General features: G+C 38.3%; 1 long non-coding RNA gene across 5 annotated transcripts; it reads left to right on the plus strand.

Annotated features, from left to right (window-relative positions):
• Positions 1 to 20,635: 20,635 nt before the first annotated feature.
• On the plus strand, positions 20,636 to 95,844 carry LOC102155615. Of its 5 annotated transcripts, XR_005365428.1 has the most exons (5): positions 20,636 to 21,087; positions 33,644 to 33,815; positions 93,423 to 93,478; positions 93,945 to 94,073; positions 95,669 to 95,844. It is a non-coding gene; the product is annotated as an uncharacterized LOC102155615 (long non-coding RNA). The 5 variants fall into 5 exon arrangements; XR_005365427.1 differs by lacking the exons at positions 93,423 to 93,478; positions 93,945 to 94,073; positions 95,669 to 95,844 and adding exons at positions 47,140 to 47,486; positions 55,565 to 56,002; XR_005365425.1 differs by lacking the exons at positions 93,423 to 93,478; positions 93,945 to 94,073; positions 95,669 to 95,844 and adding an exon at positions 37,454 to 37,745.
• The last annotated feature ends 48,335 nt before the right edge of the window (positions 95,845 to 144,179 follow it).

Below are 144,179 nucleotides of genomic sequence, written 5' to 3' on the forward strand. Positions count from 1 at the left end.
GAAAGTAAATCTGTAGAGCAAAAGCAAGTGAGTAAATATTATAGCAAGGATGGTTTTACTCAATATGAGAAATCACAATTATACCTGTCCAACCACAAACATATCTCCATAGGAGGTAATGAAGCTTCTCATTTTACTTTCTACTCACAATTTTTGTTAATAAGAACAAAGGCTTTCACCAGATCACCATTTCATCAACTCTGCGTACGTTAGCAAAGAATTTGAGTGTGTCATTTCGGTTTAATAGGAAATGGACTCACAAAGGTCCTTTTGGAAACTAAGTTATTTTTAAGTAGAAGCATGTCAGTAGTTATTTCCCTGTGATTGGAACTATTGAAAATGGATATTAATTTCTAGCAAACCGATAGAGGGACTTTTTTGTACTTGATGGAATGCTGAGTTATATCTTCTTGGGAATTCTTATGTAATGCTAAGATTTTTACAGCCTTGATAAAGATCACTAACGTAGAATGTTAAAGAGCTGGGCTTTACTATTGCTTTTTCCTCATTCGGTCATGGAAAGTTACTTAGCCTCTCTGATTTTTATGTTTCCCAAATGAGAGGATCATACCATATGCTTGGGTTCCTTTACATTCCCCCACCCAGCTTCATTAGACATTATTTACATTAACATATATGAGTTTAAGGTATACAATATGGTTATTAGACACATGTGTACATTGCAAAATGATCATGACAGTAAAATTATTTAACACCTCCAACCCCTCAGATAATTTAGATTTTTGTGTATGTGTCATGATAAGATGTGCTCTCTTTCTTTTTTAATAATAAATTTATTTTTTATTGGTGTTCAATTTACCAACATACAGAATAACACCCAGTGCTCATCCCGTCAAGTGCCCCCTCAGTGACTGCCACCCAGTCACCCCCACCCTCCGCCCTCCTCCCCTTCCACCACCCCTAGTTCGTTTCCCAGGGTTAAGAGTCTTTATGTTCTGTCTCCCTTTCTGATATTTCCCACTCATTTTTTCTCCCTTCCCCTCTATTCCCTTTCACTATTATTTATATTCCCCAAATGAATGAGACCATATAATGTTTGTCCTCCGATTAAGATGTGCTCTCTTAACAGCTTTTAAGTATATACAATATAGTACCGTTAATTACAGTCACCATTAGATCCTCAGATCTCACTCATCTTATGGCTGGGAGTTTGTATCCTTTGACCAATATCTTCCCATTTCTCCTATCCTTCTGCCTCTAACAACAACCCTTTTGCTATTTCTATGAGCTTTGCTCTTTTAGGTTCCACATACGAGTGAAAACATACAGTATTTGCCTTTGTCTGTCTGACTCAGTTCACCTAGCCTAACGCCCAGTAGGTTCATGCATGTTGTCACAAAAGACAGAACTTCCTTCTTTTATTTCTTTTTTAATTAAAAAAAAAATTCCTTCTTTTATTATTGCTGAATAATATTTTATTTATATTTCCTTACATATATTATTTGAATAATTTATTTCATTATATATTATTTCAATATTAAAATATATTAATATATTAGTGAAATATAATAATTATATATATGTATCTCTCTCACATCATTGTCCATTCATATTGATGAACACTTAGGTTGCTTCCACCTTTGGCTATTGTAAATATCGCTGCAATAAACACCAGAGTGTAGATGTCTCTGTCTAAGAGACATGACTTCATGACTTCATGTCATGAAGACATAAATGACTTCATTTCCTTTGGACAAACATACAGAAATGGGATTATTGAATCATATGGTAGTTCTTTTTTTTTTTTGAGGACCATCCCTACTGTTTTCCATTGAAAACAACATTGACTACGCCAATTTGCATTTCTATCAACAGTGCACAAGGGTTCTCTTTTCTCCAAAGCCTCACCAACACTCACTGTTTATCCTTCGATACCAGCCACTCTAACAGATAACACCTCTAATGAGGTGATATCTCATCGTGGTTTTGATTTGCATTTCCCAGATTATTAGAGAGAGTGATCTTTTCATGTACCTGTTGGTCACTTGTATGTCTTCTTTGGAAAAATGTCTATTTACTTTCTTTGCCCATTTTAAAAATTAGGTTGTTTTTTTTCTTTAATCCTTAAAGAAAGGATTCCAAGTGCAAAAATAGCAAACACTATTATAAGTCATCAAGAGAAAAGATGGCCTAATGAATGGAATAGTTCATGATATTCCAATATATACATGATATGCTTATTGGAAGTGCTTGATGAGGTGAATTTCAGATGGGATTTGAAGAATGACCGGGATATCAATATGAAGAGAATTTCATAGCAAAAGGAGAGGAAGGCAAATTGTTGGCAGTGGCAAATTTGGAGAGAGTGAGAAAAACTTTCAGTGCGGTACTCTGGCCAGTTGGAAGGTATGATGAAGCTACTGTACATGACAGGAGTAGGCAAACTAGAATCAGTGGGTAAATTCTATTCTGTTTCTGTAAATAAAATTTCATTGGATTCCAGCCACACCATTTGGTTAGTTATTGTTCGTAGCTGCATTCCAGCTGCAACGGTTGCATTTCATAATTGTGACAGAGTCCCTGTAGCTGGAAAAATCCTAAAATGTTCACTACCTCACCATTTAAGGAAAAGCTCACTGACTTGTGCTATGAGGAATCATCATGTGGCCTCAGAAGGGAAAAATAGAAATACTCTGCCTCTGGGAAACCCCCAGAGGATTTCCTCTGTGGTTCTTTATTATTTTGAAGAGGAGTCACATGATAATTGTTAGAATATAAAAGACAATAATGGCTCAGTGGAAAAGCAGGAAGATCCTAGTGATTTACAGCAGCTAAATCCCTGTCTGAGGAACAAGAAGGTTGATTTACAATTTATTTAAATGACAGTAATTTGATACCTACAATATATGATATTTTGCGTAACGTCAAGTATTATTTCATCTTCAGTATTCAGCAATAAATCTTGCCATGGCTTTAAGGATTGGGGATTGTTAACTACAAAATAACTGTGCTGTGCCTGGTAGATGGAAGATATATGAGAAAGTTTTCATTTATTTCCTGTACCTCATTTTTCCTTTATTCATCTACTCATTTATTTTTTTCTTGGCCGAAGAGGAAATTCACTTCAAAAAGCTGTACTGCTGAAAAGTATTCGAAGGTGCAACTCAACTAAATTAGACAATTCAAAGATAAGTCTGTTACTAACTCAGCCCCAATTTTCCCTTGATTTGTGCCTTTTTCCTTTTTACATGGCAGATGTCTGGGTGAGTTTTCAGGTTAACTTAAAACCTGATGATTAGTTTCATGCGATTGGTGAAAAGTACTGCTATCCACAAAAATACCTAGTTTCAGACCCCATCAGCCTGTAAACATAATGGCGCCAGTACTATATCAATGTGATTCTAAAATTGCTTTTTAGGACTTTCGTTATTTAGTGCTGAGATAAAAATTTCTGAATCAGTTGGGCTTTCATTGAAATTGCTTGAGATTCGTAAGTAAATCTTTTGCTAAAATACTGGGAACAAGTTGAGAAACCATTGATTTTATTACCGGAAATGGGAAGACTACACTTTTTTGTTGTTGTGGTCCTATAGTCCCACTGTTTATTTAAGAGAGTTTACATCTTCCCACCACCCTTGGGTTTGACCTAGAATCAGACCAATGGGAGCACCTGCCTATAGGCTTGTCTTTGACAGGCAATAATTTTCTCAACCTCTCAACTTCAGTTTCCACATCTGTAGAATGAGACTAATAATCTCCCTCAAACAGCTGCTAAGAATTTTAAATGGGAGCCTAAGAAAACACATAGTAGGCCCTCTCCCTCATACATACCAACATTCTTATGTTGATGCTACAGAACCTGACTAGTATTTCTTATTACACAACAATCTACTTAGAATAAAGTCTTGTCACCTTATAAGACATGTTTCAGAACTACTGAAGAAACGGTGACAGTTGCCAGTACACGGAAGGGGATTGTGAATGATTAAACAGCTGCTCTGCTCTTAGGTCACTGGCCAGATTGGAATGACATAACACATTGTCCAGAGACGGCAAGCCGCTAATTGAAGAAGCCACTTTAATATTGATATCATATCCTTTCATCTAAATTTGCTCGAAAGTCAATATTTTGCAAATGAATGAAAATGTCAACCCCAAACCGACTTTCCATATGGGAGGCAAAAACGTTATTTAAAACCAACCTTACAAAAAAATAAAAAGAAAATAAATAAAATTTTAAAAAATAAATAAATGAAATAAAACCAACCTTACAAATAACCAACCTTACAAAAAAAAATTAAAATAAAATAAATAAAATTTTAAAAATAAATAAATAAAATAAAACCAACCTTACAAATATCACAAGAAATTCAGTCAAATAAATTCACTTTAGTGGGAAAAGAATTTGACAAAACTTCAAAAGAGACAGGGTCTATATAGTTCATTAAGAATATGGGGCACCCGAGTGGCTCAGTCGTTCTTTAAGTGTCTGCCTTTGGCTCAAGTAATGATCTCAGGGATCCCGGGATCTCAAAGGGTCTCCCACTCCCTTCTCTCTACCTTCTCCCCCTCACCTCGCTTACACTTGCTTTCTCTCATTCACTCTCTCTCTCTCAAATAAGCAAATAAGATCTTTTCTTAAGAAAAATGCAGTAATATTAAAAAATAAAAAGAAATATTTTATAAGTGTAAAAACATTGAGTTTTTAATGACAATTTGAAGGAATATACATCTAAGACGTTGCCACACTGCAAAATACTTGTATCTTAACGGTAGTTTGTCATAAAATGTGCTTTGTAAGTTAATTATTTTTTTGGAATTAAAATATAAGACAAACCACTGAATTTTAGAGTTTTTATTACGACTACTTCCAAAAAATGAGCCATATTGGAATAGCCTGTTGTCACTGCAACAGGAAGGGGAGAACAGAATACCTTTTTTCTGCATACCCTGGGATAACCCAAGAATCAAGACTTAATCATATCTTGGCAACTATTGCAAATAGTTAATTAAGACTATTAATAAAAATTATAAATATATAATTATAAACATTGTGAAAATTATAACAAATTTTTGGATTAATCAGTATAAAGCAGGTAAGTTTCATTTGGACAATTTTGTGTATTTCTACATTCTCTTTGCACACTGCTTCTTTTCCACCTTTAACAGAAAATCACCTATCTTTTGGGGAAATGCATCTTTTCTAGGGCTTAGATTCCTGCCAGTAAGAATCTCAGGCTAAAACTATATATTCTTTGATATTTTTGGTATAATAAGGATATTTCACTTCCATGATTAGGGTATTTTTAATTATAATACTTTGCTGATAGATCGCATTCCTCCTATGCTCATTTGTTAAAATTATACATATCTGGATGATGAGGTAATTATATATAAATAGGATTATTATTTTTAAAATATTTTTGAAGTATTACAAATGTTTAGCAGCGTTCTGTGTTTTGGGTCTGTTGATCAAGCCCTACTATTTTTTTGTTATAAATTCACATGAACATAATGACTATGTACTTGGTTCTCAGAAGCTGAATTTTTAGGGTTTGTGTTTTGAGGGTTTAGCTCATAGTGGTAAGTGCTCTGACAAGACCTTTAGTATATCAGTTACCTGATCTCTCTCTGGGTAAACATGTCTTCTATTTTGACTACTTGACGTCTGTGAATTAGTCCAAAACTGGAAAAAATAATTTACCATAATTTACTATATCTTAAAACACAAAAAAATTAAAGGAAAAAAATCTTTTCAGTTAGAGAATTACCAACTGTGTTGTTAGTAAAATTAACAGAAATAAAATTATAGAAGCTTTTTAAATTTTCAGCAATACGAATAATTCACTATATATAAGATAATACAATAGGCAAGTAATGGCAGTATGAATATTTTCTTTTTCTCTATGAAGCACACCCCAATTATATCTTTATATAGGATTTTTTCTATCATTAGTTTTAAAGTAAAGGCTATTTTAGCAGTTTTAGTTAATAATTTTTTTAACAAAATATATGGAAATATTAAGACAAAAATTAGTAGTCCATGGTTGGACATCTTATAAGTAAAGTGTCCTAGCTTCTTCTAGTTGGAGTTGAGTCCTACAATCTTCTATTTGTCTATTCCTTGTGTTAAATTCCTGCTTTCCTATTCTCTCCATTAAAATATATTTATATTAATATCCTTAAAATGAGACCTGGTGAGTAAGAATTAAATCCAATCTGTGGCAAGTGTGATAGGTAATCTAACACACAATTAGTCTTACAATTTTTTTTTAATTTAGGCAGCATATGAGCATGAAAATATTAGGAAACCCAAAACTTTTCAAGGAGTTTGCATTGAAATCCTACATGTGACTGAGAGTGGGAGTAAAAGAGAAAAAGACAAAATCTTTGGAAGTCTGTAATCTGTGCTGAAACAACCAACTACATAAAGATCAGAGCAAGTCAGGAGTAAAGTGACCCTGAATAAAACATTAGAACAGTTTGATGGGACATTATGTGACTTTTAAAGGTCACACATCTAGAGACTGAACCAAATAAACCTTAAATCTCCTGAAATCATGCCAAGTGCTATTACTACCACCATCATATATCACTCAGACGCGTAGCTATGTCAAATTCCAGCACTTGAATCTTCATAAGAGACAACATTTGGGGGGCTTATATGCGCTCCATCAATGAAGAGAATGGTGTAGATGGTCTGAAACATCAAATAGTAATAAATAACTTATCCTTGGTTTTGTTACACACTGCAATTCTATATTTTTGTCTGAAATAGTTTTACGTTAATAAACACATTTTAACTACTGTTAGGATGAGTTTAGATTATATAAACAAAATGTCAAATATCTGCAAAATTAAAATCAACAGTAATGGGTAAACTCCAGCCTTCTCCCTTCACAGAAAATGAACAAAAAAACAGTTTTTCAATGCTTCTTCTGGGAAGGCAACTTGAAAATATAAGTATTTAAGATGCCATTTCATATTACGCAGCCCACTCCCTTCTTCTTCCTGAATGTTCAGGGTTCGGAGCACATAGGTATCTTACTGACGACAGCTGGACATCAGGTTCACATAGAAATGTTGCTGTTGCTCTCAGACAATACCCGCTTCTTATCATTCCTGGTGCCCTGGAGACTTCCAAGAACAGTGCTGATAGAAGGATCCTGGAGGCGAAGGGGTTTTTGACAAGCAATCTCATTTCTGATGGCATTTAGTTTCCATATGAATGAATTTCCCATAGAATAATGCTCTAGATTTACCTCAATCTTCTTGCTCCTTCCTTTCCTTTAAAGAGGGAATCAGGGATCCCTGGGTGGCGCAGCGGTTTGGCGCCTGCCTTTGGCCCAGGGCGCGATCCTGGAGACCGGGGATCGAATCCCACGTCGGGTCGGGCTCCCGGTGCATGGAGCCTGCTTCTCCCTCTGCCTATGTCTCTGCCTCTCTTTCTCTCTCTGTGACTATCATAAATAAATTAAAAAAACTTAAAAAAAAAAAAAAAGAATGTGCTTTAAAAAAAAATAAATAAAGAGGGAATCATCAGATTATGGAGTTAGGGAAAGGGGCGCGAGGCACACACAGCTCAACTCTTTCCTCCTCGTCTTCATCTTTTGTATTTTTCTGACTGCAGAAGACATGTCCTTCTGATAAGTTTGATAGTGAAGTCTCTAGTCTGGCATTAGGAGTCCTGGGAATTCCCAGCACTTCCTGTGACTTGTGCAGATGTATATCAGTGAGCACACAATTATTTCCTGATATTTTCCGATTATTTCCTTCAGTTTGGAGGGAGCCAGTGCCAATTTAGACCAATGGTGAAATAGCATGTGACACTTGTCGGTGTGCTGGTGATTAGCTAAGGAATGATTATCTTATCTCTTTTTTGCTGACCCAGCAACTATCAACTATTATAGTTGGTAAAGCTACAGGGTAGTGGAGCCTGAAAATACCTGCTTCCAGAATGGACCTTCTGTTTCCATCAATGGACAAAAAATATATATATATATTTTAATATTCCAGTTGGGATTGATTTCATGGGTGTGTGAAGTATGCAGGTGCACAGGGTTATGGGCTTAGAAGCTCCCACTGTTTGATTTAGTGCTCTATGGTTGACATCTTGAAATTCTTCATATTTTTTTAATAAGGAGTCTCAACATTTTTATTTTGCACTGAGCTCTGCAAAATGTGTACCCAGTAATGACTCCAGCAAAACCTAATTAGTTCTAGCTAGTAAAGGATTTTTAATGGCTGACAATACCATCTTCTCGTAACTAAAATAGAAAGGGGAAAAAAGAATATATTTAAAGATATTATTGTTTAGACATTAAATTTACATGCTGAACTTCCAGAAGCAATGTCAGTAGGCAACTATCCAACCACACAACAGAAATATTCCATCTGACATCCTGCATAGGCTAGAGAGCACAGATCCTTTTATAGTTGTTATTAAAAAAGAAGACTAAGATGAAGACAAAAAAGAGGGAAAGGAGAAAGAGGAGGTGAAGGAAGTGGAGAGGGCAGAGGGAGGGGAGGGGAAAATTGTAAAGAGAGAAGGAAAAGGGATTTTTTTTTTTTTTTAATTTTGCTTGCTAGGGAAGCCACATGGCCTCTGCCCTATAATTTTAGTCCTGCCTCCCAAGTCTTACATGGGAACCTGTTTGGTGAAGATTGTCACTTTTGAAAACTTAGCTTCAAGAGTGTGAAAAATGAAATTTTACCTTTCCATCCTCTAAGTTAGCGGAAGAGAAGCTCATTGAAACAACCTGCAATATTTGCCGTAGACAGGATTGATCTAATTCCGGGATTCAGCATTAGGAAGCCATCGTAAAGCTGCATCTTTCAGAGGAAAGGCTGTGAACACTATCTCATTAATGGCTATTTTTCTCTCCATTTTAACTCCACACCAGATTTTTCTCCTCAATTCCTGATCCCTATACTTAACTATTCACTAGAAATTTCCACTTGATGTCTGATTGACACCTCAAACTCCACCTAAGCAACGCTTATTATGCCTTCTCCTAACTGTCTCTTCCGTAATTATTCCCTTACTCTGTATTTGGTTCTACAACATCCTGGGTTACTACAGTTAAAAACTTGGAATCATTCTTTCCAACCCCATACCGAATCAATTATGCTGACTTGCAGACAGTGATTTCAACATACCTCCTAATTATTTTGTTTTCTCCAATTCCACTAAAACCAATCGATATCTCTATGTCCATTGTTTCTTTTCTCCTAAAAATCTTATCCATGTAAATTTTCTGTTAAAGTATCTTTAAAATATAACAAACAAAAATGCAACTCTGATCATGATGTGCGCTTGCGGAACCATTTCTCAGTTACAAAACAAAAGGTTGCTTTGACTATACATCCAACTTCTTAATTTGCGGCATGGGAATCTCTACCTTCTCTAACTTTCCTTTCCATCTTCAAGTTTTTCACATTTCAACTTGTACTTTCATGTTCCACCCATATTGAACTTCTTTGCCGAGGCTACAGGCTTTCTCTCTACACGCTATAGCTTTGCATGAAGAGGCCTACCACCTATTCTCCAAATTTTGACTATTTCCCATTCTTTGGTAAGAACTTGGCTTAAAGTTAAGCCAACTTCTCAGAAGTTTTCTCACTGTCTTCCTCCCCCAACCCTAGATCATTATGCCCTACTTTCTGATCTCGTTGTATTCTTTGTTTCCTACACTAAGCGTGGTAACTACTTCTGTGATTGTCTATATTCCATAAAAAAACTGTACATTCTACGGGGTCTAAGGACATGATGACTCTCGTTTTGGTGCAGCTCCATGACTGACAAACTTCTCATGCATGATATGCTCTCGACGGTCTTATGGCAAATAGAATGAATGGATAAGTGAATGGATAAATACATAAATGATTAGATGAAAGACATTAATTTATGGTGTCCACCCCAGAGGTCTACAGTACAATCACTTTCATCCTTCTCTTACAATTTGTAACCTTGTGAAATATCCATCATCTAGCTCAGATTTTGGACTGTTTCTTGATAGCTTTATTTCTTTTACACCAGTATTCTATAAACACGCATGCACAAACTTACACACATACATATATAACTTGTTCTATTGTATTGGTGCACAGTCTCTCAGAAATGATAGTTCCATCCAGCTTAGAAGCGAAACTCTTCTTTTTTCCTATTCTCTGACATCAGTGGAACTAAATACATAGAAAAGTAGGACTGGTCAGGAGGAGGAAGAGTGTATGTGGGATCAGGTGTCATTCCAAATTCTAGTATTCCCACTCCTGCTTTGTTTTAAATCTCCCTCAAGTTTAGAACTTGGAGATATCATTGTGAATCAAATTCATCTGATTGCCCTCAAAATGTTCATTATTGTCACAATTTACCAGTTTTAAGGAATATTTCCATTGTCACAAAATTGCAAACACGTTTTTGAACTTTACTCATGACTTCAACCCTGTGTGGAGAACCCTACTATTCTTTTCCCATAACCTGGTAAAGACATCTCTAAATTTTTCAGGTCTTTAATATTTTATTCATATCATTGGTTTAATAACAAACACATTCTCTTGATTTCATATATAATACTCCTTTTTTGCTAAAAAAAAAAAGCCTTTCTCATGTTGTCATTTTTGTTGTTGTTATTGCCTGCATGTTCTTCACTTGCCTTTTGCTTAGATATTTTCTCTACCTCCTTCAGTTTAGTAACTATTTTCCTGACTTTCTTGACTTTTGCATCATTTCATTTCAAGAAATATCCCTTATTCATGGTGGTTATCACATTTGTGATGTCACTTTATTTTTATGTGTGTCTGATTAATATCTCTCTCATTCAGTAGATTATATGAAACAAGGGTCCTTGTCTCTTCGTGCTCACAGTTGCAATCCCTGCACCTAGCATATTAATTTGTACCTGAGAGGCTACTAATACATGGTTCAGAATGAATAAATGATTTGTAATTTTTCAAGGTATGGAGTATGTGAATTTATAAGTCAAATTGAAGAACATTTAGTCAAGTTAAATACATAAAAGTTATCATCCTCATATATAAGATACAGGGAAGAAATGAGAACGTGAAAAGAAGGTTGAGAAAGGAAACTACCGTTCAGGATGCTTCCTATTTTACAGCATTCTACTATAATTCTCACTATAAACCCACAGTCTTTCTATTTTATTATTTTCATTTTATGAGTGAGAGACACGTGATGCGAAGTTTAAGTAATTGCGTCAACTCCCTAAGCCTAGGAAGTGCTGAGGCTGGAATGAGGAACCAGATCTAATCATCTCCAAAGCCCACCCTCCCTCCACCACTCCATGACTGAACGACTTGAGCTTGTGACCTCACGTTCCCTCTGAAATCCTGTACAGCCTTGCTTCTGGTCTTTCATCGGAAGAATGAGTTCAGTGGAAATTGTGAGTTTAAACCTATCTTAGACTCACATCTTCCTAATTGCCTTTTCTCTCTTTCCTATAAGTGCAGCCACAATTTAAATGCTTCTGCAATTGTTGATTACTGCATTTACACTATGCCAGATGTTATCTCGCTTGAATTGTGCCCACACACTGCAGGTGCAAAATGGAGGCCACAATTGAGAAAATTTGGACTTAAGCATCTCTGTATTTTCATTTAATCTATATGCTTGGCCATATAAATCATTTTCTTCTGATTTTTTTCCAGCTTTCTCTTTGCCTGGCAGACTTATTTTATATTACTTCAAAAGTTTTTAAGAGTGAGATTACTATGTTACATTTTTTTAAATAAAAATATCCTCATCTTTGAGGTAACTTTGCATTTCCCCAGACTACAAAAAAGAGTATCCTTGCGCATTTTTATTTGCACAAAAAAGAGCTAAACCAGTCATGCTTTCCACAGAGCAGACCACTATATGGGATGTGGTCATAAAATATCAAAAATATATAAGCAAATGGAGCTGTATAATCCCACAATTACTCTTCTATGAGTCATCTAAGGAATCTAAATCCCAATATAAGGAAATGAGTCCCTTTACATTGCCTCTTAATTTTTTTAATATGTTCTCTGTTCCCTATCCTATGCTATCATCTCTAAAAATGTAAAACTTAAACTTTGTTGCATTCACAGTGGTATTTCTATTGGTTGCTATACGTAAACTAGTGAGGAATCATTCTGGTGTTTCCATAAATATGCTCATTTTAGGATACATTTTAGGTCACTATTTCATAGCATCTGAGCAACCACTCTATTTCATTAAATCTAAGACATAGTTAATTGTATGATACAAAAAAATAAAAGGGCATTGTCAATGAAAACTTTTAAAATTTTATCCTTTGGAAGAATATCCTTTTAAAAAAATATTTTATTTATCTATTGATTTATTTATTTGAAAGAGAGACAGCATGCGTGGAGAGGAGCAGATGGGAAAGGGGGGAGAAGAATGTCTAGCAGACTCCCCACTGAGCATGGAGTCCACCCAGGGCTCAATCCCAGGACCCTGAAATCATGACCTGAGCTGGAACCAGTAGCTTGATGCCTAACCAACTGAGCCACCCAGGCATTCCTGGAGAAATATCTTTTTGACTCAATCTAGACTTCTGTTTTCTGTATCACTTATATATACATTAAAAAGAAAATATAAGAGAAATATTTTTGAGAAATAATTTGAATAAGATATTCCTAAAAATCCTTTCATTCAGTGTCTAGCTGTTTTGAATTTCAGAATTGTCAATCTCTGTATTTTGCCTCAGAATAACATCTCCTATAACATCAAAGGTATTGGTGACACAGTGATGTATAATTTCTCTGAAAAGTTCTTTACTTTTGTCTCCAGAGTAGTGTTCTATACCACTTATTTATGGTCTGCAGACTTGATTTTTTTTTCCTCTAACTTTCCAGAAGGAGGCACAGAATATTCATAGGTAACAATGAGAAACCATATTTTCTTAAGAGGTTCTGAAATATCTTGTTGATTTGAAAAAGAAGGACTGTGATTGTCCAGTCACAGCACCAGAAATAACAGTCAGGGTTCCCCAAGTCCAGGCAACTGTCCCCTGGTTGGCCTATGACAATTTTAAGAGACCTCAACATTTCAAAGAACTTAAAATATAGATAGATAGATGATAGATAGATAGATGATAGATAGATAGATGATAGATAGATAGATAGATAGATAGATAGATAGATAGATAGATAGCTGTTTCTTAAATAAAATAAAAGTAAGGTAACCCCATAGTAACCTGTATCAGCTGGTGTTATACCATGTCTGGAAAAATGCTTCTGGTAGATGTCTGCCACCATATTTCTACTATGGTAGGTTCAATGAAGTAACGTATTATCGATATTCTCTCCTGTGATTTTAGACTTAACTATAGTTTTCCTAGTTCTTTGGAATCTAGGTCACTCTGCACATCATACTTTCCTCATATTATGCTTTAATTTGTTTAAATATTTGGAGAAATAGCTACTAAGGATTGCCGTCTGATAGAAAGGAGCATGTAGCTAAAATTTATGGGTACTTATCTATTATGAACAAGCCACTTTGATAGAGGCTTTATACCTACTTTTGCATTTAAACTCTAGGAACAATTCAAATTTTATAATTACCATCTTTAAAATGATGTAACAGGCGATTTATTTTTTTACATGATAATCCATAGTAGAGCTGGATTTTATAATTTTATAAAATGATGTAACAGGGAATTGATTTTGCTACATGATAATCCATAGTAGAGCTGGATTTTATAATTGAAATTTTAGGTGACCTTTTAACATCTCCTTTTTTTTATTCTAACTTTTAATTCCATATAAGTTGGCCAACATGTATTAGCTTCCTTATCTTTTATTTTTCATGTTATTTTCTCCATCTAGGAAGTCATCATCACTTACACCTCATATCTATGCTTATTACAATGAAAATCACATTTGATGGTTAATTTTGTGTTTTAGGTATCGGTGTGTCTTACCCTCAACATACTCTATGATCATTCCCAAGAAGTCCTGCTTGCTAATGTCCCTTGATAATCTGATTGGCCAAGTTTCTCAATCATAGCTAAGATTTAAAGCTTCTAAGGGAGGAGCGCCTGGGGGGCTCAGTGGTTGAGCATCTGCCTTCAGCTCAGGGTGTGACTCCAGGGTCCCGGGATCGAGTCTCTCATTGGGCTCCCCACAAGGAGTCTGCTTCTCTCTCTGCCTGTGTCTCTGCCTCTCTCTGTGTGTCTCTCATGAATAAATAAATAAAACTTAAAAAAAAAAAAGAAAAAAAACTTGTATGGAAATAGGCAGTAAAGATGAAGGCCCGAGATCAGAGACTGCAAAGTTGGGGCACTGCCTGGATGTTTACCTGGGGAGGCAAAGTGGTACATAGGAAGCAGCAACCTCTATACCCGAGGAAGCAGGAAGACTCCAGTGTAATACTGAGCCTGGCCATCACACTGTCAATGACTCACTTTTAGCTCAGTCCTTTATTCTGAATAAAAGATAGATTTAGAATTATATACAGCCAGACTGCCATGGAGTTGACTGAGGTACAACTTTTTAACACATTAGATGAAAGGGACTGTGTGCCCAGGTGTATTATGATATATCAGCAGAAATGTGTACAAAAGTTTGTATTCGAAACCAGAAATTTAAGAATCAGAGATTAGCTGTTTTAAGTTAAGCAAGAAAGCTCACCTTATCTGATCATAAAGAAAGAAGGATCTGGGTCTCCATAATTTTTTGTTTGCTTGAAAGATTTACTGATTCTTCTCTCTGGGCATATATGTGTAAATGCCTGGAGGTGGGGGATGGGATGTTACCTGAAATAGCATCCTCCACATAACCTCAGCGGGTCCAATTCTCTTCAGTTGACTGTATGGTCTGTAACATATTTTCCTAATAACTCGCCTGAGGATATTGCTGTACCCAAGTCTTAATTATTTAAAACTTTCTCACTGTAGCTATGGGAGACAGAAGAAACTGAACTGAAGCAAAATTGAGCTAGGACTCCGCAAAGTGATGGTTTTGTAAAAATACCTGCTAGCTACTATGTTGCCATTAATTTCTTCATTTTAAAAGTTAAGTTGGAAAAAAAAAAACTAGTTAATTGAGGGTTTCATTACTTAAGGTTTTATTGCATACAAATAACAGTACAATGAGAATATACAAATTAGCTCAGCAAATAGAAAACTTCACTTATTTTATGCCTCATTGAAGGATAGAAGTATCAAGGAAGGTCCCCAGGGATCAGAATGTGTATTGGTATTATTCAACATATTCATTAAGCAGTCAGTGGAAAATGTAAACGAGCGCACATCCAAATCTGTAATAATGAAATGCTAGAAGCTAGAGATAATAAATCAGCTTGATCAAAAATACAGATGGATCTGGACAGCTGGAGAAATTATTCAGATGAGAAAGAGATGAGATTTAATGGAAAGAATAGTAGAATAATGCATTTAAAAAAGAATAGATAGCGGTAAAAAAATAATAAGATACATAAGTAATTATTTTAGCAGATTTGTTGATAAACTGAACAGTGTCACAACAATGTAGGATAACTGTATTCCAAGTTACCTAAGTTAAATAATTGGAAAGGAAGAGAAAAATTATACCACCACTTAGCAAGAGAATAAAGTTCTATCTATAAGCTCACTGGAGATTTTATAAGGTTAGCCACTTTCAGGGCAAAGTAGCACTTTTAGTACATCAACACTGGCAGTTATAACTAGCATGGAGGTAGCTGTTAGTTCCGTGTCTAAAAAATGGAATTCCTGGAATATCCCCAATCTTGTAGACTAATTTCAACTGTCTACCTCTGTGTTTTCTATGTGATCACATGCTTGCAACTCTTCTAAGTCTCAATCTCAAAGCAACATGGCAACTCTTGCTTTGCACTCAAGATGCCCTGAAACTTACCCAACTAAAGCTCCACCGCTGTTTTGATTAAATGAAACAGAATTCCGATATTTCACACTCTTACCACAAATTAAGCCAAACTGTTTCTAATTTTATAAATTTTTGAATTGCCAAGTAAGAATAATAAGAAAGTATTCTTAGAACACACTTGGTGTCATTTTGTCCCTAAGGACACAAATAATAACCAACGTAATTATCGGTTGGCTTTTGTGGAATATATCCTGAATTTAAGAAATTGATAGAACTGCATGTACTAATAAGGCCTAGTAAGATGGAAGTCTCTATATACTAAATGTTTATGAAATTGGTAAAAACCTATTTGAGCAGATGTAATAATATACGAGAAGCTTTGATTGGGTATTTAGGAAATATAAATTCTTATCCGAATTCTAACTCATTTGCTTTGTGGTCTTGACAAGCCTCTTGTTCTCTCTCAGACTGACAAATATCATGGCATTAAGAGTTTATTTAAAATATATATATATATATATAAGCTGTATATGAAGGTAACATATCATTAATAGCATTATTATTAGTTTAATGTTATGTGTTTATAAATGAAATTATGTTCCCAATAGATAGAAATGTTTGTTGTAGTGAAAGTACTTAAACATTCTTTTATTAAAGTTGACTGGTCTGCCAAGCACCTGAATACTAAAATTTTAATATTTTGTCTCACCTAGCTCTAATTTTTCTCTTTTTTCTGTAAGGAAAGAATTTTATTGTCTTATATCTCTTTCTTTTATATTCTTTTAGAATTTTTGTTTTATTTAACTCTCCCTCCTGCCTAAGCAACGCTGTTTACTTATCATCATCACCAGCGGTAATGATTTTAAACACCCCCGGTAAGTCATAATTATTGTCACTTCTCATTTGTCCAAAAAGGAGAAAAAAATTTAGTATTCACCGAAGCTTCTTCACTTTTATAAATGGTGTTTCTTCCTGCACCGCTTTCTGCTGCAGTCCCAGAAGCACTTACTAATTCTGAAACTCTCCCTTGGGTGATTCTCTGAATTGGAAATTGTGACCTTGAGGCTGTACTGATAGATCACTTCTTGTGTGCTCTGATTCCATGACTATGTTGAATTCCAGAGAAGAGCATCTTTCCTTTGCTCTAGGAGATTCATTCATCTCAAGGGTCTTTATTTTTCTTCCCTCGTGGGAACCATCTTATGTATGTGCACACTCTGGGCACTGAGTACAAGTAGAAACATATGGCCAATAATTTGCTTGTGATGTATTCACGTAGGAAATAGAGGGGGAGAGGTCAGAAAGAACACATAAATCAAGCGGTAACTTCAGGCAAATAATTTCATGATATAGCATGTATGAGTCAGAGAACATTTTTTTAATGAATCATACATCTTAGAAATCATTACTAAAAGCCTTTGCCTGAGAATTGGACTCATTTTTGATGATTATGTTTACATTGGATTATAATGCTCACGCTGATACTAGTAAATCGCGTTTTGCAGACTAATCAGCACTATCTAATTTAGGAATGGCTACCACCCAATAAAATGGTGTATTAAGATTATTCTAGTTTATATGAGAGGAACTTATATTCCAAGGACTCCCAGATAATAAGCACAGCAACCAGAGTTAGAAGGATGTTTATTCAATTCAGAGGACTCTCAGATCTTAAAAACTGTCTACACGTATTGGGGAAATATTCTAGTCAGCAAAAGTATCGGTTCCTGAATGTATTAATGTAGTCGAAGATACTGAGGTTAAAAATGAACTCTTTCCCACCCTCATCTTCCACACCGATCAGTTATGAAACAAAAGCCTGGGATCTGGAGTTTGGACCCTAAAGGAAATGCTTCCCTTGGGGTTCACAGGCAGACATAAAAGACCTTGATAAAGTTGTTTGGGAAAGTCCACGTTGCTAACTCTGCCCTGGAAACACACATTGGGGAAGACAAGCAATAAATTATGGATTGTTTAAAGGCTCAATGAAATGCAACGAAATGACAATCATCCCAGCAGCAACTCTCTCCTGACCTACAGGGCTCAGAGCTGTCACCCTAATCCATTCCCTCTGCAGTTCATCACCAGTATCCACCACAGTGTCTTATATTTATATACCACCTCCCTATCAGAGAGGTTGGCTTAAAGAGGAAATATCACACCAAATGGCTTCTTAGCCGCCCTACAAATGAAATGTTAGGTGCTAATGCTAAGAAAGCAGCGTGTTTACTAACTTACCATGAGATAGATCACTGTCTTGCCCTAAATTTTGTGGTTCTATAATGTCTTTTTTGTCTTTGTTATTGATGCCAGTGTTTGGAATTAGTGATACTGTTAATCAATGAGCTTTGTGATACGGTTTCATTGTGGGTAGTAGAAACCGATTCAGGTCAATGCAAGCAAAAAATGGAGTGTTTGGCTGCCATAAAGAGAAGTCTAAGAGTAGAAAGAGCTTTAGATATGGGCTGATGTAGGTGTTCACGTGAGGTATTCAAGAAGAGTTCTGTAAAGATGACTCTTCATCATATCTTTGCTTTTATCTTTGTTGACTTTATTTCAGGCAACTGTACTCAGCCGCAAAGAGAGCCAAGTGATAACCAGTGACACCAAGATGGTATCATTTTAGATGCTGTTTGAAAAACAAATAAACAAAGTACTTCCTTTTCCTGTTGACAATAAAATCCACATGTAAGAGCAGCTGAAGTATGAGTTTAGTGAGGAAACCAAAGTGTCCTAAATGACCACATCTGGGTCACGTGTCTTGCTAATGTTGAATGTTGACTCAGCCTCCTTCCAATCACAGGGATGAAGATTGAGGAAAGATTTATCTTCCAAAAGAAAGGCAAGATGCTTTTACCAAATGAAAGGGAAATGCTTGTTGGGCAGGCAAAATAACAGCTCTCCAGCCTAGGTGGTACCCACGGGAGGCAGTGAAGATTAACACGGAGTCTGAGAATAATAATGCATACACAGAGCTTAGCGAGTCCTTGAACACCGTCACTCCCTTTATTCGGTATTTGGACACGATTTATTGGCAAGCGCTGTGTTAATGTTGTCTTCAATTAGCAAAATGGAGTTGAAATTATCAAAATCCTGGACCAGAATGCATCAATTGGTATTATAACCATGCTTGCTAGACCTGCTGTCAAATGAGGCTAGTATATTTTCCGGCCAAAAGAAAGACTGGACCACAGAAACTCAGCCTGTAGAAATGTAAAAGAGTTGCTGATTGCTTGAAATAAACAGAAATAGGAGCAGGCAGCTGGCTGGGAGGAATCAGAGATAGGCTGATATCATTTTGGGGGAAAATCTCTGTAGATCAATATTACAGAGGCTAATAGAGGTAGAGCTCCAGGGACAAAGGCATGGCCTGAAAGTTGTGACCTCACCTGCAAAGGGAAGGACAGCTTTCACAATGTCCTCCTCAAATAATGTGTTGGCTTTTTTAGCTTCATATTCCACTACCATAATCAGGGTCAGATATTAAAGTATGTTAACTATGTGCAGATACCACAGAGGCATAAATGTCATACAAAAAACCTGGGGCCATTGCAGATCAAGGGGCAGACCCATATGGGAAGCACACCCCCTGGATTTATGATACAGTGAGCCTGTTTGCCAGACAACCAATCACACACACACATACACACACACAAAACACCCACGTTTCATGTCTAATCCAAAAAAAAAAAAAAGAAGATGATTAAAGCCTGAAATATTATAAGTGAATGATACATTGCTTTATTTATTCAGATGAAGTTAGGGAGATCTTTTGTGTGTGTTATACCTGGCTTTGTCTCATCACAGTTTACCAAAATAAGTGGGTGTTTACATGTGTATATAAGTGCTTATATATATGGTGGGTTTTTTTTGTTTTGTTTTTTTGTTTTTTGTTTTTTGCATTTCCAACGGATACTCTCCTCAATCGCCAGAGTGTTCATTTCAACTCTTAGGGATATGCTTTTAAGAAAGCAGTTCTTATGGTCTCATTTAAATGCAGTAAGAGAAAAAGGATTAAGTGCATGCGCTTTCATTTAGCAGGTTCAGCTAGCTTATTTGTGCATCCAACATAATCTCTTAAAAATTACCATAAGCAAAATATAACAGATTGTAAACGGTTGCTCATATTAACTTAGCTAAGTACTTGTAATCTGCATAAGCGTTATTTAACAGAACATAATTGTGTAACAGTATGATACCTCCAGAGTTTGGAAGACTGTTATGTGACTCAATCATATTTAGCAATCAGAAGGCTAAAATAGAGAATACTTAAACAGTAGATATTTTTTTTAAATACATGCAGATGCATTGTTTTTTTCCAAACTGAAAAGTACATTTGAAATTAGAAAAGAAAAAAAAATCTGGCTTTCCTCCTGGTGTTCCATTTCATTAGTCTTAGTTTGAAACAGATACAACAGACAATGAGGAAAAAAGGAGAAAAGCCATTGTCCTGAAAGACAAACTACTTTTGATTTGTAATAACTGGACTTCGGTGAGAGAGAAAAGGGTTTTTTTTTTTGTGTTTGTTTGTTTGTTTGTTTGTTTTTTAGAACTCCAAAAGCTCAGCTTTAAATATTGAGGGTCAATTTTGAAAGACTGAGAAGTACAGTTTATATCATAAAATATAAAGAACAGAAGATCCAACATGATGATCTTCCAGCCCAAAAGGAAGTTAAGGATTCATCCAGGTTGGTAGTTGCCCAAGCATAGTCCTGGAATGACAACGTTAATGTGACCTGGAAACTTAGAAATTTCAAGTTATTGGCTCCATTGGGACCTACTCAATCAGAAATTCCAGGTGCAGAACTCTGCAGTCTATGGTGTCATAAGCCCTCCAGGTGATTCTGATTTGTGCTTGAGAACCACTGGCCTAAGCTAAAAGTGAGTTTAGGATAGGAGTGATCCAGAGGTAGTTTGGGAAGGGGCCATCACATCCGTCCCACCTAGAGGCCAAAACCAGGCCTAGGGTGAGAAGTACTCAATACTGAAAGCCTGAGAGGACAGGAGAATCCCTGGGTATGGACTTATCTCCATTCTGAGCATGTAACACAGAAAGAAGGTCAACCTTTTATCCACGTTCTATCCAACACAAGATCAGGAGCTGCTAGCAGCCTCAGCGCCCTATGTGGTGCCAGGAAAACAGGTGAAGCCTCCTCTCTAGCTTAGGATGGAGTCAGGAGTGTCAAGAGGATCTGAAGTTGAGACAAGAAGGACTCAGTCTGAGGATCTTGGGGGTGGAAAGTTCGCAGAATGGATCACCCGGAGAAAAAGAGAGAAAGAGAGAGGATTCTGAAAGTAATTGGGTTACTTTGAACTAATATCTTGAAAATGGGGCCTCATAATGAACTTGTTTCCATTTGTAGAAAAGTAATGGCTGCTATAACTTTTTTTTTTCATATCGTGCTATACAGTTATTTTATAACTATTCATTTTTAAAATGCCAGCATTAAAATAAGCAGGAGGCTTTAATAACATAAAATAAGTGCTCCCGTGGTTACGTAATCGATATTTTATTTTTAACTTGAAAGATCTGGCCACGCATTGACTTTAACAGTTTTAATAGCTAATATTCAATAATTGTAAATTGTGTTTTAAGAATTATGCTGGGTGCTTCTCATTGGTTATTTCAGTTATGCATATAACAAGTCACTAAGATAGATGTTATTTTATATATGAGAAAACTGAGACTTAGCGAAATTAAGTAATTTCTCATTACACACCATAGTACAGTAAGATGCAAATGTAGGTGTATGATATCAAAACCTAAGACCTTAATCTAGAGATTATTATGATTGTTATTATAATCTAGAGATTAGAGATTGTTATGCTGGAGTGGCAACAACTAATGCCTGAAGAATGTACGTAGTATAACATAAATACTAAATAAAACACTTATTTTGTGACCTCGTAGGCAGTCAATAAATATTTGTTGAATGAATGGATAAATACCATTCTATTAATACAAACTCGCTTCTATATTTGATTCAGACGGGTCTTTCTTAATCACCTTATCTAAATAGCACCACCCTTTTCCTTGAATAGGGGGAAAATCAGGTCTCTTTAACCTGATTTATGCTCCTTCTCAACACTTATAATCACATGACATACATATCTATTATAGATTCACTCCGTTTCTGTCTTTCCCATTCCTCCTAAGCTCCATGAGAACAAGACTTCGTCTCTGGCTCCCTGCTGTATCTTAGTGTTTGGAGTATAGTGGAGATTCAATAAAAATTTCCTCGATAAAATATTCATAAATGAAATCACTGTATTTTTTTTATTTTTTTTGAAATCACTGTATTTTTGCAACTTTTAATGACATATGTTTGCAAATGAATAGTAACCTTCAGCCAATCCCTGTCCCTTCTATTTCATCCATCTTGAATGCTAACAAAATAGTCCATGGTCTTATCTATGGGATGAGGAGACATTTTCTAAATGTTTGCCAGAGGGTCAGTCAAGACTCTCCTTCCATCGAAGCCCCTGCCCACGATGGTGGCATCGTTTGAAGCTGATGAAGTGCCAAGCAGTGTCCACTTACAGAATGATTTTTGGATTTGTGTCTAGAGAAAGGGGAGAGGTGAAAGGCTGAGAAGACAGAGACCAATGGAACAGGGAAGCAAGGTGGGGGTGGGGGGATGGGGGATGAACTATCTATCACCTTGTCTTCAAATATTTACACCACCCTCTTGTGGTACAGGTAACCCCAAAGTCCCCCGGGCCACTGGCGGATCAACTGGTGGTTCCTCGTACCACCTGCGCATCATGGTTACCCCAACAGAGCGCACAGCAAGTTCCTAGGGAGGGAGCCAATGACAACAAAAACACAACTCAGAACAAGAGCACAAAATGAAGGGTTTTAGGACAGCAATCCAACTCTCAGCAATCCCCAGGAGGCTTTTATCTCTGCAGGCTAGAAAAAAATGTGGTCCTTATTTGTTTTCACCTAGCAAAGACATCTTGTTGGCACCAGGAGCCCCAGAAAGCACCTGCCAGGGCCTGATTCCCACGACTTGCTGTGGGCCGCATTGAGCTTCACATGACCAGAAGGAAGCCTGTGGGTACCCAGACCCCTGCAGTAAAGATCCAGCTAAATGTAAAGATTTCTTGATTGTCTGACTGATGCGGTTGGAAGGATTCGATGCTTCAGCCCAGAGCGAGTTCAATAGCTGTCCAAAAGCCATCCTTTTGCACATTTAGCATATAGAAAACATGTTTTAGACACACTTTTTTCTTTCTTTCTTTCTTTGGTCATTGGGGTTGTTTTTTGTTGTTGTCTGCTGTTGCTAAACAGGCAGATCATTGTTTTCATTTTCTGATTTTTCTCTTTAAGTTAATCATCCTTCCTCCTCTCAAGCTTTTTATCAGCTTGATCTTATTTTCTGGGAACTCCACCCAAGTCAGACACTGGAGAGAATAAGAAACAAGGCACAGCAGCTTTGTGTTTTGGTTTTTTGTTTTTTGTTTTTTTTTTTTCAAGTATGCTTCTATCAGAATTAGAAGGACTTAAAAATAATCATTTTTGAATCTCATAAACATAGATTTGAAGGTAAGATGCCATCATTTCCTTGCACTTCTCATGTGAGGTACACACGGGAGGCCCGTAAGCTTTCACGTCTTTGACAGTGAATATAGAGAACTATGGAAAGACGTGAAATTGAGAGAAGGAAAGAAATGGGAAAGTGATAGTTATTTCTACAGTTAAGAAGCAGGCCAGAGCCTCAGAGAAAAATAGCCAAAGGTGGAAGATTTACCACCTTCACACTAGGTTGTTTGTCATATTGGGGGAAAAATAAAACATATTTTCATAATGAGAATGTTGCCCTTTGGTGCTAAATAAATATGCTATTAGTCTAAATGAATTTCACAGGCTCTTCCTATCCTTTTTTGAATTGAATATTCCTTTCAGAATGTAGCAAGGGGATTTGTATGATTATGAAGCATCAAACTGAATTCTGGAACACGGTCAGGACACGCACGAGATAAACAGAAAGAAGGATGGAATGTCTAAAAACCATGACAATAGAATCCTTAAAATGTGATTCCAAGTTGTAGAAAACATATTTCCTTAAAGAAAAAAAAGCCAAGTTATCCCAGATAGTACATTATCACTTCCCTTTGATCATTTTTTTTTATCTTTAAATTCTGTCCTGTATTGTAAAGAAGAAAAATAACACATCTTTTCAGATTCATTATGTAATAAAAATAATAGTAGTAAGGAGGCACAATCAACTTATATTATATACAAAATGGCTTAGTTTTAATGAAGGATTTTATATGAATGGATAGACAGACAGCCTATTATTTCATGTAATACAACCAATGGATTGGACTGTTGCTCTGTTGATGCCTGGCCAGGATGTTCTGGTGTAAGGGAATCTTTCATGATGGCCAAAGGTAGAAAACTCATCATTTCTGGATCTAAAGAATGACTAAATTCCCCAATTACTGTATCTGAGGACTGTCAGAGAAAGAAAAAGCTCATTAGTTCAGCATAACTACCTGATTATCCTCACACAGTAAAATCTTATTTTTTATGCAAAAATGGGTTGCATTTTGGAAAAGCACTGTTGCATGGAAAATGTATTAAAAGAGCTCCATGATACGTGCCTAATGTTTTTGTATTGTTGAGGAGTTTGGAAGACAGTATTATGCATACAGATGTGTTACAGATCATTAAAGATCAAGAGCTTTCAGATTGCAAAGTCAACAGGCTCATACAAAAACTGAAAGAGAGAAGCAGCATCTTATTTGGAATAGGAGCTGTGACAAATAGAAATAAAAGTGATATTCTAGTCACTACCCCCACCTTGTTCAATACCCCACTTTGTATTCTGGATACAGAATTATCCAGAATTAATATTTGTTTAATAGTGTGTACTTTAGAATTAGTGTTTTTGAAATAATTTACCAAAAATTTTTCAGAAGGTGGTGTTGTATAAGTAAGACTCGACATCAACTTTTGTACCAATTTGCAAATAGACAATAAAATAAGTAAATATACGCTTTGGCAGACCGATTTAATAATAATGGGGTCTCCGTAAAAGAGTGAGAAAATACCACATTTCTTGAAAATATTATTTAAAAAGTTTTGACAGGGTTTTTTTTTTCCTTTAAAAGGAGCATTTTAAATATGAAATTTGAGTCACAGGGCAGTATTTCAAGTTTAAAGGTAGTTGCATTTCTTGATTTGGAGGATGTGGCCCCCGGTTTGAAATGGCTGGGGAAAACATTTTAATCGTCGGCTTCCTGCAGGGTAGACACTGTAAGTTTTGAGAAATCAAATTTGCCTCAGGTTTCATTTGTTGTCAACAATGCTTGGTAAGGAACAAAGATTATTTTACATATAACATGTTCTGCTTAATCGTAGGAGAAGATCTACTACCAGAAAGTTCCAATGTCCCTCATTTAAGATATAATTAAAAGGAAGTAAAAGACATGTGCAGGGAAGGGGCTCATGTCCTGGGCATCTGGCTCTGGGCCCCTCCTTTGGCCAGACTCGCTGGCATTCAGCTCCCCCGGCCTTTGCTCCCCGACCCGAAGCTCCTCCTTGCCAGCAAGGACTCAGCACACTGCCAGATGGTCAGCAACAAGTGGTCATTGCTTCCAATCTGGCTCTGAGCACACAGGCCAAGCCAAGAAATTAGGTTTCTGCTTTGGTTCTGGGGATGGGTCTCCAAAAGGACATGTCCCGGCCTCCTGGGCCAGAGTTGCTCCCTGACTGCCTGTCCTAGAGCTCCTCCCACCCCTCGAGCTTGAACCTTGCTTTTCTCTCCTTGATCCGGATCCTCACACCTTCTGGAGCCTGCCGGTAGTCCCCTAACATTCTTCCTGCTGCTGTTTGTGTGTTTTGTGTTAGCCAACTATCTGGATCTCTGGAATCGGCCTTTGCCGATCCACCTGCCGACTCCTGGTGATGGGCAGGTGTCCCCCCTGTGAAGGCCCTGGGCCCAAGCACTTACCTGTACCTCTGTCCCGTCACATAGTCTCTAGATGTGCTCTTCTGCGGCTCAACCCAAATCAGCTTTGTGGGGAACAGACGCTTAGGCATTGTTTCGAGGTTGTGTTTAAAAAACAGTTTAAAAGCAGATTGAACCATCTCTGGAAAAACAAAATGAACAGACAGTGACAATCCCTCTAGGACAAGGTACGATAAAATAGAATAGAAGAAGGCCAGAGGCCCACTGAGTACAAAATTCTTGAAGAAATGTCATCTAACTATAAAATATGGAACTTGGCGAAGATAAGCCTACCCCAAATCTAACACGGTGTTTTGAGTCATTGAGTGTCGGAAGAGACATTTTTATCCTGATCCATCCTGTCTGCTTTGTGACTGAGATATTGAAGATGGACGGTGGTAAAATTGTCAGAAAGTGGTTCTCTGACAATTGGTAAAGATTTGGTGCAGTCGATCAAGAAAAAAAAAAGGTATAAAGCACAAGTATTCAATATCGTATATGAATGCTCTCTATAGGCCTTACTCTTCATAAGCATCGAAAAAGCAATGAGAAGGTATTACACCAACTTCGTTTCAATAAATTTGAAGTTTGAAACGAAATGGGCAAATTCATAGAAAACCTCAACATTTCAAAACATATTGAAACGCCTATATTACTAGAGAATCTGAATTAATAATAAAAAATATTCCCATAAAGCTAATTTCACGACCTGATGGCATCACTGGCAAATTTTACCAAAATTTAAACAAAAAAATATTGCCACAAAGCTAATTTCACGACCTAATGGCATCACTGGCAAATTTTACCAAAATTTAAATAAAAAATGCCACCCTTACGCAAACTATTCCAACATACAGGGGAAAAGTGGGAGATCATTTATGAAGCCTACTTACACAATCAACAGACAACTTACAAATCTAATAATTATATGAGTTATTGACTTGATGATAAAACCTAATAAAAATAGTACCTATGGAACACACACACAAAAAAACCCCAGATACTTCTCAAGGAAAAAAAAGATAGTGTCTCAGTGTCAGCATGGTCATGAGCCAAAATCCTTTTTTTTTTTTTTTCCAAAGTCCTTTTAATGCCGCTTTCTATCAGAAAATAAAATATATTATTTATTTTTTTGATATATTTTTATTTTTTTAATTTTTTTATTATTTATTTTTATAGGTAAACTAGAATCTACATATTCTTAAGACTTTGGTGATACATTTGTGAATAAGCATGAAATCGACAGTCTCCTCAGCTCAGAATGTTGTACCAAAGGGTGGCCTGCTGTTTCCCTTTGTTTTGTTCTTTTTAAAAATGTCTTGCATGCTTATTTTAGCGTGCACAGAATGGTTAACAAGGAAATAGTCTTCTACGTTTTGCCTTCCTTGTGTATCCTCAGATTTCTGATTTGAAGGGGCCGTCAAATAACTGAGCGAAGGGTAGATGTTGCCCAGGGTAACAAAATGTACATTCTCTTTTTGAAACTTCATACTTTACGTTTGAAATGTAAAATAATTTGCTATCTGTTTATTTAATTTATAATGGCAAAAGTATTGTTACGAGTGCAGACGAGTGGAACTCTGCCAAAGTGACTCATTTAAAACAAACGAACAAAAAATAGCAATCAGAAGTGAAAGATCGCTCTATCGAAGTACACTAGGCTGATTTGCTAATAACTGTGTCCTGTGCACGACTAATGTTTCTAATCTTTTTCAAAGGTAAAATATAGAAACAGCGGAAGCAGTTTCAAAAAAAGGTCCTGATAGAGACAGTCATTATGAGGTTTGCGGGTTTTGTGTCCAGCCCCGCTGCCTTTGCTCTTTTGCTGCTTTCTTCTATCCCCCACTCTAAGCTCTGGTCCTCCTTGTAAACAATACAATTCAGCCCCAAATATCAGGAGACACTTGTAGCAGTCTTCAAACAGGGGCCACAATTCTTTGATATTTCTCTCATCCAGTTGAGTGATGAGTGCCCCTTCCCTTGGGATCTGGTCTCTGTGACCGTGTGACCTACAGAAAGCAGCCCAGGTGATGGCCGTGCCCGTTCCCTGAACCAGGTGTTAAGACACTGGGATCTACTGGAAAAGTCGCCTCACATTCTTGTAGCAATGGATTCGCGTTAGGAACTATGTAGGTATTTAATTCCATTTTTTTTCATATTGATAAGCAATTTTTGCAAAATCCTTCCGTTGAACAGCCTCTCCTTTTCCCCATGGAATTATCACCTGTCATTTTCACCACCTGTTGACCTTAGACTGTCACCCAGCAGGACCCGAGAAGAAGCTACCAACTGATGAGAGCAGGACCTGGGCTCGGTAACGACTGCTTGCACAGGTTACCCCACCTTCTGTCCCTACCCCAAACTTTACCTGAGTAACAAATAAATAAGTAAGACTCCTTGTGTTGAACTACTGAGATTTGGGGTTTTATCTGTTACAGAAACTAATTTTAGGTTGAGTTTTATAGTATTGAAATGTGGTTGGAAATCTTTTGTTTTAGATACTGAATCAATCCAAAGAAATCTTAGTCTATAATTATCTTTTTTTTAAACTGCCTCTTTATTTGATCATAGTATCAAGTTTATTCTTTCTTTCTTTCTTTCTTTCTTTCTTTCTTTCTTTCTTTCTTTCTTTCTTTTTTCTTTCTTTCTTTCTTTCTTTCTTTCTTTCTTTCTTTCTTTCTTTTTAGTATCAAGTTTAAATTGGCATCCTGCATAAGTCGGACATGTTTCCTTCATTTTAATTTTCTGAAATAATTTGCATAAGATATAGATGATGTAGTGTTTTTTGTTTTTTGTTTTTTTAATTTTGGCAAAACTCACATGAACCTGATGTCCTTGGAGGAAAAGGGGAATTTTGGCTACCTTTGGTCAGGGATCCACTTGGCTTTAAAAACTATAAAAAGAAGTAGGCACCTTTACTTTATGAAAAAAAAATGCACAAATACATATTTACCCATAGTTTTATACTTAACTTTGGGTCTCCTGTAAGAATTATTTTTTTTTCTGTAAGAATTAATTAAATCAAGATTATAAACAACTGACTTAGTCATGGGTCAGAATACCGTCGTGCCTTACTGAAAATTTCCTTTTGTTCTTTTGTTGTTTACTCTTACATTGCTTATAAATATAATAAAAACCCGTTTAAAGATTCTAGTTCTTTGTTCTGTCAAGCTTGTTTTAATATGGAAAAGTCCTGTTGAGATGTTTTTAAAAATTGAAAAGTCATCACCGTTAGAGGGAATACTAAGTCGTCTCTAAAGCTACCAACACTATAAATTCAAAGTAACTAAACCAAAGAACATCTTAAAAATTAGCCAAGCAGAAGTCAAAAAACCAAGTGTTTTTTTTTTAATTAGGACCTTTTTAATTTATACAAATAAAGGGTAGATAATTTAGTGGCTTGAAATAGCTGTAATTATTTCTTACCTGCATGTAGACAAGATAAATCACCCTGAGTTTACCTAGAAATGGCCAAGTGCAAAGGGCATTCATGCTCACCTACATAACTTTACCCCTTCTCACTGTCCGCATTTACGTGACCCTGACAGGACATCTCATGAACAGCTACCCAGAGGCCCCATCAGCTTGCAGACCCTTTCTCGGCTAGCAGGATTGTCCACGAGCAACATGTCCTACTTCCTGGCCTCCAGCTTTTGTTTTTGTTCTGTTTCCCAGGCAACCCCACTACATGATGTGTGCCAATAGCCTGGAGAGGTAGCTGCTGACACTGGGAACCGAACCCACGAACCCACGTCTCTCTTGTGGCATTAAAATGCATGATAATGAGTACTCTTTTGGCTCCTCAACAAGATTTGACGTCATAAGATTCCCCAAATACGTGCATGAGAATTCCTCATGTGCCTAGACCGTCCTCCAGCCACTTGATACCTCCCTGCCCCATGTGCCCTTTCTGAAAACTTCCTCCTAGATGTGCATCCTCCTCTTTATGCAAACAGAGGTGATAAGGGAACATGCTTCTGAGCCTCCCTTCCTAATGGGACTCAGGATGAAACATTCTTCTCTTATTTTTATCTCCATTTGGAAATGATCCCTGTAATATTACCTTTTAGCTCGAGTGTGTGACTGTGCCGTGGGGACTGCTATAGTGCAAGTCACTTGAAACATAGACATTTTTACATGACTCTTGCAATTTTTTTTTCATATTCGATAGAGAAATGAAATTGAGGACCAAAATCATTTGCACCTAGTTTTGAATTCCCCATACTCATTTTCTTTTTTAGAGTGAAAATGCAGACCTGTGTAATAAGAAGCACTAAAGAGAATGTGATTTACTACTAAGTCAACTATTTGTGGGACGTGTGTGATAGCGGCTGCCGGGAACACATGTCTGGTTTTTATTTCCCGCTTTACTACTGACTTATTGTACAACCTTTATCCATGCAATTAACTTCTTTATTCTTGATTCACCTAATTTAACTGTAATGGCCATTATGAAAATTACCAAAACATGTATTTATTTTCTTCTCACTCAGCCTTTTGAGTTTCCAACATATGTAAAGAAATTCTTTAGGGAACTTTATATTATTAGATATTATATCATTTCTCCAATATTTTTTTTCTCATTTTTTCCCTCTGTCTTTGGTAATATTCAGTCAAATGCTCTCCAAAGCTCTGAAGTAGAGAGGAGAGAGAGAAAAGGCCCTATTTGATTTCTTCAGTCTATTAAAACTGCAAGTCATGGTATAGTAGCTGATTATAAAATGAATTTAATGGATTTCAATATTTTTTTAAATAGACTATATGACTTTTTTATTTTTTTTTTTACCTGTGTGTATGTTTCTTGAGGTACAATGTAACATATATGTATTATGGATTGACATTTCCAAAAGTTTGAAAATCTGCTTTTTGGGCTACTAGATATTTATTATATAATACGTACTAATATACCATTCCTTTCTCTACAAATTTACATTTCTTCCCAAGATTATAATTTTTGAGTGATTTAATTTTAAAATTTTCCTCAGGGATAACATTCAAGTACATATTACTCTAGTCTTACCATGAGAAAAACATCAGACAAAGCCGAATTAAGGGACATTCTACAAAATACCTGACCGGTAATCTTTAAAACTATCAAAGTCATCAAAAACAAAGATCTAAGAAACTGTGGCAAGCAAGTGGAGCCTACATAGACACGATGACTCAATGTAATGTAATATTTCAGATGGGATCCTGCAAAAGAAGATTAGGGCAACACTACGGAAATAAAGTTTGAAGAAAGTATGGACTCTAGTTAATAATAACATATCAACCTCAGTGTAATTGTGACAAATATAACATATGAATGTATGATAGTAATAATAAAAGAAATAGCATAGAATATAGAGCAACCTGTTACTATCTGGGCAACTTTTCTGTAAATCTAAGTCTATTCTAAAATAAAAATATTCTGGTACAGATATTTCTAATTTTAATTTAAATACAGTGTAAGATATCTAATGTTCTATTTCAATAATGACAGAAACCACCAACATTTAGAGCCAAGTGCCTTGATCCATTTTTTTTAAGATTTTATTTATTTATTTATTAATGAGAGACACACAGAGAGAGGCAGGGACACAGGCAGAGGGAGAAGCAGGCTCCATGCAGGGAAGCCCAATGTGGGACTCGATCCCGGGACCCTGGGGTCACCCCCTGAGTCCGAGGCAGATGCTCAACCACTGAGCCCCTCAGGTGTCCCAGTATTTACTTACTTTAATGGTTATTAGGTGACATCTCTAATGGGGGGAGGGGTGGCTTTAATGCGTGCATACTTCACTAACCCTCTACACAGAGTAGAGGGCCTTAGCAGTGAACAGACAGATGAGGGATTTATTACCCTTGTAGACGCCAATCAGACAGAACAACTTTCTCTCAGACTGCAAGAGAGATGTTCTATTATTAAGCCTGCCATATGCTTTAGCTCCTATTGATTACTTTGCTCATTATGGCTGTGGGCCAGAAAGGGTCAATATGTTCTAAAGATCTAGGAAAAGCATTTGCACTTAATTTATTGGCAAGATCTTTGAGTTCTGTGCAAGAGAGAGAGAGAGACTATGGGTATGGAGTATCTCAGTGATAAGTTTACATTATTAGTTTTTTTTTGAGAAAAGCAATAGTCCCCTGGAGATGAAAGTCTTGGAGTGACCACTCACATGAACCTGGGCTTCTCTGTCGGTGGTAAACTATGACTGGTCACCTTAGAATTACCATGACTACCTTGGAAGGCAAAGGCATGCTTTCAGTGGAATCCCCTCTGATGTATTAGCACGGGTCAGGGTCTCCCATGAAGAGGAACCTGAATGAAATCAGGAAAGTGGAAGTGGACTGAGCAGACTTACATAGTACAGGTCAGACACAACAGGCCAGCACCTCTCTGATCTGCAGCCCTGGGGAGAACAGAATAAAGCTGAGCAAATTCCCTCGGGTCTGTGGCTTCTTTCCCATCCTCCTCGACCTATGCATCAGCCAACATCATTAATAACTATTTCCAGTGCTCCTGCTCTGGGTTTATCTATCCCTATTCCCCCAGTTTCCACTAGAAATATATTAGCTTAAATCTTCATATAACACCGTTTCTGGTAGTACTATTTTCATCACCAAACTCAGATTAAAATAGTCGCTTAAATTAGCAGAGAGGAAAATAATATCAGGGCAATGTAATGACTATCCATTCTATGGAGCAAAGAAGTCTAAGAATAGGGAAATTAAAATATCAGAAATATTACAAATTAAGAGAATTAACTTCTATCATGGATCACATTAGATCAGCTTTTTCTGATATGATGAATGTCTCAACATTTTGATTATATTAGTGTGATCCACCTAAAAGTACTGTTTTTGTAAATCAAAGTGGTTGAATGTTGATAATGTCCTGTAGTTCAATCTAATAATTTATATCAATCATGGAGAAATAATAATTATTTTTTAGAAGTAGAGATAGGTTAACATTCCCTTCTAGATGGCACTCAAGTGGGAAATAAGCACATGGAGAATGGTGCACAAAAACTCTGAGCAGTGTACTTGAGTGGAACGTTACTGACCTCAGAATGTAAAAGGGAAATAAGAACCAGAGGAAAAGCTTGAAAACTAAAGGATTTTCCAATTTAAAAGTGTTTTCTTGCTGTCAAGCCCGAATGATTTCCTAGAATGAAAGAGCATCATATGATATTGGAAGAAATTGCATTTAATGCTGTTTTTTTTTTTTTTTTTTTTTTTTTTTTGGCTTGGTAAAACCATGCTGAGTGACACTTCACCTTTCTGTTCTCTAAGGGAATGGCATTATGATGGGATCTGAATTTAATTAATGTGTTTCTAGCCCATGCACATACCTAAGGAAGGACGAAAGTTTTAACTCACAAATCACATGCTCTAGTATAGTTTTATCATTTATTTAAGAAGAAATTAAAGGACACTTGTGTTAGAATACTTGGATATTGTTATATTAAGATATAAGAACTGAATTTAGCTTTATGTTCACTTTTATTTCTTCTAATTATACCCAAGAATAAAAGACATTTAAAGGGACAATTTCAGAAGATTTGCTTCAGGTACAATTGATGTGAGAAGTCTGGCATATGTTTATTTTTAAAAGCGGTGAGATTAATGTACTCTGAGAATAATGTAATGAGGTACGCTAAGAAGATTGCCTATAAGTCAAGAGAAAAAAAAAAGTCAAATGCAGTTAGGAGAATGTAAACCTTCTCCTGTAATTTGTAGGCCATTTATAATCCAGAGTCACTGCCATGATTCAAACTTATGCAGTCAAATCAAACGCTTTCTTTGGTGGATTTCTATTAGAAAGAACTGCTAAAAATAGGACAGAAGCAAATGCAAGTTTCTTACCACATTATCAGATACATTTTCTGAATTTTTAATTCTTTTATTTGTAGGATTGTTTCGATTTCATCATATTTATGATCCATATCCTTGCTAAGAACTACTTTTGGCCAAACGTGAACTTGTACGATTGATTTTCTACTCAGATGCTTCGAATTCCAGAGATCCAGTGATCCTCGTAGCTCCTTTGGGATATTCAGTATGGGAGGAACCCATGATTTCCAGGTGAAGTGATTACACAGTGATAATTAAATGTAAATTCAATTACATATGTAAATATAACAATCCTATTTTAATTAAATAACATCTTTTTTTCTTTATACTTTATGATGAATGTCTGAAGAATATTTCCAGATACCTATTTTGTATTAGGTTAAATTATTTCACTCTAAGAAATGGAAACCACAACTTAAATTGTATTTAGGAATGAGAAAATATATCAACTCATATAATAGGCAGTCTAGCGTTAGGCCAATCTTCTGGGATATTTGACTTGATTTTTATAGGGTTTTATGAAGACCCAAGGTTATCTCTTGGTCTCTGCCTTCTATCACAAACTACATTCATCTTGAGGGTGGTTCTCATGAACATGAGATGTCTGCTAACAGATACTGGGAAACAAGCATCTTTTTTCCACACCCAACAGCAAAGGAATTCAGTTCTTTAAAAGTTCAAAGTGAACATTCAGCTGCATTTCGTTGTCTGATGTTAAACTTGGCCATCTCTAAACACTGGCAAATTTGAAGAAATTATCATGGTTGACTTAGAAGAATTATTTCACAGGGACTAGATGAATGTTAGTCAATTATAATGGCTATTGAACGCTCAAAAAACTGGTTTTAATAATTAGTAAGAGGATCAGTTTTAGTAAAATACTTTTGTCATTTTGTCTATTGAGATTGTCGAAGGAATATACTTCCATTAACGTTAAACGAATTTAAAAAAAAATTAAAAAAAAAATAGGAGTGCCTGGCTGGCTCAGTCAGAAGAGCACATGCCTCTTGATTTTCAGGGTTGCAAGTTTGAGCACCACATTGGGTGTAGAGGTTACCTAAAAATGAAATCTTTAAAAAATTTTTGAAAAAAAAGTCATAGTCTACAACTTGAACCAGATTTCAATTACATTTGGTTTTCTTCTTCTGTATTCCTGTTTGGCATCTTTCTCTATTTCTCATCAACAGCCATGCAAGTCTATAATATCAACTCTCCAACCTTTATTACTTCGGACCATCTTTTTCTCCAAATTATTTTACCTACTGTAAAACAATAACAGAAGTAGCCAAAAAGATTGAATTTTTGATCTCCCTAATTACTGACAACATCATTCATCAGTCCACCACTTATAAATACACCTGGATTGATTTTAGTCATTGCTTATTTATGTCTTACCTCAAGGATTAGATTTATTTACTTTAAGAAGATTAGCACATTCCTTTTTATTTCCCTTCTCTCATATCTTTCTCTATCAAATTTATTATTTTACTTTTGTATCTTTAACTTCAGCAATCACCTGTCTCCTTAACTTGGCATATAGAATAATAGCTAACACTTACCTGGTACTTACCAGGTAATCACACTACTCTATGCACATCTAGACACATTAACTCAGTTACTACTTAGAATAAGCTATTAGGGGACACCTGGGTGGCTCAGTTGGTTGAGCATCCTACTTGGACCCAGGGCATGACCCCAGGGTCCTGGGATCGAGTCCCACGTAGGGCTCCCTGCGTGGAGCCTGCTTCTCCCTCTGCCTGTGTCTCTGCCTCTCTCTGTGTGTCTCTCACGAATAAATGAATAAAATCTTAAAAAAAAAAGAAGTCATTAGATGAGGTATTATTATTTTCTCCTTTTTACAGAAGAGGAAACACAGTCTTCTAGAGTAGCCAGAGAGGTATTTGGAATTAAATCCATGAATTCGGGGTTAAGCAAGAACCTGCGTTTCTAATCCCTGCATTGTCCTACCACTTTTAAAATCAAACTTTTAAACAAGTCACAAGTTACAATAAATGCAAAATCACAAAGTCAGGTTCACCATGTGATGATTTTACAAATGAAAGATGAGATTATATTCCACAATATCTACAGGCATAACCTATATATTGCAACATTCGCCAAGTGTAAGTTTTTAATTCAATGAGTTTTAGTAAATTTGCAGTCGTGGAATCATCACTATAATTCAGTTTTAGAACAGTCCTATCATTCTACAAGTTCTCCTCATATTTCCACATTTTTGAATCTCCTTCATTGCTTGAAGAATTTAAAAATAATAGAGTGATGATATTAATTTAGAGACAGCTACAGTGGTTATCAGAATGTGGTTGGATAACCCTCAGCATTTCCCCCAAAATCCTCCAGAAGATTGATAATATCAAAACTATGGGTTCATAGGGTAGAAATTCAGAGTGGAGTGTAGAGTGAAAAAATACTGGAGGGACACCTGGGGGGCTCAGCGGTTGAGCATCTGCCTTGGGCCCAGGGTGTGATCCTGGGGTTCTGGGATTGAGTCCCACATTGGGCTCCCCGCATGGAGCCCGCTTCTCTCTCTCTCTCTCTCTGTGTCTCTCATGAATAAACAGATTTTTAAAAATCTTAAAAGAAATACTTGATATTGTGAACGATGAAGGCCTTTTTTTGTCTTATTTATTTATTTATTTATTTATTTATTTATTAAAATGTAACACTAGTTACAGCATTTGGGTATTTTAAAAAAGTAGAAATGGACTTTTTTAATTTAAATTCAATTAATTAACTTATAGCCTATTATTAGTTTCAGAGGTAGGGCTCAGTGATTCACCAGTTGGATATCACACCCAGTGCTCATCCCATCACGTGCCCTCCTTCATGCCTGTCCCCCAGTGACCCCACTCCCCACCTCACCCCCCTCCCCTCCCCCTCAGTTTCTTTCCCAGAGTTAAGTCTCTCATGGTCTGTCTCCCTGATTTCTCCCCATTCAGTTTTTCCTCCCTCTCCATGATCCTCTGTGATGCAGAAACAGAATTCAAAGCAAATTTAGAGAAAACTTGGGACTGAAATAAGTATTTTCCCTCTGAATTAATTCTGCATTATGTGTCTAGCTTTTTGTTTTTCAAATATGAAGTCTGCGTTTATATTTAGCACAAGAATCACAATCTTTACCTAATTACATTGAAAAGAGTTTTCTGGCTCTTTCTGCCTGCCCTCTGAAATCTTACCAAAGATATTAAACCAGCTTTTGTTTATGTCAAAGGATTTGAGGATCAGAATGTTTCTGGCTTAACAACACAATTAGATTTCCTACTGAAGTCGGGTTGAGGCAGTTGTTATGACACAGAACTGAGTTTTTTGCCCACTTTTATTATTTTATTTTATTAATTAGGCGGTGCTCATGTTCGTCAGATGGTCTCACACCCATGATTATGGACAAGATTCGGTGGTTTTTTAAATTTTATTATGGAATATAAACACGTCAGATATGATCAAACATAAATAAACAGTTTAATGAATAATCACAAAGTGACCATCAAGGTAACCAGCCTCCCGCTTAATGCAGAGAACATGCCTGTCAACTCCATGTGTTTCTGGACGATGACATTTCCTCTCTCCCCATTTGAGGTTAATATTATTTTGACTTTACGGTAATCACTTCCGCGATTTTCTTCCTAGTTTTACCTCCCATGTGTGCATCACAGCAGAACACTTTGCCCTGTTTGTGTTCTTTTTAGCAATAAAATCATGCTGAACATATTATTTAGTGTGCTTAGTTTGCTCAATATTTTTTTTTAAAGATTCACCAATGGTGTTGGATTTAGCTTCGTCTGTGTATCTTTTTTGCTAGATAATGTTGCATTTTTAAAATATAACACAATTAATGTCTCTTCTCATAGAGATGACCAGCATTTCCAGCTTGGGACAACCATGCTTGGGACAACGGTGCTGCCACAGGCATCTCCATGCAGGGCCCGGCGTGCCTTTCCTTGCAACTCTTCCAAGAGTAGAATTGTTTGCTCACTGGATCTGCATGTCTTTAACTGCGGCAGATAATTCCAAACAGTTTTTCAAAATGGTATCAAAAGGCATACAAAAGCCAAGAGTGTATGAAAATGGCCTTCGTTCCACAAGTTTTCCAACACATGGAGTTGCCAGGTTTTCTATATGATTATTAAAGATGTTGCCCAACTTTCCATATGATGCTATTATTGTCAATTGTATTTTTCCTTGTCTTGAAGTTCTTATTCAAGAATGTTGCCAGTTTTTTTTTTCCCCCACGAGTTTTTGGGTATTTTTTTCTTTATTGATAAGAAGAGTTTTATATATTCTGGATATGAATTGCTCATCAGTCACGTTGGATGAAAAGAAGCTCCTGATGTAGATGTAGTATCGGCTTCTTTCTGTACCATAAGTGTTCTATGTTTCTTTTTTTTTTTTTTTTTTTAAGATTTTATTTATTTGAGAGAGAGAGAGAGACAAAGAGCATGGGTGGGGGACGAGGGGCACAGGGTCGAGCCGGTTCCCCACTGAGCAGGGAGCCTAACCCAGGGTGGATCCCAAGACCCTGACACCATGACCTGAGCTGGGATCAGGAGTCGGACGCTCTACTGACGGAACCACCCAGGCCCGAGCCTTCCGTGTTTCTCAAGAAAGCTTTCCATCCTCATGTTCTTGGTGAAGATGCCATATATATTATCCTTTTCTTCTTTGCCATAGCTTTGACATTTTTATTTAATAACATGGTTTATTGATGAATAAACCATGAATAACATGGTTTTATTTGATGAAATAAATCACACTTGTAATAAGGACCACACCAATCTTTAGTGTACAGCTTTATGAAATTTTCCAAATTTATCTATTTAATCACCACCCAGACCAAAACTTAGAACATTAAATACACACTAGAAACATCTCTCTTCTTTCCCCATCCCCCTCCAAACATAATTATTTATTCTGCCTTGAAACATATTTTTTTCTTTTCCCTGTTTTTAAAATTCATACAGATGGAATCTTGGGGTGTAGAGCCCCTTCTGACCATCCTATTTCATGGAACATTAAGTGTGAAAGCTGTCCCTGGGCCATGGCAGTCGCAACAATTTGTTCCTTTTCATCGCTGCATAATTTTCTACTTTCTATTCGTGGAAAAATGCACAATGCTTATCTCGTCCTGTGACAGACATGTGGGTTGTTTCCAGTTTAGGGCTAATATACATAAAGCTGCTACATATTTTCCGCATATTTTTATGTACATCTGCACTTACGTTTGTGATCTAAACTAGAAACAAAATCAGTAGGCCGTGGAGTATGCTTAAGTTCAGTTTGAGAAGACATTAAACAGTTTTCCCATTGTATTTGTCTCACTTTTCATGCTAATGATTTATTGGGCATCTTGACTCTCTGGACTGTTGATTTCATTAGTTCTGGAAAATCCTGGACCATTATCTTCAGATATTGCTTTTGAACTATTCCTTCTCTCCACTTCCTCTGGGACTCCAGTGATACAGATTTTAGAAAGTCTCGCTGTATTTGCTGTTTTCTTATCCTCTATTCTCTAATTTGAGTCTTCTTATCTCCCAGTGCTGTATTTTAAGTGCTTTTTCAGATCTATTTTCCAGTTGGCTGGTTCTCCAGGTATTTCTAACCTGCTCTTAGATAGAAAATCTGCTTTTGAAAACTACTTAGCAGTATCTTCCTTTTGCTGTTACTACTGGTTAATGTATAGATTTTTTTCCCCAAGAATTTCTATTTGGCTCTTATATAAATCTACTATGACACATTTTATAGTTTCTCATTTCCTGTTAAATCTTTAAGTCTTTTTAAATCTCTACGACTATGATAAAATGTGAATGTATGTGCGTTTCCTTTGTAGATGATAAATCTAAAACTGAAGTCATTGTAGGTCTATTGCAAATTCTCTCCTGGTTTTGCTATCTTAGTTTTTTCTTTACTTTTGTTTTTCACCATTGTTTTGTACATAGTATGTAAAAAAAAATCAGAAAGTTTTTTGCCTTAGAGAAAGCATTTTGAGTTCTGGGCCTCCTCTCTGTGGTCTTATATTGTCTTTTAAATTTTGACCCAATTTCTTCTTTGTCTTGATACCTCTTTGATATTTTCAGATGCTTTCTTTTTAGATGTCTTTTTATCACATATTTCATTCATTTTTAAAAATTGTCTTCAGGGAGAGAATTGAGAAAATTGTTCTACATTATTTCATCAAAGGAAATAAAGATTGTGACTAATAATTTTTATCAGGTTCAAAAAAACAAAATAAAAACAAAAAACAACCCACAGCTATATCAGATTGCTGAGATATCATAGCTTTTTCTTTTTTTTCTTTTTTTACTATTTTACAAGGATTGCTTTCTTTGATATGTATGCTACTCTCAAATTACAACTATAGATTTAAAGCCTTTATAAAAAACAAAAGAAACAGTACTATTTGTCAAGAGTTTTACATCTAAAAAGTTTAGTGCATCAAAGATTCTTGATGCTAAATACGCTGTTGTATTGCAAAATAATAATGATCCCTTTCTACTAAAATATTAATAAAATGCACTTTATGAATTTGCTAAGGATATCCTCATATTTGAAGAAATCTTCAGGTTATAAATAAAATAAAAACTCAATGAATAAATCACTGTTCTAGAAACCTGGCTCACATTTTCCTCATTTTTATTGTTTGTTTGTTTGTTTTTATTATCCTGTACTTTTTCTCATTTCCCATTTATTTAGTTTCATTTCCCACTTTCTTAATTATATAATATTTCTCTTCCAAGCCATAAGAATATGTTAATGATAGAGAATGGAGGGATGGGCTAGAGGGGCAATCAAAATTAAGGAGGATCCTTGTTGCAATGAGCACCAGGTGTTACATGTAAGTGATGAATCACTGAATTCTACTCCAGAAACCAAACAGTTGCACTATATGTTAACTACCTAAAATTTAGATTAAAAAAAAAAAAAATACACAGCTCTTTTTCTTTTCTTCATTCCTCTTCAATCTATATGCCCCTGTACAGTCTCATTTCCCATATCCACTCATTATTAGTTCCTAATATCTTCATTTTATTCTAGTAATTAATTAACTCATGATATTGTTTTATGATAGGTATTTATTAATACTTCTTCAGAGAGCTCCTTTCTAGTAGGTTTAACTTCGCTAAGAGTAGGAATTATGTCCTTTAAAAATTTATATATCCAATTAATAACATACATACCTCATACATCCTACTTCCTCAAAAAATATTTGTCAACTACATTGATTGGTTTAGCCATTTTAATTCAATCCTTAAACATTTAAGGGAATTCAAAATAATACCTAATTAGTATCTCATCTCACTCATTTAATATGCATGGGGGAAATATAATGTTTTAAATGCATAAAGTTTATGTAGCATAAAACCACATATTCTTTAGAAGTGTTAAATCTTGAAAATTTTTGATATGGTTAATGCATTTTTCTCCTGTATTTTTATTGTATGAATTATGTCTCATGATTATTTTTATCTTTAAGCCATGCTAATTGCCCAACTGTTACAAAAGAGAAATGATATGTAGTTCATTTCAGAACCAATGCCTTAAGGTCATTGCTATGAATCACGAAACTAAAATTTGAAAATTCAAAAAGGCTCTGTTCAAAGTGAGCTATATTAACAACAAAACTATGTTCCAAATTTGGTCTTATCCTGTTATCAGTATGATCTAGAAAGTCAAAATTAAAATTTATCTAATTCATCTATTGATTAAGGTTACATTGGGAAATGGTATAAATACATGGCATAGTATATATTCTTTTATATATTGAAAATTGACAAAAATTTAATTTAATTTGTGGACAGCTATAATGAATAGATTTCTCTTATTTCTCCTCTATTTCATGATAATAATGAACTTACTATGATCCTTCATCATAACTACTATGAGAAGGCCAATATTTCTTTTGGTTCAAAGATAGATGATGTGTGTGGCTGACCCTGAAGCAAACAGACTTAATTTCCATGGTTTAAATGGGCTTATTAATTCAAGAACCAGTTTTCAAATAACAGTAACACTTTTATCTCATTGATTCTAGAAATAAATATAAGAAAGTAAGTCATCAGTAAATATGAGTAAATTTGGTTTTCAATGTAGGTCCTCATATTCAGTTCCTTTCTACATTTATTTTTGTGCTATATGAATTTCAAGGAGAAATAAGTTTTCTTTATCAAAATACCTTCTGAAAGTGCATCTATAAATATATACAGAGATTGAAAATGTAACTGAAATTCATATGTCTGTGTGAATAGAAATATTTCCAAGTAATTTTTTTTTTATCTAAAGACTTAATTCAAATGAAAATATAAAAAACAGGGGTGCCTGGGTGGTCAGTCAGTGAAGCATCTATATTTGGCTCAGGTCATGATCCCAGGATACCGGCTCAGTGGGGGCTTGTCAGCTTATCCCTCTCCCTCTGTCCCTCCCCCTGCTCATGAGTACTCTCTCTGTCTCAAATAAATAAATAAAATCTTAAAATGTATATATGTATATACAGTAAATTTTTATGAACCTTACTTCTATTTAATTGTCCATTTGGGTTGATAGGTATTCTTCATTTCAGTTCAGACATATGTAATTAATTATTGGATAAAATAATAATCCATAGCTTTGGGTGCCAAAAGGACGTTGAAGGCATGTAAATCATGGGATTGACGGTTGAAGAATTTACACTCGGTATAAAGGAGCTGCCCACAAAAGGTTGAAAATCAAGGACAAACTCCCTGGATCCCATGTATCGATCTAAAAATCACTGATATTTAGTATGGCAATAAAATACTTTTCACTTGCTTGCTTCACATTACTGTAAGACTTAAGCTATCTGCACCAGACTGAGCAGAAACAGATGTGTCCAAGATTAAACATGGTAAATTTTGAGGCTATTTTTACATAAGCTCTTCAGGGCAAAGACCTTGAGCATGTAAACTGTTGTAAGATTTGTCCCGAAATGGTAAAATCTGTAATTACATGGCAGTAGTACAAAAATGGTCTCATGGAGTAATCTCTAAAATTCCTGGGATCTTAAGGAGTCCAGATTTATCTTATTGAGGATGGTCTAAGAAGTGAAATTCTAAAATTCACGATGAAGTCCAAAGGAAGGAGACTCCTGACAGATTCACAATGGGGGAATTGTAAACTAAGGAACTAGAGACAATGGAAAAATTTAAAGAAACTTAAATTGAATATGTTGTATGTTTCAAATGTTCAAACAGATAAGAGATGCAATGCAGAAAAAAATAAAGATTTTGAAACAAGAAAGGCAGATTTGAAGAGAACCAAAAGAATGGGAAAATGCAAAGTAATCCAAAGTAGAATAAGCCTCAATAAGTAAACTGACCTGATCAATTTTCAGATGTAGATAACATGATAGATCTAGAACATCCAATATAGATCTCTGGATTCACAGAATAGTGAATTGAAGAGCAGAAAAATGGAATCAGTGTGAAAATCAATGTGAAATCATTAGGCACTACCTAATGAAATGATAGCTAAGAATTTCCCAGAACTAATGAAATACTAAATCTTTAGATTTAAAAAGTAAATATTAAGTATATTTTTATGAAACTGTAGAATCTCAAAATTTTTTAAAAAGTTAAAAGCTATCAGACTAGAAATCAAAGTGTGTCCAAAAGCACACCAATCAAAATTAAGCAGATTTCTCAGCATAAGATAACATGAAGAAAAAAGAATACCTTCAAAGGTGCATTTTAAAAATAATATCAATCAAGTATGCAATACTAAGCTAAATGGTAATTATACAGAAAACATAAAGACCTTGGCAAAAAAAAAGTACCTAAGGAAAAGAATTGGGATTCAAATTGTAATGATGAGCCAAAAAGTAGGTAAATAATTTTATCCAGAGGATTATACATAAAATGTTTTTTGCACTAACAGAACTAAAAGAGATTAATAGAAATGTAGAAGACAGTTTTTAGGAGGTTTAGGCAACAGTAAGGTCCCTGAAGTGTCCAGAAAGGGGCTAAAATATTCATTAACTTAAATATAAACAGATGCATTTATACCTTGTATAAATTGTACATCAGATATTTCATCATAGGTCTTTAATGAGAAAGCATAGAATAAATTGGCGGCTAACTTATAGAAAATAAAATGAACTAAAGAATACTTTACCAATTCATTAAAAGATGGAAAAAGAAAAAGAACAAAAATAAATATGTTGTAAATAAAACTCAGAGAAATAACCATATAAACTGAATACACTAACCAACTAAAACCTGTTAAATCAAAATTTTTAATGAAATAAATTCCAACTTATTCTTTTGAAGATTCACAGAATACAACATAATAAATGTAGGTTAGAAATCAAAAAGTAGAAATTATATAACCAGAAAAAATAGATATACCTCTTTCCATCCATCTGTCTGCCCACCTCTTTTTTTCTTTCTCCCTCTCACGTTCTCTCTCAATACAGGTAGATCTCAAAAATATATTGTTTGGTAAAATAATAAATTGAAGAATGATACACTCATAACATCTACAAAAATTGAACATGGAACTCTAATCTATCATATTAAAAAAGTAACAAAGATAGATTGAAAGCATATATATACTAAATTGATAACTATTGCCTCTAGGGAGTCAGAAGCTAAATAGTACCCAAGATTACATTTAATGAAGATATTATTCAAATAGAGTTAACCACATAGAATGCTTTATATTTTTAAACAAAACAAGGCAAAAAAAATCACAAGAACCAAATGTGTTAATGATAAAATGATTGATTCTGGTTGGTGAGTATCAAGGTTTTTTATTGTATTTTTCTCTGTGTGTATGTGTGTGTTTAGGTCTATGTGAAAATCCCTCATTCTCAAGTAAATTTTCTATTTCTAAATTTTATTCTTTGAAATCTAGTAATTAAAATAGGGAAAATAATAATTATAATAAAAGAAAAAAGAGAAGTAATACTTCTGATAAACCCTTAATTAAGCTTCTTTTTAAGTTTGTTATTACCAAAGTGAATAAGAAATGTTTTCTGACATAGCAGAAAATGTTAATACTTAGCCATTTTAGTTTCCACTTTGAACTCCTAAAGAATATTCTTTGATTTTTTACCAGTGTTTTCTGCAGGTTTCATGTTGCCCTACTTACAGTTTCATTCCCATAAAGTTCCAACTATTTCAGCTAACACTCACCAAGGACATTTCTTTATTTTCTTCGGTCATCTCCAATTAACTATTTAGCAAGGAAAAAAAAATGCCTGCTAAAATTGCAAAAATCTAATATTGCTCTTCACAACGTCTAATTATGGAAAAATACTGGTCTTTGTTTCAGAAAATGTCCCAGTTACTAAAACAAAACAAAGCAAAAGTCATTCAAGTCTGTGCATGTGCGTATGTGCGTGTGTCCATATGTGTGTGTTTTGTGTGTAAAAATGTGCGGTGATATATTTTAGCAGTTTTTGGACTAGCTAATCATTGTAGACCTATAAAATGAGAAATTTAGACTGATAATTATTTTTTAAAAATATCTAGACAAATAGACCATGAATGTATAAAGACTCTGTGTGATTATTAGACTCAATTACTTTAAATAAGTTTTTTGCTTTAACTTTCATAACAATATATAGTACATAAGCAATACTATACCTTTTACAGATAAAATCTTGAAATTAAGGAAAAGGTTAATCAGGTACCAAGCACTGAATTTTAAGAGATTTAATTTATTTTTCCATGGAGAAGATATACTCTAAGAATTTATTTTAAGTAAAACAGATTTTTTTTTTTTTAGCCACGTTGTTGTGGCCAAATAACTTTCTAAATTCATTCTCTTTTCTTCTCTCTCTCTACCTCCCTCCTTACACATATATTTACAATAAACTAGATAACCGTTAGTTATCTTGAGAAAGAATACACTTAATCTTTGTCAAATAAATCTGTCTTATTATTAAAGATATAACAGTTTGAAGCCTAATATATAATATTGACCAAATATAAAACAGGTAGATTCATTTATTCTGTTTTTTTTTCCCCCTTGGAGGAGCTAAATGTAAGAAAATGCATTTAATATGTGAGTAACTACACAATTCAGTATTGTTCCTCACTCAGCTGCCTCCGTATAGGCCATTTCACTACACTTAACTATATAATCTCACTTGGAAAATAGTAAAGCAGAGTAGCATTCAAAAATTCTCGACTTTAATCTATATTCCATAGCTACTATACCTACAACATTTTTAGGGTAAATTTCTCAGTTTACCAGCACTACATTTTAAAATATTGAATCATCAAAATAGCATGGGATTGAAGCAGATCCTAATTAATATAAAGCACAAGGTAGTTGGATTTATTTTTAAATGATAACATACCCATTATTTCTTATTGTAAATGCTTCAAAATTTTAAAAACTAGAATTAACAAGTATTTCCTCTGATTACTTTTGTGTAGACTGAATTATATTTTCAACATCTTGCATAAGAGATTTTTTAAGACACCAAAATATTATTCAGTCTGGTTGAATATATTTCCAAATATAGACTTAATACTGACATAGTTAAGAACAATTAAAAATAACGGAAACGTTGAGGACTCTAGTTAATGTAATTGACATATATGATAATTCAGAGATTGGATTGTATAAATTTCAAAGTGATTGAACTTGTAGGACAAAATCTCAGAGAAGAGAGAACCACAAAAAGGAAACCCAAGTGTGTGATTTCCCTTACAATATTTGTGAGCTTCTACGATGAACAGCTCAGAGAGATGCTGCAACAATTTGTACAGAAATTAGCAGCTGAGCAGTTAGAGAGCTGCCCAGAGATCTTGTCGGCAGTGCAATCCCAGAGGCAAAGGTGGGAGTTCAAGCCCTGCCAAGATGAAGGACACTGGCAGACATTGCTAGGTTATATTTAAGGCCTCAGAGGCGCACAGCCAAGGGGTAAAGGCTATGATCTAGAAGTAAAGCCAAACTTGAACATGTTCTGCCTGGAAGAAAAAAAAAAAAAGCAAAAAAACAGCCTAAAATGAATTCTCCATGGAATCAAGCAAATCAGCCTAGCCTTTATTTGTCCTCCAGAAAAAAAAATATTTGACCCTCTTTGAGGAAGAAAACATCATTCAAAACTTCTCTGACTTTTCATACACAATATCTAGCATTAAATTTAAAAATTAAGAGGTATGCTTTAGCAAAAACAATGACCAAAAACCAAGTAAAAACAAAACACAGGGACGCCTGAGTGGCTCAGCGGTTGAGTGTCTGTCTTTGGCTTGGGGCCTGATCCTGGGGTCCCAGGATGGAGTCCCGCATCGGGACCCCGTAGGGAGCCTGCTTCTCCCTCTGCCTGTGTCTCTGCCTCTCTCTCTCTCTGTGCCTCCCATGAATAAATAAATAAAATCTTTAAAAAAAAACAAGTAAAAGATAGTTTATTTGGATACCATAGTTATCAGATAGTAACTTTAAAATAAATATGATTAATGTGTTGTTAAGAATAGAGAAAAACGGAGATTAGTATAAACCTCAACTTTTTAAAAGAAGTCAACTTAATATTCTAGATGTTAAAGACCCATTGTTTTGTTACTTCTGGTTTCAGCTGCAACATGCATGGAAGAGCTTTACAGTCGTCACTCTCACCCTTAAAACAAGGAAAAGCGGAACAAATAGAAAATCAATGGCTTTTATTGAATCCATCAAATCACTGAGATCATAGGGCAAATTGGCACCCTGAAATTCAGAGAGACACGCAAATCAGGAGAGTCACAGTGAAGAACTGCTTGCTGGGAGCAGGAGCCACATGAACCATAAACGTGTAGGAGACTTACCTGGTGATTTTGATGAACTGCTGGAAGCTCAGTGTGGACTAGCTTGACAAGAGGAAAATCCTGGTGACTGTAGGCTTCACAAGGGCCCCATGTTTTTCAAGTCCACTACGTTTCCAAGGTGAATATTTTAGAAAGATCCTGTTGTGCCTCCTATTGGGAAAGGGAAAGGGTAATTATTGTCAAATACTCAGAATTTTCTTTATAATTACTGCCCATTCTCCAAAAGAAAGAGAGAGAGAGAGGATTTATCAGACCTTTATCCCAGCTGCAGGAAGTGATTTACTCAGACTCCAGTCTCCTCTAACTATCCTATCTCATCTAAGGGAGATTTAAAAAAAAAAACAAAACAAAAAAACAAACAAACAAACAAACAAAACAACTATACCTCAGGAGAAACACTTGTAAAGGTCACCACCCAGAGGCACAAGCTCACAAAAATAGAGATTTAATCAAAAGATTATAGAATACTTCCCCTTCCCACACCTTTCTACCACACCAGCAGGGCTTCGTTACAGTAATAGTGGGTTACACTGAAAAACTCACAAGATTTAGAATTTCTCCCAGGTGGAGTACTGAGAGAAAGTCAAAGGGGATACACAAACAGGGACGCAAAAGTAATGTGAAGCCTCAGACAAATGGAGTTATGAAAATATTAAATACAGACCAACTTCTTGCCACATTAACAAAATCTCACAACAAGACCTGTTTACCTCCACTTTGTCACCCGACAAACATGTGCAGCTTTCAACAACAAAAAGATGACATATAGAGTGCAAAAAGACAAAGCAAAACAAAAAAAAGAAAAAGTCTGAAGACATGAAGCAAACATCAGAACCAGACTGAGATGATGCCACAGACTTAGGAATTTAGGCAGAGAATTTAAAACTGATGAAAGGCTCTATTGGAAAAGTAGGCAACGTGCAAAAAGAGATAGTTAATATAAGTGGAACTATGGAAATGCTAAAAATCAAAAACATTTTAAATAAAATAAAGAATGCAGTAAATAGAGACATTAATAAACTAGACACACTGGGGAAAAAATCATTGAGCTTGACTATCGATCAATAAAAACTTCCCAAAATGAAATACAGTGACAAAGAAGAAATAATAATAATAATAAAAAACCAGGAGCAGAACCTTCAAGAATTGTGGAATTACAAAAAGTATAACATTAATGTAATTGGAATGCCTGAAGGAGAAAAAAAGAAAACCAGAGTAGAAGAAACATTTGAAGCAATAATGGCTGAAAGCTTTCCAATTAATAGCAGATGTTAGGATAAATATCCAAACAGGGTAAGACGAAATAAAATATATCTAGGCATAGCATGTGTAAACAATGATTAAGACAAAATCTTGAAAGAAGTTAAGGAAGTAATCATCTTACCTATAGGGGAACTAGAATAATAATTATAGTAGATTTCTTGTAAGAAATCATTAATGTAGAAAGAGAGTGGAGTAAAATAAAATGTTGAAAGGAAAAAATAAACATCAACCTCGGAGTAAATACCCTCCAAAATTTACTTCTAAGGTGAGCAAATAAAGTGTTTTTCAGACAAGCAATACTGAAGGAGTTCATTGTCAGCTGACCTGCCATTCAAGAAAGCTTAAAACTTTTAAGGGAAGAAGGAGAATAATATAGGTCAGAATGTGGATCTGCTTAAAGGAGCCCTGGGGGCACCTGGGTGGCTCAGCAGAAAAGGAACCAGGACCCTTGAAGAAATGGCCATTTGTAGGACTGGTCAGCAAGTATACAAGATGAGCCTACAGCATTTTGTAGGGCTAGGATGGCACTTTAACTCTATGGTCTTGATCCTAAAAACATGCAACTGTAGTCTAATCCTAAGAAAAACAGATATATTCCAATTAAAGGATATTCTGGAAAATACCTGATGAGTGCTTCTCAAAACTGTCAAGATCATCAATAATGGCTTTTACTGAATCCATCAGATAGTCTGAGAAACTGTCAGTTAAGAGTAGCCTAAGGAGCTATGACAACTAATCATAATGTGATATCATGATTGTGGTCTTGGACCAGAAAAAGGACATTAGATAAAAACTAAAGGAATCTGAAAGTAAGCTATGGACTTTAATTTATCAGTACTGGTTCATTTATTATAGCAGAAGCCAGACTATACTGAACTGAATGTTAGTAAAAGGAGAAACTAAGTATGGAATAAATATGGAAACTCTCAAAACTATTTTTGCAGTTTCTCTGTGAATCTAAAACTGTTCTAAAAGCTTATTAAAATAATACAATAGCAGAAAATAAGAACCTAATATGTAAGTTCAATGGCATATTGGAGACTGTAAAATAGCAGATCGAAAATCAGAAATTTAAGTGATTATGGAACACCTGGGTGGTTCAGCAGTTGAGCGTCTGCCTTTGGCCCAGGATCGAGTCCCACGTCGGGCTCCCTGCATGGAGCCTGCTTCTCCCTCTGCCTGTGTCCCTGCCTTTCTCTCTGTGTCTCTCAGGAATAAATAAATGAAATCTTTAAAAAAAAAAAAAAAGGAATTTAAGTGATCATGAAAATGCTAATATTGAAGTGCAGAATGGAAAAGGTATGGAAAATAGAGAAAAGAAATGCAGGAGGCAATTGGAAAAACTATAAAAAGATATGTGTTAACTGGAATCTCTCCAAAGGGATAGGAGGGACAGAAGCTATGTTTGAGGTACTACCTGAGAATTTTCCAAAACAGATACAATACAGTGAATTACTGATTCTTCTACAAATCCTATAGAGAAACAAAGATATTTTTTGACTCCCTGAAGGCCGACTTCAAGTTTTATATAATAATATAAAAGGATAAAAAATAAAAAAATAATATAAAAGGATAAACCAACATAAAGTGGTGAATCACGGGAGATATCTCTTGAAGATGCTAATAATTACAAGGTTATAGCTAGGTTAAAAAAGTAGAAAAAGAAGTATCCAAGGTAAAGGTAACAAGAAATAGAAAATCCCAAAGCAGGGACTACACTAAAAAAATAAATAAATGAAATTATTAACAAAATGAAAAGGCAACCTACTGAATGGGAGAAGATATCTGCAAATATATATGAAAAGCTTATACAACATGCAACTCAACATGAAAAGAACAAATAATTCTGGTTTAAAAAATGGGCAGATCTTGAATAGATGTTTTCTTAAAATATGTATTCTAAAAAAAAGACATACAGACAGCCAACAGGCACATGAAAAATGCTTAATATCACTCATCATCAGGGAAAAGCAAATCGAAACCACAATGAGCTATCACACCTCACGCCTGTCAGAATGGCTAGTATCAAAAGGACAAGAAATAACAAGTGGGAGAAAGGATGTGGAGAAAAATTAAAAATAAAAATACCAAAAATAAATAAAAATAAATAAAAATAAAAATACCATAAGATCCCATAATTCCACTCCTGGGTATTTACCCAAAGAAAATAAAAACACTAATTCGAAAAGCTATATGCACCCCCTGTTTATTGCAGCAGTATTTGCAGGAGCCCAGATACAGAGGGCAACTGAAGTGCCCATCAATATGGATGAGAGGCAGTGTATACGCAATGGAGCATTACTTGGCGGGAAAAAAGAATGAGATCTTGCCATTCACCAAAACACGAAACCAGTCTGACATAGTAAGACAAATACCATATGATTTCACTTAAATGCAAACTCTAAAAGCGGCAACAATAACAACAGAGAGAATCAAAACCATAAATAGAACAAACCGGTTGTTGCCAGGGGGAAGAGAGTGAGGATATGGGCAAAATAGGACTTAGAGGTACAATAAATAAGTCATGGGGATGAAACTACAGCACAGGGAACATAGTAAATAACACTGTAATAATAATAATATATGATGACAGACGGTATCTACGCTTGTGACGAGCATAGAGTAATGCAAGGAATTGTTAAGTCACTATGTGGTACATCTGAAACTAACGTTAACGCTGTATGTCAACTAAATTCCATTAAACCATCAAAACCATTAAAAATAAAAAAAAACATCCATTCTAGAACATTCCAAATTCTTGACTTACTGTTTTTCTTCCCTTCATTTTTTTGCCTTCTGGAACTCCAAATATATGTTTGTAAAAGAAAAAAAAATCTCAAAGTAGGAAGAAGAAGAGCAAATAAAAATGTTACCCTAGGTAGACCCAGGACTCTGAGGAAACCTTGGTGTGGAGACAGAGACAAATCTGGAGGGGAAAAAAAAATTGTATTTTAAAATCTGTTCATGGAAGAGCTGATGCAAAGCTGAGAAACTTCAGGTTGTAAAGTTTATGAACCTTGATGGGCTGTGCATCAAGAGCAGAAGAACAACATGGCAGTAGTTATACTAACACCTGCCAGGCAGGCAAACTTCATCCCAGCCTCAACCACTCCTGTCTCTAACCTGAGTTCCTGCTTCTTGAGACAAAGTTTGATCACAGAGGAGTCTGCTTCCGAGTGAGACCCTATAGGTGGATGACTAGACACCAGATGCTGAACGGTGCTCTGGATGCCAAGACAGAGAAAACAAACCAGAAGTCTTAAACCCAGAAGGCTAGCGCCGAAGCCCACTGTCCAGGAGCCCGTTCCACATTTTCTCTACAGGATCGAGAGAGACCGTCATAAAATGATATGACAGGCGCAGACTGGATAAAGCCTTTCAAAATAAGATATTAGTGATGTGTAACCAGAGTTGATTAACAGCCGGACTGAGAAAGTTCAGCCTTTATACCCTGGGACTCCTGGATGTCTGATTTTTGACTTGTGGAGAGATGAGAGCAGTGGGATTTATGATGTGATGTTTAAATCTGAAAGTTCCCTGGTGACCCGCAGGATCAGTTCCTTGACAGCTGGTTTGCAACAAGCCCAAACTGTCTGACAAGTGTGGCTTGTTATTGGAAGGGATTGTGGAGCTTTTCGAGGAGCACTCCCTCAAACAAGATTTTGCAGTTCAGGCCAGAGACGCAGCATGATCCGTGTACGTGTAAAACCAGGCACTCATCATGGAATGTCGTCTTGATCTCTGATACCTACCTGCCACTCCCGTTAACTCACTGTACTGTATCTTTTGTCTCTAATTTCAAGTCCATGAGAGTACACTCTGTGGAGACTGGTCCTTTAGGTATCAGAGCTAGAGTAAACGATGCAAGTACACCTACAGAAGTGACCAAATACGTAGGGAAAGGTAATCTCATGAATAAACAAACTGATATTTTTAAAGATATAGTAGGGTATATAAATAATCACGTTAACCCTATAGAATTGTACAGTTTGATGGCTGAATGTAAAGCAAAACTATTAATAATAATGGTAATTATAATTATGATAAAAATCTTAATAAATTAGGTGAATTTTGTGTACTACTCTTCTGAGTAGGGAATTAAATGGCTGTGAAATCCAAGGTAGGCATTTTTTCAAAGTAAAGTGCTAAATAATAAAAGAATAAAATGATAAAAACAGCACTTGGTGAAAAGATTTTTTTTTTTTTTTGTGAAAAGATCCGATAATTCCAACATCTATCTATTAGAAGAGAACCAGAAGTAGAGAATAGAAATGGTAGGTAAATTTTAAACAAGGATGTCTGGACTGAAAGAAGCAATCAGAAATCCCCTTTCTCTCTTATTTTTTTTCCCAGTGATTCCTCCCCACCCCGCCCACCTTTTAAAAATCCTTTCATGAATTTCTGATATTTTCATTTCAAAGGAGAATAGAAAATAGTTTGGTTTTGAAAACAGAAATTCATTTTTTTAATATTCACTAAACATGTATGTATATGTATACACATACACATGCACATATGTATATGTCTTTTCTCTTGCCCCTTATATTTATAATAATTTTTGCCTTTTAATACTTACTTCTCTTAGTCCAAAAACTATATCAGGCACTATGAATTGGTCTGCTCTAGTCACCTTAGGAAGCTAGATGGAACAGTAAATTAAATTAAATTAAACATTTAAAAGAAGAGAAATAATAGAAATTACAGCAGGAACCAATGAAATTGAAAAGAGAAAAATCAATACAGAAAATCAATAAAACCAAAAGCTGATTATTTGAAAGACCTATACAATTTATAAACCTCTAAATAAGCTAACTCAGAAAAAAAAAAAAAGAGAGTGGACACAAATTACTAATATCAGAAATAAAAGAGAAGGCATCACTACAGATGCCATAGAAATTAACAGTGTAATAAAGAAATACTATGAATAACAGAGTATTTTTGTGGGAAATACTACACCTACAAATCTGATAACCTAGAAGAAATGGACCAATTCCTTGAAAAACAACTTGCCAGAACTCACAGGAGAAGAAATAGGCAGTATGGATAAGCCTATCTACTAAAGAAATTGAATCAATAATTAATAAATTTCCAATGGACAGAAGTCCATTACTTTCCATGATGAACGAATGGAATTTGAAGTTAGAAACACAACACCATTTTCATTAAAATCCCCTAAAAGAAAAATTTAGATAGAAGTCTAATAAATATATTAACAAGATCTATATGAAAAAATCTACAAAACTCTGATGAAAGAAATCAAAGGAGAATGGAAAGATATTCCATGTTCAGGGAGAGGAAGACTCACACTTGCCAAGATGTCAGTTCTTCTCAACTTTATCTCACTTCAAATTCAATACCATCTCACTCAAAAATCCCAGTAAGTTATTATATGGATATCAATAAAATTGATTCCAAAATTTATATGAAGGGACAAAAGGCCAGAATAACCAATGCAATAGTCAAGAAGAACAAATTTAGAAGACCGATGCTACCTGATTTCAAAACTTACTATAAAACTACAGTAATCGAGACACCGTGAAATTGGTGAAAGAACGCAAAAACAAATTAATGGAACAAAGTAAAGAGCCAAGAAGTAGATCCCCATAAATACAATCAACTGATCTTCAACAAAGGAGCAAATGCAATGCATTAGAGGAAAGACAGTCTCTGCAAAAAATGGTGCCACAACAACTGAACATCCACATACAAAAAGTTAATCTAGACACAAACTTTTTATTCTTCACCAAAATTAACTCAAAATGGTTAATAAATCTAAATATAAAATCTAAATATAAAATCTAACTATAAAAGTCCTGGAAGATAATATAAGGAGAAAACCTAGATGACTTTGGATATGGTGATACCTTTTTAGATACAACATCAAAGACATGATGAATGAAAGAAATAATTGATAAGCTGGGATTCATTAAAATTCAAGACTTCTGCTCTCTGAAAAACACTGTCAAAAGAGTTAGAGGACAAAAATACAGACTGGAAGAAAATATTTGCAAAAGACATATCTGATAAAGGACTATATTCCAAAAAAAATTAAAAAGAAAGGATTATATTCCAAAATGTACAAAGAATTCTTCAAACTCAACAGTAAGAAAACAAACAATCCCATTAAAAATTGGGTGGGTGAAGGAAAAAAAAAATTGGGTGAAGGACTCCATCCATCTCACAAAGGAAAATACAAAGCTGGAAAATAAAAACATGAAAGGATCCCACATATCATAGGTTATCTGAGGAAGGCAACAATGGGAAGCCACTACGCACCTACTAGATTGTACAAAATCTGGAACACTGAGAACCCCAATCCCAGTGAGGCCGTGGAATAACAAGAACACTCTTACACTACTAGTGGGAACAGAAGATGGTATAACCACTTTGGAAGATAGTTTGGCATTTTCTTATAAAACTAAACATCCTTTTATTATCCAACAATTGCACTCCTTGATATTTACCCATAAGAGTCAAAAACTTATGTGCACAAAGAAGACCTGAATACATTTTTCTAGCAGCTTTATTTATAATCCCCCAAACTTGGAAGCAAACAAGATGTTCTTCAGTAAGTGAATAGTTATATACACTGTGGTACAAAAAGATGATGGGATATATTCCAGCTCTAAGAAGAAGTCATCTATCGAGCTGTGAAAACACATGGAGGAAACTTAAGTGCATATTACAAAGTGAAATAAGCCAGTGTGAAAAGGCTACACATATGATTCCAACTATATGACATTCTGGAAGGGGCAAAACCTATTGGAGATAATAATAATAATAATTTAAAAATCAATCATTACAAGGAGGATAGAGAGTAATGAACATGCAGAGCACAGAGGATTTTTAGGATATTTATTTATACATTTGTCCAAACCCCTAGAACACGTGAAAGAGCACACTAAATAATCATATATCTTCTCTTCACCAAAGACTTGGAGACAAGGTTCTTCGGGTCAGCACAGAGGCAATGGTACATGCAGTGAGTAGCAGGTCTCAGCATGGATTTCTTCACAAGCATCTCCAGTACAGGCCTGGACAATCTTCTTCAGATGAGCAACAAGATCCTCTGGTTCTTAATCATCAATATACTCAAATGGTTCTGGAGGTTCTGGCTCTTGTTCTTCTTCCTCGATTTTTGGGCCATGGGCTGTTCTTCAATGTCTTCACTGGTATCCTTCAGGATAATGATGCCTCCAATGGAAAATGGTTTGAAAGGCTGGTATCTACAGGTCTCTGGCATGGTCAGGACCTTAAGCTGGGCAGGCATAACTCGGGCTGGATTATCCAATAACTGGAAGTTTGGCTCAGGTTCTTTTTTCTTCTCTTTTTCTTCCTTTTTCTCTGCTTCATCCACTTCCATTTTCTCCTCCTCTTTTTTCTCTTTCTCTTTCCTTCCTGAACCCGAAGGTAAACTACTGATTTTGGGTAATTATAATGTTCCTCGGTGAAAATGTACCGTTCTAGTGAATGATGTTGATAATGGGGCAGGTGTGTGGGGGCAGAGAGTATATGAGAAATCTCTGTACCTTCGTCTCAATTTTGTTGTAAACCTAAAATTACTTAAAATGAAAAAAGGGCACAACTATTTTTAAAAACACACATCTATGAACATTTATTAGCTCAAATAACCAAACTGAAGGAAAAATAAGGTATGACTGATCTCAAGGGAAAAGGGGTCCCAAAAGTCTTGTCTCTGTCTACCATTTTTTCGAGCTTACGTGCCCTCAGCACCTAGCATACTGATTCTAAATCTTCATACTTACCTGTCACACCTCTATCAGTGTCGCTAGAAGATCTAGAAAGTAAACCTGATCCACCTGGTTTGAAACACAGGCCCGTAATAGAAACGATTATGGGACTAGGGGCTGAAAATCTGTGGTTGGCCTACGTGGGTCACATGGCCACCCATGATCAAAGGAGAAGAGCGTCGAGATCAGAGTCTCCACCAGATTTAAGTTTTTTGGTGTCACCTTGATATCCCTTTCTGCTCTAATATTTTCCTGTCTTTGTATGTGCTGTTTGTTTAGCCAAATGATGTGGCAGAGAAAATATATTTGGACTTTTACTGAAACTATATTTTTCCGTAAAGTCTCCCCATATAACTGTCATACAGGGTGCTACTTTCCTCCCAAATTCTCTATACAAAGTGCTGCCCACTCTAGGATGTAGCACCCCGAGATGAAGCGATCTTCCTGCCAAAGAGTTCTGAATGTGGGTCTGTAGAGGGTCATTTTAATCCCCTTTAGGCAGTAAGACATACTTCCAGCCTGAAATCAGCTCAAGACAGATGCCCTATTTCCTAGCACCAGGAATTTCCTGTGTAGAATAATTTGATGTCGTTGCAGAAGTAATAGCTTGTGGACATTTCTGCTTAATCACTTTATCTCCCAATTTGTGTGGACAACATCAGCTTAAAATGAGTCTTTCCGACACCAGGGAAACTAAACATGTGGGGATAAGGCTAATCCTTTCTATAACTATCCTGGGAGAGCACTGCACACGGGCTGCTTTTCCAACATAGCTCCAAGCTTCTCCCTAGCTGTGCCACACAAAAGATTAGGCCTCCAGCCATCTTGAGTTGCTGTGATGAAAGCAAAACAACACGATCCTACCAATATCTACCAGTGCAGTGTGAGAATTCCACCCGTGGCCACATTTTGCTCAAAGATGTGAAGCATTAGACCTTTGAGCCATTCTATATAGCTAGAAGCATGAGTCTTAAGCCCGTCAGGGAGGATGAACATTTGGGAAACCAATACCCTCCTCTGTGATTGAAAAGGGAGATTTTTTTTCCCCAAAAGTGACCCAAATATACTTCTGACAAACACAGGAATCTCCTGTCGTGCAACCTATTTTACAAGTATGCCTTCATATGCTACTTTTGTGACTTAAAAGAGGTTATAAACAATCTTGACAAAAGACGAATGTAGTAGATAGAATCACTCTCCCTGATACCAAGTCTTACTATTTATCTTACTACGTAGCTAACACGATCGAGTCACTGCAGTACAACAGAGGGAGAGACACCTGTCCGTAGATGAGAATTGAGAACTCAGAAATAGAAAATTTGAGAGGTTTGGTCTAAGCAAAGAGTTCAGAGACCTGACACCAAAAATATATCCTATTAGGGGGAAACAGATGAGTTGGACTTCCTCAAAATTAAAAGTTTTTTCTCTGCAAAGCCCCTGTCAGGAGGATGAAAAGACAAGGTACAAACTGAGAGACTTGTAAACACATATTCAATAATGAACTAGTATCTACAATATATAAAGAACTCTCAAAGTAAGCACATACAAACAAACAATACAATGACCAAATGGGCTAAAGACATGAAGACACAATTTGTTGACGAGGTTACACAGATAGAAGATCCACACATTAAAAGATGTTAATATTATTAGCTATTAGGAAAATGCAAATCAAAGCCACACTGCTATATCCCTAAATATCTGGCACAATAGTCAAAAAAAAAAAGTGAAAACACCAAATAATGGTGAGGATGTGGAAAAACTGAATGGCTCATACTGTGTTGATGAGGATGCACAACTGCACAACTATTTTTAAAAACAGTTTATAGGGTTTTTTTGTTGTTGTTGCTGTTTTGGTGTATGATATTAAATATGCAACTACATTTCCCAGAGAAATGACAACCTATACTCACACAAATACCTGTGCACAAATGTTTATAGCATGTTTCTTTGTAATTGCCCCAAACTAGAAGCAGCCCAGATCTGCTCAGACTGGTGAATGGCCAAACAGAATGTGGTGTATCTGTGCCATAGAATTCTAGTCACCAACAAAATGGAACAACTCGTCTTTCTGGACTGCACGTAAGTTGGCAGTCATCACGCCCATCTGCCCAACAAGAAGAAAGGCTGAACGAGGTGAAAATCAACAAGTTGCATCAGAGGATTCAGCTCATGAGCAAACTGCTACCCCCAACTTGAAGAGACAAACAGACACATTCAGAGAGTCGCAAATCACCTTTGCCTGAAACCCTGTGCCTTCACAGAAAAGTATACCAAGGGCTATGAGAAACTTCAAGGCTTCATCCACAAAGAGGACAAAAGAAAAATTCTTGGCAATCGCAGCAGAATAATTAATTGGGTAGGTGACAAATTATATTCCTAAAAAAGAAAATATTTTCATCAGTAGAAAGAACCGGAGAAACTCTGCAGCATCAATATCACAAAGTTGGGCCAGAATGAGAAGGGCATGCATTGAGGGATGCTCCATACTCTCCCAGGAAATGGTGCATCTTCATCCAAGTTTGCTTCTTCTGGAACTAATGCTGCAATTATTGAAGAATAACTGGAAAATGAAGCATCCAGTGTCTCTCCATATTTGAAAGACCTTAGTTAGTAAATAAGCCAGGTCAGTGGCAGTTTTGGAAAGTGATATTTGGTAGTACCCTAAATGTCAAAACTATGTAAAAGAAGAGTGATGGCATAATTGCACGCCATTGGCACTACGCACACATTCCTGTTCTAAAAAATAAACACCTCTTTAAAATTGGCCCACATGCTCATATGCAAACAGAAGAGTAATGCGGAGCCCCCAGCAAGTGGGCAAAGATTCGGGGTTTACTCATAACCCAGAAACACAAATGATGAGGCAGGGCTATGTAATCAGGAAAAACAAAGTAGTAGGAACCATGTCAAAAGCTCAGTCCAGTTTAGTTATGCCAAAATCAGAAAAGAGAAAATGTAACTTGGCCGAAAGGATCCAGGATCCAGGGCCAAAGGGATAGAAAAGAAATGGAAGAACTAAACAAACAGAAAAAGGAAGCCAAAGTCATGTCTTGGGTCACTGAATCCTATCTAAGACGGTGAAGAAAGATACAGAGAACTCACATTTTTTGAGGGGTTGACATATGCCTCCCACCACACATCTATCGTCTTACAAAAACTTAAAATACTTTAACTTAAAAAGTTAGTAATTTCATTTCCATTTCACATTAAAATTAAATTGAGTTTAAGAGGGTAATCAGTGGTCACAAGGTTATAAATTACGTCTCCAGCAGGTATTTAGCCCAGCCTTACTCTGCATTTCTTACCAGCAAATGTTAGTGCAAACGAGTTACCTTTATATTGCCTATATTTGTCTAGTAATTTACAAAAACTTTTATATTGATTATTTCATTCTTCATTTAAGATAAGGCTGTGGCCTAAGTAGATTGATTGATTGATTGATTGATTGATTGATTGATTTTCTAAGTAGATTTAATATTGTTATTTCCTTTTGTCAGATGGGGAGAGTAAGCCCCAGACAAGCCCACTGGTCTCCTGAAGACACAGAGGTCAGGACGGAATTTTGCTTTGCCCTTAGACCTGTCAAATCCAAGTCGAGTGCTCTTGCTTCTTCACGGAGCACAGTCATCGCTAAAGCTCTATTGGGACTGACTCTGAGTGTGGGACTGGAACAGATGATAGTGTAGTCAGGATCATAGTGGCTTGATAATTATAAAATAGTGATAGAGCACATGGGCCCTGCAGCCATATTACTGTTTCTGAACCACTGCTGCCTCTCCTGGATGCAAGATCTTAGTCAAATCACGTAATCTCCTCTGTTTTTCAGTCCCCTGGTTTATAAAAAGGGTTAATAATAGTACCCCAAGACCCACTTCCTAAAGTTTCTGTGAAAATGCACTGGGATGTAATTGCTCAATGATATGTATTGTTAGCGGCAGTAGCAACAGTACTAGTAGAAATGGTTATTCATGAGATAAGAAAGCCTTAGGAACATATTAGGAAAGATAAATAAATGTAAAAATGAGGTAGGGAAGATGGCCAAAGTGTTCCATTTTAATCTGTTTTGTTTTGAGTTATTTTGCCTGAGTGGATTAACAACGTAAAGTAAAAGGCATTTCCACTCTTGCATTTCACAACAGTAATGTATATCAGTGCTTTTATATATTGATAGTACAAACTAAGGCAGAAATTGATATTTACAATGATATTATAAATGCCTCAAAAATAAACACAAAAGCAGTGTATTAACTTGCATTTTGTGCTTTTTTAGACTTTGGGTATTTTTCAGACCCAACTACAAATATTTACCTTTATATAATATACATCACAGTTATTTTATTGAGTAAAAAAATCACACTTCAGATTGTGGTTTTATTATAAAATAAGAAAGTATATTTGTTATATTCAATATAGTATCTGTTCAATTTAATAACATCAGTAGTCAAAAAGAAAATAATATGACTTTATATCATTTAAATACTTCAAAAGTCAGAAAACAGAGTTTTATGCTATTTTAAACCCTTGAAATTCATAATTATTGTCTTATATCCTACCAAGTGCAAAATAGCCACCCTATTGCCATACTTTCCTCCCTTTCTCGTGCCATAGTTTTTGAGAAATCTCTACTTCTTTGTGTGCAACTCCTTTATGAGGAAGCAAATACCTACTGAGTATATGTGTTGGAGAGTGTAATACGGCCCCAATAAAAAAAAAAAGATAATTCCTACCCTTATGGATTTATGGTCTAGTAAGAAAGACAAACATTGCACAAGTCATTACAAATAAGCAATTTGGAGTGACTATTTCCTTTACGAACTATGAAAAGCACAGAATGCAATAGAGCATACAGCAGGTTTACCGAACCTATAAATAAAGAACATTCATAGGAATGGCCTATTAACCTGAGCAAGGAAATTGGAAAGACTAGTGGACACTATCTAGGTGAATGGGTACAAATGGAGAAGGTGGATATTATCCCAAAAAGAAGAAACAGGTGTAATAAAAATCCCAAGTTGGTAAAAATATGTAACAGTGAAGGATTCATAGAAGGACCTTCCTACTGATTCTCAAAGAACAAGCTGGTGGGTAGCCAGTTAGAGAGGCATGTACAGGGAACCAAATTATACACCAATTTTAAGCCAGATTAAGAAGTTTGGGCTTTTTTTTCTGTAGATAGCTATACATATTGAAAGAGATTTAAAGAGATGTGATGACATTAATAATTATGCCTTTAAGAAGATTAATCACAGCTATATGGGATGTAGGACGTGATGGAGGGATGCTACTATAATAGTCTCCAAAAGATGGAGATGGACAGAAATAGAAATAAAAATAGCTTGGAGAAGTCGAGCTAGCTGGGGAAAAGAGGTACGTGGGAAAAGAAGACAAAATCAAATTCTGTCTTCCCGATTGGAACAATTGAAGGCACAATAACACTAAATAAAAAGAAAGCATGCTCAAGGAATAGCCTCACTATAGGAAGGGAAGAACTGAGTTAACCACATTCTTCCCTTTTTCCAAAAATGTATCAGATAATTCCTTCTTCTTAAAGCAAAGAGTGATTGAGAGGTTAGAGACACATTAAGAGTGCTAGAGTGCTATCGTAGAAGACGTTTATGCATCTGGGAGCTTGAGGGAAATGGAAACGAGGTCCAGCTTGATAGACGTTTTGCTTTTTGAGTTTAAATTGTGCGGTGTATACGTCCACACACACACAGATCATACACAGATACTTTTGAAGCTCAAAAAATAATATTACAAATATATATATTTTGCAGGCTCTGGCAAGCCATGACAATACCTGTGGGGAAGAGAAATTGAAAGTGGAGTTGAGGGCAGCCCGGGTGGCTCAGTGGTTTAGCACCTGCCTTCACCCCAGGGCGTGATCCTGGAGACCCAGGATCGAGTCCCACGTCGGGCTCCCTGCATGGAGTCTGCTTCTTCCTCTGCCTGTGTCTCTGCCTCTCTCTCTCTCTCTGTGTGTGTCTCTCATGAATAAATAAATAAAATCTTTAAAAAAAAAAAAAAAAAAGAAAGTGGAGTTGAGGAAGAAGGCATGAGGGAATCCAATATTTAAAAATGGCATAGGTCATTGGAAGGAATTTAAAAAGTAGGAAAAACATTGTAGAAAGAGGAATGAAATTTGAAGAGAAGGTAGTGTCTTGATGAGTTTCCCTTGTGTGGAAAGTGACTACTGATTAGAGTGACCCGGATGTCATTGATGCCATTTGCTATGGTTGTTTCAGCCTTACAGAAGTTGTACAAATGAGGGAGGATGAAGTAGAAAAAAAGATTCTTAAGACTTATTTAGAAAGTTAGACTGTAAAAGAGAGGAAGTTGACTTTTAGCTGAGGTTGGAGGTGTTTCCAGAAGAGAATTATTTGTGTACATACTAGAGTTTTTTTTTTTTCTGGTTTCTTAGTTTGTTTTCTAATTGGTATATGGTTATGGGGTCCTAGGAAACCTTGCCTGTGCCTTGATTGGAGAGTGGGGTTTTCTCAATGTCCTTTTTGGTGTTTTTGCTGTTTTGATATAAAAGAACCTAACTGCTTCTGCTTGCTGTAACTTGCCTAGTCTATGGGGTAAGGCAGGGAAGGGCCCTGAAACATTTAGGCATCCAGAAGCCTAATTACAGGTGGTGGCCACTCAGGACAGGAGCCCCACATTGGTTCTGCTGGGCAGGTTCCCAAGATGCTTCCTCATGGCTTCCTGAGCCAGGTCACAAATGAGAGCCTGAGGAGATTCCAAGGGCTCTGAGGCCTCCAACATTATGTCCCTGAATGGGAAAGTAGACTTCCTGGAGAAGAAGCTCACCCATCACTGACCTAGGTCACCCTTAAGGGGATCTGGTTAGTGGGAGATGGCTTCCCTCAATCTCCAGCACTTCCATCAGAGTGACGTGTTTTTAATATGTATAAATGCTTATGGGCAAAGACATTAGAGTTACAGAGTTGAAGATATTAGGTATAAAGGGAAGAGGAATGAAATAACCAGAAGACAATTAAAAAGTATACTTTAGAAAAGAAGAGTGGCAACTCTCCACTATTGCGACAGAGAGGAAAGGATGCGAAAGGCGGGGTTTGGTATTTAAACTGGTTTGTAAATTGGTATTGGGAATTTGAAACAATTCCTTACTGATACTTCCTCTTTTCTCTCTGAAGACAAAATTTGAGTTGCTGCTGAGAACAGCAAGTGATGAGAGAAATGGCAAGTTTTACAAGCCGAAAAAAATGTTTTCAGTGATTGTAGAGGTGGTCAAAAGGGTCACCTTGCTGCTGACTTTAAATGATTCGTTCCGTCATTCTGCTCCTATTCCGATGTTTATCCATCAAGGCTCAGCAATATGAGTACAGGCATAAAGAAAGCCAATATTACATCCTTCCAGGGGTAGGCTTCACTAGAGAGAGGCAGATAGGCGGGAGGGGAAAGGTCTCAAGGAGATAACATGATAGAAAAGAAGATTTAAAGAGAACAGTTGATGTAGTGATAACTGAGAAAGAAAATGAAAATATTGGAAATGGTGTTGGGGAGAGTTAATGTGTGTTATGATTCTAGAGTAAAGAAATATCGAAGATTGGGGCTCTGTGGTATGACCACAGCCAGAGGAGAAGTTGATGAAATGGAGGAATAATCCATCTAAATAGTTTCCCAAAGAACTAAAAGCCAGCATGCTGAGCAATGTCTTTCACCAAGAGTAAATGCGGAGCAAACTTGGGACAGAGATGAAGTGTAATCACAGGTAGTTTGTGTAACAGCAATGACCCCTTGGGGAAGAGGAGCGCATGGACTGTTAATTTAGGTCATTGAGCTCCATTTATCCTTCCGCCAGTCATCATCTGTCTAACCTAATTGAATCCTTTTTCATCTAACCAAAACTGCTTACATACAATTTCTACCTAGGTAGTTAAATATATGAAACAAGAAACAAGATTCTTAGAAATTTAAAGCTGAAAATCCTTGGAAGAAATCTAGTCTACCAATTTATTTGATCAATGAAAGAGACCAGTAATGTTTACACGCTTGTTTAAACTCACAGAAATATAACAGGGTCAGGGTAAGCCCATTCTCTTATCGTGCTTATCATGTTTCCATCCCAAATGACTTCACAAGTGAAAAATGGTATTTAACACGAAAGTACTCTGTCTCTAAGTAAAGAAATGTAATACCTAGAAGGAGGTACAATTTCCTCATAAGCAGTATAATTAGAAAGTTTAGACACTGTGACACTTGATTGTCAAACTCTTAGGAATTAGATCAATATTTATAACTACGGAAATAACATCAGAGAGAAGGGGATCAGAAAGCAAGTGTGCAAAAAAATGTGCAAAAGGAGATTATGACCGTAAGTACCTAACTATAAAGTAGTAATGCAAAAATCAATACCAAAGGTCCGTCGGTACATGCATTTGTTCTTGATTTTTAGTAAATATGATTCATAGGAGACTAGAGGCGACAGAGGAGACAACAGGTGTGGAGTAATCGTAGCATGTCAAGAGCTAACAGAGGCTCCCTATTTCTGTATATTTGAAAGTTGTGGAATATGATATGCACATTTCTCTTAAAACTTTGACTGATGTGACTTCCTTTTAGATATTTTATGTTTTGAGATTTTATTTCCTTATCTACCTTTGCTTTCTTCATCTTTGGGAAACAGAAAAGGATGATAGGAAAGTTTTTCTTTTGACACAGCGGAAAAATGTATAAAATCAGCATTAAAGGGCACCAGGGTGGCTCAGTCGATTAAGCGTCTGCCTTCAGCTTGGGTCATGATCCCAGGGTCGCATTGGGGTCTCTGCTCAGCAGGGAGCCTGCTTCTCCCTCTCCCTTTAAGAAGAAGAAAGAAAAAAATCAGCACTAAGAACAAAAATGGAATTTTAACTGTTACAGTGTTTTCAGATACTGCCCTGTAAATAATATCAAAATCAATTATTTCTTTACCAAATAATTTGAAATATTTTTAAAATGATATAAACCATTCCAAAAACATCAAAATGAACTCACCTATAAAAATGAGACATTTATTTTAGGCAGTATATGTAAAAGTTCTAGATTTAATGTTGACAAGTTTTAGAGAGAAATAGTCCCAGATTTTAATTTTAAAAAAAGTTAGCCAAGTGAAATATTGTGTTATAAAGCAAAAAAAAAAAAAAAAAAAAAATGGAGATGGAACAACTCTAACTATAAAATATTTATACTCAATATGATGATATGCTAAAATCACAACAAACTATTTCCAACATACTATTGAAAATGCTTTAACTGATTTAATTGACTGCAAATATTACCTACTGAGTAGTCACTATCTTTCACTGTTCTTGGTGCAAAGGGAACAAAATGAAGTACACATTTTCTGAGCAATGTTAAGTTTTCTCTGCTAATTTATCTAATAAGATAACCACAAAACTAACAGTAAACAATTCATTAGATAATGATGACATCCAATCTCATGGATTAATTTATTTGTTCGCAAGAATATCATTATCAAAGTTACTAATGTCACAAAAATCAGGGTCAAACAGTACCCGTATTCCTCAAGATTGATAAATATTAGTCAAAATATAACTATTCTAATCATGACCGACAGAGAGTACACATGGCTAACACACACACACACACACACACACACAGACGCACAAAGTTTTAACCTGGGATTCGAATGGAGTACAAGGTACAAAGGATAATACTTCAGAAAGAGGGGAAAAATAGCATTGGAGAATGCAAACAAAATAGCTTTACAACCATCTCATTACAGGGGTGACTTAAAAAATATGGGATAAAAGAAATGGGAAAAACTAAATGACTTTGTTGCAATCTTTCTGCTTGCCAAGAGCAAGTAATGATGACTCCCACCAGGGAAAGCTAAATTGAGAGTTGAGAAATAGCTTCAAATAGACATAAAAATGGAAGATACTGTGTTTTTTAAACAAGGAAAAGTGCTTCCATTAGGCCATTTTATATAAAACATTTTCTATTTGTCCATTATATGCAACTCAATCATTATTACATAAGAAAGGAAACTAAATCTTATATCCATCATATTTTTACTGAAATGGAAAAAATAATGCAAAAATTTAATGCTGTGAAAGGAGTAATTTTCCGGTTATACTAGACCTGAAATGAATCAATAAAGGAAGAAAAGGAGTAGCAGTATGTGAACACAGGAGGAAAAGTTCTGAATAAACTCATTAGCCCAGAAAAATGGTAAGAAGAAGAGGGAATCGGAATTATACTGTTAGGCTCAGAGAGAAGATTTTTTTTTCATTCTTATGGCAACTTGATGCCCTAAAGCAATAAAAGAAATCTATAAAAGAGGTAGCTGACCAGTCATAGTCATGGTGCAGAGAGGTCTATAACATCTGTCAAGAATGCCCAAAGATCATGATTCTGAACAAATATAAAATAACATATTAAACAAATAACCAATTGTGACCTTTCAGTGAGCCCATGATTTATTCAGACTCCCTCTGAAGACAGTATTCAAACAGGGAAAAGATTGATTATACACTTGCTGAGGTCAAAATAGAAGACTACCTCAGTGGAAAAATAAATTGTAATGCAAACATCTAAGAAGAGTGCCTGTACATGAAAGGTTTGTATTTCTAGTTACTGAAAACAGGAGTATAAATTTCTTCCAATATAATTTTTAAATGGAGATTCCTAATTGATTGAGTTCTTACCTTACTAATACTGAAGATAAAGGGAGAAGTTCCGGCCATGGTGGAAGAAGAAGGACTGGATGTAACCTCTTTATTGTAAACAACCAGAAAAATGGGCAAAATGTGAAACATCTTCTTCCAATCATTGGATAACTGATAGAGCAGGACCATGATCGCTAGAAGATAAATAAATGATGTGAATTTCATGACTGGATACACTGAGATCAGAGAGAGACTAAGCAGAACATGCTACCTTGTTTAATTGAAATGCCAGAGGTTGGATTTCATGGATGCTAAGGCAGCTGTGAATTTCAGATCTGAATTCCAGAGATGAGAGAGTTGTATATGAAAAAAATTCCAGAAATTCCCATATGCCAGCCCTTGAGTCTTTATTGATTACTCTACCAGTCAGAGATCTCCAAAGAAGCAGAGCCAATAGGAAATAGATGATGATGGATGGATAAAAGATAGATAGATATGGATTTTTTTTTATTTTTATTTATTTATGATAGTCACACACACAGAGAGAGAGAGAGAGAGAGAGAGAGAGAGAGGCAGAGACACAGGCAGAGAGAGAAGCAGGCTCCATGCACCGGGAGCCCGACGTGGGATTCGATCCCGGGTCTCCAGGATCGCGCCCTGGGCCAAAGGCAGGTGCCAAACCGCTGTGCCACCCAGGGATCCCCAGAAGATAGATAGATAGATAGATAGATAGATAGATAGATAGATAGATAGATAATAGATGACACATAGATACAAAGATAGATGATAGATTAGATAAAAAGAGATAGATGATAGATAGATAGATAGATAGATAGATAGATAGATAGATGATAGATAGATAGATAGATAGATAGATAGATAGATAGATAGATAGATAGATAATTTTAAGGAATTAAAGAATTAGCTCACATGATTCTAGGGGCTGTCAAGTCTGAAAACTGTAGGGTAGATTGTGGGCTGGAAACTAAAGCAGGACAAACTAACTATTGTCTTGAGGCAGAATTTCTCCTTCTTGAGAAGACTTTGGTCTTTGCTTTCATGGCCTCCACTTAATTGGATGAGGCCCACTCACATAATCAATTATAGTTTCTTTTATTTAAAGTCAATTAATTGTAGATGTTGCCTGCATTTACAAAACACTTTCAGAGCAAAATTGAAATTAGTGCTGCTTAAAAAATTAATATAGCTTAATCCACTGACATATAAAATTAACCATCACAACTACTTAAACGCACATGCATGAGGTGAAACTCCACAAGGCTGAGCAGCCAACCAGAAGACTGTGGGCTGAACCAGACCCCACATAAGGAAGTACTCAAATTCTAATCAACCAGAGATAAGAGTGCTTATTGACCACTAGAGATATTCAGTTGAGAACCACAGAAAGACCACATCTTATTAGTGGGACTAAATTGCTTACATAATAAAGGCTACCCAAGATCCACCAAATAAATATTAAAAGCAGGTCTCAAAGCAGCAAATGGATTTAGTGATTCCTAAATTACTAGTAATTTACTTGCCTACATGTTTAAAGCCCAAAATTCTTTAAAGGAAGAAAAAGTCCAGACACAGAGTTATAATCTTCAGCACATAATTTAAAAGAATGCTAGCTAAATCAAGAGGCAGAAAAATGTGATAAGGAAAAAAAATGTCAACAAAAACAGACCTGAGAAGGAGATGAATAATCGAATTGATAGCCAAGGACATTAAAATATCCCTAAGTACAAGTGTTTAAAGGAAAATATTTACTGAGTGAAAAATGGAAGGTATAAAAAACCTAAATGGACTTTCTAGACATAGAAATTATAATATCTCTAGTGAAAATTCACTGAATGGACTTGACAGCAGAATGGGCTTCCACAGGATGGAAGCTCACTATCCATGAAGATGTAGAAATAGAAAATACCCGCAACGAAGCTACAGTGGAAAAAAAGACTGGATAAAAATGACTAGGACCTCAGTGACCACTGCAACAATATGAGCGATCTAACGAATGTTGCACTTGTTATATTAGAAGGAGAGAAGAGGGGAGAGTCATGGTTTGAGTTTTCAACACTCTTCTCTTGATTTTAGATTGATCAATAAAACTATAGAAGACTTCAAGTATATAAAAAAGAAAAAAAATTGACCTAATTGATATTTACAGAACATGTCATCCTGTAACAACTGAATTTGCTGTTTTCAAATGGTCAGTTAAAAAAAAAAAAACAAAACCTCAAATCGTTCAAAGTATGTTATGTGACTACAAGGTTAAACTAGAAAAAAGAACACCGAAAAGATATCTGGAAGTCCCCAAATATCTAAAAATAAAATGACATGCTCTAAATGAAATTCCAAAAATTAATGCAAATAAAAGAGAAGCAAATACATATGAGATAAAACCTAAATAAATAGGAAAGTGGTAGATTAAATTTCAATTATGTCAATAATTATATTAATGTAAATAGAATGTTCAACTGCATAAAAAACAAAATCTAAACACATGCTGTCAACTAGAAAATATGCTTTGAATATAAGATCACATTATTGACCAAACATCTGAAATTAATGATGTACTATATGTTGGCTAATTGAGTTTAATTTTAAAAAAAAAGGATTACTAAATAAATAAATAATCACAGATATTTTAAAAGGAAAAGTTTGAAAAGAGATGTACATGCAGACCTCCAGGGCAGGAACGTATATCTTATCCCTTCTTCCTCCCATTAACTGCCTCCAGTTGCAGAGCATAACGAGAATCTCGTTGCAAAAAAGAGAACCATTCCGAAGGGTAGCAGTGGAGCTGAGTCACCAAAGGAACCAGGGTGGCCTCCTATGACACAGTGAATGACACAGCGAAGGCGAGTCCGGGCGTAGAGATCAGGAAGTGGCAAAGGGCAGGATCAGGGCACTAATTTCCTCATCTTATGAAGCAAAGGGGAAAAAAAAAAAACTATTTAAATCTGGAATAGCAAGAAATCAAGATTTAAGAATAAATGGAAATACACATCAGAAAAAAAAATCAGCATCATAAAAATACAAAACTTTGAAAAGCATACAGGTGTACAAACCAGTGAGGTGAACCAATTTTCCAATCTTCCAAAGCACAGAAACTGACATTAAAAACTAAGAAGTGAATGCATTTTTAATTAGAATCGTTAACATAAATGGGAACTAAAAACCATCTGAGGATTGGGACCGGACATGAAAGAGGGGTGATGAGAAATCTGGGTTGCCATCTAATAATTGTTATTTGCTCTGTACTTTTATTATGGGCGTCACACCAGTGATGTTGCTGAGAGTGTATGAAGCAGATTTCCAGCTTTCTTTTAATCTAATAAATTCATATATAAAACAAAACAAGTCTTTACTGTGTTATTATGTGCCAACACTATTCCACTCTCTGTAGAAAAATATAACAGGTAGCAAACAGAGAGGATCTTTCAAGAGACTTAATTATCAGAGAGCACGTGACACAGCTATAGGCATATGTCAACTAGTGATTTAATTGACTAAAGAAATTCACTTTTTTTTTTTTTTTTTTTTTTTTTTTTTAGGAGTGCTAGGAAGCCACTATTTTGATTCTCTGTCAAGGAAGTAAACTTAGCTAACATTCTAAGAGAAGGAGATGGGCTAAGTGGGGACTCCTCCGTGGAGCCTTCTGACGGCAACATCCCTACGAACTGTACTTTGAGGGTTCCTGATAATAGCTCAGGGGTCTGGGGAGCCCTACATGGCAAAGTCACTCACTGTACAGGTGAAGTTAAAATGACCAAATCCTCAATTATCATTTTCTAGAAAAAATAGAATGTGTGACTTAAAAGGGACTTAGGAAACGAGTGCATCAATTCTACAGATGTGGAAGCCGAGGCCCCAGGAAATGAGATGGCTGGCCCACCGACTGACTCTTTCTGTCCTGCCATGGATGTGAAGTGCGGCCTCTAGCTAAAGCATCGGAGTGTCACTTTGCATCATATTTATCATAAATGTGCCCGACAAACAACCAAGCAGAAGGTAAAGTCAATCAGTGCAGTGACATAAATAACGTGGAGTCAGGATCTTCAGGACCTACTCTTGGCTTCTTTACCAACATGTGTGATGCTCGTCGGCAAGTCACCTGACCCTCCTGTACTTCAGCAAACGTGAGGACAAGAGCAAATCCACGACGTGTTGTGAGATGCCACTGGTGTTGGTGCAAACTCAGAATGAGTCAGTGTCTGTGCGTCCACCCAGGCTCATCCATCCATCAGTGTCTGTGCATCCATCTCCAGGCGGGACATGAGAGACCCCCACGCGGGGCCAAGGGCACACTTGTAGCCCAACACGTTGAAATGACTCCTGTTAAAAAAAAAAATTAAATGAAGGGACTCCTGTTACACAGAGACAGAGATACGTCTGCTCTCTCTTGGAAAGTCTCTCCAGAGACAGATGGGCCTATTTCCAGGTCATTTTCAGCAAAGGGACACAGAAGAAAAAGTCTCCTGTAGTCGCCAAATATATCGAACCTCTAAGGAAACCTCCCCCCAAGCAAAAATGCCTCTTCTTCCTCCCTGGTCATTGTCTTCAGCAGCTGTGTGCACTTGCCAGTCTCCCGGTACTTATATGGGACTTTTAGGAGGAAAATTCATTTTACATCAGTGATTGAAGTGAATCATCCGTTTGTGAATCCTTAGGCTGCATCCAACTCTGTGCCCTAAAACACTGTGATCATCATCCTGGTTATCATGATGAACCCCCCTCACAGAGGGGGTCGGAGAGTGAGTGGACCACATGTGAATAGGAAACTCCCCATAAAAAATAAAAAAATAAAAAATAAAAAAATAAAAAAAAGGAGACTCCCCATAGATCCTGTGTTTTTCTCTGACACAGGACCAGAGAGCACGTCTGCAATAAGGCAGCTGTGCTTGGCTTTTCCCTTCTCCCACTCTCGTGTTTCCTGACCTCCTTCCACTTGCAGGAAACCTCTAATAAACCACGTAGAGCCAAGGTTTCGTCTTCTGCTCTGCTCTACGGGAAAGCAAATCAACTGTACACATGTGCTGAGTAGCGGCCCTCTCACCGGCCTGAGGATTTCGCTCAGAAGGTTCCTTGCCCTCCCCTCTTACTTCATCAGAATTTTTTCTCTTATGGATGCAAATATATGTATATGGACATATATAAATACCTATGTCCATATGTAAATACATATAAATACGTCCATAGGTCCATATAAATACATATGTCTATATGTATATGGACTTATATAAATACAAATGTATATGACATATGTACCATACAGACATAGACGTGCCTCCTGCATCTACGACCTCGTCCCCTTCTCTCCTTTCCTACAAAGCACCTCAAATGACTTTCCTTCACTCTCTGTCGCTACTGCCTCATTTTCCTTCTAGGTCCACGCTGCACGGATTTTCTTCTCCACTAACTATTCCAAGTTCATTCTATCAGCAGTGAGTTCTATATTGCCAAATGCAATGATCGATAAGTACTCAACATCTTATAATACCAGCATTTGACAGAGGTGGTCACTCCTTTTAGAAATATTTCCCTCTTTTCCTCTAGGATGACATACTTCCTGCCTTGTTAAAAATTATATATATTTTTAATTATATATATTTATATATTATATATATTATTAGGAGAGAGAGGTGAAGAGGAGAGAGGAGTAGAGGGAAGGAAGAGGGGTAGAGAGCGAGATAGAAGAGAGAATGAGAAGGAGAAGAGAGAGGAAGCAGAGGGAGAGGAAAGATATGAAGAAGAGATAATAGAGAGGAGCGAGACAAAAGATTTTATTATATATTCATAAAAAATAAATATTTACATTATATTATATATCTATACTATAAATTTTATATATAAAATATAATAAATTATTTTCTCCTCTCCCTCTTCTGTTCTCTTCTCTCTTCTCTTTTCTGTCTTCTTCCTTCCCATCTTCTTTCCTTCCTCCCTCCCTACCTCCCTCTGTTCTCTCTATTCTCTCCCTATTTCTCTCCTTTTCTCTCGCTTTCTCTCTCTTATTTCTTTCTTCTCTCTTTCTCTTCTCTTTCTTTTTCTCCCCTCTTTCTTCTTTCTCTCCCTATCTTTTTTTCTATTTCTTTCCCCTCTTTTGCTTTCTCTCTTTCTCCCCTATTTTATATATATTTCCCCATATATATTTTTTTTACATTTCTCTCCTTTCAGGCTCTTTTTCCAGATCCTATTCTTATTTTGTACTTTGAAAGATTCGTGTGCTCTAAAGTACAGTCTTTGGACCTCCTTACTTGTCAACTACCTGACTCTGTTAGTGATCTACTCCTGTCCCATTACTCTGAATATTATTAAGTTGATATCTTGCAGTATTTTCCCAGGCCCAACATTTCCCTGAACTGCTGTCCCTTGGTTTCTAAGTAGGCATCGATCCTTGAGGACTGAGCATCAGCCGCACTGACCCCCTTGCATGTAGTTGAGCAGACCATGCAAGCTTCCACTGTGGGATATTTCTATTTCTTCTCTCTGCCTGCAATGTTCCCCTCGTTACCCCTTTTATAGTCAGGGAAGGTTTACTTACCTTTGATCTTTTACATTATTACTTCATCCAAAAGTGTCCTCCTGAATCACCTTCAATACAGTACCCAGCCATAGCACGTCTAGACCCCATCCTCATGTCCGTTAAGAAGATCAATGTGGTGTCCGTGTCTCGAGTGTAGCTCTCCTCCCTGGCTGAACCCTAGGAGACCTTTGTAGGGGAGGAAGAGAGGTGGTTTTGGAGTCCTATAATCACTTTCTTACTTACAACCTACCTGAGATGTTATCTTAGACAAGTTGCTTGGTTGATTCTCCATGTAAATGAAGACAGCAATATCCAATATGTTCAGACGGTACTTGGCCTGATGTGTTAGCCATTATAGAAAACACACAAAAGAAAATAAAAATTCCAAATCATCTTAGTTAGATTTGTTTTTTGGTAACCAAGCCATATAATTAGAATTATTTTAGTAAATTTATAGCTTAACAATTTTATTACTTAGTACTTTGCACTGAGCTGAAAATTGGAGTTACCTGTTCTAAAAATGGGGGGGAGGTAAAAAAATTGCATTTTCTTTTAATTGTCATCTTATTTTTTTTAATGAGATATAATTGGCATACAATATTATATTAGTTTCAGGTGTACAACATAATGATTCAATATTTGTATATCTTACAAAAGAATCACCACAATATGTCTAGGTAATATCTGTCAACCATACATAGTTACAGAATTTTTTTCTTTATGAGAATTTTTATGATTTACTCTCTTAGCGACTTTCAACCATGCCCTACAGGTTTATCAACTACAGCTGCCGTGCTGTACAGTACAGCTCTATTATTTACTTTATAGCTGGACGTTTGTCCCTTTGGACTCCTTTCAGCCACTTTGCACCCCAAATGCACCCCAACTGCCTGCCTTCTGGCCACCACTAATTTGTTCTCTGTATCAGTGACTTTAGATTTTTTTTAAAAAATTCTATATATAAGTGAGATCATCCTGTATTTGTCTTTCTCTGTCTGACTTATTTCACTTAGCCTAATGCCCTCAAGGTCCAACCAGGCTGTAGCAAATGATAGGATTTCATCCTTTTTTAATGGTCAAATAATATTCTACTGTGTATTTACCACATCTCCCTTATCCATTCATTCATCCAGGCTGAATGGGTGTTTCCATATCTTGGCTACTGTAAATACTTCTGCAAAGAACATGGGCTGCATATATTTTTTCAAGTTAGTGTTTTGATTTCTTTGCATAAATAGCTGAAAGTGGAGTTACTAGATCATATGGTAGCTCTATTTTTAATTTTTTGAGAAGCCTCAAACAAGTTTTGTCAAAACAAACAAGGTTTGAGAAAACTTTGTGTTCCATAGTAGCTGCACCTGTTTGCATTCCCACCAACAGTGCCCAAGGGCTCCCTTTTCTCTACATCCTCACCTACACTTGTTATTTCTTGTCTTTTTGATAATAGTCATTCAAACAGGTATGAGGTGATATCTCATTGTGGTTTTGATCGGCATTTCCCTGATAATTAGTAATATTAAGCATTTTTTTCACGTACCTATTAGCCATCTGTATGTCCTTGGAAAAATGTCTATTCAGATCCTCTGCCCAACAATCCTTAGATTGTTGTGGGGTTTTATTTGTTTGTTTGTTGTTGGGTTGTATGAATTCTTATATGTCTTGGATATTAACCTCTTATCAGCTATATGGTTTGTAAAAATTTTTCCATTCTATCGGTTGCCTTTTCATTATATTTTATGATTTCCTTTGCCACGTAGAAGCTTTTAGGTTTGATGTAGTCCCACTTGTTTATTTTTGCTTTTGTTACCTTTGCTTTTTATGTCAAATCCAAAAAAAAAAAAAAAACAAAACAAAACATTGCCAAGACCTATGTCAAGGAGCTAACCACATATGCTTTCTTCTAGGAGCTTTATGGTCATCCATTGTGTTGTTTTACTTTTGATTCATTCACTTTCAAGTCCTCTAGTCTCTAACAACCCCTCAGTCTTTATTCATTCACTCATATAGTCATTTTCTTTAATTAGGTAACTGCCACAATGAAGAGATTAAGCTTTTTGGTTTCATATATAAAAATATTTCTTTTCTGTCCTAAGTCTGATATTTTCTTTTATTGCAACCTATAAAATTCCCAACGTGTATATTTCTTACCAGCCCAGTGTAGGCTTCAGATAAAGCTAAAATGCTTCACAATTATCTAAAACTAAAGGATACAGTATTCAAAAGCATTGGTACAGAGTGGTGATTTTATATTCCTTTTTCCTTTTAACCCTGGCACAAATATTTTAAAAGTTGACTTGCATAGTATTCAGGATTGGTAATCCCACTAATAACATTATGCAGATGTAGAAACACAGACAGCCAAAAAGGAAAAATAAAATTAACAAAGCAAGTGAAAATGCATTTTTTTCTTTCTTTTCTTTTCTTTTCTTTTCTTTCTTTTCTTTTCTTTTCTTTTCTTTTCTTTTCTTTTCTTTTCTTTTCTTTTCTTTTCTTTTCTTTTTTAATGTGGAGGAAGGCTGTTGTGGAACACATGTGTGAAGCTCCCAGCATCATTATATCTAGAAGTGCCCGTGTATTTAGTATATATGAATTTTTTTTAAAGGAAACCAGAGATAATAGTCTTAGGATATTGAAAATTCTGTACCAGCACTTCTCTTTCCACATGAGCCAAATTGTTCCACTACTTTGTTGCAATCCCACTATTTATCCTCTTTCTCATTTCCATTTATCTAAGCATTTTCTAAACATGCCTCAAAATCCCTTTTTCAAATCTGGATTTCACTGTGGCTATTTCAACCTAGGGTCCTTTCCCTGTACCAAAGACTTTTACCCAGTAGTTCTCTACTACAAAAAGTACATCCTCAATCATGACAGCCTCAGACCAAACAGAGTTCTTGTTTCTGTGAGATAATAAAATAGCCTAGATAAAGCGAAAAATGGAGATTTAGAATGTCCCTAGCAAATTTCTAATAAAATGTCCAGTTAATTAAAGTCTTATCTCTGAACTTAATTCATTAGATAGGTAATTTAAAATTTCAAAAGACACAATTAAGACAATTGCAGTTGGGCCTTACTTACCCAAATAGTTAAAGCTTACTCTCTTTAAGTCCATATATCCTTCAGACCAGATATTATTGGGGACCTGAAAGTCAGATCACAAATGATAGCTAAGGTCAAGCTAAAAAAAAAAAATTGTGTAAGAACATCAGAAATACAGATTTTCTATTCCCCTCTTTACTGATTGAATAAAGAAAACATAGCCCAGTTACATCTCAGCATATCAGATACCCACCAAGAGGTCTTCAATAAATATCCAATTGCCCTTAGAAAACCATATACATTTTCATAGACAATCAGAGGGCACCCGGGTGGTTCAGTCAGTTAAGCATCTTCCTTTGGCTCAGGTCATGATTCCAGGGTTCTGGGATCGAGACCTGAGTAGGGTCCCGCTCAGTGAGGAGTATGCAGTTCCCCCTGCTTGTGCTCTCTTTCTCTCTCTCTGTCAAATAAAAAAATAAAATCTAAAAAAAGAAAGAAAGAAAACATAATTAAGTAAAAATAGATCTTTTAATTTTAATCACCTTGTTTAAATTCCTTCATTACTGTTTGAGTGCAAATACTATTATTTCCAAAATTCAAATTTCAATAATTATTTTAGAAATAAAAAATTTTCCTCATTCAAATTAGCATCACCAGAAAATAAATCCTTTTATTCTAAGGAATATATCTGATTAGACTTAATTTTAGTTCTCAATTTTCTCTCCAGTTTATTGATTAAAGTTCCTAACCTAACTAGATCTATTATGCCTATTAAAAATGTATCAAAACAAAAATTATGTAAGCCCTAACCCATATTTTTTTTAGTGCAACTGCATACATAGCTATTTTATTCTGTCTTTAATACAATCCCAACCCAAAGTAGTTATGTAATCTTAAGGTTAAACTTTGACCAAATCTGAGTAGGAAACATGCTTATAAATTTTTGAAAAAATATTTTCAATTCAGTAAATGTATTTCTCCTATCTAAATGGCATTGCAATTCCCAATACCCTCTCCCATCCAGAAATATATCACAAAACAGTTTGAAGCTAATTTTCTCTATTTCACCAGCCCCCCCCTGGGTATCCAGCCCAGTTTCCATCTTGTGGTTAAAGGATTACTGGTCCCTTCTTCAGAAATTGTGTTCGAGCTGGTGGGAGTGGGAGGTGGCCCCTAGATTCTTCTTCATTTAAAAAGGAAAGTGATAAGGAGCCCTATTTTAAATACAAAATGCAAAAACATGGAAATTCATCTATTACATTGATATCCTTTTAATACTAGAATTTGCTATTCATGTAATCTTACAAGCTTTTTCCTTTATTACTAATAAATGCCCTTTGAAAGATACAGCCTCTTCACTCCTGTAGCTAAAACTGTTGAAATCATGCAATTCCTAATTGCATGAAAAATGTTATTTTAGAGCTTAAAAAAATTAATCCTTATTCACAATATATTATCATTTAATAAGTCTAGTGCAGTCTGGAAACACTCAATTTTGCACACACTAATATCCTATATAGTTGGCATAATTAATACTAATGGTTTTATTCAATTAATATTTGCTGAGTGTTTACTAGGTGTCTTAGATTTACATGCCTTAGCACATATAAAGTAGAGCTTACTTTTCCAAAAAGCAATTGAAATTATTTACTGAAAAACGGACATATTTCTAAGTAAATATGTGATTTTTAAAGTCCCAAGACTATTCTTCTGAAATCAGCATGATCATTTCAGAGCATTGTTCTTTTCTAAATTCTAAATTCTTTTCCAAATTCCCTACATGATAAATTTAATTTCTTAGAAAGAAAAAAGTAAACATGAAAATCCCATGGATATCTTGGCAATAGCTTTCTTCTTTATCTTTTGGATTATTTTGCCAACCTAATCACCATCATCCTTGTTTTCCGTGCGCAAGATGTGACATTTCAATTTAATTGCCACTGGATATCTTAAATAAGTTCTAAATATTCTCTTTTTTTCCCATTATTTCATACCTATGTTTCCATTCTGATTAGAGTGCGGTTGTCAGTGGCTGCTGGCAGTGTAAACCCTTTCTGCTGGTGGCTAAAGGGCTCCCCCTGCCAAAGCCAATCTGTAAAGACTTAAAAGAGGTGCCTGCTTCTTCAAACGTATAGACACCAGTGCAGGGCCATGGGAATCATGAATCATGAAAGGTATCACCAAAGGAAACTAAGAAAGCTCCAGGGACCGATCCTAAGACAACGGAAGGCTCGTCACTGACTGGGCACCTACCCTACAGCATGGGGCCTGCGGTTAGCAATACGGTATCATATCCTTGAGAGTCGCTAAGAGGGTAGGATGTTCTCACATTACATATACCCTAACCTTAGACAAAGCTGTATGGCAATTATATCTCAGTCAAGCTGGGGGGGATAAAGAACACAAAGGCAGAAGAAGGGCAAATTTGCCCTCTCGACTTGAATTGGACATCCATCTTTTCCTGTCCTCAAGTGTTGGCTTCCCTGGTCCTTAAGCCTCGGAGTTTGAACTAGAATTACAACACAGGCTTTCCTGAGCCTCAAGTTACAGAAAGCACATAGTGGTGCTGCTTAGCCTTCAGGATCACGTGAGCCAACCCCTCATAATCTCTTTCGATCCCTCTCTCTCTGTATTCCACTAGTTTATTTCCCTGGAGAACCCTAACGAATACAGATTTGGGCACTGAAAATGGTACCAGAGGTAGAATTTCCAGGTTAAGCTCATATTCAAAAGATGTTTCAAAACATCAAAAGAGCCTATTTCCTACTTTTTCTTCTTCTTCCATATCCCTCAACAGTACAGACTTGTACACAAATAAACCACTTGAATGTTTTGGCCATTCTCAACTTTGTTTTACGTTGCATTTTACAAGAGAATGTTGTACAGAATTGAAATAGAAGCATTTATCTTGCGGTAGTACCGTAATTTCTCTTTCGGGTAATATGTGAGCTATTTGCCATTCCCGCACACCTTGGGCTACAAAGCCGTTCTCATCCAGGAGCTGCATCCAAGGCTTCATCCAAGGAAGGATTGGCAATCCTTCCTTTCTGTTAAAACCTGTGTCATCTTCCATGAGTGCCCCTTGAAGGAAGGAGACAGTGTCACTTTTGTGAGCTGCAAGTCTGCTTTCTGATTCAACAGATGGCAAGCCAAACACTACAGCTTCCAGTCCGAATAGATGGGTACATATAATTCGGATCTCGAAACATATGCACGTGTACATGGAGGAGCAATGCTGCACACAGAATTGCCGCACGTTGTCCGTGGAGTACAACAGCAGCATTGAATTAGTTCAGCATTGGATGCAAGCTGCTCTTGGTTGCATCTAACTGGGGGACAGCTTTGCACCAAGCTATGGGCTTCTCAGAGTATGGCCACTCTTCCCTGAGACGTAGCGTCCTGTCTCTTCCATCTATTTATTCTGAGATCAAGTCTGAGGAAGTGGTGGCGACCAGGGAAAGCTCCTCTTGTGGTGGTGGCAAGGATGCGGGCAACCAAGTGGAAATACACGTGGTCTATAAGGGAACTGGCACCTGTCACTTCTGGTTCCTCACAGTGGCCAGTACGAGACACGTGTCTGACCCTACAGGCAAGTGGTAGGCAAATGTACTCCGCCCATCGCCTAAGAGACACGCAATGTTGTATGGCAAAGGATGGGAGAAGATGAGTGAACAGTTGGGACGAATTATTCAAATGATCACATACAGCGACGTGCTATGTACTGAGGAATTCTCACACATTGCTGCAGAAATGACATTTCAGAATTATTATATTTGACTTTATCTTAAAATTTAAATTGATACCAAAAGTTACAGTAGACCTAATACTGTATCATAGATGCTCAGGTTATACTTAACATGATGAACTTTTAAAAAGAAGCCCACAATGAGTCTTCATGCTGAGGTTTTGTAGGAAGAGACATATTAATTTTTAATTAATCTAAGGAGAAGCTAACAAATGTGCAGAGACCCTAAGAGTTGGGCAGGTAAACAGTGAAGACATGCTTAAATTTATGTTTATAAATTTTTATGAAAAATATATTCATATAGTTTCCCCTATATCACCCAAATATTTTAAATGATTTAATATGAAATAAATGCCTTAATTTACATTTACTTACAGAAAGTGATGTCCAGAAAATTAGAAGCTTCTCCAATACAATTCAAATATGGACATCCACTTCTTGAAATCTTGCCAGGATGATACCTGAACATTTATCACGTAGGATCTTAATATTATGGCCTCAAATGTCATGCTAGTTGAGACTGAAATTTTATAACCTATTGAAACTTCGTTAGTGAGACATTTTGAAAAAAAAATTAGCATGGCAAAGGAGAAATATTTGTTTCTATATTTGAAAGAAGTATTTTAAATAGACCACACATTGTGATACAAGGAGTTCACTAGAAATGTAAACGTAAAGCCTTCAAAATACCCATTTATTGGGACACCTGGGGGGCTCAGTGGTTGAGCGTCTGCCTTCAGCTCAGGTCCTGATCCCAGGGTCCCGGGATCGAGTCCCGCGTCGGGCTCCCTGCATGGAGCCTGCTTCTCCCTCAGCCTGTGTCTCTGTCTCTCTCTGTGTGTCTCTCATGGATAAATAAATAAAATCTTTTTTAAAATACCCATTTATTTTGCAAAAAAATAAAAAATAAAAAAATAAAAATACCCATTTATCATATTCACTGAGCCTTTATTTCTAACATCCGAATTATATGATTTATATTGATTTTTTGACTGTTTTGTTTGAATCTGAGATGAAAGAGTTTAAAGTACCTCTTATGACCAGAAAAAAAAAAACTTTTATTCTTTTGACAATTACAATAGTTCATAATCTCATAAACCAACTTTTTTTTTCAGATCTTAAGAAAAAAAGTAATCTAAAGCTTTACAGAGTTGGTTGTCAGAATTAATACCCAAACATCCAGAGAATTTAATGAGTGGCTACATCATGGGATTCTCTAAATTCATACAAATCTGGAAGTTTATGTTTGTTTGTTTGTTTGTTTGTTTTCTCAGATGACTTAAACATGGAAAGATGGAAAGTCATACGAGGCATGAAAATAGATTTTTGTGTAAAATTCATCAAAGAATTGTTGTTTTCTATCCAAGACTAAATTGTACATATAAACTCCAGGATTGAGAATATTATCCAGGATTACAAGGAATCACCTCGATTCTTTTTTAATCCTTTTTTTCTTTCTTCCTGAAGCTTCTCACAGGCGTATAGAGTGAGAAGTGACTCATTAGTTCATTTATTCATTATGTGCTGTCAACAACTCAGCAGGACACTAATGATTTAAGAAGATAATGATATAATATTTGCCCTCCAAGTACAGTGTTGCATACAGAGAAATAAATAGGAAATGATTACATTCTAGCATGATAGGTACTTGAGTAGCGGTTAAAAATAGGATAGCGGGAGGGTATTGAACACAGAGGAAACCTTAAGGTATATGTCCTCATGAGCTGTTGTCCTTGGATAAATATCTCCCGCATTAATTTTTTAGAATTAAAAGAGGGATCCCTGGGTGGCACAGCGGTTTGGCGCCTGCCTTTGGCCCAGGGCACGATCCTGGAGACCCGGGATCGAATCCCATATCGGGCTCCCGATACATGGAGCCTGCTTCTCCCTCTGCCTGTGTCTCTGCCTCTCTCTCTCTCTGTGACTATCATAAATAAATAAATAAAAATTTTAAAAAATTTAGAATTAAAAGAATTCTGACTCTCCTTTTACTTCCTGAGTATATATATATTTTTTCCTATAATAACACAATTGGAGAATCACAGAGCAGTCTCCTAGAATCTGACTAACTCCACATCCACCCTTGCAATGAACTCTTCTTTTCAACACCATCCCCTAGGTGGTTACTGGGTCCAGTCACCTCTCAACGCGACACCAGTCGCTCTACGATCTTAGCTACTCATCATGACCAGGTATTTATTGAGTTTTCCAGCCATAAGCTGAGCAATGTGCAGCCGTATCCCATGATTATTTTGAAGTATCAGTCTACTTGAGCAGATCTGAAGTGAAAAGGAAATTGGACGTGACGTATTTTAGGACTGAGGGAGAGACTCACAGAGAAATAGTTGTGTTTATAGGGAAAGGTATTATCAAATGTCTCAAAATGATGAACGTTACTTCTCCAAGGATAACCTGAGTGCAGTCACCGCTGTGTACCCAAAATGCCCAGTCTGAGGATTAATGCTGAGACTCTCATGTGCCACCACAGCCTGGGAAGACGGTCTCTTGTTACCGGATGGTTGGTTGATTAAAATAGTCTCATCTCACTAAGGGGTGGGTGGTGACTTGAAAAAGTGATTGGAATTTGTCTTTCCTGAACATAAAGCTTCTGTCAGAATCAGAACTTCTTGGAGTTACTAATGCTTAAGTTATCATCATGTGTTTTACGCATTCCATCTCATCAAAAAATAAAGAACTTAATGGAAAAACAAATGAGGCAATGTACCAATCCCATAGGACTCACTGCTCTTAACAGGTACCTTTCAGCCTTGCAGCAATTTCAGAACCCAGGTACAGCGCTGACTAGCAGATGCCACCCCAGGACATTAGGACGTTGCCCTATAGCACGTGATAGATCTTTTTAACAGTGACCAACCTGTAGTGTTCTTTCTCGTGTAAGCAGAATACGCGGGCTAAGAAACAAAGGACCTACTTGAGAATAATCTGGCTTCCTAGTCCCATGTCTTTCTGTCCTACGGAGGTCCACGTCTCAATTTATTAAAAAGGACTGCTCCTAGTCCTTATTCCACTCAATGAGAACCTGCATTGCCATCTGATAACTCGAGATTTGTTAGTGCTACTCTACCAACAGCAAAGTGATTGTGGTAAATAGTCCCAGGTGGTAAGGGACTCGTACTGTTCTTCATACTCTATGATTTTTGCATCGTTTGCATCACCACCTATGCCATCAATGTGGGCCTGGTTGTGCTCAGCTTCTGGAAGGTCCAGGAGCCATAGGGCAAGGTCAAGAGGCACTGAGCCCTCTCCCAAGCCAGGCTGACCTCATGCTCTGCCAAGGGGGCCCATGTCTGGGTCCTTAGAAGAGTCTGCAACCTAACACCACCATACTCCCACACAAGAAAATGGACCAAATGTACCATACTCTTTCCTCTACCTTAGTGCCTCTGGCTCTGTCCCCAAGGGCTGGTTTCCAAAGTTCCTGCCATCGCCCAAGGGGGGAAGGTTCTGAGCAATAAAATTTCTTAAATAATAACAATAATAAAAAAAAGTGAGCTAACTGCCAAACAGTGGAGGCAGACAGGCTTCTCTTTGTAGCCCCGGGTCCCAGAAGAGCCTCAGGAACACTTGAGTGTTGTTATGCCCACTGGCAAATTTAATGGAACCCCACAGAGAAAGGACATGAATACGATTAGGATTATCAAAGGGTTAGAATCTCCAGGAATGAAAAGTTTGAATCATTTCACCAAGAAAATGAACAGCACCTGTCTGAGGTGCCAACTGGGAATAAAGGGAACATGGAAGGAGTATTGGAGGAAGGAAATTATAAATAAGACCCACGGCCCTTGTGCTAAGTCAAAAATCTATTTTGACCCTTCCCTTCCTTAATTTTTCAGTTTAAGAAATACTATTTAGTGGGCTTTTTTTCCCTATTATTTCCTTTTTTTCCTATTATTATTATTATTATTATTATTTCCTATTATTTCCTATTATTTCCTATTATTATTATAAACTTTGTCACAAATATTTATGTAATGATTCCCTACGGTGTATGACATTAAGAAACACAACGAAACTAATAGAAATTTTTGAAAACGGGTAAGACTTGTCAAATTTGGATATGACTGTAAACAAACACATTTTTGTGTATTAGGATAACGTCTGAATCTGCTGTTAATAATCCCACAAAAGCATACTGTACACAGAATACTAAATCACAGATGAACCATGGGCTGTAAGACAAATACAAATAGGAATAGAAAAACTTTAATTTTTTTTGGTGGCAAAAGGGAAAAAGACCCTCCCCCCCCCAACACACAGGAACACACACCTTTTTCCTAAAGCGTTTACTTTAGAAAACGTGTAATTGTATGAATCCCCTCCCTACCCTTTTGCTATGTGTATAAATGTTTTGAAAGGCTCAGCAAACACAGGCGGCTGCCCGGGTTAACACGTGAATTTAGGATGAACTACACACGACAAATGGCAATGTCAAGTCCTTCACTTGAAGACTAGTTTCTTTGCTTATTGATTATTTTGAGAATATGTTTGCAATGAGTTGTATTTGCTTGGCTCTGGAAGAGGTAAGATTTCTTTCTGTGTTTGCAGTTTCTTTAGGATTGCCTGTGATGTGTGCTGCATTCTTCCTCAATTCCTATTCAATAAAAAGGGTTTTTTTTTTTTTTCTTTTTTTTTTCCTACCTTTGTGAAGAGGTTTTCTGGGCTGGGAGGAATTTTTATTTTTAATTATATTTTTCCAACAACATCTGAGGGAGGCAATGCAAGGCAAGGATGGCTTGTATGCCTATCCAAGGCTTTTCCCCAAGCTCCAGTGTTAAAATCTGTGGAGTGACGCTGGAATATAAATAGAGCCACTTTTTTTTTCTGCAATAAATGGGTGAATTGATGAGAATCAACACAGGCCAAAGGCACACTTTCCTACTTTTCTTCTGGAAGCCCAAACCTAAAATCATAAATGTTTGTACTTCACTAACAGAAAAAAGCCAATCCTAAACACATTAACGGCAATGAATAGAAGTCTACAAGAGCATTGGCTAGAATCTAAAGCCAGATGTAAATCTCATGCCCTGGGCCTGCCTTAGGTATTACAGAGTCAGAAGATCATTCCAAGAATGATTCCAAGAAGATTTTTCTTAAGTTTATTGAAGAAAATAAGTGGATTTTTATGGGTCCTTTGAAATTTTCCTTCACCCAGCCCCGGAATTAGACTATTCCAAACAAACATTATAAATAGAGTTGGCAGGTGAAAGAATCAAAAGAAAGGATAGGAAGTTTTGCTAGAATAACAAAAATTGGGGGGGGGGGAACAATGAGATAGTAGTTATCAAAGAAAAGGATATATGGAAGGAAGGCAAAATAGGAACCACAAACGTGTAGGAAAAGGAATATAAGGTCAATGTAGCTGCAGAAAGTGGAAAGGAAGGCAGAGTGTGCAAGGACCAGGAGGTCCCAGACTTAACGTATCTATTAATTATACCAGTGAAAAATCCCCAGAAAATGTTCAGTTTCAACTGGATAATTCATATAATGGAACGTGTCTGGGATCTTTTTTCTCTGTCTGGAGGTGCCTCCCCTTCACATGGTATCTGCACCAGTGCTAAGGTGTCACCTTCTGTTTTGTCCTTGCTGGTCTCATTGCACTTTAAAAAATAAAATAGGCTTTTTAAGAGCGATTTTCAATATACAGAAAAAAATGAGCAGAAAAGAGCTCTTTATCCGCTTTATCTGCTCCTCTTGTATAAAGTTGCCCTTATCATTAATACATTGTTTTATTGTGCCATTTTTATTACATTTTTCTTAATTGTTTATTAACTCATTCGTGCAGAATTTATGACTTATTTGTCGCAAGCAAAGAGACTCAATAAATGTCGATTTTAAGATTAAACTGAACAGAATGTGAATCGAGTAATAAAGCCACGTGTAGCTTTTCGACGTAGTTTTCGATATCAGGAAAACCCTTCTGATAATAGATGAAAGCCATGGACTTTCTTCATATAAAAAGTGCTAGTCATGAATCTATATCCCAGTCTGAATATAAGGCTGAAAACAACCGGCTCTCCCAACTTCGGCCTGATGGATATCCTTGGTTGGGAGAGGCCTGTGGTGCGGTGAGGTGTCTGGCAGCATCCCTGCTCGATTTGCTGAGTGCCAGGACCAATTCCCTCCCCTATGGTGACGATAACAATGTCTCCAGACGTGGCTGAAGGTCTCCTCTGTGGCAAAATTGCCCCTGGTTGAGGATCCCTAAAGATGACTTCACAGGCCACAGGTAAGCAAGTCTGCATCAGTATAAAAACTGACTTTGAAATAATATGAATTGGGGTCCATTCGATCCATTATGAGTGAGGCAGGAGGGACAGAGATGACAGAAGGAGGTGACTCGATCATGCAAAAAAATGAATTTATCGGATACGCAGGATGGGTCACCGTTGATCCTACATGGACCCCAGGTTTTCTAGCTCACGGGAGACAAGCGAGCATTCAGCAGAGCCCTTGGCTGCTAACCTGACATAAAACTTTGACCTTGGTTGCTTCCAGCCTTTCATTTCATCCACAAATTAAGAGTTTCGAGTATGTACTTTTAAGTCATTCCTTGAGGAAATGCAACGAGGATTCGTAACAGAAATCCTGCAATACCAGAAACACGGCTCCCAAGGCGGTGCTGTCGAGGCCGGGTTGCAGATCCCTGTGGAGAGCAGAGGGGTGCACAGCACGCTGGGTGCCCCCCCCATTTGCAGGACCCTGGGAGCTAAGATAGGTCCTGCAAAAGTGGAGGGAAGAAGTGGCCTTTGTTTGCACATAAATCATTTCCCTTCAGTTCACTGAGGGCTGAAGTCCAGGTCTGGATCAGTGGTCTTTCTAAGCACAAATGGTGAGATGGGAGTCCGGGGTAAACAAAACCCTGACTCTGTAAGAGTGAGGAACCTGCCAGGCCATGCGGTGGCCCAGGCACACGGCCTCCACTCCTCAGGGCACCCCGCCACACTACCTCCTTGTCTTTGGCAGACGTTACATGTTAGTTGGACTGGTCACCTGTGGCTAGTCTAACACTCTTGGATGTTCCTATGCACTTCCGTGGGTGCACTTTCATGTTTATTAGTAATGAAATTTCTGAAGATCTCCTTCCCTTGCGTCCTAGGCCTTTGTTTGCTCCCTGGAGGCCTGAGGGGCGTGTTGGTTTCCTCCCCTGCGGAGACCTCAGGGTCCCTCACCAGGCTCCTGTCCGGGTGCTCTCTGACCCTGGAGCTTAGGCGACGGGAATTGAATCCAGTTGCTTTAAACTGAAAGCTCCCTTTGGGGCTGCTTATCACCCTGACTCCTGGCCGTAGCTGTTTTCCAGTCCTGCACACAGAATCCCTGCTGGGCTGGCCCGGGGAGCTGAGAGGTCTTGACCCAAAGGGTTAACGTGCCCTGCGGAGCCCAGGTAGGAGCTGAGGAGCTGAGGACCTGCTCAGGGCCAAAGCGTTGGGTTTCACAGCCCGCTGCCTTTCCTTTATGGGTAATTATGATTTTTAATTGGGGCATACATCAACATCTATACACCGGTCTGGCCACTGACATGTCAGGTGTGTGGTGACTCTTGAGATGAACCAGACTTGGAGCTCTCGCTGCGCAAATGAAGGCCCAGGATTGCAGTTTTAAAACTTCTCTTGGCTTGCCACCTTGTGGTGGATTTTTCAAAGTAACAAAATTCAGCCTTGAAAGAAACCACAGGTTTCCAACCTCACCAAGAACAATGATTTACATAAGACAAACAGATAAATTCGCAATGAGTTCAGTAAAGATCTAAAAATATCACCTCTAATTTAAAATCAGCCTTTATGAGTCTTTTTTTTTCACTATTTCCACAAATAGGTTGACACATTAAACTTAGGAAAAAATAAGGAAAGTATCACCTCAGTCCTCTTAACATGTGTGTGATATCCTGAAATTAAGTCGAAACCTTTCTCTGTTTCATTGGTTCTTCTCTGAGAACATTAAAATTAGATTTAGCTGCTGAACAAATATTAATGTAATAAGAACTTTTATGTATTATAAGAAAACTTACAATTTACCAGCCATGCTTTAAAGGATGTAGTTAGGGATCCCTGGGTGGCTCAGGGGTTTAGCACCTGCCTTTGGCCCAGGGCATGACCCCGGGGTCCCGGGATTGGGTCCCACGTCGACCTCCCTGCTTCTCCCTCTGCCTGTGTCTCTGCCTCTCTCTCTGTCTCTCTTGAATAAATAAATAAAATCTTTAAAATAAATAAATTATTTAATTAAAGGATGCAGTTACAAATGAACCATATGATGCATGGTTGGTTTTTTTTTTTTAATTTTTATTTATTTATGATAGTCACAGAGAGAGAGAGAGAGGCAGAGACACAGGCAGAGGGAGAAGCAGGCTCCATGCACCGGGAGCCTGTTGTGGGATTCGATTCCGGGTCTCCAGGATCGTGCCCTGGGCCAAAGGCAGGCGCCAAACCGCTGCGCCACCCAGGGATCCCGCATGGTTGGTTTATTAGCTAATTTGATTTCTATTCAAATAGAATTTATTAGCTGATAAAAGCATGATTTATTAGAATTTTCGTAATATGTATGTTCATACATATATTTTTTTTTTGTCTTGGTGACCATGGGAGTGTGTAGAGCGTGTTCTAAAACGAAATTAATTACTTGTCCAAGAAAAGGCTTTGAGTTTCCTCAGAAGGAATGAGATCATTTGATTGGTACTTATAATTAAAAGACCAAGGTAACTGCTACAATCCAATAGTAAAACAGGCACCCAGGTTAACCACAGGCCGCCGACCACGCTGGTGGAAGGAGGTTGACAAACGACTGCTGAGGCTTCAGGTTCATATGCCAGGTGGTCTATTTGACGACAACGCTAGCCACCGTTGGGTGTCAAGAACCCCGCCTTGTATGCATTGACCATTTTCACAAACTATGGTGAAAAGAGAGCCCAGGTAAGAGTCTTTGGTTTCAGAGAACAAATTTCAGGAATCCTGCCTCAAATCTGTTTCCACACCTGAAGTGGCCAGATTCAAAGCCCGAGCAAGGCCTGACTCTGGTACAGGGGCAGACTCATTAATCCTCATCATTCTCAATTTAGGGAAACCTGACACACCGGGAGATTCCACTCTTGGACCAAAGTCAGTTGCTTTCATTCTGTACTGGTCAGAAAAACGATTCTTATTGAGATTTAAACTCAGATGAAGATCGTAACTGTTTCATCTTTCAGCTGGAAAACAACTTAGATATAGTGCAGACCTCTCACCGCAAAAAAAAAAAATTTAATTTAAGGGCAAAAGATCCTAAGGAGACAGCAGCAGAAAAGGGCAGCCCTGGGTAATCTTATTTCCAATCCAGTTCTATTTAAACAACTCCTTGATGCCTGCATTCTTACAGACACTCACAGGTACTCGCATTTATCTTGAATTCTGGAAATTATATTTTGCACTGCTACCACATAGGATAGATTTTTATTACTTTTTTTTTTTAAATCACTCACCACCGTGTGGTCTTTGTTCTAAGAAAATAGTGGGAAAAGAATGCAAGAAAACACGTTTAGTTGAATTGTTCTTTTTTTTTTTAATTTATTGATCGCATGTCTTTTATTGAGTTCTTTAGATATTTCCAAATATCTAAAAGTTTGCGCTTTAATGGGCTTATGAAATCTTCTCCATTATGCCTTTGGAGTGGTCCCATTTTCTTAAAGGAAGAAACATGTTTAAACTGAGAGCCACAAAAAAAAAAAAAAAAAAAAAAAAAAAAAAAAAAAAAAAAAAAAAAAAAAAAAAAAAAAACTGACAGCTGCGTTTGCTCTCCTGCTTGCCGCCCTAGGATATCTGAGACTAGAAACTCTACCAAAAATAGTCTTAATTTACTTGGTAACATTCATCCTCTTGGTAGGAATAATTTTGATTAGTAGGGGAAGTGCTTTCTCATTGTCTTCTTTCACTGGCAAATAATAAATTGCGTTTGTGTCTTTCTTTACTGAGCCTAGAGCCTTTAGATTCATTATCCAATTAATCCTCCTAACATTGCTGTAAAGTAAGAATGGGGAGTCAATTCTGAATCTACATGGAGGGAGATTAAATGACATATAATGTCACCGAACTGGTAAAAAGCAGAGTTGGGAAAACTGCTTGGAGCTTGTCCTTATTGCAATATTGCGTCGTTATTTCTCATAGTCTAAGAACCTCCTCAGAGATAACTGGTACTAGAGTTGAGAAATAAACAGGTTTCTTCATATTTAATCATAACAATGTTCTCTAAAATGACCTTTTGAAATAACTGGGGATGTAAACGCATTTATATTGGCAGAACATAGTGCATGCTGTTTTACTGAAATATGGTATAAAATCACTTGTTTTTCTAGTTATATGAGCTAGTTAGCATTCATCAGTAAATTACGGTATTAACATTCACTAAGAAGCAATTATTGAAGCAAATGTATTTTTTCTTTCTCTCTTTCTCTTATTATTAATAAACTAGTTTAATCCCTCCCCATCATCATGAGGATCATGCAGCTCAATATCACCTTTATTTGATTATTTTTATTCTGTATTTTTGAGTTATAATTGCTTTGAGTTTGAATTGCTACAGAAACGATTCAAGGAGCACCACTTATTTTTATTTTTAAATAAGGTTTAGCTCAATCTGTAAATAGCCCCCCCTCCCCCCCAAAAAAGTCAAATACTAAATGTCTTACACGTTTCTCCATTTCCCTCCTCTCCTTGTTGCATTAGAAAACTAAGAAAGTCATTATCTTTATGGTGCGTGTGACTATATGTCTAAGTATCACCCAAAAGCTGAAATGCCAGAAATCCCAGAAGAATAGAGTTCCCGGCAGGATTTCAAGCCCAAGAATGCAGGGCAGAGAGGACTGGAGATTCAGATGCCCTTCAACTGTACACTTGAACTTTAGGCTCTTTAGAAGAACACAAAATTTGGATTCATTTGAGATTTTCTTTTTGTAAGTTGATAGATAATAGATTTGAGGAAACCTTTAAAATACCTTTGAATTTCTCCTTGCACTGAGCAACTTTAGGAGAAGTGCAAGTGGAAGGTCCAGGGTCACCTGAAATATGATCAGTAGGGTCCCTGCTCACTCCGGTGGGTTGATGCCACCTTATGGAACTAGGAGTTCACTACACCGCGTGTCGCAAGAGCCACAGACACCTAAGTTCCAGAAGCACTCACGACTTAAACTCGGCCAATAGAAAACCATCTCACTGTATAACTAAAAGGTAGAGGATTAGATACTAAATTCTACTATAATATTTTTAAGAGCTTAACGCTCTTAGCTTTACATTGCGTATCATTAATCAGATGTAAGATTCCCTTTCCATCGTCAATGTAATGGAATTGTTTTTAAAGCAAATGTGCAGTCCCGTCTCAAACAGTCAGAAAAGATGAACTTCTCTATTATTTTGTCTCTTGCTGTTTCTGCTTTGTCGTTTTATTTTACCCTTAATTTCTTTGCTCCAAGTTGTGTGTAGACTGATACATTACTCAGTGTGTGGCTGGATATGGACTCGTCTATCTAAATTTAAAATGATTGTAATTGTGCTAATATTGAGACTAAGCAGAAGGATTAAGCCAGGAGACAGTCACCTTGGAAAAACCTCCTCGCGAGTGCATGCGACGATCATGAACAGAGGGGTTGGATCTTCTACTGAATTATTTTAGGAAATGAATGGGGAGGAACAAGAAAAACATCACAGCTCCTAGTAAAAGAAAAAAAAAATACTTTCAGAAAGGATGAAATCATCAAAATGTGCTGGTCCCCAGTGTGTGAATAGAAAAGGGCAGCGTCTCAAGGAGGTATGCTGGGACCCAACCCAGGCTTCCCAACACTGGATACAAGGGCCTGGAGAAGAGGGTGCTTCCAAGTGAATTCAAATTGTGTCAATTTCAACATATAATAAAATATAAAAAGCAGTTTCTTGGACATATTACGTCAGTCGTAGATTATGTTAGAACTCTAAAACCCGGGATTTTTCATTGACCTCAACTCTATGTTCGGTGATTCTCAGACCTAGCTGGTCAGTCACAATCACCTGGGCCTCTTTTATGTGATGCTTTTTCTGACCAGCCTTTTACTGACTCTGAGCAGTAATTTGGAAATCGGCCTAGATTCCTAGCTTCAGCGATCTGGATACACATGATAAAATGTATTGTAATCACTGGCCTTTTGTCAGCTGGAGAGTTTCATGGATCTTTCTTTTTTTCTTTCTTTCTTTCTTTCTTCTTTCTTTCTTTCTTTCTTTCTTTCTTTCTTTCTTTCTTTCTTTTCTTTCTTTCTTTTAAAGATTTTGTTTATTTACTCTTGAGAGAGAGAGAGAGAGGCAGAGATACAGGCAGAGGGGGAAGCAGGCTCCATGCAGGGAGCCCGAATGTGGGACTCAAACCCAGGACCCTGGGGTCACACCCTGGACCGAAGGCAGATGCTAAACCACTGAGCCACCCGGGCTGCCCTCTTTCTTTCTTTCTTTCTTTCTTTCTTTCTTTCTTTCTTTCTTTCTTTCTTTCTTTTCTTCTTTCTTTCTTTTTCTTCTTTCTTTCTTTCTTTCTTTTCTTTCTTTCTTTCTTCTTTCCTTCCTTTCTTTCTTTCTTTCTTCTTTCCTTCTTTAAAGATTTTATCTATTTATATGAAACAGACAGAGCATGATCACAGGGCAGAGCAACAGGGAAAAGCGGGGAGCCCAACTCGGGCTCTATCCCAGGCCCCTGGGATCATGACCTGAGCTAAAGGAAGAAGCTTAACAGATTGAGGCCCCAGGCGCCCCATGGCACTTCTTGACCACAGTCCTGTGAACAGTCTCCTTGGTCCTGCTCTACTGAAGAGGCACTTGTTAAAAAATATCAAGAGGAAGCCCTTGTGAGCCTGTTACCCTGTGGTCAGAGCTGAGGCTCACAGGAATTATTTCTTTGTAAGTGCACATACACCTTTTAGTTTTCATCTACTCTTCAATCCCAGTAACTTCAAAGGCCATGCAGCATGAACTGCCAGCAACACCCTCAATAACAGGTGAGCCACACAGAGCAGTGTCGAGCATCACATGCTTTCCCCACTCTTATAAGGCTATAGCTGATTTCACCGTTTTCTGTCTACTGTCATCAGGGTTTGAGATTCTGATGAATACGATCATTTTCAGTTCCTCCTGTCATATAATTCTGGTAAGTCTTTTCCATGTTTTTGTTTTGTTTTGTTTTGTCTTGCCATGCTCATCTTTATCTCCACAATCTGAGAAGCTAGCTTACCTTCTTCATTACCACATTTCTCTCTATCTGAATATCCTATTTCATTGTAGTCTCTCCTTTCTTCTCCAGATGAAAGTTCACTACGAGTATTACTCTTCTTCCAAAGTACCCATTCAAGTATTGTTTCTGTGTGTGTAGGGGGGTCAGTGATAGCATGATTGTGGTTTCTTAGCCAATATATTCACCCTTATGAACTCAGATGGTGAACGGATCTTCAAGAAAGGACTCTTGGGCAAGATTCTCATTGCAGAGAATTGTGGTTGTAAACTGTCCTCACTCACACACACACACACACACAAAAAAATTTGGAAAGACATCAACACAAAATTATGCAAAAAGTAAAAAATAATCTAATCTTAAATATGTATGTCTTTGTTTTCAGACCTTTGACAAGACTTTCAAAACCAGTTCTTGCAGAAGACCTCAAATTATCAATCATTCTTGCCACTGCTAGTGTGTACTAGGACCAATAGCAATGCTGTCTACAATGTCTACCCATCGTCAACTCAGAGTACATATTATGTTTTTTTTTAAGATTTTATTTATTTATTCATGAGAGACAGAGAGAGAGAGAGGCAGAGACACAGGCAGAGGGAGGAGCAGGCTCCATGCAGGGAGCCCAAGTGGGACTTGATCCTGGGTCTCCAGAATCACGCCCCGGGCTGAAGGCGGTGCTAAACCGCTGAGCCACCTGGGGTGCCCCATATTATGTTTTCTTTTTCTTTTTTTTTTTCATATTATGTCTTCTTAATGGTTCCTTAATAAGGCATTGAAAATGATCTCCTTTAGGAAAATTTAGTTTGGAGATAAAAAATGAATACTAACAGATACAAGGGGGTGATCTTTGCTGGAGTATAAAAGTCTCTGTTTCCTCCCCATGCGAGTCCCATAGAAGAGAGTAGTTGTTGCTGGAGAGTGGGGAGTGGCAAGGAAAATAAACTGGGAGAGGAATGAAGCAAGTGTGCAAGGTTCTCACAAAAGGCCTGATGGCTTAGATCAGAGGTTGGCATACTTTCTCTGTAATGAGCCAGATAGTATTTTAGGATCCAAGGGCCATATGGTCCCCATGTAACTACTTAACTCTGCTGTTGTCAAATGGAAACGCCCACAGATGATATGTAAACATGTGAGCTGTGTCCTATCAAATTTTACCAAATCAGGCAGCAAGCGAGATTTGGCCCATGGGCCATAGTTTGCCAACCCCTGCATTAGAGAATAATAACATTGATGTAATTATATTATAGAAAGAGAACAAAAGTTGTGGGCTTCAGACCCACCTCTGACACTAGCTGTCCAGGGAATCCATTTTTCATAGTCAGAAAATTTTCATGACTGTAAAATGAGAGGATTAAACTTACCATTTCTCAAGTTACTCTATGCTCTAAAATTATATGAGTTTGTACTGTGCTCATTTATCTTCTTATCTTTAACAAAAAGTTGATTGTATTATCTTATTAAAGACTAAAAACCACTTAGGAAATCATGCTAATACTTGACGGGATGAGCACTGGGTGTTATTCTATATGTTGGCAAATTGAACACCAATAAAAAATAAATTTATAAAAAAAGGAAATCATGCTAATCATTTAAATTTTTTTGAAATGGCTAATTTTTCTGGTCAGGAGAAAGGAAGAAGGCTCTTATTCCAGATATATATAATGTTTTCTTACTTTTCATTATGCATGATTCATTAGAATTTGTCCTGGCTCCCGTGAGTAAGTAATCTTAATGGACAGCAGGACAGGACATATAAAGCCCTAGGGAATACCGGACAGATGCAGTAAAAACTTATTTTTTCTCAAAGAACAGCCATTGTTTACTTTACCAAACCATTCCTTTTTTTTTTTTTTCCCAACCCTCACTGCTAACTAAAATAATAATTTCCGGATCCCATTCCATGCATGCATGGACTCCTAGATTCTTGAGATGACCCTTTTTTTCTGGACTTAAGTGAGAATCATAGTATCTGTGCTTCTATCATTCCAGTCTTTATATCTCCAAGCACTTCATGACATGTTTGGGTCAACTTCTTTGTATAAATAGAAGACATGATTGTTCAAAAACTTTCTAGAAACGAATGTAACCGTGCTCTGCTTTGTCCACTAGGTCCAGCCCTGAGATGTCACTTACATGTTAGCCTACTCCACAGAATGACCTGACCTCTCTGGTGGGTCTCACCGTTCCCTGAACCCAATCTTCAGCCTGACTTCCACAAAACCAGAGCTTTACATTTATTAATCCTATACTCAGATGGCAATAACCACAGACGGTTGTATGAGACAAAGACCTACCTATTCAATAAAATTTAATACATATTTTTTATTGTTAATCCTGTCAGGCACTGAATTAGGAAAAAGGACTCAACCATAACCATTTAGTCTAAGTTTGAACCATCTCCGGGGAATGTTATGAGAGTTCAGTGAGTTATACTTGGCGGCGCTCAATCTAATTGGTCTTCACAGAGGAACTACATCCTTCCTGTGACTGAAGGATAAGTGATATATCACTCAACGATCAGAGGAAAAGAAGGACAGTTCAGAAAGATGGAATAGATTAAGCCACAGTGAGGAAGAATTAATGAGAATTTGGGGAGAAACAGCAAGCTCAGCATGTAAAGTATTGAGAAATATGACCTGAGGTCAAGATGAAAATGCAGGTTGAAATGAATTATAAAACTCTTGAATGCAGTGTTCAGGAATTTGGATATTTTTACCCTCAAGGAAGAAAAACAAAACAAAATACTGCACACTTTTGAGGGAATGAATAATATACTCAGATTTAGGCAGTCAGCTTGTATGACATGGTTGAAAATGTATTAGATGAGGAAAAATCTGGAAGGAAAAAGGCTGGTTAGAAAGGTAACAAACTATGTCCTACAAAGAGGTATTGAATTTAATCAGGGTGATGAAAATGATGAAAGACAAAGCTGAGGCTTGTCCAGTTGAGGTAGTGAAAAGGTAGTATTTGGGTAACACCTGGTGCTTCCACCATTTCTACACGGAGCTGCTAAGTACACCTGCCCATGGAGATGATTCTTTTTAAAAAGGTTTTTACTATTTATTTATTGTTCACCCTGATGGCTAATAAGAACTGGATTGGGTTTGCCATACTGAAGTTAGAGCTCAGCTCCTATCGTCACCTTCTCTAATTTAATCATTTCCTAGGTTCTTTTTTTTTTTTTCATTTTCTAGCTACTTTAACCTGATTTGTTTTATTCTGTAAATGTTTTACTTGATTTTGAGACATTCTCTAGTCTCTTCCTCCTTCCTAGATCACATATTCCTGTGTCACAGAGTCTCATGGTAGAGAATTTTAAACACTCTGGGAATTACCAACCTCTGGTTTTGATCTCTGAAAGAATAGTTTCAGTGAAACAATGGCCACCCAATTGATAGTTTATCAATAAGGAAATATGAGAAGTTAAGGCCAGTGAGGTAAAATACTTAATTGTGATAGTAAGGAGAGCAATACAGTGGTAATTTGTTAGAAAGAATCAAAGAAAATACTTTGTTTTTCTTATTTAAGGGAGCTATGAACTTTTTATTTTTTAGTTTATTTGCTTTATTGTTGTTGCTTTTTGTGTTTGTATGAGGAGGGAAACCAACTGAGAGAGAGAAAATAAATATTAATATGTAAAATCGGCATCTATAAGATTGTCTTTAAAAATATGTATCAATAAATATTAATAAATAATTATAAAGAAGCCTCAATAAATAATACATAATAAATTAAGAAGTATCCATAAAGAAATCAATGTTTAAATGTGGCCCATTACAAATAATTATGTTCCACTGTGAGAAAATATTATGGTCTCTAATTTAGTCATTAGCATTTAGGAGATGCTCGATATGGATATGATGAATGAATTAAATCAATAAAGAAATGATTTCCTTTACCTAAAGCAACCCTCAGAAGCATCCAGTGACCATAGGTAATCTTTTAAGAACCACGACTGTACTTTTATTCTTATTTCAATAAATTAGGGATTCTTGCTTTTTATCATCTCATGATGTTTTTCCCTAAAATGTCAGGAGACACAGTAAGTTCTAAAATCCTGTGCTTTTTTTTTATTAAGTTTTTAAATTTTAATTCCAGTATAATTAACACACACTGTTATATGAGTTTCTGGTGCACAATATGGTGATTCAACAATTCTACACATCACTCAGTGCTCATCTCCCATTCACCTATTTAACCCATTACCCACCCACTCCCCTTCTAGCAACCATCAGTTTGCTCTCTATAGTTCAAATTTGTTTCTTGGTTTGTTTCTCTCTCTCTTTTATTCCTTTTTTCATTTGTTTTGTTTCTTAAATCCCACATATGAGTGAGATCATATAGTATTTGTCTCTCGGACTGACTTGCTTCACTGAGCATTATACTCTCTAGCTCCATCCCTGCTGTTGCAAGTGGGAAGATTTCATTCTTTTTTTACAGCTGAATAATATTCCATTGTATATATACACCACATCTTCTTATCTACTCATCTGTGGACACTTGGGCTGCTTCCATAGCTTGACTATTGTAAATAATGCTGCAGTAAAAATAGAGGTGCATGTATCCCTTTGAATTAGTGCTTTTGTATTTCTGCGGTACACACCCGATAGTGCAATTCATAGGGTAGCTCTGTGTTTAACTTCTTGAGGAACCTCCATCCTGTTTTCCATCATGGCTGCACCAGTGTGTATTCCCATCAGCGGGAGACAGAGAAGTATAGTAAACAGAAGTAGCCCATAGGAGGTGCTGATGACCTCAGTGTTGGTTGGAATATTCCAAGAAGCAGACGCCAAGATGGGATTTGATGTTCAGGAAATTGTTTTGGAAACTACCCTTGAAAGATAAAGATAAAGGTAGCAGGAGTTGGCAGAGAGAGGCTTCACAGCAGAAGGCGGGTCTGCTTCTATAAAAGGAGAGAAGAAAGTAATGAGTGAATAGGAAGGACCTTATTCCAGCAGAGTTGTAAGGAAGGCTTGGCCAGGCTGATGAGGAATCCCAAAGCAAATTTCCCATTTAAGAAATCCCTCACCTGGCAGGAAGAGGCTGCCTCCAATATGGTGCCATGCTTCATCACATTGCAGCCCAGGGAAAATGTGGCCTCTGTGTCAATACAATGTGGGTCAAAGAATGGGAGCTGAGCTATTGATCCACCATGGCCACAGCAGCAGATTCTCTCTCTCTCTCTTTTTTTTTTTAAGGTTTTACTTATTTATTCATGAGAGACACACACAGAGAGAGAGGCAGAGACACAGACAGAGGGAAAAGCAGGCTCCATGCAGGGAGCCCGACATGGGACTCGATCCCAGGACCCCGGGGTCACGTCCTGAGTAGAAGGCAGGCACTAAACCGCTGAGCCACCTGGGCTGCCCACAGATTCTCTTCAAGAAAAATCTGTGTGGCTCCACTGGAGACTCCTAATTTTCCTTCCAGGTTTGGAAAGCCCTTCCTTCAGGCTTCTCATTGGCTTCTCTCTCTAAAAGAAAGTGTAGAAGGGGAGGTTAGGGAGATGAGCCGAACTCTATCCTTGCAGTTGATCCTGGGCATAAAGCTAATATGCATCCTCTCCTTCATCCATTAGCTGTGCTGCATGTCCTTCACCCTCTGCCGTCACTCCAACAAGCCCTGATGGCTTACTTGGTGGTACGACTCAGCCCTTTATTCCTGAGGGATCCGGACCCTTGACAACCACACGTTTCTCAGGGCACACTGTTGACTGTGTGTCCATTCTCTGTGAGTTGGGTGAGAGAGTTCCTTGGGGTCCCCAAGGAGATCACCGGCTTCCACGCGTATTCTTCTCTGGCTATGTTGTATGAAAACAGTCACACCTTCTCCTGCGGACCAGGGTCAGCTACACTTGTGGACATGGTGACTCCATTTCCCCAAACACAAGGAATCCAAAGTGGCCTAGCAGATGTTCTAACTTCAAATTCAATGATTCTCTTGTTGCATCACGTGTCATTCTGTGTTCCCTGTCTGAGAATTGAGACTTCCCACCTTCATAGCTACAGATTTAGGGGGAAAGGATTATCAGGTCCCCCGGTGAGTCTGGAAACAATAATTAGTAAGATTACTCTTACTTCCATCCCATTTTAGTCTCTTCAGGCTGCTTTAACAAATTGCTACAGACTGAATAGCTTACAAACAAAAGAAATTCATTGCTTACAGTTCTGGAGGCTGGAAGTCTTGGATCAGGGTGCCAGCCTGGTCCGGTGGAGCACCGCTGCCAGCGTGTATACTTCTCATTTTATCTTCACATGTGAAAGAGGCTAGGGATCTCTCTGAAACCCTCTTGTATTAGGAACTAATTCCATTCATGGGACTCCACCCTCATGACCTAAACACATCCCAAAGGCCCCACCTGCTGGTAACATCACACTGGAATTTCATGATTTCAACTTACTAGTTTTAATAGACACAAACCCTCAGATCATCGTGCATCCTTTGATCCCAGGATCCACAAATCTTTTTAATAGGACACCAAATATATCCAAAGGTTTATGATTCAGCACACATCCTGCCTCCTGAAGCCTAGCACCCTATCATATTGCTTCCACAATAATGTTTTGGCCTTGCCATTCCAGTAATCTAGGAGACTGACTGCGTCTGGACAGCGTGGTTTGTGATAGGATCAGCAAACCCTGGTATCACAGGTCATAGGTTGCATTTGTACAGTTCTTTCAGGTGTAAAGTGAGTCCTGGATCATGTAAAAGGTAGTGGGATTCCATGTCTGTAAATAAGGTGTGTTGGAATCTCCCAGACTATGGTGCTGGCTAAGGCTCTAAAGGTGGGAAAGCCAAACTAACCCTAGAATAGGTATCTATTCCCATCAGGACAATTGGTTTTTCTCACCTCATGGAAAACTACCCAGTTGGGGGTTCAGCATTCACCTCCATTGCTGGCAAATCAGACCCTTAGTCATTTATGCATTGATTGACTTTGGTGAGTGGGAGTCCATGGTATTGAACCTCTGTGTGGCCTCTTTATTGGCCATCAACCGCAACTTCATTCATAGGCTCAAGAGTGGCCTACGATGAAGATTGGCTAAGTCAACTAGTCGGGTCGTTTTGCCTCAGTTCTTGAAGTCCTCGAGTGGTTATTGAGTCCCATATAGGTCCAAAGAAAGTTCCCATAATTTGACACATTCATACATTTCCAATCTTATGTTCTGACCCAGCACCCTCAAAATCCAATTCCAGGAATATTTCTCTGGCCCCTGATGGCACCTGCTAAATAATTCTTGTATGTACTTTGAAGTGTGATTTCTTTATTTCCTTATCAGTGTCTAGCCAGCACATGCTGAACTTTAATACTACCTATTGGCCTAGCAGCCAGGAGAGAAGCAGCACTTGAGGGAGCTCCTTTTGCCTTAGGGTAGTTTTTCCCTCTACTGGATTATTTACCACTGGTAAAATCCTCAGCAGTTGAGCTACCACCTTGTCCTTGGGACTAGCGTGCCCTCATATTCCAATATGAGGCCCCTTTGCCGTTCCCCAAAACATCGTCTCACTGCCTATTCCTGGGACCACTTCTGGCCCTACCTCGGGTCCTCTGAAAAATGGATGCTAAGATATAGGAAATTTATTGGGTCAAACATTTGTGAAGAATGAAGATAGGAGGAGCTGGCATAGGCAGAGGGAGTCTTTACAGCATGATTCAAATCTGAGAGGCATAAAAATAGAGAGGGAATTAAGAACTGGATAAGAATAGCCTTATACGGTGGCATGCTTATAAGCAATAGACATCCCAGCCGGAATCCCTAAGAAAAAGTTGCCCATTAGAGAGATACTGCGTTGAGTAAAAATGGGCCAGCACCGGTACTACGCTCGGTTACTGGCTCGGAACAGCCCGGAGTAATGTGGTTCTAAGGGGCAGCAGCCAACTATTATTCCTTCCAGGGCACCGTATCAGTTTCTCTTCCACAAGATCTGAGTGATACGCTTCCATGGTTGCCACCTTTATTGTATATTCAGAAAATACTTCTTTTTTATTTTAGAAAAAATAATTAAATGGAATGTGGAATATGACTCAGAATTTCCCAGTTGTACAACAAAAACCTATTCTGAGTTATTCCAAAAAAAAAAAAAAACCGGAAAATGGAAAAAGTATGAAATTCAAGATATATGCATGTTGTATGTATTTACCCAAATCATCATTTAAAAATTCCTATTCGGGGAGCACCTGGGTGGCTCAGGTCAGTTGAGCATCTGACTTTGGTTCAGGTCATGGTCTCAGGGTCTTGGGATCGAGTCTCACATCAGGCTCTATGCTCAGCTTGGAGTCTGCTTGGGATTCTCTCTCTCCTTCACCTCCCCCCCTCAGTCTCTCTGTCTCTCTCTCCCTCTCCCTCCCTCTCTCTCTCTCTCTCTCAAATAAATAAGTAAATTTAATTTTTCTTAAAAATTAAAAAATAAAATAAAAATTAAAATCCCTGTTCGTGACCAGTATCACAAGCCGTCTATCACAGGTCCACTCAGAATAAAGAGTTCTTTTAATCTGCGGAATGCAGTGGTGTATTTTACTCTCAGGAGCAGAGAGCTTCTGGCATTGGTGATACGTATGGGTTCTAGTTATTTGAAAGAAAGTTATAAACCAAAATAGTATAAGGACTATTCAGTCATTTAGAAACATGCCACATCCAGAGAGTAAAACACGATTGACATCAATAATAATCAGTTGAGGTCAGAAAATTCCTTGAAAACCAAAGATCAGAGGTTTCTTAACAATTTCCACCATTTTTTTTTAATGTAGGCAAAAGTAGTTAGTCCCACTGAAAAAAATGCAGTCAGATTTCCTTAAAGTGGCATATCTTCTAGTGCTGCAAGTAACAACATTATAAATTTCAACATCTACCAAAGTACATCTTTATTTTCAAGTTGAGAGCACATCATATACTATGATTTATGAAGTTAAAGATAAAAGAACTGTTCTTTTATGAAAAGGTTTCTGATTTCATCGGGAAATTACTACCATTATAATTTATTTGCTGGTAGTAAGATTGCTGTCACAAGTTATAGGAGCACATTTGCCTTAAAGATGTTGTTGTTATCCTCTGGCGTTTACAGAATGTAAGACGTTCCCGTAACCAACACTTTTAGGAGGTTAGCAGCACCAGCTATTAATTACTTCACCTATAACGCGAGCATATAATTCAGCTCCTAGAGAATCACAGGCCAGGAGAGAATGAGTATTTTTTGAGAGCTAACTTTAAGTCAGGAGCTGTGCTAAGCTTTTTACGTACAACTTCTTATAAATCTTCAGAGCTGCATGAAATCGGTATTATCCCTCTTTTAAAGATAAGGAAACAGTGGCTCAGGGAGCCCACGTAAGTGGATCAGGCCACATGGCCACTAACGGCCAGGCCGGACTTGAGGCCTCCGTCATTATGCCACATCCCGTGATGCACGTTAGCAAGAGAAGAGAATCTGCTTCTACCCCCAAATACTAATTATAAAATACTATATCATCTTCATAAGTCATATATTAATTGACTGCTAAATGCTCAAATATCTACTAGACAATACTGGAACTCTAAATCGGATACACGGCAGCGTCCTCCTCTGTAGTGAACACGCTCCTCTCTCACATATCAATTCACCACGGTAGAGATGATTCGCAGAGTTTCTACCAAGAAAACCTTTGCATGCATCCAGATATGCAAGACCCTGTACTACGCTCTACAAAAGTGGTTTTATTGTCCCTACCATAGGTGGTTTTAGTTAAGTTGATACCCGTAGACTAGACATGCAGACATTTCTTGATAATGATACGGAAAAACACTGTGCCTCAGTTGTCATTATCACCAAAGAAGGAAGAGTTGCTAACAGAGAAGCCAAAACTAATTGCTATGGGAAAGTTGGATAATATCCTCCATTAATGTGTTCACGTACCTGCCACGTATCTGTCAAAATAATGTTAAAATGCCTTCATGCGCATTATTATATTGAGTGATACAGTACAAATCCTAATATCTTCATTGTATACTCAAGTATCAATACCCAAAATTAAGTAATTTCACCAGTTTAAGCTTAATCTCTTGTTAACCCCAGTCCGCATGATCCCATAGGTCATGGTTCTGTCAATAAATAATACAACCTGAAATTTGGCATTGTGATGCCCCCAGATATGGTTTTCTTTTTTCAAATTCTCCTGGCTATTCGGGGTTTTTTCTGATTCCACACAAATCTTAAAATAATTTGATCCAACTCTCTGAAGAAAGTCCATGGTATTTTGATAGGGATTGCATTAAATGTGTAAATTGCCCTGGGTAACATTGACATTTTCACTATATTAATTCTTCCAATCCATGAGCATGGAATACTTTTCCATCTCTTTGTGTCTTCCTCAATTTCTTTCAGAAGTGTTCTATAGTTTTTAGGGTATAGATCCTTTACCTCTTTGGTGAGGTTTATTCCTAGGTATCTTATGCTTTTGGGTGCAATTGCCAATGGGATTGACTCCTTAATTTCTCTTTCTTCAGTCTCATTGTGAGTGTATAGAAATGCCACTGACTTCTGGGCATTGATTTTGTATCCTGCCACGCTGCCAAATTGCTGTTTGAGTTCTAGCAACCTTGGTGTAGAAGCTTTTGGGTTTTCTATGTAGAGTATCATGTCATTGGCGAATAGGGAGAGTTTGACTTCTTCTTTGCCAATTTAAATGCCTTTTATTTCTTTTTGTTGTCTGATTGCTGAGGCTAGGACTTCTAGTACTATGTTGAATAGCAGTGGTGAGAGTGGACATCCAAATGGCATTTTTTATTGTCAATCTATTTAACAACTCATTTTGTTCAAAACTACAAAGTACCAGAAAGACCGAAACATGAAAAGCATGGGACATCGTTGGTTTTGACAAGAAACAGTGGAGGAATCTATCTTACGTATGATACACTTATTTTACGCAAATGATGAAATAATAATCCTATATACACAAAGTGGTTTGTATATATACAAAGAAGACTCCATCATCCTTTATCAGAACTTTGGGTACAAATTGATTTTAGTATCCCTTTCTCTCTTTTCCTTCTGAGGCACTATTTCCTTTTATTAGCACCTTCATTTTCTCTAGTTTCTGCTTCTATGGGTCAATAACACAAAGGTCAGTTTAGTCTCATAATAAGAATTTACTTTAAAAGAAAAACATACTAGAAGAATAAACACCTCATAGCAGAATTTCTCACCTTAGATGACCCAGATGTGGGCGTTGGCACCTATTGGGGGCCCTTAAATGATATAGTTTATCTCCTAATATGTCTTTACGTAAGGAGTTAACTTTTTTTTTTAAAAAAAAGCAGCAACCTTGATATCCAGCTTATTCTTCAGTCCACTGCCGTAACAGTCTTGCATAAGCTTGTTGTCCTTCGATCAGAAAAAAAAAAAAAACACTATTTGTGAAGAAAAGACAGTTTTGAGCTCTCATTTATTGGATATTAACTATCCATCATTTTGTTCTTTAAACATCGTATCTCCTCTTCCAAATTTTTGTTTCCTGCAAATACATTCTCTGATTGTATTGTTTTATGCCTCCGTTCCTTTCATGGGTCTCTCTTCTCCCATTTCCATCTTAACCAGTGCCAAAGCGGCTTATACCAGTTCACAAGAGCTGCTGTAAAACTTCCTGGAATTGTGCAAGCCAGCTGTTAAACATGGCCCTAATCAAAGATGAGGTCCTATGAACTTATAATTAAATAAATTGTATTTGTGTAGTAAAGGATTTACCCTTGTTCAAAAAGGTCTGGTCTTTGTCCTTGGCACCAATAGTGTGACCTATGGTGAGGGCTTAGGGTCACCCGACTCAGCCTCCTGAGAGGCTGAAAATCAGTGTCTTCTGCACTCAACCATTTCTACTCGATGGAAGCCCTACAAGGACTGGATGTGCAAGCCCAGAGGGGCTCCTGCTGGACAATACTCCCGACGTACATACATCATGCTGAAATAAGATGTCCTGACCCCGTGAGAAGAGGACAACCGGGAGCTCCATGTAGGTTTTTCTTCCAGAGGCTGCCATATGCATTCCTTCCCTCAGCTGACTTAATCTGCGTCTCTTGCCGGTAATAAACCATAACTGCAAGTGTGACAGCTTTTGGTGAGTTCTCGGAGCCTTTCTTGCAAATCATTGAACCTCCCAAACTTAACAATTAGTGTCAGAAGTAAAGATGGCCTTTTGTGAATTCTTTCCTCTAACTTCTCAGTTGGATGTTTCAGCATTGAAAATAAATGTCATGGGATCCCTGGGTGGCGCAGCGGTTTAGCGCCTGCCTTTGGCCCAGGGCGCGATCCTGGAGACCCGGGATCGAATCCCACGTCGGGCTCCCGGTGCATGGAGCCTGCTTCTCCCTCTGCCTGTGTCTCTGCCTCTCTCTCTCTCTCTGTGTGACTATCATAAATAAATAAAATTAAAAAAAAAAAAGAGAAAAGATGTCCTTTCTAAAAAAAAAAAAAAAGAAAGAAAATAAATGTCATAAGGTCTCACAATTCATCACTTCCTAATTATTTTACTACATTTTTTCTCTGTGGGTTATTTTTTTTTAATTTGTATTTATTTACGATAGTCACACAGAGAGAGAGAGAGAGAGGCAGAGACACAGGCAGAGGGAGAAGCAGGCTCCATGCACCGGGAGCCCGATGTGGGATTCGATCCCGGGTCTCCAGGATCGCGCCCGGGGCCAAAGGCAGGTGTTAAACCGCTGCGCCACCCAGGGATCCCCTCTGTGGGTTATTTACAGGCATTTCATCGGTATGTTTAAAATGTGCTACTGCATGTTTTTTCCAAGCTCAACATTAATTGACAGTATGTTGGGAACTTAAAATTGGCCATCATAGGAGTATTTAAACCATGAAAATCAGCAATCTCTGTAAATTAAGTCTTGATTATTTGTTTTGTGTATTTTCTGGACTTACAGAAGTCTTAGAGAAAATGTTAATAATACTAAATTTAAAATTTTTGTGTGCATAGCCATCACATTGTGAATAGCACAAAAAATGAGAAAATATTTTTACTATATTCAAAAATTGCTTTCTGATTCAGCAAAGAAGTTTCATGTTATTGACATAAGTGAAGTTCTAAGATACGTCTTCATTGTTTCACTTTCAACTCAGTAATTCAGGACAATATCAACCAGCATGTATGTAGCAACTACAATCATCATTAGTTGATACCGCAGATAAGTTATGGATACAAAGTTTGGCAAAAACTAGACAAAAGCATTCTGTGAGAATGAGTTAATTATAAATAATTTTCAGTAATGACTATTGTATATCTCATTATTTTTTTGAAACTTGGGTACATATCCTTTTTAGTAAAATATAGAACAATTTTATATAATGGCTTTTACTAAGATTTTACATGTTGACTATTTCCAAAAATTGGGATATCCAGTCCTGGTCTCCTCTTCTCTGAGCTGTGGTGTCTATCTGACTCTCCACATTTTGTTACACAAGAACTTCAGTCAAAAGCTACAAATCTGATCTTACAATTACTAGTTTGTCATTGCTAACAACAAAACTGCTTCCCAAGATTGATCTCCTTCCTGTGTTCTCTACCTCAGTGAGCGACGTCATCAAATATCAATTTAAGCTTTATAGTTTATATGGTGTGTGAGACCTTGTCTTAAATGGCTTCAGCCTCTCCAGTCAATGAGTCCTGCTGTGCTTCATTTCTGTAATAGAAATTTTACAACAGACAGCTGTTCTTTACTTCTCTTTCATTCTCCATCCGTTAGGTTTTCAACCAAACATTTAACAAATCAAACCAAACGTTCTACAAAGCTTCAGTGACTCACCTAGATCCATCGAAAAACACCTGATCCTATCGCTCCCCTTCTCATGAATTCTTCAATGTCTCCTCATTCTCCATGCTGTATGAGAAGACCTGGCTCCTTATGGTAGACAAGATCTTGCTTGATAAGGCTTAAAAGTTTATCACTCAGCGCACTGATATGCTCCAGCCATTCTAAATTGTTTCTGGTTCCTCCATAAATAATGCTGTCGGTTCCATATTTTGTGGGGCTGCTTCTTCTTTCTGGCATGTTCTTTCTTCCATCCTTTTCTAATTCAACCTTCAAAATTTTTGTGAAGGATCCTCCTCCTCCAAAATTGTGTGGGAGATCCCCATACAGAGAATCTTAATACATTGTCATTATATCATCATGTCACTATCATTGTCATTATTACATTTATGTTAAATGTGTCTCTCTCCAGAATTTCAGTGTTTTGAGGGTAAGGGTCTTTGAGTCCCCAAAGCTTATCCCAATCACTGGTTCAAAGTAAGTGGCACTGAGGGGGGCACTTGGCAGGATGAGCACTGGGTGTTATGCTATATGCTGGCAAATTGAACTCCAATAAAAAAAAATTTAAAAAAAACAAAGTAAGTGGTGCCCTTTGTTTAACTAAAGTGTTGGAAACATGCTATTTTCTATTTCTCTTAAAACTATTACTTCTTGTTTTATGTTGTTGTTGGTTTTTTATTAATATACCCATTTATTTGGGGATCTACCTAAACACCTGAACTAAGGAAGTGTTTTTTTTTCTTGTGTGTTTTACAACATTTCTCACTTCCACTTTCCTTCCTCTTACTAGTTTTTTTAGAATATGTGATGTCTCCCATTTTGTAGTGATGAGCTGAAAAAAAGTTACTATAGCTTTTTAAATATATTTGTGATCACTTTCTTTTTCAAATCTCACATTTTAAAAAATGCTGAGAAATCTGTATACTTAAGAGATTAAGACATGTGACTATATCACATAAAATTGTCAACACACCAAAAAACTTTAGAGTTCTTAAAGAATATCAAAATAAAATATTCATGTATCTTAATCAGGTACTTAATAGTCAAGGAAACCTTACAAATTGCACTAAACTCATTCCAGGAAACGAATCATTCCAAAATTTTAAATCATGGACAAATCAGATTTAGATACTCTGCTTAAGAAGATTCAGTCAAAACATACACATAAACACACACAGTACCTGTCATGATTTTTATTTGTAGTTGAAAATCCCCCAGATAATTTCCTTTGATACTTCTCTTCCACGCTCCCAGAATATTTACTAATGAGTACTCCAAATTATTGGAAAAAAAAATACCTCACTGAAGGGCAGTTTTCAGTGATAATATGTGAAAAAAAATAGTTTAAATCTTAGATGCCAGTGATTTTTTTCATATCAAAGTTAGGTCGGCATATCAGACCACACGGTTAAGCTTTCACATTTCAAATATACGTGCATGGCCATGTAAGCAAGTGTTTTCTGCAAAAATGTATAAGTAATCATAATAGAAAAATCATGATTTTAGCAGCTAAGAATTTTTTTAAAGATTTTATTTATTTATTCATTCATGAAAGACACACAGAGAGAGAGGCAGAGACACAGGCAGAGGGAGAAGCAGAAACCGCTGAGCCACCCAGGGATCCCCAGCAGCTAAGAATTTGAAAGAAAATGAGACAGAAAACATTTAAGAAGAACGAATACAAAAAAATATCTAATCAATACAACAAAAGTAAAAAAACTATTACTAAAATTGAATTTTAAATTCTCACTCTTACTTTTTAAAAAATGAAATGCTCTTGATCTAAAATGATTTTAAAGCTCATGTAGGATTTAACTATAATGAATAATTCTAGTTACACTACTAATTCAAATATTAACTAATTATAGGCCTTATCAAAGGCAAGATAAATTAGTCCTGTTCTGTTGTTCCAGTTATTCATTGTTGAGGAACAAAACAACCTAAAACCTTAGTGCCACAAATGACTAATTTTCTTACCCTCCAGACCTTATAAGTCAGGAATTCAGACAGAGAACTGAAGGGATCACTTGTTTCTGATCTGTAAGGGCTGAGGTCTCAGCTGGAACGACTGCAAAGCTGGGGATAGGAATCACCTAAGGGGGTTTTCACCTACACACCTGGCAGCTGGTGCTCTGCTGGCCGAGGTCTCTGCCAAGGTCTCGACCGAGGCGGATGGCCAGAACACCTGTGTGTGCTCTTCCCGCGGTCTGGGCATCACCACGGAGTAGCAACTGGGCTCCGAGGTCAGGGGGACCAGCCGGAGGTCATCTTTGGTGACTTCTTGGTCCCCTCCACTAGAAGCACACGACTGGAAGCACAAATTCCAAGGGAGCCACATCAGCCCCATCCCCCAGAGAGAGGCCATCACGTCCTATTGCACAAAGAGCACATGAGAAGGGAGATGTAGTTGCAACTGTTTTGGAGAAGACACTCCACCCGATTTAGTGACAAGGAGACACAAGGCAAGCGGTGCACTTTTGAGTAGCTTCCTTACAGTGTTTGTGTGCAGATGAAATGAACGCTAACTGGATTGTTCTCTTTCTAAGGCTTTTGTTCTTAATCTGAGCTGAAGCCAAGGTGAATTTTAGAGATCCGTGCAAAACAAAACAAATGAATCTACAGTAAATAAGGAGCAAAGCTGGGTAGTGGTAAAGGGCATGGACTCTGACCCCAGATTGCTGAGATCACGTCCTGGTGCTGGCACTCACTGGGTGACCACAGGCACGCTGTCCTCCTTGTGCCTCAGTTTCCTCCTCTGGCAGGTTATGATAATGTCTGACAACTCATGGGCATTCAATACATTAATTTCATCAATAATGGTGCCTGGAACATCATTAGCACTGTAATCTAGAAAATGGAAAAACTTACATGAATACCTCTAAATCCAGTCAGCAAACACCTGAGAGATGCTAGTGTTTATAATCTTGCGCACTGTCTATCTTCTCTGTGTAAATCACTTTCCAGTAGTGCAAACCGGGCGTCCTGATATAGCAAAGGTGTCATCAATAGCAAATTTTACAGAGATGTCCCCAAAGTAGATATATTGTGGCTAATGAGTTGGCTAAAACACTTCCAGGGACAGAAATAGTTAAACAGAGCCCAGTTACACTGTCGACCCGATTCTCTGATAAAGCTCATAAGTATGCATGTGGAAGTAAGAGGGAGATCATCTATTTATTCTCCTCCAAGGTAGTGACAAGAATTCCTCTACTGGTGAATTTGCAATTAAAATATTCTCTATCCCAGCCACAAATATTCAGCTTTATCTGCTGTCTGCACTCTGTCCATTACATAAACCTTGCAGAAATAAATGACATTCCTTTGTGCCACCATTCCTACCACATAAATTGTCATTTTAAATGGCAAGAGATTAAGAAACCTCTGAATAGTGAGTTTTCTGATATTTCCAGAGTAAATAATTTGCAGTGAAAGAAATTAATTCCTTTATCAAAGGAATGTTATCAGTAATCTTGCCTAAATTGAGAGCAAGTCCATCCATGGAACTACACACAAACATTACATAATATGTTTAGGATTCAAAACCCTACCAACCAATATTTGGCACAAGCATTTATTGTCAAAGGAGAAAGGAAGGGATTCATCTCAGTGATAAATAAAAATGAAACTAAGGCAGAGCCATGGGAGGAAGAAAAATATTTTTTTTGAAAAATGTTGATCCTCATGGACCGAAACATGCAAAGGCAAGCAAAAGAAGAATAATTTTCAACAAAAATACATATGCTCTCAAAAATACTCCTTTCCTTAAGAAATAAATGTGTATGAGGGATTTATAAGGAGCCAGGCATTCACAAGACATGGACCATAATGGCAAACTAAAACTTACATGGTTTCTACCTTCACAGAGCACACAGTTCAGTGGGAAAGGCATTTAACAATCAGGTAATCACCTGAGTCATCACATAATCGCAGATGTGGTAAAAATTAAAGTAGGTTTAACAGGAGGATTTACTCTACGGAGGGGTGTTAGGAAACTAAGTAAAATTAACTTAAGAAATGGGACGTGGGAGGCTGGATTGCTCCGCAGAGTGAGGGCATGCTTGGACCCCTGGGAGTGAAGGGAGCTGGGTGTGCTGAGCACCTGGGGTCGCCAGGTCAAGGAGTCACCAGACGGGACAGTGTAGGCCTCGTGAGGCTGGCAGGCAAGAAGGTGCCAGATGGGACTGGTGGGTCTTAGTCACGTAATGTCCTTAATGCAACTAGATTTATCTCTTCGTCGATGGTGAACTTCGCAGTGCCTTTGCAACAGCATTCCCTTAGAAACAAGTTCATGTTCAGGATCCTTTTTCGCTTCTCCTCAAGACAGTTGAAAGTCTTTAAATGTAAGCAAAACAGGTTCCACGTCCAGGCTTAGGTTTTGAAAACCCTCCCTGCTCTTTAGGTAGCAGGGAACAAGAATAATGTGAAGAAACCAGCAATGAGGTTATCATACTACATGGAGAAGTACATGAAGCTAGGTTTTGGGTAGTTGAGATAGAAAGACCTACACCCAGAAGAGTGTTACCTTCCCCTTGGACCCTTTCCTGTTGATGCTGTTATTCACCTGGGTACCAAAGGCCAAAGTCATTATCAACTATGCTCTTGGGCAGCCCTGGTGGCTCAGTGGTTTAGCACCTGCCTTCGGCCCAGGACGTGATCCTGGAGATCGAGTCCCACGTTGGGCTCCCTGCATGGAGCCTGCTTCTCCCTCTGCCTGTGTCTGTCTCTCTCTCTGTGTGTCTCTCATGAGTAAATAAATAAAGTCTTAAAAAAATAAATAAACTATGCTCTTGTCCTCCATTTTTACTACCCAGTGGCCTCTTGAAGAGCTCTCAGGTCATCTATGCTCGTGCCTTCATCAGTTAACCACCTGACTTGCTGTGAGCTTCTTCTAATCTTGCATCTTCATGCAGGAATGAAGCTTGGGAAGGCAGGTGGCCTTTGTGAGACAATCGGACAATTCCTCAAATGATTTGTATGATCGGAGCTTTGTAGGGTAGAACTTTATATGGCACAGCTTCTCACTAATAGTTCCAGATTTGGGCTGAAGTAATCAACCCAAAATAGTGTTTCTACATCCAAAAGAAAAAAGAAAAAAAGAAAAGAAAAATGGCTAATGAAGAGATGAGAAGCTAATGATGTTCTAAGAGTGAACAGCCATGAGGCAGTTTGGAGCTATGATTGGAAAGTAGGTTTGTGTGTCAGAGCTCCTTGAGTCCAAGAAATTGAAACACAGCTCAATGTGGCTTATTTACCAAAAGGAATTTTCATATCCTAGAAAGTCTGTAACTAGATGGAGTTCAGACATGGCTCTATTGAGGTGGTAGAATTATGTCTTCAAGAAATGATGTCTCCCCATCTCTTTACTCTGTTCTCTTCTATATTGGCTTTAATCTGAGAAGGGTCTTCCTCACAAAGTATCAATGATAGCCAATAGCAAATAAAGACTTGTGTTTTATGATTTTTTGAACTCAGGGAAAGAAAAAAGAGCATGTTTCTTTTCTGATAGTGCCACACAAACTTCATGAGACTGATTCTTGGCTTGGGATAGAATACACATATGTCCTTGGGTCAGTTCCTGTGAATCCAGTTGACCAGATCTGCCAACCCAACCATCAATACGTGAATGGAGAATGAAGGAGTAGTGGACGCTCAGAGAAAAAAAAAATGAGTTGTTTTATCAGCAAAAGGGAATATAAAAAGGCAAAACTAACTGAGTCTACTACAAAATCAATCAATCAATCAATCAATCAATCCATCCATCCATTGGTGGTAGAGCAGTAACAGCTTTGCCCTCCCCCCCCCTTTATAAGTAGAAAGGTACCTGGATCGTTTTGAGTAGATCATGGAAGTGAAATGGACAGTTAGCCATCTCCCTCTAAGTTACTCTACCTGAGAAATCCTCTCCTCCTATATTATAAAACAAAGATAACTCATATCAGTCCTACTTTAACATAAACAATGACATGTAAGTTCCCTTATGACAGAGTCTCAACGTGACCTTAGCCCAAACTCTTGGGTAGCAGAGTGCATTCAGGTTCAAAAAAAAAGATGTGTTTTTCCCCCCATACTTGGCTAATCAACCTAAAGATGCATTTCAGTGATCACTGTTAATTTCCAACTCAAGGTACTTATGTCAAAGCTAAGGCTTGTGGGGGTTAAATAGGAAAAATGTTAGGAAACCTATAAACATTACTAAGTCAAGTGACTAAGGAGCGGCTCTCTCATCATAATAGCTCTCCTTAGGTTCCGATGCTCCTTTTCCTCGGGATATAGCATTAGGGGCAAGTGGGTAATTCTACGCCAAGAGAGCACAGGTGACCCCTGTGATCTAGGTCAGCAAGTCCTTCCCAAACACCCACAGTCTCTTCACTCCCTCACCAAATAACAAAATAGGCCAAAGAAACATTTACCTTGACTAGGCCTTCCCCTGTCAAGAATGAGCAGTCCTCACATAACCTCTGTCCTGTCGAACACTGAACCTCCCTTCCCCCGTGTCAGTGACCAATGACCTTCTTTAGTCATTACTACTAACACTTGATTCTCTTAGGAACTTTCTCTAACCCCATTGATAGAAGAATCAGGAGTGACCTCCCTTTGCACAGAGCTCCTAGTTAAATTTCTACTAAGCATATCTTTCTGGGTTTTCTTTTTTATTTTCTTTTTTCTTATTTTTTCTTTCTCGGTTTTAATTCCCCTTTAATCCCCTTCTATGCTGCATGTTCTCTCACATCAAGGCTCCTCCCCCTTTTTTAAAATCCCAGAACCCTGAAGGTATATACGCAATATATCTTTCAGATGGATGAATGAATGGACGATGGATGGTAGACAGATTGATGGCATGGTGGGTGCCATTATTGCCCTCTTCGCCTTCCTTTACAAGACATGCCATCCTGCCTGCAGTTCACACCGTTGAGTGTGTTGGCCCAAATAACAGTTCAGAGCTACCCCTTCTCCCGAGAATTGTTGAGATTTGTTTCCACGCCCTACCCATTTCAGACTTTGGCCAATGACTATTGACTAGTGTGGCATAGTTGCCTCAAGCTCCATGGTGTAGTTTGTGCTACAGAAAACCCCGCCCGGATCGAGCTGAAGTGAGTCTCCAAGAGAGTCACAACAACGCTTCGGTCTCTCCCTGCTTTGACCTGATTCCCTTACTTTGCTCCTCCTGAGGGCACCCTCACAATAAATTGTTTGCACAGGGATTCCTTATGGCTGATTCTACTGGAGAGCCTATCCAAAGATAAAGGAGTAGATGAATGAATGGAGAGAAAGTGCTCATCTCAGCATGCCTGCTGCAGGACTACGCTTTTTATGGAGAGGAACCTCTTACCCCCCTTCAGTATCACAGCATTACTACGTAAGTTTCCATACGACCTGTGAAATTATTGTTTAACAGACCCCTCCCGCCCGAAGAACGCATTTGTGTTACAAAGTGCAAGTTAGATATACTAATAGGGGGTAAGTATAAACGTCAAGAGAGGATAGTCCTAAGAAACTGTTTCCTATATGTGGGTAACCTATACCTGCATGCTCTTTCCCTGTAAACCTATACCTGGGTACTCTTTCCCCTGTAAACCTATACCTGCATACTCTTTCCCTGTAAACCTATATACCTGCGTACTCTTTCCCTGTAAAACTATACCTGGGTACTCTTTCCCCTGTAAACCTGTATACCTGGATACCCTTTCCCCTGTAAAGAACGAAATTCCCATTGTCTGTTGGATACACTTCAGTGAGCTTTGGTGCTGCACAAGGATCTGAGGTCTGAGGAACACTGAACCACAGAAGAAAGCTCAAGACCTCCAACGGCAGAAACACAGTCCAGTGGGAAATGTCACATAGTGTGCGACACTGGGTCAGGTTATTTCCCACACAAAGTGATGAGACGTAGATCCGAGTGCAGGAACTTTGAGGGATGTGCTCTCAGCATCCCCGCCTAGAAAGGGAAGAATGAAACAGAACTGAGCAGACGGAGGCACTGAACCGCGGAGAAAAGAGGGACAGATGTTGCAGGCTGTCCTTCGGGTACTCCGCCGCGGGGGTGGGGGGCAGTGGAGGTGTCCCGAACAGAGGGAGGGGTGGCAGCGCCGTACCCCTTAGGGACCCATCCTTGGACAGGGGCTACTCCTAGAGAAGAGGAATGACCATGACTGAGGCCATCCTTGGGCGTGGGAGGGGATTCAGAGAAAGGCTCTGCAGGTCTGCCTTCTAGCAGCAGGGTGTGGGCCGTCCCCAACAGCCTCCCCTAGGTCTGATGGTACGTGTGTGCACGTGTGCGTGTGGGGCACCTGTGTATTCCTACGGCCGAGCCTCCCCTGTGAGACAAGGCAGCCAGATATCCCCCAGTGCACCTGCCTCTGCAGCAAACCCCCTCACAATAAGATCCTTCCCGAGGGAATAGAATCTTAGCAGCCTTTGCACGGTGACAATGATGGGGTCACTGTCCTCACAGCTCCATCCCACAGGGACACTGACAACCATCCATAGTAAAACTCTAACTGTGACAGCAGAGGAGCATGTTTTCTACCAGATTGGTGTGATCCTTTTTCATCAGAGGCTATTAAGATTCGCCTAACTCCGTCTTGCATTTTATTTTTTTAATAAAATAATTTTTATTGGTGTTCAATTTACCAACATACAAAATAACACCCAATGCTCATCCCGTCAAGTGTCCCCCCTCAGTGCCCGTCACCTGTTCACTCCCACCCCCCGCCCTCTTCCCCTTGCACCACCCCCAGTTCGTTTCCCAGAGTTAGGAGTCTTTATGTTCTGTCTCCCTTTCTGATATTTCCCACACATTTCTTCTCCCTTCCCTTCTATTCCCTTTCACTATTATTTATATTCCCCAAATGAATGAGAACATACACTGTCCTTCTCCGATTGACTTACTTCACTCAGCATAATACCCTCCAGTTCCATCCACTTTGAAGCAAATGGCGGGTATTTGTAATTTCTAATGGCTGAGTGATATTCTATTGTATACATAAACCACATTTTCTTTATCCATTCATCTTTCGATGGACACCGAGGCTCCTTCCACAGTTTGGCTATTGTGGACATTGCTGCTAGAAACATCGGGGTGCAGGTGTCCCAGCATTTCATTGCATCTGAATCTTTGGGGTAAATCCCCAACAGTGCAATTGCTGGGTCGTAGGGCAGGTCTATTTTTAACTCTTTGAGGAACCTCCACACAGTTTTCCAGAGTCCAGAGTGGCTGCACCAGTTCACATTCCCACCAACAGTGTAAGAGGGTTCCCTTTTCTCCGCATCCTCTCCAACATTTGTGGTTTCCTGCCTTGTTAATGTTCCCCATTCTCACTGGGGTGAGGCGGGATCTCATTGTGGTTTTGATTTGTATTTCCCTGACGGCAAGTGATGCAGAGCATTTTCTCATGTGCATGTTGGCCATGTCTATGTCTTCCTCTGTGAGATTTCTCTTCATGTCTTTTGCCCATTTCATGATTGGATTGTTTGTTTCTTTGGTGTTGAGTTTAAGAAGTTCTTTATAGATCTTGGAAACTAGCCCTTTATCTGATATGTCATGTGCAAATACCTTCTCCCATTCTGTAGGTTGTCTTTGAGTTTTGTTGACTGTACCTTTGATGTGCAAAAGCTTCTTATCTTGATGAAGTCACCATAGTTCATTTTTGCTTTTGTTTCTTTTGCCTTCGTGGATGTATCTTGCAAGAAGTTACTGTGGCCAAGTTCAAAAAGGGTGTTGCCTGTGTTCTCCTCTAGGATTTTGATGGAATCTTGTCTCACATTGTTCATCCATTTTGAGTTTATCTTTGTGTATGGTGAAAGAGAGTAGTCTAGTTTCATTCTTCTGCATGTGGATGTCCAATTTTCCCAGCACCATTTATTGAAGAGACTGTCTTTCTTCCAAGGGATAGTCTTTCCTCCTTTATCAAATATTAGTTGGCCATAAAGTTCAGGATCCACTTCTGGGTTCTCTATTCTGTTCCATTGATCTATGTGTCTGTTTTTGTGCCAGTACCACACTGTCTTGATAACCACAGCTTTGTAGTACAGCCTGAAACCTGGCATTGTGATGCCCCCAGCTATGGTTTTCTTGTTTAAAATTCCCCTGGCTATTCGGGGTCTTTTCTGATTCCACACAAATCTTAATATAATTTGTTCTAACTCTCTGAAGAAAGTCCATGGTATTTTGATAGGGATTGCATTAAACGTGTAAATTGCCCTGGGTAACATTGACATTTTCACAATATTAATTCTGCCAATCCATGAGCATGGAATATTTTTCCATCTCTTTGTGTCTTCCTCAATTTCTTTCAGAAGTGTTCTATAGTTTTTAGGGTATAGATCCTTTACCTCTTTGGTGAGGTTTATTCCTAGGTATCTTATGCTTTTGGGTGCAATTGTAAATGGGATTGACTCCTTAATTTCTCTTTCTTCAGTCTCATTGTTAGTGTATAGAAATGCCATTGATTTCTGGGCATTGATTTTGTATCCTGCCACGCTACTGAATTGCTGTAGAGTTCTAGCAATCTTGGGGTGGAGGCTTTTGGGTTTTCTATGTAGAGTATCATGTCATCGGCGAAGAGGGAGAGTTTGACTTCTTCTTTGCCAATTTGAATGCCTTTAATGTCTTTTTGTTGCCTGATTGCTGAGGCTAGGACTTCCAATACTATGTTGAATAGCAGTGGTGAGAGTGGACATCCTTGTCTTGTTCCTGATCTTAGGGGAAAGGCTCCCAGTGCTTCCCCATTGAGAATGATATTTGCTGTGGGCTTTTCGTAGATGGCTTTTAAGATGTCGAGGAAAGTTCCCTCTATCCCTACACTCTGAAGAGTTTTGATCAGGAATGGATGCTGTATTTTGTCAAATGCATTCTCTGCATCTAATGAGAGGATCATATGGTTCTTGGTTTTTCTCTTGCTGATATGATGAATCACATTGATTGTTTTATGAGTGTTGAACCAGCCTTGCGTCCCGGGGATAAATCCAACTTGGTCGTGGTGAATAATTTTCTTAATGTGCTGTTGGATCCTATTGGCTAGTATCTGGTTGAGAATTTTTGCATTCATGTTCATCAGGGATATTGGTCTGTAATTCTCCTTTTTGGTGGGGTCTTTGGTTTTGGAATTAGGGTGATGCTGGCCTCATAGAACGAATTTGGAAGTACTCCATCTCTTTCTATCTTTCCAAACAGCTTTAGTAGAATAGGTATGATTTCTTCTTTAAACGTTTGATAGAATTCCCCCGGGAAGCCATCTGGCCCTGGACTCTTGTGTCTTGGGAGGTTTTGGATGACTGCTTCAATTTCCTCCCTGGTTATTGGCCTGTTCAGGTTTTCTATTTCTTTCTGTTCCAGTTTAGGTAGTTTGTGGCTTTCCAGGAATGCGTCCATTTCTTCTAGATTGCCTAATTTATTGGCGTATAGCTGTTCATAATATGTTTTTAAAATCGTTTGTATTTCCTTGGTGTTGGTAGTGATCTCTCCTTTCTCATTCATGATTTTATTAATTTGAGTCTTCTCTCTCTTCTTTTTAATAAGGCTGGCTAATGGTTTATCTATCTTATTAATTCTTTCAAAGAACCAACTCTTGGTTCTGTTGATCTGTTCCACAGTTCTTCTGGTCTCGATTTCGTTGAGTTCTGCTCGAATTTTAATTAACTCTCTTCTTCTACTGGGCATGGGGTCAATCTGCTGTTTTTTCTCTAGCTCCTTTATGTGTAAGGTTAGCTTTTGTATTTGAGTTCTTTCCAGTTTTTGAATGGATGCTTGTATTGCGATGTATTTCCCCCTTTGGACTGCTTTTGCTGCATCCCAAAGATTTTGAACGGTTGTATCTTCATTCTCATTAGTTTCCATGAATCTTTTTAATTCTTCCTTAATTTCCTGGTTGACCCTTTCATCTTTTAGCAGGATGGACCTTAACCTCCACGTGTTTGAGGTCCTTCCAAACTTCTTGTTGTGATTTAGTTCTAATTTCAAGGCATTATGGTCTGAGAATATGCAGGGGACGATCCCAATCTTTTGGTATCGGTTCAGACCCGATTTGTAACCCAGTATGTGGTCTATTCTGGAGAAAGTTCCATGTGCACTTGAGAAGAATGTGTATTCAGTTGAGTTTGGATGTAAAGTTCTGTAGATATCTGTGAAATCCATCTGGTCCAGTGTATCATTTAAAGCTCTCGTTTCTTTGGAGATGTTGTGCTTAGAAGACCTATCGAGGGTAGAAAGAGCTAGATTGAAGTCACCAAGTATAAGTGTATTATTATCTAAGTATTTCTTCACTTTGGTTATCAATTGGTTTAAATATTTGGCAGCTCCCACATTCGGGGCATATATATTGAGGATTGTTAAGTTGGATAGATCCTTTTGTATGAGATAGTGTCCCTCTTCATCTCTCACTACAGTCTTCGGGGTAAATTTTAGTTTATCTCATATAAGGATGGCTACCCCTGCTTTCTTTTGAGGACCATTCGAATGGTAAATGGTTCTCCAACCTTTTATTTTCAGGTTGTAGGTGTCTTGTCTAAAATGAGTCTCTTGTAGACAGCAAATAGATGGGTCCTGCTTTTTTATCCAGTCTGAAACCCTGCGCCTTTTGATGGGGTCCTTAAGCCCGTTCACATTCAGAGTTACTATTGACAGATATGAGTTTAGTGTCATCATGATATCTATTCAGTCCTTGTTTTTGTGGAATGTTCCACTGAACTTCTTCTTAAAGGGGAATTTTAAGAGTCCCCCTTAAAATTTCTTGCAGAGCTGGTTTGGAGGTCACATATTCTTTCAGTTCCTGCCTGTCTTGGAAGCTCTTTATCTCTCCTTCCATTTTGAATGAGAGCCTTGCTGGATAAAGTATTCTTGGTTGCATGTTCTTCTCATTTAGGACCCTGAATATATCCTGCCAGCCCTTTCTGGCCTGCCAGGTCTCTGTGGAGAGGTCTGCTGTTACCCTAATATTCCTCCCCATAAAAGTCAGGGCTTTCTTGTCTCTTGCTGCTTTAAGGATCTTCTCTTTGTCTTTGGAATTTGCAAGCTTCACTATTAAATGTCGAGGTGTTGAACGGTTTTTATTGATTTTAGGGGGGGATCTCTCTATTTTCTGGATCTGAATGCCTGTTTCCCTTCCCAGATTAGGAAAGTTTTCAGCTACGATTTGTTCAAATACATATTCTAGCCCTCTGTCTCTTTCGGCGCATTCGGGAACCCCAATTAAACTTAGGTTTTTCTTCCTCAGGCCGTCGTTTATTTCCCTTAATCTGTCTTCATGGTCTTTTAATTGTCTCTTTTTTCCTCAGTTTCCCTCTTTGCCATCAACTTGTCTTCTATGTCACTCACCCGTTCTTCCACCTCGTTAACTCTCGTCATTAGGACTTGTAGTTTGGATTGCATCTCATTCAATTGATTTTTAATTTCTGCCTGATTGGATCTAAATTCTGCAGTCATGAAGTCTCTTGAGTCCTTTATGCTTTTTTCTAGAGCCACCAGTAGCTGTATAATAGTGCTTCTGAACTGGCTTTCTGACATTGAATTGTAATCCACATTTGTAATTCTGTGGGAGAGAGGACTGTTTCTGATTCTTTCTTTTGAGGTGAGGTTTTTCCTTCTAGTCATTTTGCTCAGTGCAGAGTGGCCAAAAACAAGTTGTATTGGGAAAAGGAGAAAAAGAGAGAGAAAGAAGGAAAGAAAAGAGAAAAAGAAAAAAGAAAAAAGGAAGAAAAAAGGAAAAAAGAGAAGAAAAAGAGAAAGAAAAAGAAAGAAAGGTGAAAAAAAAAGGGTGGGGGAAGCAATCAGAAATCAAAAAAAAAAAAAAAAGAAAAAGAAAAAGAAAAAGAAACACGGGGAGTATCTTCTGATTCTGTATACTTTCAGTCCCTTGACTTCCCCTGGAACTGTCCATCTAGCTGGTCTTCTGGGGGAGGGGCCTGTTGTACTGATTTTCAGGTGTTAGCACTTGGGGGAGCTGCTCTGCCCCCTGCCTGGTGCAGGGCTCAGTGGGGGTTGTTTACCCCGTGAGGCCCCAGTAGGAGCAACCCCAGTGGTGGCAGCAGCTCTGGAGCCCTGGATTCAGCTCCCGCAGGAACTACTCCGTCTGCAGGGCCTGGAGGCTCCGGGGCGGGGCCGCTGATGTGCTCAGCTGGGGCAGGAGCGTCCTCGCTGTCCTGGGCCCTCCCGGTCTCTGCCTGTCCCAGGGGAGGCCGGATCCTGAGCTGTGTCCCGGCGCCCTGTGCTCCGGAGCCTGCGCTGTTGGATTCGCGCTCCCGGGCAGCGCAGCCCCCTCCTCGGAGCCGCCGCCCGAGCCCCTCCGAGCTGCTCCCGGGCCGCGCAGCCCCCTCTGCACGGAGCCTCTTCCTCTGCCTGAGCCCCTCTGAGCTGCTCCCGCCCCGCTGCCCCCTCCGCGGAGCCGCCCCCGAGCCCCTCAGAGCTGCTCCGGGTCCCGCCGTGCGCGCTGCAGCCCTTAGGGAGCTCGGCGCACTCTCCCGGGGCGCAGGTGTCTGTTAGTGTCCCGGGGAGCCCGAGGGCATCCTCGCCCTCCTGGGTCCTGCTCCAACTCCCTGCGAGCCCCTTTCCACCCGGGAAGGTCGGTGCAGCTCACTCCCTGCGAGCCCCTTTCCACCCGGGAAGGTCGGTGCAGCTCCTGCTTCTCCGGGACGGGGCTCTCCTGTCCTGGGGACACTCGCCCCGGCCCCAGCCCGGCTCCTCGCGGGGCCCCTCCCCCTCGGAGGCCTTTTGTGTCTTTATTTCTTTTTCCCTGTCTTCCTACCTTGATGGAAGCGCGAACTCTTCTCACTGTAGCATTCCAGCTGTTCTCTCTTTACATCTCAGGCCGAATTCATAGATTTTCAGGATAATTTGAAGGTTATCTAGGTAATTTGGTGGGGACAGGTGACTTGGGGAACCTCCTCTTCCGCCTTCTTGCCGGCACAGAATCCCGTCTTGCATTTTAAACCTTGTTTGACTTTCAGCTAGAAATATCAAACCATTTCAATCTCCATAAAGAATCAAAATAACGTCTGGTGACAAGCGACTAGCTTCATGTGAAAATCTTGGTTTTATACAGGATGAAAAATAAACAAACTAAATTCCTCTTATTAAGGTTTTTGTGCTGAATGAATCTATTAAAATCATACAAAAAAAATTTCCCACTGACTAGAGATTAAATATCCCCCAGAAATGAATAATTTGATTTGTAAAATTTTAACAAAAAATATCCTAAATGTTCACAACCGAACTCTAGTTACAATTGAAAATGGTTGTTTTTACCTGTGATACGTTTCTCTAAAATTTAAATAACTTATGAAACGAAGCAACACTTGTGTCGTCCACTGTATAATCTCACTAGAAAAATTATTTTCATACATTTTTGCCAGGTTTGCACATTCCCTTTTCAGGACTTCTAGTGCATGAAACTCTGAATATTCTCTGAAGGCCACATTCTCTGAGGGCAAATTATATGTTTATGGTACTGATTGTGGTGATGGTTTCACAGGCATATATTTACCTCCAAAATCACTAAATTGTATACATTAAATATATACACCTTTTTGTATGTCAGTCATTCCTCAATGAATTTTTTTTAAGGATTTAAGCTCCATGCAAGCAGAGAATGTCTCTTTTTGCCACTGCGTTCCTAGCAGTCTCCCCGTAACCCTACAAGGAAAAAACAGGTTTTTTTGTTTTGTTTTTTAAGTAGGTGCCACACGCAGCTTCCGGACCCACACCGGGCTGAACTCCCAACCTGCAGTCAAGACCTCAGTGGAGATCAGGGGCCAGATGTTTCACCAACTGAGCCACTCAGGCACCCCCGGAAGAGTTTTTATCTGAAGATGTGAGCCCATGGGATTAAGAGTTTAAACACATTAAAAGAAAGAAAACTATCTGAATGACACATAAAGCATGAAACAAGATTGTTGGAACGTGTTGACAAAAATATTTACCATAATAAATAATCTCAGAATGACAAGAAACGATATTCATAAACCAAAACAGGAGCAAGAAGCCGTTCAAATATCCCAGTATAATAGGAGTCAGAGACATTATAATGATTGAAAAAAAAGAATAAAAGATGTGATACAATAGAAGAAAAATTAGCAAGCAGGATAATCAGTGTGAATTAGTCTCCAAGAAGATAAATGAAAAGGATAGAAAGGTATATGATGGAAAAATAGAGCTTAAGAGATCCGGAGAATAGAAGCAGAAAGAAGTAGAGGCCAATATACAGATAAGGCGAGTTACTGAAGAAGAGAAAGAAAATAAAAAACAAAAGACACGCGTGTGTGTTTACGTGCATACACGTAAGAGGAGATATTTGAGAAAATGGCAATGAATTCCAGACAATTAAAGACCCCAGGTTGAAATGACTCATAGAGTGCAGTGCATTTTTTTTCAGCGCATTTTATATGAAGAAAAACTAACATACACTCGCAACCTTAAAATGAAATAAAAGCTTCCAGAAAAACTTTTACAATGTCGTAAGACTCAGATTGGCATCAGGATTCTCAATAGCAATACCAGGTGTAAAAAAAAAAAAAAATGAGTAATAATTTTAAAGTGGTTGATGGAAAATGCCTTTGAACCTAGAATTATATATCTGGCTGAATTTAATTTAAGTGGTAGGTATAGGAGAGCCCAGAAAATTATCCACTCAACGACCCACTTTGAAAACAACACTCTTAAAAAAAAAAAAAAAAAAAAAAGAAAAAAAAAAAAGAAAACAACACTCTTGGAGAACTAGGAAAGTAAATAAGTCCTGGGAAATGCTGTAGAAAATGAGAAAAGTGAAAATCATTAAGTTATTTTAGAAAGCATATTGCTGTTTAAATAGGCAACTACACACACACACACAATGTGTTCAGAAAAATACAAGAATAGATTTCTAGACAAAAGAAACAAGGTGAAAGATGGGGAAAATGGAAAAGCTTCTAAAATCATGCTAAACAATTAACGATGTTCTTGGGGGAAACATGGGGAGGTGGCAGGAAATGACTCTGGTAGATGACAGCATGAGGTGCCTTCCACGCCATGTAGACAGTATTGCTTTTTACCTGAAGCCCTGGAAAGATTTAAGTAGAGAAATCTACCATCACGATGGTGTAGACATTTTAAAGCGCCAATTCGTTCAGTAATCAAGTCGGGTTTAAGTTTTACTATAAGAGGCTACGGTGAGATTAGCGGTAAGCCAGTGTATTATATTGCATCATATTATATCATAGCATATGATTTTTATATTATAATATTATAATTTTTATATGTTGCACTAGCTTTGTCGGTTGACATGACCAAAATTGGAGCAAAAAGCAAGCAAATGAGTGGAAAAGAGGCTGGGAGACGAGTTGGTTGAATGAATGGCTGGATGCGAAGGATCCCGACAAGGTCAGGTCCCCATGCAGCACACACTTTGAGCCCTTGTTTTGCACTTTGTGCTCACATACATGTGGGACGTGGGCCGGGCGGCCGGAGGGCTGTCGGATAAGGCCTCCCAGGGTGATGCCCTGAGCACATGAGGGTCGGGGGGTGCTTGCTGCCATCTGGAGATGGGCCAGAGCAGAACATGGAGCTGGAGGGAAGAGTGCAACGGGGGGAAGCCCAGGGCGGGAGCTTCGGGTGGAGGAGGGGTGAGCACTGGGGGCCTGGGGGTGCATCCCCCTAAGGCAGACCCTGTGGGCCGGGAGCTTTGTCCATTTCCCTCCAGCACCTGGGGCAGTGCTGGTGCCGTAGCTTCCCAATACACCCATATGTCGTCTAAGGACAAAATGAATAGTCACATCCCAAGAGGAAATATCCAGAAACACAGAACTTCTTATAATAGACATGTGCAGGGCGCATTCCTTGCCTCCTTCCACTTCAACGCTCAGTCATACACCCCTTGACACCCAGACACGTAAGCGATGCATCTTTTTCTTATTATTATTTATTTATGATAGGCACACAGTGAGAGAGAGAGAGGCAGAGACACAGGCAGAAGGAGAAGCAGGCTCCATGCACCGGGAGCCCGACGTGGGACTCGATCCCGGGTCTCCAGGATCGCGCCCTGGGCCAAAAGCAGACGCCAAACCGCTGCGCCACCCAGGGATCCCCGCGATGCATCTTTATTTCCATCCTCTTCCTTTGACATCAGACAAGTCATCACGAAGACAAAGGGACCATATTAGAGACGCTGAATGTCGGGCAGTGGATTCCTTAGGGGGGACCTTCTTAGTTGGGAAGCAGGAAGCAGAGCCTTCGACCCCACACCAGGGCTCATGTAATTTAATTTTGGTTAAAAGCACCTTTTACACTAAGCTGAGCTACTTAGTTTTGTCATTCTCCCTCCCTGTGCAAAGAAGGACATGGCTTTTTCCTAAAGATACGCAAACCACGATGAAAAAGAGCCCTCTCTGACGATGACGTGGGACAAATAATGCCCAAAGAAACTTCTACAGACTAGACTATAAATCATTAGTCTGTACAGAAACAGAAAATGTACGTAAGGTTAGATATGCCACGCGAACTAATAAGTAGCCCCTTTCTGAGCGGTTTTAGAATAATCTGCTAATGTTAGCAGGAATTTTATACATGTATGTTTAAAAAAAAAAACAGACACAAAACCAATAGATATCAGGGCATCAATGTAACTTGGTTGGGATGAGAATCTTGGATATTCTTTTGACTAGGATTTCAAATACATGTAAGAGATACCTGGCTCCTTGGTTAAAAAAAAATTAAACCATAAATATTTAAATATTTTAATTTTTAATAAATATTTAAGATAGCCTAGAAGTGGGCAGTGTCTTTGTTCTTGCAAGTGTATTAAACCAGTATTTCAAGATGACTATATTGACTGTATAACTAATGCAATATTTAATATTATGTAATGACTTAGGAATGTACTCAGATACAGAGCTATTTTAAAAGGTTAATCTTTGCCAATATTTTATAAGCTGCTACGTGGATTATAATGGGGGAAAGGCACAGTTTGCACTGATCTCATACACCAATAAGCCACCCAGGTGCCCCCTGCAGATTTCATTATTAATAATTTCAAAGTCATTTACAGGTAGAACAATGATATATTTTGAGAGATTATTAAGGAATTCACATTTCATATCAAAGTACAACATACAGCTTTTCTGTGTAGTATATAGACGTTTAGATTATGAAGGCATTATGATGTAAAGCAAAGTATTTTATTTTATTTTTTTTAAAGCAAAGTATTTTAAAAGCTCAAGGGACTCCCTGGGTGGCTCAGCGGTTGATCATCTGCCTTCAGCTCAGGACGTGATCCTGGGGTCCTGGGATCGAGTCCCGCATCGGGCTCCCCGCATGGAGCCTGCTTCTCTCTCTGCCTGTGTCTCTGCCTCTCTCTCTGTCTGTCTCTGATGAATAAATAAATAAAATCCTTAAAAGCTCAAAAAAACCCTACAAGTAAAATAATGAGAAAAATGAGTGGTTTTGATAACATATTACTAAATAGATGAAAATAAAACTCTTAAAAATACCCTGCTTTTAAAAAAAAAAAATACGAGATGCGTGCACATCTGTTACGTGATCATCATTCCTTTACATTTCACAATTTCAGGTTTGATAAGTTGCAGTTATGTTCCTAGGGCCTGATAACCACATGACCTTTTGCATTTCATCCCCCAAAATAATTTATACCACATACAATAAAAAAGGAAGCAGATTATGCACATTTACTACTTTCTAATATTTCCATTAAATAATAAAGGCCTACTGTCAGTTTCCCAAATAAAGAATTTACATTGGTAGATGACCAGATGAAAATCATTTAGATTACAAACCATAGGTTCGCATCTTATCATCTCTTTGAAAATGCAGATAACTTTGTGTCCACAGAGCTTGACTATGAAATAAAAATACTTATTTCCCTGCCTGACCTTGGATGAATCTGAAACAAAATGAAAGGAAGCTTACAGGCTAAAAACTAAGAAATAATCAGTTTTATCTTCAGTAGAAGATAAAAAGGATTTAAAAAATAAAAGCACTTTTCACTGGTTGCTGTTAGTTCTGAATATTAATCTCACCACATAGTGAACCGTTCTATTAATTAGAGGAAAAAAATATATGGTCTTCATTTGTGATATTTGTTAAGCCTTCTAACACAAACATCATGTTTTTTATTCTAGGATTTATTCAGGGACACTTATTGGCACTTATTGACAATACCGCTCTCATAACTACAACTTAGCCTCCTGTGTATCATCGGCCATCTCTCGTATCTCGGTGACGTGGATTTTTCTCTTCTATTTTTATTCTTTTATTTTTTCTTATTCCATTTCTATTCTTTTATTTTAACTTATTTTTTAATTACTAACTTGAAAACCACGCTAACCAAGAGCTGCAACAGTAATGCGATGAACTCCCATATATTCCTCACCTACATCTACCCTTTATTATCACTTCACCTTCTGTGTTTTCTATCCCTGATAAAAGTAAATAACGGTATAATAGTAACTATTATTAATATAGAGTTTTTTTTAAGGAGCCACTTGAAAAAAAAAAATTGCAAACGTTCTGAGCCTTCACTCCTCAGCGTGTCTCTGCAGGAGCACAGATGCCCCCTTCTATTCCTAGGCCACACGGGGCTGCTGCCTCCTGGGTCCCAGTGCTGGACAACCCCAACTGGTGCCAGTTACAGGCTACGGGAAAAGGTCTTTGATTCTATGTTTACACGAAGGTAAACCTGGCCGGAGCACGTGCACCTGCAGAGGCGGTGAGGAGGGCAGAGCAGGAGCCTGCTGTGCGCAGCCACTTGCCTCCCCACGTGCGCTCATGCCAAGTCGTGACCAAAGGTGATGGCGGGACCTGCCATGAGGCTGCACAGGCCGCCCATGGAGCTACAAGGGTAAAAGCAGAAACAGCGTGAAAGAAGTGCGTGCCCTCAAACGTATCCCGTGGTTAGCACACTGTCCCGGGTGGATGGGGTGTGTGAACACGCGCTGCGCTGAAACAGAGAATACTGAAGGTGACTCGAAGCTATGCTGAGATGCTTCCAGCCTTTTGCGAATTGCTGTCTGGTTTTCCCAACCTCATTTGTTGTCCCATTGGATACTCTTTCCTGTTTTGTCGAAAATTAATTGACCACATAAATGAGGGCTTGTTTCTGGATTTTCCATTCTGTTCTGTGGACCTAAGTGTCCATTTTTGTGCGGGCACCATACAGTTTGGATCACTACAGCTTCATTTGGAGTCCAGAATCGTGATGCCTCAAGCTTCGCTTTTTTTTTTTTTTTTTTCAGATTCCTTGGCTAATCAGGATCTTTTGTGGGTCCAGATTTTGGGTTTGCTTGTGGAACCCACCCTGTTAACCATCACATTGTAGTATTAGGCAGCACAGCTCGATAAGGCTTTATGAGGAGCCATTGACACGATCCCGTTTATGTGAAATCACCATCACTTGGGAAAGAATGTTCTGGACTGTAAAGATGTTTTAACCTAGGGCCGCGTGTAAAAGGACACAGTTATTCTTTTTCCTTTGTTCAAGGGACTCCCCTTGCCACACACACATACACAAATGCCTCTTTTTCCTTCTAAGAGCTCCAAACATTATGGTCTGAGAATACGCAGGGGACGATCCCAATCTTTTGGTATCGGTTCAGACCTGATTTGTGATCCAGTATGTGGTCTATTCTGGAGAACGTTCCATGTGCACTTGAGAAGAATGTGTATTCAGTTGAGTTTGGATGTAAAGTTCTGTAGATATCTGTGAAATCAATCTGGTCCAGTGTGTCATATCATCCCCTGTGTATTCTCAGACCATAATGCCTTGAAATTAGAGCTAAATCACAAGAAGTTTGGAAGGACTTCAAAAACGTGAAGGGTAAGGACCATCCTGCTAAAAGATGAAAGAGTCAACCAGGAAATTAAGGAAGAATTAAAAAGATTCATGGAAACTAATGAGAATGAAGATACAACCGTTCAAGATCTTTGGGATGCAGCAAAAAGCAGTCCTGAGGGGGAAATACATCGCAATACAAGCATCCATCCGAAAACTGGAAAGAACTCAAATGCAAAAGCTAACCTTACACGTAAAGGAGCTGGAGAAAAAACAGCAAATAGATCCTACATGCAGCAGAAGAAGAGAGTTAATAAAGATTCGAGCAGAACTCAACGAAATCGAGACCAGAAGAACTGTGGAACAGATCAACAGAACCAGGAGTTGGTTCTTTGAAAGAATTAATAAGATAGATAAACCATGAGCCAGCCTTATTAAAAAGAAGAGAGAGAAGACCCAAATTAATAAGAGCTTCAAACATACAGTTTTTAATTGAGGGAAAACTTCTGCATCAGGAGAGTTGAGAATTGAACTCTGAGTCATTTGAACTGATGCAAAACTTTCCAAAGAGTAAAAATTAACCAATCTGCTAACTATCACCAAGGACGAAATCCATACAGCTGAGCTTCGAATACATGACCCTTAGATACCAAAGCCCATACATAGGGCCAAACGCTGCTACCCTGACCTCCAACCGTGGGCCAGTGATGTAATCCCTCATCCGAGGTTCACTTCTACTTCACAAGGATGTTAATAACAGAAATGGACATAGTAACTCCTTCCTTAGAAACTCAAATGCATTGGAAACCAATGTACAGTAGCATCACATCATCATTTTCACTTTTTCTTTTGCCATCATGGTCATATTCAGGCATCCGTTTATTCGGATTTTGCCTCTTAGCCAGCAGGGCTAATGACAGTGATGGTAAGTGATGAAAGTATAAAGGGGAAGAGGGAAGGAGAAGACCAAGGGAAAGGAAAGACAACACCCACTCTTGTTTTCTATCCTACCTGCAGGAGGCAAAATGTCTTGTTACCATTCTCCAAAGGGAGGCTCGAGGTGAGGAATCCAGTGTCAGATGTAAAATAATCCCGTTCACGTGGCCCCTACATGATCACACGTGCAGTCTTCTTATTTTCATGGGAATGGGGTCCTGCATATCGTTGCCTTTCTCCAAAGAGTCTGGAGACTGTTTCTTGTTCCCAGTCCTCCAGGCTCTCCCTGTAATTTGACTAATGTATATATTGTGTGAAAAAGACAAAAAAAAAAAAGCAAAAAAACACTTCTCTGCTGTTATAATAATATCTAACAAGACAGCATTAGAGATTCTTTTCCAAAGTCTACGTCTGTGGCAGAAATATTCCTTAAGAATGGTCTTAGGTTACTTGTCAGATGATTTCTGTCTCAGTCTGCCGCAGCTTGAGCTGGCCACATTTTATAAACCTAATAAATGAATATTTATTCATTTATTCATTATTATGGGGTGATCTCTGCTTACTTTTGGAAATAAAACTTGAGGGGATGAGTAAATCAGGTGACAGATTTGCCGGCCCTTTGTTTTTGTTTTTGTTTTTGTTTTTGTTTGCCAGCCCTTTGTATGTCCTTTGAGAGTAATTGGTTCAACTGTTTTCTTTTTTAAAAATTTTTTTTATTTTTATTTATTTTTATTTATTATTATTATTATTATTATTATTATTATTATTATTTTGGTTCAACTGTTTTCTAAAATGTATGTTTCATTTACATCCGTTTGGGTGATGACCGTTCTTACGTTTCCACGATGTGGAAACCAGGCCGGGGGGGAGCAGCGTAGCCCTCACGGGACAGGCCCTTATGGTTCCCAAGAGCTTGCTGGGCCCAGGCTCCCCGAGGAATGTCAATGCCACTTATCTGCAGATAAGGGGAGGTGGGACGTGTCACAGCCGGCTGGCGGGCCGGGGCACCTGTGTCACCCCTGAGGGATAATGAGATTATTCTTCCCAATTACTCGATGTGAGAGCCCATCAGGGGGAGGTGGGAGCGCTGGGGGCCCGGGACCCCCTCTTCGTGCCCTGGACGTTTCCCAAGTCGGGCAGCGAGGTTATGGGATGAATCGCTGCATCCCTAACGTGCGTACAGGTGACACAGGACACAAGCCGGAGGAAGTGGCTGGGGGCCTGGGTCCCAGTCACCCCCAGGGCCAAGCTGCAGGTGCCCCCACGGCCAGCGACCCTCTTGCCTGGGGCCTGGACCCCAGTCCCCCCCAGGACCGAGCTGCAGGTCCCCCCATGGCCAGCGACCCTCCTGCCTGGGGCCTGGGCCCCAGTCCCCCCCAGGACTGAGCTGCAGGTCCCCCCACGGCCAGTGACCCTCCTGCCCATAGGCCTGGGCCCCAGTCCCCCTCAGGACCGAGCTGCAGGTCCCCCCACAGCCAGCGACCCTCCTGCCCAGGGCCTGGGCCCCAGTACCCCCCGGGGCCGAGCTGCAGGTGCCCCCAAGGCCAGCGACCCTCCTGCCCATAGGCCTAGGCCCCCATCCTCCCTGGAGCTGAGCTGCAGTGCCCCCATGGCCAGCGACCCTCCTGCCCGGGGCCCGGGCCCCAGTCCGCCCTGCCCGAGGTGACACAGAATTGCAGGACCCCGTATACCCCCGTCAGCAGCATCGGGTAGCTCCTTAATGCCACGTGCATCCACTGTCCACCTTCTGGGGCCTCACATCTGATCGTGTCACCCCAAAGCCCTGTGGACGCGAGAAGAACACTGACCAGTTGACAGGATGTGTCTCCGCCCCGAGGCGGGAGGACAAAGGGAAGAGCCCTCAGCCGTGTGTAATGCACCCCTTGCTCACTTACGCAGGGATAAATCCGAACTGGGGCAACGTGAACAAATCCACGCAGCTCAATGAGAGATTTTGAAGCCGTAGATTAGCTCTGTAAAATAAGGCCATTTGATTTGCGACTTGAGGAGTTGTAGGGACCGCCAGCAGTACCTGGCTTTAAGTTGGGACCTAATGGGATGAATGGATGAAATGCTGGCAGGCTCATGCACCTGCATTTTGGGGAGCAAATTTGCGCGATGTGGAAACAATGTACTCAAAAGAAAATCACAATCCATAGAGGTTAAAAATGCAAAAAAGAGCTGAAAGTATGCATATGCATATATGATAAAATAAAAGTATCCCTGACATGAAAAATCACAGCTGCAAATATTTTTTAATGGGAATATTTCTCAAAATGTATAGGAATCTCGAAAAGCACGTTGTTTAGGTGAAATACTTTGCAATCAGTGCATTCAAATAAATCAAATCCCCATGACATGATTATACTAGAGTTTACTTGCTAATAAAAATAAATGAGTCTCAGGGTCACCGATAAGAATAAATCCTGCGGTTTATTAGGCGACACATTCAAATAAAGTTAAACGAAGACTTTTTCATTCCGAGGACGGTACCACCTTCTATTTTGGCCGTCGGCAGTCCTCTTAAAGGAGGTTCCTGACACCCGCTGTCTGCAATATTCCCCGAGGCCAGGCTGTGGCCTAGCAAGTCTGTCCCCCCGCAGCCCCTCACCCCTCTCACCGGCTAAGTGCTCATGGAGCAACGAAGCCCTGAGGCTCCATCCTTACCTGAGGTCTTGCAATTGGCAATTGTCGCAGCAACTGGCCTGCGCAACGCCACCTGCAGAGTCACCTGCTGCAGGGACCTGGCTTTGGCCCATGGGGTGGAAGCAGGCGGGCGCAGCCTGAGGCTCCTGGAAGTCGGGGCAGAAGGGCCGCAGGACCCAAGGGACCCCGTGTGACCCCATGTGACCCCATGTGACCCAGGCTGAGGGTCTGCCCCAAGGAGCAGGGTACAGGGGTGCAGCCTGGGGAGCCTCGGGTCCTGCTGGGGGGGACCTTCCTGGGCCTGGGTTTCCGCGCGGCTCTCAGGGACCCCAGAGCATCTCCCTGTTACCGAGCACCAGCCGCCTGCATCTGGATGCTGAGAGAGGCTGAGAGGTGCTGATGGAAGCTGTTGGAAGGGCCCAGAGCACCCAGTGACCCAGGCCCCGAGCTGCTGCTGCTGCAGCCTCGGCCCCTCGGGTGCTGATGGAAGCTGCTGGAAGGGCCCAGGGCGCTCAGGTGGCCCAGGCCTCGTGCTGGTACTGCTGCAGGCTTGGCCCCTCGGGTATTGATGGAAGCTGCTGGAAGGGCCCAGAGCACCCAGTGGCCGAGGCCCCAAGCTGCTGCTGCTGCAGCCTCGGCCCCTCGGGTGCTGATGGAAGCTGCTGGAAGGGCCCAGAGTGCCCAGTGGCCCAGGCCCCTGTCGGATGGTGTAGGGGCATCAGCAGGTGCTTGTCCGGGTCCGGGCCGCACGGGATCCACCGCAGGCAGAGCCAAGGCCCGGAGGGCAGGGCCCCAGCATCGCCCGGGAGCCTCGTCTGCTGTGGCCAATGTCCTGCCCTCAGAGCCCTGGCTGCCACCCGTTGCCAGAGGGCTCCCTGCGGCCTCCCAGAGCGGGTGTCTGTCTCCTCTCCGTGACTCTCCGTGGGTGCAGGTGCTGGCGGCAGGTGCACTGTGAGCGGAGCAGGGGAGCCCCTCGGCCTCCACCTGGGCCGGGCCATGCTGGTTACCTGTGTTCCTCTAAATCCTGGTTTCTAGAATAGAAGTTATTTGCATGTGCTTAGAGTAGACCTTTCACAGAGAGTCACCTATGCTTCAAAATTCATACACTGAAACGTACAGGCCCTTCTTAATTATATATATATATATATATATATATATATATATATATATATATATATAAAAGAAGTAAAACCAAAGAATCAAAAGAATCAAAATAAAAGAATCAAAACCAAATGACATGGAAGGTACTTTTGATTAATGAAGTCCCAGTACACGTTCTTTAAAAGTAAAGGAGCATTGATCAAAAGTGAAAGGAATGGAAATGTTGGGAACTGCTTTATTCACGCTCCTTAAAATAGCCATGAAAGGAGTTGAAAATAAAAGATTGTACCATAAAAGTGTCAGTAGGAAAGAAAAACAGGGGTGCCTGGGGGCTCAGCCCACTAAGTGTCTCCCTTTAGCGCAGGTCATGATCCCAGGGCTCCTGCTCCCTGGGGACCCTGCCTCCCCTCTCCCTCTGCCACTGCTCCCCTTGCTTGTGTTCTCTGTCTCTCCGTCTCTGTCAAATAAATAAATAGATAATAAATAAATAAATAAATAAATAAATAAATAAATAAATAAATAAATAAATAAATCTTTAAAAAGAAAAAAAAGGAACCACTATGTAGAGCCTTTTAGGACGTTATTTGAAATATTGTTTTCTGAAAACATTAAAACCAGAGCCTGTTATGGGAGAAGGAGCGGAACACCGGATCCAGATCTCACATTTTCAAAGGGCCTCAGGTTTGTGCCTGATGATGTCTAATTGACAAAGTCAATGTAGCACATGTGTGCGCGCGTGTGTGTGTAAGATACTTGGTTTTTAATAGAAAGTATTTGAAACATACCACCATTTTTTTGTAGTCCTAAATGGCTATTTCTCCTTTGTTAATACACGGGGAATTTGCAAAAAAAAAATCTTTAAAAAATTTTCAAGCTTTGGGCCCCTTCCTACACGAGAGGCTTGGTCAGTATCATGAATGAGCTTTTCTGTTGACTTTGCTCAGCGGTTTGGCCTTCACCCCTCTTATGCTGCCGTTAAACTCTACCTTGTATAAATAAATAAATCTTAAAAAAAAATAAACTATCTTGTACCGACGGAGCTTCCTTATTCTTGAATATTGGCAGCTTGAGAACCCTGCAAGGTCCCTACATAATCTCTAAGACACCCCTATCAGCTTATTCAAGTGTGGACTTGAATTTTAGAGGGTATTACGCTGGGCCAAACCCAGGGTGTATGTGTTGGGAGAGGGGAATGTTCTGTGAGATCCTTAAATACTCATTGTTGTCCATATTGGATATTGATTTTTTTGATATTTTAAAACCTACAAAGGTAATTTAGCATTTGTTAAACATCTCTTCTGCTTAGGAACAATGATTCCTTCATAAAATATTAAGCATCTTATGTATGTGGAGGCACAAAATACAAAATACAAGGGTGCAGCTGTGGTGCTCTTATAGGAAGAGAGACACATGGCCCTCTCATCCTTTTGCTCCCTCCCCCCTGTTCTTGCTTCTTTTGACTTAGATGGGCTCCCATATTCAAACAGTATTCTTGAAATGTTACAAATATTCTAGTTTGAATGCTTAATGCATATAAATCTGCAGTTAGAAATTTGCCAACATCCTTAATATCCATGAGATAGTGGAGTTTAGTCTTTGAATCTCAACACTGGGCCTGCATAGAGCTTTTTGGTCAGAGGTTAGCAATGAAAAAAAAAATATATTTCTGAGGCTTATTTTAAAAAGCTCTATGGGTTAGATGCAAAGATGGCGGAAGAGTAGGGTCCCCAAATCACCTGTCTCCACCAAATTACCTAGAAAACCTTCAAATTATCCTGAAAATCTATGAATTCGGCCTGAGAATTAAAGAGAGAACACCTGGAATGCTACAGTGAGAAGAGTTCGTGCTTCTATCAAGGTAGGAAGACGGGAAAAAGAAATAAAGAAACAAAGGCCTCCAAGGGGGAGGGGCCCCGCGAGGAGCCGGGCTGAGGCCGGGGCGAGTGTCCCCAGGACAGGAGAGCCCCGGCCCGGAGAAGAAGGAGCTGCACCAACCTTCCCGGGCGGAAAGGGGCTCGCAGGGAGTTGGAGCAGGACCCAGGAGGGCGGGGATGCCCTCGGGTTCCCTGAGACAGTAACAGACACCTGCGCCCCGGGAGAGTGCGCCGAGCTCCCTAAGGGCTGCAGCGCACGGCAGGACCCGGCGGGACCTGGAGCAGCTGGAGGGGCTCGGGAGGCGGCTCCGCGGAGGGGGCTGCACGGCTCCGGGAGCAGCTGGGGGGGCTCGGGCAGAGGAAGAGGCTCCGTGCGGAGGGGGCTGCGCGGTTCCAGGAGCAGCTCGTGGGGGGCTCGGGCGGCGGCTCCGCGGAGGGGGCTGCGGGGCGGGAGCGCAAATCCAACAGCGCAGGCTCCGGAGCACAGGGCGCCGGGACACAGCCCAGGATCCGGCCTCCCCCGGGACAGGCAGAGGCCGGGAGGGCCCAGGACAGCAAGGACGCTCCTGCCCCAGCTGAGCACATCAGCGGCCCCGCCCCGGAGCCTCCAGGCCCTGCAGACGGAGAGCTCCGTGGTGACTGCGGGGGCTGAATCCAGGTTTCCAGAGCTGCGGCCACCACTGGGGTTGTTCCTCCTGCGCCCTCAGGGGTAAACAACCCCCACTAAGCCCTGCACCAGGCAGGGGCACAGCAGCTCCCCCAACTGCTAACACCTGAAAATCAGCACAGCAGGCCCCTCCCCGAGAAGACCAGCTAGACTGACAACTTCCAGGGGAAGCCAAGGGACTTAAAGTACACAGAATCAGAAGATACTCCCCCGTGGTTCTTTTTTTTTTTTTCTTTTTCTTTTTTTTTTTTTTTTTTGTTTTGCTTTTTGATTTGTTTCCTTCCCCCAACACCCTTTTTTCTCCTTTCTTTCTTTTTCTTTCTTTTTCTTCTTTTTTTTTTCGTTTTTTTCTTCCTTTTTTTCTCTTTCTCTTTTCTTTCCTTCTTTCTCTCCTCTCTTTTTCTCCTTTTCCCAATACAACTTGCTTTTGGCCACTCTGCACTGAGCAAAATGACTAGAAGGAAAAACCTCACCTCAAAAGAAAGAATCAGAAACAGTCCTCTCTCCCACAGAGTTACAAAATATGGATTACAATTCAATGTCAGAAAGCCAATTCAGAAGCACTATTATACAGCTACTGGTGGCTCTAGAAAAAAGCATAAAGGACTCAAGAGACTTCATGACTGCAGAATTTAGATCCAATCAGGCAGAAATTAAAAATCAATTGAATGAGATGCAATCCAAACTAGAAGTCCTAACGACGAGGGTTAACGAGGTGGAAGAACGAGAGAGTGACATAGAAGACAAGTTGATAGCAAAGAGGGAAACTGAGGAAAAAAGAGACAAACAATTAAAAGACCATGAAGATAGATTAAGGGAAATAAACGACAGCCTGAGGAAGAAAAACCTACGTTTAATTGGTGTTCCCGAGGGTGCTGAAAGGGACAGAGGGCCAGAATATGTATTTGAACAAATTCTAGCTGAAAACTTTCCTAATCTGGGAAGGGAAACAGGCATTCAGATCCAGGAAATAGAGAGATCCCCCCTAAAATCAATAAAAACCGTTCAACACCTCGACATTTAATAGTGAAGCTTGCAAATTCCAAAGACAAAGAGAAGATCCTTAAAGCAGCAAGAGACAAGAAAGCCCTGACTTTTATGGGGAGGAGTATTAGGGTAACAGCAGACCTCTCCACAGAGACCTGGCAGGCCAGAAAGGGCTGGCAGGATTTATTCAGGGTCCTAAATGAGAAGAACATACAACCAAGAATACTTTATCCAGCAAGGCTCTCATTCAAAATGGAAGGAGAGATAAAGAGCTTCCAAGACAGGCAGCAACTAAAAGAATATGTGACCTCCAAACCAGCTCTGCAAGAAATTTTAAGGGAGACTCTTAAAATTCCCCTTTAAGAAGAAGTTCAGTGGAACATTCCACAAAAACAAGGACTGAATAGTTATCATGATGACACTAAATTCATATCTGTCAATAGTAACTCTGAATGTGAACGGGCTTAAGGACCCCATCAAAAGGCGCAGGGTTTCAGACTGGATAAAAAAGCAGGACCCATCTATTTGCTGTCTACAAGAGACTCATTTTAGACAGAAGGACACCTACAGCCTGAAAATAAAAGGTTGGAGAACCATTTACCATTCGAATGGTCCTCAAAAGAAAGCAGGGGTAGCCATCCTTATATCAGATAAACTAAAATTTACCCCAAAGACTGTAGTGAGAGATGAAGAGGGACACTATATCATACTTAAAGGATCTATCCAACAAGAGGACTTAACAATCCTCAATATATATGCCCCGAATGTGGGAGCTGCCAAATATATAAATCAATTATTAACCAAAGTGAAGAAATACTTAGATAATAATACACTTATACTTGGTGACTTCAATCTAGCTCTTTCTATACTCGATAGGTCTTCTAAGCACAACATCTCCAAAGAAACGAGAGCTTTAAATGATACACTGGACCAGATGGATTTCACAGATATCTACAGAACTTTACATCCAAACTCAACTGAATACACATTCTTCTCAAGTGCACATGGAACTTTCTCCAGAATAGACCACATATTGGGTCACAAATTGGGTCTGAACCAATACCAAAAGATTGGGATCGTCCCCTGCATATTCTCAGACCATAATGCCTTGAAATTAGAACTAAATCACAACAAGAAGTTTGGAAGAACCTCAAACACGTGGAGGTTAAGGACCATCCTGCTAAAAGATGAAAGGGTCAACCAGGAAATTAAGGAAGAATTAAAAAGATTCATGGAAACTAAAAAGCTCTATGGAAAAAAATAATAAAATAAAAATAAAATAAAAAGCTCTATGGTATGAGGGCATATTCTTTCCATTTAATAATGTATTTCATAAAAATTAATTGAAAATAAATCTCACTCACAATAGTAACAGGATATAGAAAGCTAAGAAATCTTAAAAAAAAGAAACATCTATGTAACACATAAGCAGAAAACTGCAATATTCTTCTGAAAAATATGAAAAGAAAATATGTGAAGAAATAAATATCTAAAAGTGAATACCTAGAAAAAAATTTTCAAGAATTATTATTCAGTGTAAGTGAACTAAATATAACATTCTTCAAAAGAACACAAAAATATATTACACTATGTAAAATTAATAAAACAGCATTAGTGGGGGCTAACATACATTTTAAACTAGATTATAACCGCTAATAATTAAGACAGCATCAAACTAAAAAACAGAAAAGTGTCAAAAAAGTGAAACATAATCACTGGCAAAGGAACCCTCACAAGTCACGGTGATGAGAAAGGAAGAGTCATACACGGTGTTTGGAGAAACAGTTAAAATCTGAAGCAGAACAAACTCACCCGACTCTCCTCTAATAATTTCCATAGACATAAAAGAGGCGAAAGTAAAAATATATATTAAACTAGAAATTAATGTAATTATTGCCTTTTAAGGTTGGAGAATGGGTAGTTTTGTGATACTAAAACTCAAAGGAAAAATAATCCCACAGTGGAACAAAGGTTAGAGACAAGAAGATGAGCTTGAAAAAGATCCCTGCTCTTAAAAAATAAAAGAAACATGAAGGTTGCTTGTAGTTACCACGAGAGTCACTCTGAAAGCCTATTTCTATGTAAAATCACCATGTAATTGATAGACAAGCTGAAACGAAAAATGGAAAATGACCAATCTCGCTAATAGGCGAAGAAGTGAATGTTTGACGTTGGAAGGTTATTTCCGTACATGTGCTGCCTAAGCGAGCCCTGGAATGTTATGTCCGGAGGCCAACAGCTCACTAGGATCGCTAAATTAAAATCTATGGTGCTGATGCATGAACCGTATATTTTGGTGGAAAAAAAAAGTACTGGCACAACTATTGAGCGAATAGTTGGTGATGTTCAAGTCCACTAAGTCCATTCTTGGGCATTCTGTCCTAAGGAACCAATCCCGAGTGTGACAGAAATTATAAATAAATGCTCATCATGAAATGAATAATAAATAAATAAATAAATAAATAAATAAATAAATAAATACTCATCATGGTAACTCTATCACTTAATAGTCTCACAAAGATAAAAAGAGTTAAATTTCATAAAAATGTGTTGAGACACACAGTGAATGAGGCAATCCCAGAACCATGAGTCATGAAACATGACAGCATAATGAACGCCTGCTCATGCTTCTACTTTCTACCTTTTCCCTGCAGATAATTCCTACTTGAATTTTGTCTTCGCCGTATTGAAAACAGTTATTCCCAAACAAAGCACAGTTTTTTAATATCGTGTGTGAGTGCCATAAATGGGCTTCCTACTATGAGCCACTGTCCAGGATTCCCTTCTTTGTCCTTTCTTTTCTTTTCCATTTCCTTCCTGCCTTCCGTTCTTTTCTCTCTCTCATTAATAATTGTCTATGAGACTCACCGGAGCGTTTCCCAGGACTTCTTACCCAAGACCTTGCTCTCTTCCAGTGTCCTAGTACAGAAGCTCAGAAGCTCCAGCAAGTAGGGTGAACTTTCCGATTAATACGTGTGTGCCTCCAGCTTTAAAAGACAGATTAGATATCGTCTCCCATTCTATGGGTTGTCTTTTAGTTTTGTTGACTGTCAGATCAAGGGCTAGGATCCACGATCTATAAAGAACTTATGAAACTCAACAGCAAAGAAAAAACAATCCAATCATGAAATGGGCAAAAGACATGAACAGGAATCTCACTGAGGAAGACATAAACATGGCCAACACACACATGAGTAAATGCTCCCCATCACTGGCCATCAGGGAAGTACAAATCAAAACCACAATGAGATCCCACCTCACACCAGTGAGAATGGGGAAAATTAACAAGGCAGGAAACCATAAATGTTGGAGAAGATGTGGAGAAAGGGGAGCCCTCTTACACTGTTGGTGGGAATGTGACCTGGTGCAGCCACTCAGGAAAACTGTGTGGAGGTTCCTCAAAGAGTTAAAAAATAGATCTGCCCTATGACCCAGCAATTGCACTGCTGGGGATTTACCCCAAAGATACGATGCAGTGAAACGCTGGGACACCTGCACCCCACCCTGATGTTTATAGCAGCAATGTCCACAGTAGCCACACTGTGGAAGGAGCCTTGGTGTCCATCGACAGATGATGAATAAAGAAGCTGTGGTCTATGTATACAGTGGAATATTCCTCAGCCATTAGAAACGACAAATACCCACCAAGTGCTGCGACGTGGAGGGACCTGGAGGGTATGATGCTGAGTGAAATAAGTCAATCAGAGAAGGACAAACATTATATGCTCTCATTCATTTGGGGAATATAAAAAAGAGTGAAAGGGAATAGAGGAAAAAGGAGAGAAAATGAGTGAAAATATCAGGGAGGGGGATCCCTGGGTGGCGCAGCAGTTTAGCGCCTGCCTTTGGCCCAGGGCACGATCCTGGAGACCCGGGATTGAATCCCACGTTGGGCTCCGGTGCATGGAGCCTGCTTCTCCCTCTGCTTGTGTCTCTGCCTTTCTCTCTCTCTCTCTCTCCTCTGTGTGACTATCATAAATAAATAAAAAAATTAAAAAAAGAAAGAAAATATCTGGGAGGGAGATAGAATATGAGAGACTCCTAACTCTGGGAAATGAACAAGGGGTGGTGGAAGGGGAGGTGGGTGTGGGGTTGGGGTGACTGGGGGGGCACTTGGCGGGATGAGCACTGGGTGTTATGCTATATGTTGACAAATTGAACTCTAATAAAAAATTTAAAAAATAAATAAAAGACAGATTGACTTATCAAGTTGTTTATTAATTTGTTTATTAGATTGTTACTACCGATACGCTCCAGCGTACACAGTGAGCATTCCTATTGCTCAACTGATGACTCATTTTTAAAACACGTAGTGGCTTCAGTTTTAATTTTTGCCAATATAGTGAGAGTAAATTGTACCTTATTGTACTCTTAGCTTTCATTTTCCTGATTACCATGGAATCTCAACACCTTTAAAAGTTTATATGATATTTGATCTTTCTCTTTTGTAAAATGCCCATTCATTCATTTTGCCCCTTTTTTAAATCAGATTTGTCTTGATCTTTATATTTATTTAATTATATACACACTATATCCTATATTTACATACATTATTAGTTATATATCAATGTTACAAGATAAATATATATTTGTATATACTATCTGAAAGTGTTTTGAATTTTTTTTTCAATTACATATGTGGCAAATACTTTCCCTGAGAAGGTGTTTTCTGGCTTTTATCTCCACTTTCCAGATGGTACCTTTTGATTAATAAAAATTCTAAATTTGAGGTAGTAGAATGTACTAATATTTAAAGTTTATGTTATGTCTAAAAACACATTTATTAATACACTTCGGTGTATTGGTCACTTTTGCACAGTACCAATACTCAAACTCTCGTTGGTCTACAATGATAAACGTTTATTTCTTCCACACATTGTAAGCCAGCATCTGCAAGAAGATGATGTTTCCCTCTTCTATTTGTCTTCCAACTCTGGGTCCTTATGGAAAGAGAAACCCCTTATGGCACAAGTCAGTTTTGTGGCAGAGAGAAAACAGCAGGAGAGCTGGTGAAAACCCGTACTGGGATTTAAGGCTGGGATGAGGTGGTGTGTGTGCCCCACGCCATTGGCCAAAGCAATTTTCATAGACAAACACAATGTCAGTGGGCTGGAGATGTACATTCACTGCACACAAGGTTCACCAAGTCACAGGTCGTTGGTGGAGATATATCATCTCCTTTCAGAAAGCAGAAAAATGCATATTTGGAAAGAATAACACAAACTACATATTTTAGTTTTATCATATTTAAAATCAAAATTTACAGGCATAAACACACTCAACTATTTTAATAGGAAATAAACGGCATCAAATACACCAAGCTATTAATAGTTTTATATGGAAATCATTGATAACTTTTCTACTTTTAGTGTTCTATATATTATAGTTTCTTATAATGCATATATATTTTTATAAACTGATAAATATAAGTGCTATTTAAACGGTGTCACCATTTAATAGATCTTAAGATTTTTTATCAGAAATAAGGCATTGAATTTTACATTTCATTGACCATCAAGAATTACTTTCACTGAAGGTAAATATTGACTCTCCCTTTGGATCAATAAATCATGATCCATTCCTCAAGAGAAGTCAATATCTACTTTATTGTTTCTCTAAGACTCCAAATGAAAACTTTGATGAATGTCTTTAAATTTTCTCTCAAGTTTCTGATGGAAGGTTCTTTAGCAAAAACCATAGCTACTGAGAAGTTGTGCAATTAATCATGAGATAGATCCTCATATCTTGAAAGAAATGAACCAATAAGTGGTAAGGAGATGAACTGCTCTGTTTTCTTCAGTCACATATTAATATATAAAAAAATAAGTTAATACAAAAGAATAAAACTACCTCTTCCAAAAGTTTTTGTTGCAGTAGAGTCTTCAATATTCTAATGGTTTCTTGAAATCTAATGGCTAGAACTTACTCCAATTTTACATTTATTTTTCTCTTATTTGATTAACGTAACTACCAGGAGTTTGTCTGTGGTGATAAGGTGTTGGATAAAAATAAATGTTTTTCACTACCTACCTCTTTTGATTCCAGAAGTGTTGAATTCGAGTGGGAAAGGAACACTTGCACACACACACACACACACACGCAGAAAATTTGGGGTGGGTAGACCCACTCTTTCTAGAAATGGTGTTATATGGTAATAATTCACAGATATTACTGACTAAAATATCTTCAAAACAAATAGAAATTCAAGCCTATGATGATCATTTTGATATTTATGCTTTCAGTATTGGTTATATTTGTTGAACTATCATATTATATTTTTTAAAAATATATATTTGCTAAAGTTGCTTATGAGAGAAATTACTAAACCCCGATGTTTCTAGCAGCAATGTCCACGATAGCCAAACTGTGGAAGGAGCCTCGGTGACTAAAAACATCTTAATTTAAATTCCCTTTAAAGTTATTGACTACTACATTATTAGGTCACTGTGAAAAAATGTTTCTCAAAAATAATTCCTTTAGGGATGCCTGGGTGGCTCAGTGGTTGAGCGTCTGCCTTCAGCTCAGGGCATGACCCCGGGGTCCCGGGATCAAGTCCTATGTCAGGCTCCCTGCATGGAGCCTGCTTCTCCCTCTGCCTGTGTCTCTGCCTCTCTTTGTGTGTCTTTCATGAATAAATAAATAAAATCCTAAAAAAAAGCCTCCTTTAAAAAAATAATAATTCCTTTAAACACAATAATTATTTCCATTTGGTAGCATTTTAAAATTAACTCTATTGCTTATGTGTTTTAAAGTTGTTCCTTTACACACGTTTTAAAATGCCTTATTTAGATCATCTTCACCTCTTTCTTTCTTTTGCGCAAAAAGAGAAAAATCACTTCTGTTGCAATGACCTATGGTTGACTTTGTAGTCGGTAG

This window comes from Canis lupus, chromosome 10 (genome assembly GCF_011100685.1).
Source record: "Canis lupus familiaris isolate Mischka breed German Shepherd chromosome 10, alternate assembly UU_Cfam_GSD_1.0, whole genome shotgun sequence".
Taxonomy (NCBI): Eukaryota; Metazoa; Chordata; class Mammalia; order Carnivora; family Canidae; genus Canis; species Canis lupus.